This window comes from Castanea sativa, chromosome 10, assembly GCF_040712315.1.
Source record: "Castanea sativa cultivar Marrone di Chiusa Pesio chromosome 10, ASM4071231v1".
NCBI classification, from domain to species: domain Eukaryota; kingdom Viridiplantae; phylum Streptophyta; class Magnoliopsida; order Fagales; family Fagaceae; genus Castanea; species Castanea sativa.
Genome location: NC_134022.1, coordinates 344,769 through 488,947, shown reverse-complemented (window position 1 = coordinate 488,947; position 144,179 = coordinate 344,769). Strand labels below are relative to the sequence as shown.

Genomic DNA, 144,179 nt, shown 5'->3' with positions numbered 1-144,179 from the left:
ATTATCTCTTATCACAATTATCACTGATCAATAGTACATTCTTGTGGATCAACAGGTTTCATAAAATTAAGCAAATATTCAGATTCAGATGACTGATCTCTCATAAACACAATTATTAATGTAGGAAGGAAAGCTTGCACGCCACTCTTCAAAAGCAGATTAAAATCCCTCCTGCTCTACATATTTTTTGAAATTTCTTTTTTTCAATTCTCAACCTTCTTTCTTCCTCGATTTTTTTTCCATAAAATTTAGGCTTTGATTGAAATTCTTTTGCTGTGCGCATAGTTTGTGTTTAATTCTAAGGAGTATATGGGCCTGCTAGTGTTTGTTCAAATGACAAATATTTTATATTTTCTTCAGAAATTAAAAAAAAAAATAAATATATATATATATATATATATATATATATATATATATATATGTTTATCTTATGGACGCACAATAATTTTAAGGTTTTTAAATTTTCTTGAGTTCAGAAATATATATTGAAGTTAAATTAAAATTTTCAGATTTTTAATTAGTGTAAACTTTGTTGTGGTTCAAATTTTAGTTAAGTTTATATGTCGTAATAATCAATGACAAAGATTTTTAGACTTATTGGTATATATTTTTTTTTTCTTTTCCAATGTTTTCTACAACTTATAATGAAGATTTGAAATTCAAGATTTGCAGTAGTCTCTGTGGTTTTAGTATCTCACTCCATAACAACACGAATGGTGATCTTTGTATTTTGGGTGGCTTGAATCTCATCTCAGAAATTTTTTATTATTTTAGCGTAAGTCCTAAAATACTAGGATGTGGTTTCATTCAAAAAATTAACTAAGTTGTAAGTTGTAAGATATAATTTGTGTCTAGCTTGTTTTGATTAGTATTGGATAAATAATAATAGGGATCTGTTGTGTTAAGATCCCCTTCCTAGCCTTTGGGTTTCAGTTAACGTAACTGGTAAAGTCTCTGATGGTTGAATAAAATATCTGGGGTTCAATCCCCGCCTGCACTAAAAACCGATTGGTGTCTTGGTTTGATGACAAAGAGTCGTCATCAAGAGCCAGGAGCGAACGCTATAGGTTGAAACTCTCTCTCAAAAAAAAAAAAAAAAAAATATATATATATATATATATATATATATATATATATATATATATATATATATATATATATATATATATATATATATCCCCTTCCTAGCCTACAAAGTGGTACTATATTCCTTTGAATTAGCACCAAAAGCTTTCTCATGATATCAAATACCTATGATTTTTGGGTTTGGAGAATAACAAGAAAAAGAAAAGGAAAAAGTTTTGAACTCTGAAAATTGCTGTGATGAGATGGAAATAACAATCCATTCTCCTTTTTTTCTCTCTACTGACCGCAAAGTAGTTATCACAAATTTTGTTAACAAATTAAATAGAGTGGACCTATTCGCTATTAATGGTTCAAAAAGTATTTGTGTTATAAATTTGTTAGTTTGATTTATTTTACGTTTTGGGATTTTTTTAAATATTTTTAATTTAATTTTATATTTGTACACTTAAAATTGATTAAATTTAAATATTAGGCCCAATTTTTTAAACTGTGATATCTAAATATATTTTAATAGATAAAGCTTAGATAAAGTTCGATTTGAATTTGAAATTAGAATCCAGTTTTACGTAAAGTGTCTAAATTTATGTGGGGACTACACCATAATTATCCACTTAAGTTTATGTCATGTATCCATTTAAGTTTTTTAACTTTTGTGCCGAGTGAGTTAATAAGTGCAATAAATTTGTCTTGAGATTTGAGAGTGGAATCCACAAATTCAACAATTAATCAATTAATGATAATCCACATTTTGAGCTTTAGAATCAGTACAATTTGGCCTGGTTTTTGTAATTCCAATAAGGAATACTAATTTTTAACCTCACGCATATATATATATATATATATATATATATATATATATATAAGTACATTAATTTTAAAATATGCAATTAAATGCATCTTATAATTCCTATTGAAAGCTCAGATTTGTGTGAAAAACACAAGAGTTGTTTACACACCAACTTAATAAATTACGGCTCGCTTGATTTTACTCTAACTTAAACTAAGTGCGGAATAGAGTAAATGCGAGCGAACAAGCAATAAAGCTACTCTAAGCCATATTCATTATAACACGGCAGTAAAATGACTCTCCAAGCCTAATCTACCCAGTGCACCTAAACTCTCTAAGCTCCTACTCCAACAAGACTTCTCGGAACCATGTATTGCCTAGCTTTCTAGATCCCGCAATGCGCCCGATTGCATCCGCCAAAGCTTGACTTCTTCCAATACTTCCCAGTAGCACCAAAACCTCACTTGACACTTAGAATGGGTGTGCTAAGTGTCTGGGCTATCAACCTCTCAAATATATGGATATGGAGAGGTAGGAGTTGAAAAAAACCACAATGATTGTGTAGATGATTATGGGTATGAAAATCTCTAATTCTCAAGGGTTTGTGGCTAAGGTTTTCTCTCTGAAAAGCACTCCTTTCAATGTGTGGGTAATGAGGGTATATATAGTATGGGTGAGGATGTAGTGGAGCAGATATGACAAAATAGCAAAACAAAATATTTCGCGGGTGTCTCGCGAGAAGGCCTTACCTGCGAGATACTCGCGAAAACCAGCTGTCTCCATCTGTCATGACTCTTCGCATTCTAGTCATGTGCTGAGCACATGCTTCACTTCGCCAGAAGGCTACTCGCTAGCTACCCGAGAAAACTTTTTTAGTCTTCAATGTTGCCTTAAGTCTTCATACTCTCTCTCTCACACACAACCCTTACAAATAAATCCCACATAAAATACAGGGTACATAAGATTAAACATAATTACCGAAAGCTCAGATTTGTGTTAAAAACACAAGAGTTGTTTAAACCCCAAATTAATAAATTACGGCTCGGCTGATTTTACTCTAACTTAAATTAAGTGCGGAATAGTGTAAATGCGAGCGAACAAAGAATACAACTACTCTAAGCCATATTCAACATATCACAATAGCAAAATGAAAGCTAAAAGAATAGGGAAGAGAAATACAAATACAAGATAACATGCCGATGTGTTATCGAAGAGGAAACCAAAGAACTCGGCAAAAAACCTCACCGCCGCCCTCCAAGTGATAAATCGATCCACTAGAAAAATCACGAAGTGTTACAAACGTTCATACAAAGTGATTACAATCATTTAGAAGTAACCTTGTTTTCACCATCTCCTTGGGGCCAAACTTAAAAAATATTTAAATAAAAGTTATTTAAAACCAATATATTTTTTCTTATGTATAATATTTTGGGAGTCCAAAGCATCTTTTCATGATTTTCAAGTGTTATCGGTATCAGAATGGCCAGATGGGCCAAATCACTGGAAAAGTTTAGACTCTAGAGATCTACATTTCCGTGGCAAGTTACATTTCAAACCCTCGTTAGAGGATGGTCTTAAATCCTGATTAAAAAAAATCAATTTGACCCTAATTTTTTTGAAAATGTATCAATTCATTTATCGACTACTTTTTCTTCAATGTCGTTTATTAAAAAAACATGTTTGCCAACCATGTTTTGTGTGCCTCCTAGCACCAAAATTTTGGTGTTTCATGATGTAAAACAACCGTCTTTGGGAGTGACCATAACAAGGGAAATTATTGCTTGATTTGTTTCACACTCTTGATGTACACTCCTAACACACAATATTCACTTTCACACAAGGTATCAACATTTTTCAAGAATGTTCAAATGAACACAGTGACACATGATGTGTATGGAAAGTGTATAGAGAGAGTGCGAGACAATCAAGGAGTGAATGTATCACCTTCCTAATATGTAAAGCTTCACATTTGGTGTTCCTTTAGATCCAAATTAGCAATGAATACCTAAGAAGTTGTTCATGTGGCAATAGAATTCATGCTACTTGTTAGAAGGGTTAGAGAAATTTCTTATTAGGAAGTCTAGGTAAAGACTATTTATATTTGATACAGAGGATAATAGTTCAATTAGACTGGTTGGTAGGATGTTCTTCTGCGAAGTGGAAAAGGGCGAGTATTGGGGGCTCTAGATCTTATGCTCACTTGGAAAGTGAAAATAGTCCTTGTTAGGTTCTAAGACCTTAGGGACTAATGTATTAGAACTTCAATGTGTAGTGTGTTGGCAAACCATGATCAAAACATTTAGTCTAGGTTTAGACTTGCTCAAAATTTGGTTTAATGTAAGTTTGGAATCGAGTAGTTGTAGGAAATTACTGTTCTATTTCTGCACGGCTCGATCGATCGAAGAATAGACTTGATCGATCGAGAATTGTGCATTTGGAATTTTTTGCAGAATTTTAAGTTGGCCCAAACACAGTTCAAGCCCATTAAGGATTAGGGTTTCAGATCTACTTCTCCCACTATATAAAGGAAACCCTAAGCACGTTTTTAAAATACTTCTAAGAGAGAGAAGAGTGTGCGTCTTTTTGTATCTAGGGTTTGTACCCAAAAACTCTCTAGAGTCTTGGTTGCTCATATTGCTGTTTGTATGAATCTTTTATGAGATTTGAGAGGTGCTTGCCTTCACACAAGCTTTGGATTATTAAGAAGGAGATTTATTCGAGAGCTTGATGATCGTTCAGTTGCTGCCATAAGAGCTTAAAGATACACAAGTGGGGGTGCTTGTACTGGCTAGAGAATCCAAGAAAGAAGGAGTCCATGGTCTCAGAGCTTGCACGTGGTCGTGTCAGTAAATTCTATTGGTAGGTAGCAATAGGATGTTAGTATTCTAAGTCGCTATTGTACAACTTCGATTCTCTCATAGTGGATTCAGGTTTACCTTGAGGATAGCTAGGTTGAATCCTCCTCAAGCTTTTTACCTGTTTGGTTTTCCTGGGTCATCATATCTTTGTATTTTTTATATTCCGCACTTTGCATTGATATGATTATATGATTGTGTTGACCTAGATCTGGAATTTGGACTAAGTAATAACTTGGCTTGTTAACTAAGTTAATCCAATTGTGGTTTAAGGGGTCTAAATAAACTCTACAGTCCTTACAAATAAAAGGTTGTGGAGAAGAGTAACAGTGATGAGTAGAACTACATGGTTAATAAGAATGGTTGAGGTAGCTTCTTATGCAAAGGTGGGTTGAATGAAAAGGTGCATGTCCCAAGATGTACTTAAATAAATTAATATAAATTTGCTTTTCTTTTCATGCGTATAATGTTCACCCCTGGTGATGCAAAACACAGAACGTAGGCTAGTATATGCTGAGTTTATTTGAAATTTATTACATTTTGGGTGTTTAGTGTCATTGATGAAACTAATAAAATTTTGGTGTTAATGCAGTCAAAGAAATCAAAACGTAGGCTAAGACAACCTGGTATTGTCCCTGCAACTTATGCCAAAGTAATGAAGAAGCTCAATTTTTGTGGTTAAACCATTAGGATTCCAAAGTAGGTGCTGCCAATTTCTGGAATTAAAGAGGGAAAAATTCACCTCCAGCCTTTTGTTTTTTCATGCTTTCCTCCTATTGCTTGCATTTCAGTCCCTCAATCAAGCAGGTTGTAGAGCGGGATTTTTGTAGCTGGTTGTTTACAACAGTTGGTAAATTCAATTTAGGGCTATGGCTTAGCCAAATGATTCTTAAAAAGACTAATATTACTATGGAAACTAATACCAACTCTTTGTGGGCTTACTATGTTTTTATAATCGTTACACATTTCATAACCCAATCAATAAAGAGTTTTTAGAGGTGAATAATAATAAAATAAAAAAACTGAAAGTGTTATATGTTTGATACTTGAATTCAATTAATTTAATTGATGATTAGTATTTTTATTTTATTTTATTATTATTAAGCTCTTTATCTTTTTTGAAATGGATGAGTACTAAATACTATATTATATTAAAAAATAAGTATGTGTTCAATATATAAAGACTAGAGCAGCGCTTTGGGCATTCCTATATTTAGTTTAATTTAAACCTTTTTTTTAGGACTTTGAGGGAAGGAGAAAAGCTCTTCAATAAAATTTTCAATCAATGACATATTTAACTTAAAACCTTTAAGGCGGCTTTTATACTTGTATGAAACTTGCCTAGGATATTAGATCTTATTTAGTGAAATAGATTCTTTTTATGTACACAATTGATATTTATTCATACAATTGTTAAAAATAAAATATAATCAGTATTTAGTTTCACTATTGAATTCCCAAAAAGAGTGAGTTTAGATACTAGGTGGTAGGTACAAAAATAATCTATTAGGCATTGAAATCCTAGTGGGATTGAGATCATGTTCAATATCTAAGTATTGCACCCGATGCAATTGCTTTCAATGGTTGAGATTGAGAGTTGTGAGATTGAGAGTTAAAAGAAACAACTTTCAATCTCAACCGTTGAATAAAATAAGTGTGAAAAAGTTAGAAAGTGAGAATGATAAAAGCTTTTTATGAGAGAGGCATTGGATAATTGCACCCGATGGTATTGCACCAAATCCAAATCCTCCCTAATGTATTTTTCAAACAAAATTTGGTCACTTTCAAATTCTATTAAACAGTTTATTCAAGAATTAAATTTCAGTTTAAATTTAAAAGCCGATAAAATATGGTATCAATAGCACTGATATTTTGGCAACAACAAATAGAGATCAAAGGAGCAAAGCTATTGATTTTTCCCAGTGTCCTTTTGTTTCTAATGCTATGTTTAGGATGTAATATGATTGGGTTCAGTCAAAGAGTGTCAGTACAATAAATCTAAATGTCTATATCTTAAATAATACCTTCCATTTATTATTAAAAAACATTAACATTAACAACAACAACAAAGGGCAAACCTCGAAAACAAGAAAATATAAAAAATAACTTTAAAAAAGGAATGCCAAATTGAGAGAGAGTCTAAAGACTAGTGAAGTAACGGATCCTAAGCTTAAGGAGAGTAGCAAGGTACATTAGTCTCTTGATAAAAGCACTTCACTTACCAAATTTTTTAAGTTAATGGATGAGGAACCAAGTGGACTTGTGGCCTCTTCGGCCAATTTTTTCCACTCCATGGCCTTTTTCTTCATTTTCTTTCCCTTATCTCCTTCCAACAAGTCTCTTACAATCTTCTCTACTTCCTCTCTTTTGACATCAAAGTCAATTTCCATGCCGATTGCCCATTCATTGCAAGTGTACTTGCAGTTTGTTTGCTGATCTGAAAAGAATGGTAAGCAAAGCATTGGCACTCCTGCACAAACACTTTCAATGGTTGAATTCCAGCCACAATGTGTCAAGAACCCTCCAATTGAGGAGTGGTTTAACACTTCCTCTTGAGGGCACCAACTAGTTATTAGACCTCTTTCTTTAATTTCCTCCTGAAACTCAGGTGACAAAATCGTTGATCCACCTTCAACTAAGTCAGGTCTAATTATCCACAAAAATGGGTGCTTACTATTTGCAAGTCCCCAACCAATCTCAACCAATTGCGATGGTGTCATGACAGCTAGGCTACCAAAACTCACATAAATCACTGAGTTAGGTGCCTTTGAATTAAGCCAATTGAGGCACTCAGTTTCTTCCTTCCATAAACCATACCCAATTGATTCCAAATGATCATTGGATAAGTGATTGAGCTGTGGTTCTAGAGGGCCAATAGCATATACATGACGAAACATGGTAGAGAGAGCATGCAAAACTTCTTGCTCTAACTCATCGAATGTGTGAACAATAATTCCTGAAGCACTTGGAGCTCTCTCTGCTGCATCAATCACCATTCTAAAAATAATATCATTTGGATCAATGGTTCGTACAAAGCTTGGGAGATCCCTCAGACGTATGTCTCTCATACCAGGAATCCAATTTATAATTGTGTCAAGATACCCATTTGTCAAATAGCTCTCATCTGCAAAGACAAAAAGTTTTCAGCATACAATGATCAATTACAATAAAATAATGCAAGATTTCAATTGAATTTTGCACTTTTGTTTATACCTTTAAGAGGTATGATGCCCTTGTCCTTGAGAGAAGGAAGCTGCAGACAGCCCATTAAACTGCAAGCAGAGTTAGGGAAGAACATCACAACAGGGATTTTGAATTCTTGAGCAGCAGTAATTGTAAATGACATGAAACCATCTGAAACAATACAAGTAACTGGGGGATTATCTGAAGTTGGACTGTTGAGTTTTACAAGGAGGTCAGAAAATGGAGCTAAGAAGTTGGTCATAATGGATTCAGAAAGAGAAGGCATGTCTTGGGTAGCGTTGATATCTGATGGAGGAAGGCTATCGGGGATGGTTTCAAATCGAAAGTCAAACAAGCCATCTAAGGAGTTGGGACCTCTGGATTTCAAAAAACGTTGGTGGATGAACTCAGTATTCACAAAGGTTATGTGAAACCCTTCATGGTGGAGAAGCTTTGAAAGCTTTAGCATTGCCTTCATGTGACTTTGAGCTGGGCATGGAATACAAACTGCATGAGGCTTATCGGCTACTTGTGTCTTAGAATCCATTTCCTTCGTTCTGTAGGGTGTGAGTGAGCGCAAAATGCATATGCCTGTTCATTATATTTATATCTTATAATATACATTCACTTCCTTGGAGGCCAAACTTAACTCTTCTGCCTTATCCTTGGACGCCAAACTTGACTCTTTGACTCTTCTCTTCCTTGGACGCCAAACACCAGCGGCTGCTCTTTGACTCTTCTCTTGGACGAGAACTACTAATATAGTTAAAGTTGTTTTGACGGTGAACTGCCCGTACGGTTTAACTTGGTAACGGTGAACTGTTTATTAAAGAGGTTTTTTAATCACAAAAACCAGCCTATACAAAAAATAATCAGTAAACTGTACTCAGTAAATTGTACAAACCGAGGTCGAACCGCCCGGATTTAAGAACCGTGGACGGTTCTAACAGTTCAGATCAGATTTAAAATATAAAAAAAAACTGTACTTGGCTTAGAGTTACAGCACCTTGTGGCCATTGTTGAAACTTCAACTACTTCTTCTTTGTCTCCCTCTCTGTCGTTACTTTCTTCGTCTCTCTCTGGTTTGCTCAATGTCTACTGTCAAATAGTATACATTTTCTTGAATTTTGATGTTGTACTATTAGATTCAAATGAGTGGTCACCAATGCTCCCAGCTGCATCCCACTCTTCTAGTTTTTGCTATTTATTAATTTTTTAAAAATTATGGGAAATGTGGAATTGCCAGGATCTCTCTTGAAGTTTTATTGGGGCTCACAACAAAGTTGGGTTGGCGGAGAAGCCAATGTCCGCCACTGTTGAAGACTTGAAGCTTCAATTTTTTTTTTTTTTTTCATGCGAAAAATACTTTACCATTTAGCGTATGTTTAGTATCAGTTTATTCTGCTAAATTTAAAATTTTTTGTTAAAAATATTAGCTAAAATAATATAGTGAAACTCATAAGTAGTACAAAAAAATACAGTGAAACTCGTGAATAGTAATAAAAATAAATTAAATAGTAAAATAAGCTGGCAAAATTAATCATGTCAAACGAACATTTATTGTCTCTATTAACCTCTTTATTGGGTCTCATAGAAATAGATTATGAGTTTATCAAATGATCTTAAGTATGGCTTAACATAATTTAGACATAAGCTTGCATAAAAAAATATATATTGAGCTCTAACTAAATATATATATATATATATATATATATATATATATATATATATATATATATATATATATATATATATATATTTTGAAGCAACACATCAATATTAATTTATATCGAAATATTTCATATCTCTCAATAAAAAAACTCAAAAGCAATTTATGTTTGCTTAGGAATTATTATTTCTTATTTGTCTTATGAAAGTTATGATATGAAAAATATATTCGAAAGATAGATCTCTATATTTATTTGGACTATTTTAGTCAATTTTTATATTTTTACTAATTTAATATTTGTGTGTGTGTATATATATATATTAAATAATTATTAAATTAGTTATGATATCATAATGATTTAACTTCGATTCGACCTCGGACTGACTTCAAAAACCTTGAACATCTCTTTTACAGTTCTTTGAATGGTCCATGTCTGAAAACCATATTTATGAATGTAAAGTGGCCGACACTTTTTTGACATGCAGTGTAAACTCTAAAACTCAATCAAGATTGCCACCTCCTCTTGCCAATCAAGTTAATTTGTCATCCCTTTATGCCAATTAAATAGTTTGGCACTATCAAGAATGCTTCAAATAACATATATAAATGTGTGTGTTCAATTATGATATGGAGAGATAGAGATATCCAAAAATCTATAGTGTGATGTAGATGACCACTTGAATAGAGAAGTTTTATCTTTATTATATTATCTCTAGATTTCTTTATTTTGTCTTGATATTTCTTTTACTAGTATATGAATGTTTTGTATCTTGATATTCTGTTTATTTTGTAAGAAAAAATTACTTTTTTTTATTTTACACACTCATTTTTACAAAACACCTACATCAATTTGTCTATTCTACCATCGATTTTATTTAAATAATCATTTTTCTCACTATTTTTATTATTTCCCACCTGACCCACCACCTTTCCAAATTCTCCAAAATATCTCTATCTTTTTATTTTCCATCGTCTTCTTGTTTTTTGTTTCTTGTTTTTTTTTTCTTTTCCTTCTCCTTCTTACATCTTCTTCTTCTCATTCTCATTCTTCTTCTTTTTCTTTTTCTATTTGAGTTTGATTATGGCGTGTGATTTTGGGTCTGTAATTTTGGTGGTGATTTTGGGTAGATTTTTCCACTACATGGATGGTGATTTTGGGGCTCTTCATTGACTGTTGTTGCTACTACTTCTTCTTCTTCAACGCCTTATTCTTCTACTATTTTTGCATTTTCTTCTTATTTTGAAATTTGGGTTTGATTATTTATATGTGTGTGTGTGTGTGTGTGTGTGTGTGTATATATATATATATATTATTTTTTTTTTGAGGAGAGGGCTTGATGAATTTGGGATCTAGATTGATTTATGTTTGAAGAATTTGATGATTTGTTGTTGGATTTAAGAGAAGATAAGATGAAAAAAAGGGTAGAGGAAGAGAGAGATCTGTAAAGAATGAAGCTTCTAGAATTAAAGAAAGAGAGGTTTTGGAGAGAAAAGGAAAATTCTCATTGATCAATTTCAGAAAATTGTAAAAAGTATATAATTAATTAAGCCCCTGTTTCTATATATACACCAACAGAGGAGGGAAAGCACAAAACGGAAATAATTGATTTCCTAATCTAACGGAAGTATAAAAGGATCGTTGGATGCATGACAGCTGGCCTATATTACAACTAACTCTATCCTGCTCTATTCACATGACTGGCACGTGCCTTCATTAATCAAAACTGTGATGTTTCCCTTCTTCTCTTTACTCTGCTCTTTTAATCTTGTTCTTGTCATTTTTCTTTTACTTTGTTGTTTTGTCTGCCGTTTCCCTTCAATTTTGTTTCAACTATCTAAGTCTTAATACTCCCCCTCAAGTCCTAAACTCCAAGTTCTGAGACTTGACCTGAAACTTGATCTAAAATTGTTGCCTGTAAATCCCGTGGAGTGAATATGTCATTTAAACCCAATTTTCCAGAGAGTTTTGCAAAAGCGTGAAAACCCAAAGCTTTGGTGAATATGTCTGCTACTTGAAAACTAGTATTCACATGAAATGTTTTAATCATACCCTCCATGATTTTATCTCTGACCAAATGACAATCTACCTCTATATGCTTTGTTCTTTCATGAAAGACCGGATTTGCAGCTATATGCAAGGCTGCTTGATTGTCACAAAACAACATAGCTGGCCTTGCATGATTAACCTTTAAATCCTTAAGAATTTGCAGCACCCAAGTTATCTCACAAGCCACACTTGCCATGGCTCTTTATTCAGCCTCAGCTGAGGACCTTGAAACAATCCCCTACTTTTTAGATCTCCAAGAAATCAATGAATCTCCCAAGAAAACAGCATAGCCAGTCAGAGACCTTCTAGTGTCAAGACATCCAGCCCAATCCACATCACAAAAAGACTTGATATGCAAATCAGAATTGCTTGGAAAGAAGATACCTCTTCTTGGTGAGCCATCTATATATTGAAGCGCCCTGTTCGCAGCAAGCAAGTGTGGCTCTCTTGCTGTGACACAAACTGACTCAGCCTATGCACAACATAGGTGATGTCTAGTCTAGTCAAGGTGAGGTACAATAGTCTTCCAATGAGCCTCCTAAATTGGGCAGGGTTTGCAATTGGCTTGCCTTCATATTTGGACAACCTCAGATTCCGCTCCATGGGAAATTTGACTGGTTTGGAACCTAGAAACCCTGTATCCTTCAAGATTTCCAAAGCATACTTTCATTGGTTTGAACTTATACCTACATCTAGCCACTTCAAGACCTAAGAAATACCTTAAAGACCCCAGATCTTTTAAACCAAATCTATCATCAAGAACTTTATTCAAACTTTGCACACAAGTTGGATTATTGCCAGTCAACAATATGTCATCTACATACACCAAAAGGACTGTAAAAGAAGCTCCTTGAGTGTGTGTAAACAATGTGTAATCAGACTTAGACTGAATGAACCCCATTTGCAAAATAGTTGATGAAAACTTTTCAAACCATTTTCTAGAAGCCTGTTTCAGTCCATTAAGACTCTTATTCAGTTTACATACCAAATGCTCCCCCTTGCTATGAAAACCAGGTGACAAAGACATATAAACATCCTCAACCAAATCCCCATGTAGGAAAGCATTGTTAACATCCATTTGGTGGAGGAACCACCCATTCACAGCAACCAAAGATAATACAATTCTGACTGAAACAAATTTTGCAATAGGAGAGAAGGTTTCTGAATAATCCAAACCAAGCTTTTGGGTAAAACCCTTAGCAACCAAGTGAGCCTTGTACCTTTCAATGGTGCCATCTAAGTGATATTTGACCCTATAAACCCATTTACAACCAATGGGAGACTTGCCAGCTGGTAAAGGAGTTAAGGTCCAAGTATCATTAAGTTCCAAAGCCTTAATTTCCTTGTCCATGGCAGCCCTCCATTCAAGATACTTAACCGCTTGAAAGAATGAAACAGGTTCTGATGGAACAGAACTAACAACCAGGACAAAGGAAGAGAACTTAGGTCCAAGATGGGAGTAGCTAAACACATTTGAAATGTCATAAGGCAAACCAAAAACAGGTTTGGTACTAACTGCTTTACAAGAGTAATCTGACAAGTAGGCAGGTGGATGGTGAGGCCTTGTTGACGTTCTTAAAATGGGTAAAGGAGAAGAAATAGATGTAGAATCAACAATGGGAGATAAAGTGGAAGAAGGGGAGGAAGAATCTAGAACAGGTTCTAGGGAAGAATCTAGGACAGGTTCTAAGGTTGCATTAGGCAAAACTGGCTCAGCAGATACACCAAAAGGTGGAAGAAGGAATGAGTTAGAACAAGAAGGAACTAAACTAATGTCAGACGGATGAGAACCAGAGGAAGAAGTAAAAGTAGGAGAATTAGAAACATAAGAGGCACCAGAAAGATGAGAAGCATCAGACACACAATGAAGAAACACAAAAGAATCAAAATAAGAATGGGAAGGATGGTCTGAAGCAGCAAAAGGAAAAATATGTTCATAAAAAATGACATCCCTTGAAATGTAAACAGAATTGGATTCAAGATCAAGAACTTTATAACCCTTAATGCCATGAGGATAGCCTAAGAAAACACATTTTTCTGGCTCTGGGTGCAAACTTGTGCCTATGCTGTGATAAAGTGGAAATAAAGCATAAAGATCCAAAGCATTTTAGATGATTGTAAGATGGTGGAGACTTAAAAAGTAACTCAAAAAGGACTTTTGTTACCTAAAGACTTAGAAGGCAGTCTATTAATTAGGTAAATAGCAGTGAGAATACAATCACCCCACAAGCATAAAGGCAGGTTGGATTGAAATCTTAGGGCTCTTGCAACATTGAGGATATGTTGATGCTTTCTTTCAACAATAGCACTTTGTTGAGGAGTATCAACACATGTCAATTGATCAAGATACCTCTGGAATGAAAGAAATCCCTTAAGAAAAATTCAGTACCATTGTTACTCCAAATAGTCTTAACAGAAGCATGAAACTGAGTATGAACCATATTGACAAAATTAGGAATGAAAAACTGAGTATCAGATTTATTCTTGAGAAGATAAACCCAAGTACAACGAGAAAATTCATCAACAATGGTCAAAAAGTACCTAAATCCTTCAATAGTACAAGTAGAAAAATGACCCTATAGGTCACAATGAACAAGCTCAAAAGGATGAGCAGATACATGACTACTAGAAGGAAAAGGTAACCTTTTTTGCTTAGAAAGATAAAATATTTCACAACAATCTAATTTATTCAAAGCTTCAGAACCAACAAGGTTATTTAACAATGCAAGTTTTGAAAAAGGAAGATGACCTAATCTGCTATGCCATAAACTGGAAGAAGATTGACCAGCAATTGCAACCAAAGCAGTAGAAACAGTTTGAGAAGTTGGTACTTGTAGCAAATATAGTCCTTGACATTCCTTACCCAGACCAATCATGCTCCATTAAGCAAGGTCCTGGATAAAACACCAATGTCCAAGGAAAATAAGGCAACAAGAAGAAAGCTTTGTAAGCTTACTAATGGAAATGAGATTGAGGGTGATTTAACACTTTCTCTTGAGGGCACCAACTAGTTATTAGACCTCTTTCTTTAATTTCCCCCAAACCTCAGACACTTTGTGTATGGGGAGGTGCCAATTCAGCTATATGGCCTTTGACATATATATATATATATATATATATATATATATATATATATATATCTCATTTAATAAATATAGAACTTCCTTTAGGAAAAAAATTAATATGTTTATCATAATTAAGGGAAATCCTAATGGGTACTTCACTTGAGCATATGTGAAAAAGGCATATACATACCACAAATGGTAAAGGAGAAAGAAAAAGTTGCTAATCACTTTTAATATGGTTAATTGTTTTGCCTCAATCAGTCGCCCAAACAACATTTTGCTTATTTTTACCACAACCACAAATGACAATGCAACATTAGCCATTCGTAATTGCTAATTTGAAAATACAAATTTCTTTAATGACTCTACCTTTTCTTTTGGCTAATATGTCTTTACTGAATCAAAATCAAACCACAAAAGTCATATAAAAATCACCAAATTAGAGTTTAAAATTATAATTAAATTTTTAAAAGACATCTAGGCACAATTGCACAAAAGTTCCATGTAACTAAGTCACACTTAGGAATATTGGACCCTTTTTCCTTTGTATAAATAGGGTGGGTCCCAATGGGATGAAGGAGCTAACAATTTTTTCTCCAAAACATTTATTGTAGGAATATAAAAGTTTTCTATTGTATACTTTTCACAATTAAAGAACATGACTTGCCAACTAATCAAACTAGAATTTTTAGTACCTATAGTAATTTCACAACATCAAGAACAAACCTCAGTGTATACATTGTCAAATTCCATAGTCTCCTGTTACATCAAATGAGTGTTTAATATTTCTCGCAAAGTATTGAATAGTAAAGCTTCTAGGCCATAGTCTCAATTATAACTCTCAATCATGTTGGACTTGGATGACACCTATCAACAACGTATGATTATGAGATGTAGAAAAAATTTGGAGTGTACGCAACGTTTAGAGTGGATGGAAAGAAATTTCATCCTATTCCAATTGGTTAGGTTTGTAAGGGACCTATTCCAATTTAATGATCCTAGAATTTTGTATACAAGTAATAATCAATGAAACTTCCGCCTAAAATAAGTTGGACTTTTGGCAAGAGAGAAAATTGATATCTAGACAAATCAACATCAGGCCAACCAAAATGGACCATATTCTTAATTTCTTATCTCTATTTGTTCCATGTACAAGACTTACAATCAATGGTTGGTGTATAAAATTTGAACATTTTATCTAAAGTTCATCCTCTAAAAGCTTGAGAAAAAATTCATTTAAAGCAACATAATATAAAATTATAAAGGAATCAAAGAAAAATGGTCAAAAATAATGAAAATTTAATCTATGCTTAAATTCATATAAGGATGAACACAATAGCAATATCCTTTAAAATATATATATATATATATATATATATATATATATATATATATATATATATATGCTTATTTTGTACGTATCATAGAGTCCTATCACAAAGTTTTTTGAGACTCATGTTGATTAGTAATTAAGAGTTATAAAGGAATAATCATCAATAATCATCAAATATCGCAAAATTATCTAAGCATTGCACAAGCAACTTACTAGTACTAATAAATTAAAGGAGCCTCTAACTTAATAGTTAATATAATACAAGCCTCATCACACACGCTATGCACGTGTGATGAGGTTTTTTTTTTGGTCTAGTGTAATAATTTCCTTTCTTTTTTTTTTTCTTTTTTTTTCTTTCTAAATTTATACTATATATAAGAGGATTCTTCTCTTTGAACTGAACTTTTATGTGGTTCAAAAATACTCTTATTAATAAAGGGTTACTTTTTTAAGAAATAGGGTTATAAATGTCAAATAACAAATTTTATTTTGAATTCAAAAAGAGAACTCCTAAAATTTTAAAAAAAAATTTCCTTCACGTTCATCTTTTTATTCCTTAAAATTTAGTCTTTTTTTATTTCTTTTTCATCCAAATAAAAGTAAAAGTAAAAGTAAAACACCCCCAATTCAAAAAATAAAAAATTAAGAAAACTCCTAAAATTTAGCATTCTTTCCCTTCACTTTCATCTTATTTTTCCTACCCAAACTTTTCTCTATATAACAACACCACTTTCAAACACACGTTCAAAAAATAAATTACAGTTTCTGCTTATCTCTAAATTTTATCATTTTTATTTGTTTGAAAAATAAAAATATATATTTCCAAATCATAATAGATGCAAATTATTAACTTTTATATAAAAAAAAAAATAGAAGAACCTCTGGGCACGCGTAACGCACGTGCTTAGAGGCTAGTTTTTGATAAGTTTGTTTTGAAGACAAAGATTAGTAGGAGAGTGTCCTATTTTGTAAGCATTTTAAGTGAAGTTAGAGATATATTTTTGCCAAGTTGTCCTCAAGCTTTTTCCTTATTAACCGTAAAATTTAGAAGTATTTCTAAACCACATAAAAGTCTAGTCCAAATATTAGTACGAGAGTTTCCTATTTTGTAGGCATTTTAAGTGGAGTAGGAGATATATTTTGAGAGATGCTAAGTCCACAACATTTTTACAATATTTTCACAACAAATCACAGGTGGTTAGTTGTTATTGGTTCAAATTTAAACCTAACACTAAGATTACTTTTTTACCCTAATAATAACAACCAGTAACAACCTGCCACTTAGGATTTGTTGTAAAACTGTTGTAAAAATATTGTGGACATATCATTTCTCATATATTTTTATTAGGTTGTTCTCAAGTTTTTTTTTCATAAGATTTAGGGTTATTTTTGAACAACATAAAAGTCCAATTCAAAGAGGAGAATCCTCTTATAAATATTATAGATAGATATAGGGATATCAATTAACTTAAAAGACTTAAACCTATGAGTTTGGACCCAACTATGTTGTATTTAGTTATTTACAATTACCTCTTTTTATTCTTATTCAATGTGAAATTTTACTCATATTTGTATTTCCAACCATTACATTAATAATAATATGAAAATTAACCACACCTTTTAAGTTCAAACTTCAAAACAAATTCATCTACCAAACCGATTAAAATTTCTCACATCATTTTAACACAAAGCAATTGGTCCAAATTTTTTAAACTTAAAAATATTATTAAAAAAAAAAAACTAATTATGAGTTATTTTTTACGCAACACCGAAACTCTAATTCTTCCATTCATCCAAAGATCTTTTTTTCCTTCAATCTCTTGATTCATTTATAGTTTCAAAATATGAGTTTTTACTTTTTACTGCAAGCTTAAATTCTATAATTAATTAATTACAACAAATGAGAAATAAAGTTGAATTCTAAATATATTTTTTTAAACAATTAATCAAGGTAATGAGGCGGTATACAACTTTCTTGGTATATTGTTATATTTTTAGTATTTTTGCATTCATTTATTTTCTCAATTTATTTTGAGTAATTGATGAACTATATGTTTAAACTTAAATTACTTGGATTAAAATCTTTAATTGATTATTATTAGATATAAATTGATTATTTTTGTTTCTTTATTATATAATTGTTTCTTTATTTTAATTAATATCAACTAATATTTTCCTGACCAATTTTGCTTTCAATCATGTTTTTCAATCTTATTTTTCTTAACCAAAATTGGGGCCCTGCCACTGAGTAAGGGCCTTTTCGTTGAAGAGTCTTATTTTCTCCCCTATCTTACAAGTCGCCTATGAGATGTGCGACTGTTTGGTAAATGTAAGAGCAGATACATGGGGAAAGTAAAAGGAAAAAGAAAGAAAGCCAAAAAAAAAAAAAAAGTTGAAGGGACACAATAGACAATACAACATTAACAAAAGCAACTTCAAGATTGATTGAAGCTCTTATCGTTGTGCCAATGCCTTGGTCACATGTGGATGCAACTAGATTGTAGATTTTCTAGTATATTCTGTTCCACCATTTAAAGTTGTTTTGTATCTAAACCGCCTGGATGCTTCGGTTGTCAACTCTGATGATTAATGGTAGTATTTTCATTTTCTATAAATAAATAAAACAACTTTGAGAATGCTCTCAGTGATGTGGTTGTAGCTTGTGACCTCTACAGCATATTACTTTTTGAGGACTCAAGCAAACTTATAAGTAAGTGAATGAAAATAATGATTCATTATAAATTATTTTTATAAAAGGGTGGCGTTATATTAATATCAGGCGTACCACTTAAGTTAATTAGGATCCTTACTGTAAAGCACCTGCTGCTTGTGGACTTGTAGGTCAACCAGGAAAGGATCCATGAAATTACATAAACTATTCTCGTCCACTCGCTAAAGTCGTTGGAGTCAATCAGTCATCCAAGCAGTGATAATACCCAGAGACTTAAAGTCACAGCTGGGCATATTCCATTTAAAAGATTGTTGAATTTTTGTTCCTAGATAAATCTTTTTTGAAAAAGTTGTATCAAGCATGAGGAAGACTTCCAGGATACAGGCACTAATAAGAAAATAATTGTGTCAAAATATTTGGATGAGTACAATTATTATATTATATTAAAAAATAAGTATGTGTTCAATATATAAAGATTAGAGCAGCGCTTTGGGCATTCCTATATTTAGTTTAATTTAAACCTTTTTTTTTTTTTGGACTTTGAGGGAAGGAGAAAAGCTCTTCAATAAAATTTTCAATCAATGACATATTTAGCTTAAAACCTTTAAGGCGGCTTTTATACTTGTATGAAACTTGCCTAGGATATTAGATCTTATTTAGTGAAATAGATTCTTTTTATGTACACAATTGATATTTATTCATACAATTGTTAAAAATAAAATATAATCAGTATTTAGTTTCACTATTGAATTCCTAAAAAGAGTGAGTTTAGACACTAGGTGGTAGGTACAAAAATAATCTATTAGGCATTGAAATCTTAGTGGGATTGAGATCATGTTCAATATCTAAGTATTGCACCCGATGCAATTGCTTTCAATGGTTGAGATTGAGAGTTGTGAGATTGAGAGTTAAAAGAAACAACTTTCAATCTCAACCGTTGAATAAAATAAGTGTGAAAAAGTTAGAAAGTGAGATTGATAAAAGCTTTTTATGAGAGATGCATTGGATAATTGCACCCGGTGGTATCGCACCAAATCCAAATCCTCCCTAATGTATTTTTCAAACAAAATTGGGTCACTTTCAAATTCTATTAAACAATTTATTCAAGAATTAAATTTCTGGGAACATATGGTATAAAAACCCAGATAGAGATCAAAGGAGCAAAGCTATTGATTTTTCCCAGTGTCCTTTTGGTTTTAATGTTATGTTTAGGATGTAATATGATTGGGTTCAGTCAAAGAGTATCAGTACAGTAAATCTAAATGTCTATATCTTAAATAATACCTTCCATTTATTATTAAAAAACATTAACATTAACATTAACAACAACAAAAAAGGGCAAACCTCGAAAACAAGAAAATATAAAAAATAACTTTAAAAAAGGAATGCCAAATTGAGAGAGAGTCTAAAGACTAGTGAAGTAACAGATCCTAAGCTTAAGGAGAGTAGCAAGGTACATTAGTCTTTTGATAGAAGCACTTCACTTGCCAAATTTTTTAAGACAATGGATGAGGAACCAAGTGGACTTGTGGCCTCTTCGGCCAATTTTTTCCACTCCATGGCCTTTTTCTTCATTTTCTTTCCCTTATCTCCTTCCAACAATTCTCTTACAATCTTCTCTACTTCCTCTCTTTTGACATCAAAGTCAATTTCCATGCCGATTGCCCATTCATTGCAAGTGTACTTGCAGTTTGTTTGCTGATCTGAAAAGAATGGTAAGCAAAGCATTGGCACTCCTGCACAAACACTTTCAATGGTTGAATTCCAGCCACAATGTGTCAAGAACCCTCCAATTGAGGGGTGGTTTAGCACTTCCTCTTGAGGGCACCAACTAGTTATTAGACCTCTTTCTTTAATTTCCTCCTGAAACTCAGGTGACAAAATCGTTGATCCACCTTCAACTAAGTCAGGCCTAATTATCCACAAAAATGGGTGCTTACTATTTGCAAGTCCCCAACCAATCTCAACCAATTGCGATGGTGTCATGACAGCTATGCTACCAACACTCACATAAATCACTGAGTTGGATGCCTTTGAATTAAGCCAATTGAGGCACTCAGTTTCTTCCTTCCATAAACCATACCCAATTGATTCCAAATGATCATTGGATAAGTGATTGAGCTGTGGTTCTAGAGTGCCAATAGCATATACATGAGGAAACATGGTAGAGAGAGCATGCAAAACTTCTTGCTCTAACTCATCGAATGTGTGAACAATAATTCCTGAAGCACTAGGAGCTTTCTCTACTGCATCAATCACAAATCTAAAAAGAATATCATTTGGATCAATAGTTCGGACAAAGCTTGGGAGATCCCTCAGACGAATGTCTCTCATACCAGGAATCCAGTCTATAATTGTGTCAAGATACCCATTTGTCAAATAGCTCTCATCTGCAAAGACAAATAGTTTTCAGTATACAACGATTAATTACAATAAAATAATACAATATTTCAATTGAATTTTGTACTTTTTGTTACACCTTTAAGAGGTACAATGCCTTTGTCCTTGAGAGAAGGAAGTTGCAGACAACCCATTAAACTGCAAGCAGAGATAGTGAAGAACATAACTACAGGGATTTTGAATTCTTGAGCAGCAGTAATTGTAAACGGCATGAAACCATCTGAAACAATACAAGTAACTAGAGGATTATTTGAAGTTGGACTGTTGAGTTTTACAAGGAGGTCAAAAAATGGAGCCAAGAAGTTGGTCATAATGGATTCACAAAGAGAAGGCATGTCTTGGGTGGCGTTGATATCTGATGGAGGAAGGCCATCGGGGATGGTCTCAAATCGAAAGTCAGACAGGCCATCTAAAGAGTTGGGACCTCTGGATTTCATAAAACGTTGGTGGTTAAACTCAGTGTTCACAAAGGTTATGTGAAACCCTTCATGGTGGAGAAGCTTTGAAAGCTTTAGCATTGCCTTCATGTGACTTTGAGCTGGGTTTGGAATACAAACTGCATGAGGCTTATCAGCTACTTGTGTCTCAGAATCCATTTCCTTCGTTCTGTAGGGTGTGAGTGAGCGCAAAATGCATATGTCCATTCATTATATTTATATCTTATAATATACATTCACTTCCTTGGAGGCCAAACTTGACTCTTCTGCCTTATCCTTGGACGCCAAACTTGACTCTTTGACTCTTCTCTTCCTTGGACGCCAAACACCAGCGGCTGCTCTTTGACACTTCTCTCTTTGACTCTTCTCTTGGACGAGAACTAATAATATAGTTAAAGTTGTTTTGACGGTGAACTGCCCGTACGGTTTAACTTGGTAACGGTGAACTGTTTATTAAAGAGGTTTTTTAATCTCAAAAACCAGCCTATATTAAAAAATCAGTAAACTGTACTCAGTAAATTGTACGAACCGAGGTCGAACCGCCCGGATTTAAGAACATTGGAGGGTTCTAACGGTTCAGATCAGAGTTTTCTTTTTTTTTTTTAAACTGTACTTGGCTTAGAGTTACAGCACCTCATGGCCATCGTTGAAACTTCAACTACTTCTTCTTTGTCTCCCTCTCTGTCGTTACTGTCTTCGTCTCTCTCTGGTTTGCTCAATGTCTACTGTCAAATAGTTAACATTTTCTTGAATTTTGATTTTGTACTATTAGATTCAAATGAGTGGTCACCAATGCTCCCAGCTGGTCCCACTCTTCTAGTTTTTGTTATTTATTTATTTTTAAAAAATTAGGGAAAATGTGGAATTGTCAGGGTCTCTCTTGAAGTTTTATTGGGGGCTCACAACAAAGTTGAGTTGGCGGAGAAACCAATGTCCGCCACTGTTGAAGACTTGAAGCTTCAAATTTTTTTTTTTTCATGCGAAAAATACTCTCCCATTAGGTTATGTTTAGTATAAGTTTATTTTGTTGAAATTAAATTTTTTTTTTGAAAGTATTATAAATATTTGCTAAAATAATACACCTATGAATAGTATAAAAAAATGTAGTGAAACTCGTAAATAATAACAAAAATAAGTTAAATAGTAAAATAAGTTGACAAAATTAATCATATTAAATGGACACTTATCGTCTCTATTAACCTTTTTATTGGGTCTCATAAAAGTAGATTATGACTTTATCAAATGATCTTTAAGTATGGCTTAACATAATTTAGACATAAGCTTGCATTAAAAAAAATATTGAGCTCTAACTATATATGTGTGTGTGTGTATTTTTTTTTAAAGCAATGCATCGATATTAATTTATATCAAAATATTTCATATCTCTCGCTAAAAAAACTCAAAAGAAATTTATGTTTACTTAAGAATTATTATTTCTTATTTGTCTTATAAAAGTTATGATATGAAAAATATATTTAAAAGATAGATCTCTATATTTATTTGGACTATTTTAGTCAATTTTTATATTTTTACTAATTTAGTGTGTGTGTGTGTGTATATATATATATTTTTAAATAATTATTAAATTAATTATGATATCATCGCGATTTAACTTCGGTTTGACCTCGATCCGACTTCAAAAACCTTGAACATCTCTTCTACAGTTCTTTGAATGGTCTATGTCTGAAAACCATATTTATGAATGTAAAATGTCCGACACTTTTTTGACATGCAGTGTAAACTCTAAAACTCAATCAAGATTGCCACCTCCTCTTGCCAATCAAGTTAATTTGTCATCCTTTTATGCCAATTAAATAGTTTGGCACTATCAAGAATCCTTCAAATAACATATATAAATGTGTCTGTTCAATTATGACAGGGAGAGATAGAGATATCCAAAAATCTATAGTGTGATGTAGATGACCACTTGAATAAATAAGTTTTAACTATATTATATTATCTCTAGATTTCTTTATTTGTCTTGATATTTCTTTTACTAGTATATGGATGTTTTGTATCTTGATATTTTGTCTATTTTGTAAGAAAAACATACTTTTTTTATTTTACACGTTATTTTTATAAAACATCTACATCAATTTGTCTACCATCTATTTTATTTAAATAATCATTTTTCTCACTATTTTTATTATTTCCGGTCCCACCACCTTACCAAATTCTCCAAAATATCTCTAACACTCTCTATCTCTTTATTTTCCACCTTCTTCTTGTTTTTTTTTTTTTTTTTTCCCCTTCTTCTTACATCTTCGGCTTCTTCTTCTCATTCTCATTCTTGTTCTCATTCTTCTTCTTTTTCTTTTTCTATTTGAGTTTAATTATGACCCGTGATTTTGGGTAGATTTTTCCACTACATGGATGGTGATTTTGGGGCTCTGCATTGATTGTTGTTGCTACTACTTCTTCTTCTTCAACACCTTGTTCTTCTACTATTTTTGCATTTTCTTCTTATTTTGCAATTTGGGTTTGATTAATTCAGGGCCGGCCCTAGACATTTTGGGGCCTAAGGCTAGAATTAAAAATGAGGCATTTTTTATACTTATATATGAATTAAATTAATATTTATTTAATATTTTTATATTAAAATCTATTTCATTTAAAATCTATTTTTCTTGCATTTTGAAATGCAAATTGACTAATTAAATTTGTGTATTCAAGTTCTTCTAACATCTCCTTTTCAATTGATAGTATAGCTAATCCACTTAATCTTTCTTGGGACATTGTCGATCTTAAATATGATTTTATTAATTTTAATTTTGAAAAACTTCTTTTGGCGGTAGCTATTGTAACAGGTATTGTTAGACTGTTAGTAAAATCCTATAAGCAATGCATGTATTTGGAGACTTAATCCTATAAGCAATCCTAATAACAAATTTATTCATTGATCCTTTTTTAGACTCAATTAATTTTTCTTCTTTTTTTCTTTTTTTAAGTTTTTCGTATCTAGATGCATATTTCCTAATAGACATTTCTAATCAAACTATATATTTATAAAGACTAAAATAAAAAATAACTTTCAAGTGTAGTAAATGAGAAATAGAACATGATTTATATAAAAAATATTGTTGTACTTTTACCGAACAATAACAAATTTTTAGTAATTTCAACCTGCATAAAGATTAAAATTTTTTAAAAAAATTTAAGTATAACCATAACAAAAATTTAAGTACAACTATAACATAATAAGGCTTATTAATAAGACCCACCCAAAAAAACAAAAAATAAATCCTATCTAATCTTATGATTCTTATAGACTATAACACAAAAAGACAAAATAACCCATAAACCCAAAATCTTATCTATAACCCATTAACCCAAAATCCTCGGCAGCAGCAGGCTTTATAGTAACTCCTATCTAATCTAATCTATAATCCATTTACCCAAAATCTTATCTATAACCCATTAACCCAAAAAGAAAAAAACGCAGGCAGCAGCACAGCAGGCTTTATAAAAAAAAATAAAAAAACCTTGAAGGAAGCTTGCTGAACGGCTGACTGCGTGACTGGCTCTGGTGGATTGGCTGAGAAAGAAATCAAAGAATAAGACTATAAGAGAGGCCGGACGAACTGAGGAAGAGAAAGCTTGTTGCCAGGGCCGAAGAGTAGATGAGCTCATGAGAAGTGAGATTTGAGAACAGGGTAGGGGTGTCAATGTTCGACCCAACCCGCGAACACGACACGAACTCGACACGGGTTTTTGCGGGTTAGGGTTGGCCCTTCATGGGTTTGGGTCATAAATGAGTCGACCCAAAATCGACACGATAAGAAACGTGTCATAAGCTGGTCAACCTGCGTAACCCGCAATAAACACATTTAACACGCTAATTTATTTATGTTAACCTGAAATGACCTACTTAACACAACCCGTTTAACTCGTATTACAAATAAATATTCATTTTATTTAGATTTGTCAAATACCTATCCAACATATATTTTTTAAAAAGAAAAGTGAGTAATCACAAAAACTTATAAGGGATATAATTGAAAATTGAAACTTTACAAATCCTAGGTATCTAAACCCTACAAACCCTATATCTTTAAACCTTCTTAAAAATATCTTTTTTTTTTCTTTTAAATTTTAGTTGTACTACTTACTCTACTATCTTATACACTCACACCTAATTCTCAAACTCAAAGTCTCAAACCAGTTGTTGCTCTCTCTCTCTCTCTCTCTCATGTGTTTAGTGAGCTTTAGAATTAAAGAAAACTGTTTTCTTGCTATTTCAAAATTCTGTAGTAATTTTTTTTTGCATAATGTTTTTGTTCTATAAACTTTGAACCCATATGTCATTATTAATCTATGAGATATATTAATTGTTAATTAAGGCCACGATTGTAGCTTTTGTCTTGTGCCATGTGTTTTTTTTTTTTTTTTTTTTGGTGTTTGTATTAGTGTTGGACATCGTCTGCATATTTTGCAAATGGGTTTGTTGAGATAATTTATAAACTAGATCTGATGAGTATTGCTTTTAAAACTGTTGAGGCATGATGATATTTGGTAACGACTAATACTTACATATATATTTTTGGCATAAATGAAACTGCATGAGCTTGTGGAAGATGTTATGAATTTGGACATCAATAAAGAATCTATATATGATAATCGTAGTCATAGTCAGGATTAGTCTATGTTTGTTCCAATTCTTTCAATATTGATACTTAGCATTTGGCGAATTCCAAGGATATAATATTTTTGTTGAACTATGTTATTTCATTTTTGTTAAACTATGTTATTTTGAATTTGGGTTGAAGTGTATGCACTTCTTTTAGAGTGTAAAGAACTTATTTCTAGATGAATGTTATATTTTTGCTGAACTATATTATTTTGAATGTGGGTTGAAGACTTGAAGTGTATGCACTACTTTTGAGATGTAAAAAAAATATTATTTCTAGATGGATGTTATATTTAATATTATGTAGGTTGAAATGAGTTGTGTTACATTTGTGTCAACCCAACACAACTCGATTATTAAGTGTGTCAAATGGGTTGGGTCAGATCAACCCGCCTTATTAACAGGTCGGGTTAGAGTTGAAGGATCATGACACGATTATTAAATGGGTCGGGTTAGGGTTGAGTCATTTAGTCGAATACCCCTATCTCGACACGACACGAACTCGACACGCTAACCCGTATTGACACCCCTAGAACAGGGGAGACTGGAGAGAAAGAGAATTAGAGAGAATGAGAGACAGAGAGAGGCGAACAACAGAGATTAGAGAGAAAGGTAAAATTTTTAGAATTTTGAGTTGTTTTATTTGTTGTGATTTGTGGTTGTTTTGTGGTTAATATGTTAGACCGGATTTGTAATTTATTTGGATGATTTTTGGTTTGTCTAGAGCATAATAATGTTTGATTTATCAAAATTTTGTTTTTTGATTAAAAGGATGTGCCAGAATTTTGTGCTTCACCTTAAACTAATTTTGTTATTTTCCCTTCAGATTATTGTGCTTCACCTGTAACTAATTTTTTTTCCCTACTATGTCAGATTTTTGTGCTTCTCCTGAAACTAAAATTTTTTTTCCCTACTCCTTATTTTCTAAAATTTTGGGGCCTTCCTTCCACTTGGGGGTCTTAGGCAACTGCCTAACTCACCTAAGGGAAGGGCCAGCCCTAATGATTATTTATATGGGTTTGATATATATATATATTGAGGAGAGGGCTTGATGAGTTTGGAATCTAGATTGATTTACGTTTGAAGTATTTGATGATTTGTTGTTGGATTTAAGAGAAGATAAGATGAAAAAGAGGATAGAGGAAGTGAGAGATCAGATGAGAGAAGATATATAATCAGATGTGAGTAAAAAAATAATAATAATAAGTAAAATAGAAAGCTATAGGCCTATAGTAACGATGTAAATATGCATGATAACAACTTTAGATTTTTAGGCAACTTTAGCTGATGTGGGAGATTTTAGGGGGTAAAATGTGTAAAATTAGTTAAGTTTTACCTTTACAGACTTGGATGCTCTTAGGATCTGTGCTTTGAGAGGAGTGGGATAGGATCTATGCACTAGGGTATTTTTGGGCAAGTGGGGGATGTGAGTTTTTGGCCACAATGGCAGGAACAGAGTCACCAACAGAAGAGTGAAGTGGGGGTTGAGCAATTTATGGTAAAGGGGTCGGCCTTGTTGGGAAAGGATCTACAAAGCTTGGACTCCATGAAAGATAGCTTCTTGTGCTCATGGGTTTTTTCTCTTTTGGACTATTGACTAACGCATTGAAATTTTTTAGCTCAAAAAGTCCAAGCTTTCTCATGGACTCTAAAGTGATAAGATACCAAGCTCACACTTTTATAAGATAAAAGAAGAGAAATTTGGAGTTGGGTTCACTGAGTAATTTGAGTTGGTACGCCGGAGAAACTTCTGTAGAGGTTTGATTGCTTTCTCAACCAAATTGTCTCTATTCAAAGAAGAGTATGAGTGCAAGCAGCTAAATGAGAGAGACGGCGGCCTTATCTGGGTTTGGACTTTGGAGAAGAACAGTAAGAATGTGAGAAAATAAAATAAAATTTTAAAGAAATTGTGATAAAACTAAAAGAAAAAATAAAGAAAAGAAAAAAAATTGGTAAATTTTTTTTTTTAAAAGATGATGTGGCTTTTTTTTGCTATCTCAGTACTGATAGGGCCATAAAATTTAAACAAGTCAGCATCTTATTTAATTTTTTAATATTAAGCATATCATTCATGTAAACTATTTCTAGTAGACATTTTTTGTTAATGACTTAACGGTACGGATTAAATTAATTGTAAATTAAAAATAATATAGATCAAATTGACTTGTATCAAAATGTGATGACTAAATTAACTATGACTCTAAAATGTAAAGACCAAAATAATATTTTTACTTAAATTTAAAATAAAATGCTGATATAGTAATCAGTTGTTAACAGTGTTACGCCCCCTTACCAAATTCGGATTCATAATTAAACCCTGGGAGTAACCGAAATTTTTTAGTGGCAATGAACATAAGGACTAAAGTGATCGTGTAATGATCCTCAAAAAAAAAAAAAGGTGATCGTGTTATAGAAAAGGTACCAATAGTACAGCTGTTGTGTCGTTAAGGCTGGGGGAATGTGCAGATTAGCAGTGTGGATGGCATGAATATAGTAAGTTAGGCATGGTTTGAAACAATAAAGGAAAATAACAACTCGAGTTTTTGAAACTCGAGATTCATCTAATAAATCGAGTCTCAAAAACTCGCTTTATGGTCGCTTTGGGCTTGTTGAGGTGGACAAAATGCCACCTGGATCTCGAGTTTCTAAAACTCGTTTTACTTCCAATAGAACTCGAGTTTTATAAACTCGAGTTTTACTATATCTTATTTTTAAATTAAGTTTTTATACGCATGGAACTCGAGTCTTAGAGACTCGAGTTTTATGATAGTAACTCAAGTCTTATAGACTCGATTTCCTCTGGGCATGTTATATAAACCTCAGCCCGTGGCATTAACTCTCACAGAAACTCACACCCTCAGTAACACACAGAGAAAACCTAAAACAAAATCATAAACCAGTTTTATTTTTATAAAAGCATGATGATGATGATGTTGAGAATTACTTTAAGCCTTCTCCTTTGTTTGCTCACTATTCATCATTCTCCTAACTTCTACACTGCCCACTCCCACTCTGACTCTGACTCTGAGGTTCGTTGCATTGAAAGCGAGCGACACGCCCTTCTCAACTTCAGGCAACACCTTCTAGATCCTTCTAACCACCTTGCCTCCTGGGCATCTAACGTGGATTGCTGTCACTGGGTCGGTGTTGTCTGCCACAACCGCACCGGTCATGTCCTCCAACTCCATCTCAGAAGCAATTATCCTGTATATGACTACGAGTTTACTACTATTGAACAACGGACAACTCAATATGAAGCTTATTGGAGGTCCATATTTGGTGGTAAGATAAATCATTCTCTGCTTGATTTGAAGCATTTGATTTACTTGGACCTCAGTAACAATGATTTTGGGGGTATTCCAATTCCCAAATTCCTCGGTTCAATGGGGAGCTTAAGATATCTTAATCTCTCCGGTGCGGGATTTGGGGGATTGATTCCTCATCAACTTGGGAATCTCTCTAATTTGCACTATCTCAATCTTGGACATAATTATAATTTATATGTGAAGAGCCTTCAATGGCTCTCTGGTCTTCCTTTACTACAACACCTTGATTTGAGTTCTACAAGCCTTAGCCAAGCCTCTGATTGGCTACAGGAGATAAACAAACTCCCTTCCTTGTCAGAGTTGCGATTGTCACTATGCTACCTTTCTGGTTTCATTCCACCACCGATACCCAGTAGTATTAACTTCTCATCTCTCACCACCCTTGATCTTTCATTGAACAGTTTTGAAAACACTTCGATTCTGTTTTGGGTCTTTGGTCTTCATAATCTGGTTTCTCTTCATCTATCCTGGAATCAGTTTCACGGTCCAATCCCTGTTCATCTCCAGAAGTTGACTTCACTTAGGCACCTCGATCTATCTGGTAAAGCTTTCAACTCTTCAATCCCCAATTGGCTGTACAGTTTTAGTCATCTTGAGTTCCTCCACCTCTATGACAATGATTTGCAGGGTAGAATCTCTAGTGCCATTGGAAACCTAACATCTGCCATTAGCATAGACTTGTCATCCAATGAACTCGAAGGAAAGGTACCAAGATCTTTTGGTAATCTCTGCAAATTAAGGGAAATTAGATTGTCATCCAACAAATGGGGTCAACAGATACCTGAAATCTTTGAAAGTCTATCAGGATGTGTTTCAAATGGACTAGAGATCTTAGCTTTGTATAATGTTCAACTGTCTGGGCAGTTGACTGATGAACTTGGGCAATTTAAAAATCTGGTCTTCCTCTCTTTGGGGAATAATTCAATTTCAGGTCCTATTCCATGGTCTATAGGAAATCTTTCATCTTTGAGATCCTTACACCTTGAAGCTAATCAAATTAATGGAACTCTCCCTCCAAGCTTTGGACATCTCTCCAAATTAGAGTCTCTATATATTTATTCAAATATGTTGGAGGGTGTAGTATCTGACATTCATTTTACCAATTTAACAAGATTAACTTTACTTTATGCATCTAAAAATCGATTGACTTTAAAAGTAAGTCTCGATTGGATCCCTCCTTTTCAACTCAAATATTTAGTTTTGGGATCATGGAATTTAGGGCCCCAATTTCCTTCATGGCTCTGTTCACAAAAGCAACTTTTGAGCTTGGACATATCCAATACAGGGATTATAGATGCAGTTCCTCCTTGGTTTTGGAACTTGTCTTCTCAGTTTACTTATCTAAATATCTCTCACAATCAAATCTATGGAGAGATTCCACATATCCCTTTGATTTTGTCCGATCATTCAATAATTGATGTGAGTTCAAATCACTTCGAAGGTCCATTGCCTTGTATATCCTCTAATTTGAGCTTCCTTGATCTTTCTAATAATTCACTATCTAGATCTATTTTTCACTTTTTGTGTTACAAGATGAAGGAGCCCAAAAATATGGAATTTCTCAATCTTGGAAAAAATCTGTTATCAGGGAATATAAGTAATTGCTGGATGAAGTGGCAAAGGTTGGTTGCCTTAAATTTGGGAAACAACAATTTCTCTGGTTCTATCCCAGCATCCATTGGATCTCTTATTAATCTTGGGTCTTTGCACCTATCTAACAACAGTTTCTCTGGAAAATTTCCATCCTTGTTGAAAAATTGTAATTACTTGTTTACTATTGATATTGGCAAAAATGAGTTTGTTGGGAGCATACCTTTGTGGATTGGACACAGACTTTCAAGCTTGATGATTCTTCGCCTTCGCTTCAATAATTTCCATGGTCAAATACCAGAAGAACTTTGTGCTCTGACTTCACTCCAAATCCTAGACCTTTCACATAATAAGCTATTTGGAAGCATACCTAAATGTCTCAACAATTTCAGTACTATGGCCAGAAATAACAATTCAAATTATCCCATATATGTCTTTGATTGGTCACTAATGTACAGTTCTAGGCCTTTTGAAAGTGAATTGCTTGTGATTAAGGGAGAATCTCTTGAGTATTCCACCACACTTCAACTTGTAAATATTATAGACCTTTCCAACAACAATTTGTCAGGAGAGATTCCTAAAGAAGTGGCTAGTCTCCAAGGACTACAATCATTGAATTTGTCATCTAATATCTTGACTGGAATGATTCCGGAGAATATAGGTGATATGGGATCACTGGAATCTATTGATTTCTCAATAAACCAACTTTGCGGTCAAATTCCTCAAAGTATGTCAAGTTTGACATTTTTGAGCCACTTGAACTTGTCAAACAACAATTTAATTGGGAGAATCCCTTCAAGCACTCAGCTACAGAGCCTCAGCGCATCCAGTTTTTTTGGGAACAAGCTTTGTGGACCTCCACTTACTGATAGTTGTACTATAAATTATGTAAAACCAAACATTCAAAACAAAAGGAGCAAGGATTTTGGTGGGCTTAAGGTGGATTGGTTTTTTGTAAGTATGGCACTTGGATTTGTGGTTGGGTTTTGGCTTGTATTGGGTCCTTTACTATGGAACAAGCAATGGAGAATTTTGTACTTTCAATTCCTAGATCACCTAGGGTACAAGCTCAGTGGTGTAGTGGCACAAACTTGGCAGCATTGTAAGTAAATGTTATAAAACTTTTAATACTTATATTATCATCTATATTTACTCCATTAACATGTATGAATAGGATGTTTCTTATGAAAGTACACCGCAGTCCAATTTTAGTTTCATTGTTACTATAGATGAATGGTGTAAAATCACATTTCAGTTCATACAAGGAATTAATTTGTTAGAAGTAATATTCAATACCTTCAATGATGCCCACTTTCTCTGTAGAATATCTCAATGATCACTTTGTAAAGTCTCAATGAAAGAAAACAAATTTGTGCATATTTGAGCAAAATAAGCAGGCTCTTTCTAAAAAATTTGAAGGCTATTTTGGTAGATTCCTTGCAACCACTATAATGAAGCTTAAGCAGTTAAGCTATAAAAGAGCTAGTCTCCCAAGTCTACTTCTTCCCCGTGGAAGAATTGAAGGGGCTGTGGGTCAGGCTCCATGGCACCATTGGCATGGTTTTCATGTCCTGCCAGCCAGATCAGGTATAGCAACCCATAGTCTATCTCAATTCTAAAAATTGACTTGATAAAATGTACATGTTCTTGGTTGTTAATTTTGAATTTTGTGTCTCTACATAGGTGGGTATGTACAGATACATGGCTTATTTGGTATGTGCCTTTTTGGGCTTCATGGTTTGATATAGGCATTGCAATTGGAGGTTTTTTTTCCGATGACATCCATTTCTATTGTATTCTCTCTAGACATTGATACTCTTGGTTTAGTTGAAAGGTATGGAAATTGAGTTGTCTATGTCTTTAATTATGCAGCATTTAAAAAAAAATAGCAACGTGTTGGTGACAAATTGTGTTGCAAGTAACAGGCTTGAATAGGAGCTTGTGTTTGATTGTGACAAATCTTTTTTCATGAATCCCAACTCTTTACAGTGAGTTCGTTTTAAATGTAAAGAGAGCTTTTAACATACTGAATTTATTGATTAAAAAAAGTTCATAATTTGTGATATTTTGATCCAACTCTTTATACTTTTCGCTTTGAGATTTGTATCCCATTCATGAAGTCCCTTCGTTGCACATGAGAAGAATCTGAATTGTAATCTCGTGTATGTCTGTCTGTATCACAATTTGTGATATTTCATTCACAGTCCTGGAACTATCTTTAATGCAGAGCTCCTTGATCAGGTTACTACAGAACCGAAAATGGATTTTGTTCTATTAGTACTTGCATATGATTTTGTATATCACATGCCACAATTGCATTCTAGGAACTGAAGGATTAAAATATCATTTCTTATAGTTGAGTTTCATTTAAGAGCAATGGCTTGCTAATTATGACATAATTAGTTAGTTTTCTCTATGATAGATTATTACCTGCTCATTTCAATAATATTTATTCAAGATGCTGATCACTCTTCTCATGTTGCAGATTTCTTTGCTCATCTAGGCCAAAATTCATCAGCACAAGGTATATCTCTATTGCTTATTGCTTCTAATTAAAACTGATTCTTTTCTACTCATAACTGATCAATAAGGTTATCTAACTGTATGCTTTTATAAAAGTTTTGTTTTTGACCTTTTTCTTTCACCTTCCTCACTCTCCTGCGAATCCTTTGTTTATAATGGAGATTACGCTGGCTGTATGGATTTAGCATATAGGAAAGCTATTGATGATCATGTAGATGTACTTGACTGTCCTGTTCAATTGGCAAAGGATGGACTCTGTTTTGATTTACTATTCATTTTTTGTAAGCATACCTGCATAATATAATTAGGTGGAATGGTAATTATATTGGTCAAATTTGGTCTAGGGGGCTCTGGCGTGCGGAAACATCTTCAACTCTTGCACAGTACATTGCAGAGACCAAGGACCTCTTGAAGCAGAGAGGAGGTGACATTGGCTGTTGAAGGCTTTGGTATGACATTTTTGAGGAGCCAGAGTAATTCTACAGTTGCAATATATATCACATCTTGAGGTACAAATTGTGGATTCGAGGAGATACAGTCTGGTTGCTATATAAAATTTTGATTGTTGTTTGAAACTAAGGGTGCAAGATTTGTTGGATAAGCATATGTAGAAAGGAACATAACCTGGATATGCAGTTCTTAATTAAAGATAACCTTATGATTTATGACTGATTAAATTGACTTGACTTATTTGGTAGAGTAAAATGATAAACTTATGTAATTGGTATTAGTTGCCTCTGTTCACTAGCAGTCAACAGTAAAAGAAAATGACAGAATTAAATCAGGTGACATCAATGGTTTCATCTTATGTGTCATATTCAATAACCTGAGGTTGTTGTGCTGCGTCTACAGATGCTAACCAAAAATCTTTAGCTTGGAAATTGTTTTTGCTTTGGGTTCAAGAATAGGGTGCATCTTATCCTAATGCCTTGCTATCAAAACTTGAAAAACCACAAGCTATCCATAAAAATTAACACCAAATAAGTTGCAAAAGAAAATAATGATAAAAGTGACTCCTTGTCGAGAATAACCTAATAATTATTTATGCCTTTTTTTTTCCAATAAGAATAGGACTTGCTAATTTCATCATTTTCCATTTCTTATAATCATGCTAGCATAGAATTTATACCATACCAACACAGAAGCAAGTCACTATAATCCATCTTTTTTAAAGTTTCACTATCACAAAAGTTCACGAATTTCGACACTCATACCATCTGTTCCATTTTTAGTCAAGGTTTGCTGACAAAAGTAGAAGATCAGTGAAAAGCTAGTTACTAATTTATATTGGCATGGATCATAGGATGAACAAATATAGTAACAAAAAGCTAGTGAATCTCCCAAGAGAGGACCTGCTTATTAAGTTTTGGAGTTCTCAACGAATATTTATTTTGTTTGCAAACGAGTTGTGCATAGCTGGAGTCTAAACTTTGTGTCTAGCAGTTATCAACTAGGCCTCTGAACTCAGTGTTTCATTGATTTCAACCACAAACACATGCTCAAACCTGTGCCCATTCGTTTGTGGGGAAGTTTGTTGACGAGTTGTAAGACAGTTGCTGATAGCAATAGAGATGGAAATTGATAAAAGACTTCCTTTGTGTGGAAGACAAACCACAGTAACAAATTCCTCAACACCTAACCTAATGCCATAAACGTTTATTTAAAGAGTAACAATCTCCTAAGATAACTAGATGTAGTTACTAGATAACTATTCAAATATTCAAATAGAGATAAGATACCTAGGACTACTCAAATAAATATAAGATAAGATAACTATTAGAAAAGATAAGAAGAAACAATAAGGACTCTCAAAGGTTGGGCAACAGTAGGACTCTCATGAGACATTTATCTGTTGCAGCCCATCAGTGGTAGAGTTAATTACTAATCTGTTGCAGCCCTTTGAGCTAGTTGCCAATATGTTTTGATGCGTAATTGGGCATTTTCAATGGTTGTTAATGTATTTCCACATGACTTTGTGGCAAAAACATTACCTGCTTTGTATAAATTTCAGTATATATCAGAATGTGAATGTTTGAATGAACAGTGATTCAACTCATTGAGCTCCATTTGTTTTTTTCTAAGTTCTATAATATTTTTTATGCATTTCTGCGTTGTCTGCTGCATCACAAGTCAATAAACTTTAATTAATAACAAAAAACAGCTAGTGAATCCCTCCAGTAAGAGTGGACCTGCTTGTTGAGTGTTAAACTTCTCTACCAAAATCTACTTTGTTCTACAAATTGTTATCACAATTCCAATTGTTCATTTTTTTGAATGATTTTTTTTTCCAGCAGGATATTGATTGTATTAGGGAAGGCAGTGTATAATTAGTCCCAAGTTTCTCCAAATATAAAATTCATGCAGCTGGATCATATTTCTACATACACCACCATTGGTACTTTGTTTGATATTTTCTTTGTAGTCGACCAATTGAAATTGTTGATTATGCTATTAATATATCCAATTGTAACTTTAAAATGATAGGCATTAGAAGTTTCATCAATTGTACATATTGGAGGGTTGAATCTTACCAAAAATGAATAAAATTAGCGTCAACTGTTTTGACCACTTTTTGAATAATCAAATCTAAAATTACTAAAAAGCCTAACAACTTTTTAGACACTGCTTCATGTGACCTTAAATCAAATTTTGTTTCATATTCTTAAGTCATTTGTTAGTGATTTCACTTTTGATTCAATAATCTCTTAACCTCTTTAAACCTAAAGCGCATTGTGGGGAGTAAAAAGACCCTGATGGGGATGTGGGTCTTTGGGTTATGCTAAGGAATGCCGACCTGCTCTTGGGTTTAGAACTTGTTAGTACTACAGGTCGGCCCATACGCCGAGGATCCGAGGATCCAGCCGAGAGTGAATTTCCCTTCGGACGGACACCGGAGAACTCGAGACTTCATGGTAAAGGTTAGGGAATGACACGGTCAAGACCAATGGTTAAAGGGGTGAACCCTTGAATGTCCCAGAAGCACCGATGTTAGAGAGATACCAAAGATAAAGGCTGCCACCTCCATATTAAAGACCCTGCACCTATCACCCTGGCCGCATTAATAGGGAAGTGACACCTGAACAGTGGAAGGGAAACTTCTGGTTACTATTCAAAGGCACTGAGAAAAGAAATATCTAGGCTAAGGGGGAGTTGGGGCAACACGTGTACAAAGTATAAAAAGATGAGTATTTAAGAAGAAACCTAGAACAGGAATGGGGGCCTCCCTTTTTTGTAATCTAAAAGAAAAAGAAAAAAGAGAAAGAGATAATATAAGAACAGCTCTCGGCTTACGTCCGAGCAGGTTGATTTACAATATTCCTTGTTGTTTTCAAGTGTTTGCAATCTTTGGCTTGTTATTGAATCCTCAGACACTTCTAACCTAGGTTTCAAGCCCACACTCTACAAATTCATATTGTTTAAGGCTCATTGGGCCTGAGCCCGTAACTGTTCTTGGGGCCAGGTGCAATTGTGCACTTACACGCATAACTTGTAAACAAATCATATTCAATTATATTGTATCCAAAACCCGGATGTGCCTAGCCAAAATTAATTTGATTCATGCTCCTTAAAATGTATAGCCTCTTTCATGGCATATTCTTTTTGGTATGCACAACTTGTACATTATAATGCTACAAGAATTGACAAAGTCTGATGCTTAATTCTGCAACCAGTTTCTTCATCATTAACCTTTGCTACACACCAATAGCCGCTTTGCGAAATCTACAAAGACTGTTGTTTGTGAAGCTCATCATGATCTCTATGTTGACACTTTGAACAGAACACGTCTAGAATGCATTCAACCCTTTCACTTCACTTTTTTAGTATTTTTCCTTGTTTCTTTTGACTCTACTTCAAAATTCAAATAATACAATTCAAATTGAAAATTGAAAATGTTCAACCAATATCTAAAAAAAGGACTTCAATTATCTCTTATCACAATTATCACTGATCAATAGTACATTCTTGTGGATCAACAGGTTTCATAAAATTAAGCAAATATTCAGATTCGTATGATCGATCTCTCATAAACACAATTATTAATGTAGGAAGGAAAGCTTGCACGCCACTCTTCAAAAGCAGATTAAAATCCCTCCTGCTCTACATATTTTTTGAAATTTCTTTTTTTCAATTCTCAACCTTCTTTCTTCCTCGATTTTTTTTTTCCATAAAATTTAGGCTTTGATTGAAATTCTTTTGCTGTGCGCATAGTTTGTGTTTAAATTTAAGGAGTATATGGGCCTGCTAGTGTTTGTTCAAATGACAAATATTTTATATTTTCTTCAGAAATTAAAAAAAAAAAAAAATATATATATATATATATATATATATATATATATATATATGTTTATCTTATGGATGCACAATAATTTTAAGGTTTTTAACTTTTCTTGAGTTCAGAAATATATATTGAAGTTAAATTAAAATTTTCAGATTTTTAATTAGTGTAAACTTTGTTGTGGTTCAAATTTTAGTTAAGTTTATATGTCGTAATAATCAATGACAAAGATTTTTAGATTTATTGGTATATTTTTTTCTTTTCTTTTCCAATGTTTTCTACAACTTATAATGAAGATTTGAAATTCAAGATTTGCAGTAGTCTCTGTGGTTTTAGTATCTCACTCCATAACAACACGAACGGTGATCTTTGTATTTTGGGTGGCTTGAATCTCATCTCAGAAATTTTTTATTATTTTAGCGTAAGTCCTAAAAAACTAGGATGTGGTTTCATTCAAAAAATTAACTAAGTTGTAAGTTGTAACATATAATTTGTGTCTAGCTTGTTTTGATTAGTATTGGATAAATAATAATAGGAATATGTTGTGTTAAGATCCCCTTCCTAGCCTTTGGGTTTCAATTAGCGTAACTGGTAAAGTCTCTAATGGTTGAATAAGAGATTTGGGATTCAATCCCCACCTGCACTAAAAACTGATTGGTGTCTTGGTTTGATGACAAAGAGTCATCATCAAGAGCCAGGAGCGAACGCTATAAGTTGAAATTTTCTCTCAAAAAAAAAAAAAAAAATATATATATATATAGGTATATATATATCCCCTTCCTAGCCTACAAAGTGGTACTATATTCCTTTGAATTAGCACCAAAAGCTTTCTCATGATATCAAATACCTATGATTTTTGCGTTCGGAGAATAACAAGAAAAAGAAAAGGAAAAAGTTTTGAACTCTGAAAATTGCTGTGATGAGATGGATATAACCATGGTTGTCAAAATCCCGATCTGGATCCTACGATCCTACGATCTTACGATCTCACCTGCTCAAAACGATTCGGATCTTTCAAGGATCTTTGCGATCGTTCAGGATCGATAGGATCACACGATTTTAACGATCCCAAATGACCTTTATTTCTTGTAATATTTTTAAACTTAATAGATTGCTCAGTTGGACTTAAATGAAAAATAAAATCCCAATAGACCAAAATTTTCAACTCTAATGTAGAAAGTGTGCCAGTTGGATCCGAATAAAAAAATATTCCAATAGAGTGTCATGTTTTGAGATTTTTGACCTCTTTAAATGATGCTTATAAATGAATATAGTGATGTATGGTAATTATATTAATGAATGTATAATTTATGTGATTATTTAACATACAAATGTTTATTTTTTTTTTGTTTTTTTCTCAAATAATATAAGATCTTACGATTTACGATCCGATCCTACGATCCACGATCTCACCTACCTCCTACGATCCTACGTAGGATCCCGATTTTGACAACCTTGGATATAACAATCCATTCTCCTTTTTTTCTCTCTACTGACCGCAAAGTAGTTATCACAAATTTTGTTAACAAATTAAATAGAGTGGACCTATTCGCTATTAATGGTTCAAAAAGTATTTGTGTTATAAATTTGTTAGTTTGATTTATTTTACGTTTTGGGATTTTGTTTAATATTTTTAATTTAATTTTATATTTGTACACTTAAAATTGATTAATTTTAAATATTAGGCCCAATTTTTTAAACTGTGATATCTAAATATATTTTAATAGATTAAGCTTAGAGAAAATTCAATTCGAATTTGAAATTAGAATCCAGTTTTACGTATTGTGTCTAAATTTTATGTGAGGACTACACCATAATTATCCACTTAAGTTTGTGTCATGCATCTATTTAAGTTTTTTAAATTTTGTGCCGAGTGAGTTAATAAGTGCAATAAATTTGTCTTGAGATTTGAGAGTGGAATCCACAAATTCAACAATTAATCAATTAATTATAATCCACATTTTGAGCTTTAGAATCAGTACAATTTGGCCTGGTTTTTGTAATTCCAATAAGAAATACTAATTTTTAACCTCACGCATATATATATATATATATATATATATATATATATATATATATATATATATATAAGTACATTTTAAAATATGCAATTAGATGTATCTTATAATTCCTATTGAAAGCTCAGATTTGTGTAAAAAAAAAAAAAACAAGAGTTATTTAGACACCAAATTAATAAATTACGGCTCGCTTGATTTTACTCTAACTTAAACTAAGTGCGGAATAGAGTAAATGCGAGCGAACAAGCAATAAAGCTACTCTAAGCCATATTAATTATAACACGACAGTAAAATGAAAGCTAAAAGAGTAGGGAAGAGAAATGCAAACACAAGATAATACACCGACGTGTTATCAAAGAGGAAACCGAAGAATTCGGCGAAGAACCTCTCTGCCGCCCTTCAAACGGTAAATCGATCCACTAGACAATAAGTTGGGATACACGAATAGCAAGAGACCCTCCAAGCTTAATCTACTCAGTGCACCTAAGCCCTCCAAGCTCCTACTTCAACAAGGTTTTTCGGAACCGTGTCTTGCCTAGCTTTCTGGATCCCGCAATGCGCCCGATTGCATCCGCCAAAGTTTGACTTCTTCCAATGCTTTCCAGTAGCACCAAAACCTCACTTGACACTTAGAATGGGTGTGGTAAGTGTCTGGGCTATCAACCTCTCAAATATATGGATATGGAGAGGTAGGAGTTGAAAAAAACCACAATGGATTGTGTAGATGATTGTGGGTATGACAATCTCTAATTCTTAAGGGTTTGTGGCTAAGGTTTTCTCTCTGAAAAGCACTCATTTCAATGTGTGGGTAATGAGGGTATATATAGTATGGGTGAGGATGTAGTGGAGCAGATATGACAAAATAGCAAAACAAAATGTTTCGCGAGTGTCTCGCGAGAAGGCCTTACCTGCGAGATACTCGCGAAAACCAGCTGTCTCCATCTATTATGACTCTTCGCATTCTAGTCATGTGCTAAGCACATGCTTCACTTCGCTGGAAGGCTACTCGCTAGCTACCCGCGAAAACTTCTTTAGTCTTCAATGTTGCCTTAAGTCTTCATACTCTCTCTCTCACACACAACCCTTACAAATAAATCCCACATAAAATACAAGGTACATAAGATTGAACATAATTACTGAAAGTTCAGATTTGTGTTAAAAACACAAGAGTTGTTTAGACCCCAAATTAATAAATTACGACTCGGTTGATTTTACTCTAACTTAAACTAAGTGCGGAATAGAGTAAATGCGAGAGAACAAACAATACAACTACTATAAGTCATATTCAACATATTACAACAGTAAAATGAAAGCTAAAAGAGTAGGGAAGAGAAATACAAACACAAGATAACATATCGATGTGTTATCGAAGAGGAAACCAAAGAACTCGGCAAAAAACCTCTTCGCCGCCTTCCAAGTGGTAAATTGATCCACTAGAAAAATCATGAAGTGTTACAAACGTTCATACAAAGTGATTACAATCATTTAGAAGTAACCTTCTTTTCACCATCTCCTTGGGGCCAAACTTAAAAATATTTAAATAAAAGTTATTTAGAACCATTATATTTTTTGTTATGTATAATATTTCGGGAGTCCAAAGAATCTTTTCATGATTTTCAAGTGTTATCGATATCAGAATGGCCAGATGGGCCAAATCACTGGAAAAGTTTAGACTCTAGAGATCTACATTTCCATGGCAAGTTACATTTCAAACCCTAGTTAGAGGATGGTCTTAAATCCTGATTAAAAAAAATCAATTTGACCCTAATTTTTTTAAAAATGTATCAATTCATTTATCGTCTACTTTTTCTTCAATGTCGTTAATTAAAAAAACATGTTTGCCAACCATGTTTTGTGTGCCTCCTAGCACCAAAATATTGGTGTTTCATGATGTAAAACAACCATCTTTGGGAGTGACCATAACAAGGGAAATTATTGCTTGATTTGTTTCACACTCTTGATGTACACTCCTAACACACAATATTCACTATCACACAAGGTATCCACATTTTTCAAGAATGTTCAAATGAACACAGTGACACATGATGTGTATGGAAAGTGTATAGAGGGAGTGCGAGACAATCAAGGAGTGAATGTATCACCTTCCTAATATGTAAAGCTTCACATTTGGTGTTCCTTTAGATCCAAATTAGCAATGAATACCTGAGAAGTTGTTCATGTGGCAATAGAATTCATGCTACTTGTTAGAAGGGGTAGTGAAATTTCTTATTAGGAAGTCTAGGTAAAGACTATTTATATTTGATACAGAGGATAATAGTTCAGTCAGACTGGTTGGTAGGATGTTCTTCTGTGAAGTGGAAAAGGGTGAGTATTGGGGGCTCTAGATCTTATGCTCACTTGGAAAGTGAAAATAGTCCTTGTTAGGTTCTAAGACCTTAGGGACTAATGTATTAGAACTTCAATGTGTATTGTGTTGGCGAACCATGATCAAAACATTTAGTCTAGGTTTAGACTTGCTCAAAGTTTGGTTTAATGTAAGTTTGGAATCGAGTAGTTGTAGGAAATTACTGTTCTATTTCTGCATGGCTCGATCGATCGAAGAATAGACTTGATCGATCGAGAATCGTGCATCAGGAATTTTTTGCAAAATTTTAAGTCGGCCCAAACACAGTTCAAGCCCATTAAGGATTAGGGTTTCAGATCTACTTCTTCCACTATATAAAAGAAACCCTAAGCAAGTTTTTAAAAGGCTTCTAAGAGAGAGAAGAGTGTGCCTCTTTTTGTATCTAGGGTTTGTACTCAAAAATTCTTTAGAGTCTTGGTTGCTCATATTGCTGTTTGTGTGAATCTCTTGTGAGATCTGAGAGGTGCTTGCCTTCACACAAGCTTGGGATTATCAAGAAGGAGATTTCTTCGAGAGCTTGATGATCATTCAGTTGCTGTCATAAGAGCTTAAAGATACAAAAGCGAGGGTGCTTGTACTTGCTGGAGATTCCAAGAAAGAATGAGTCCATGGTCTCGGAGCTTGCACGTGGTTGTGTCAGTAAGTTCTACTGGTGGGTAGCAATAGGATGTTAGTGGTCTAAGTCACTATTGTACAACTTCAATTCTTTCATAGTGGATTCAAGTTTACCTTGAGGATAGCTAGGTTGAATCCTCCCCAGGTTTTTTACCAGTTTGGTTATCCTGGGTCATCATATCTTTGTGTTTTTTATATTCCGCACTTTGCATTGATATGATTATATGATTGTGTTAACCTAGATCTAGAATTTGGATTAAGTAATAACTTGGCTTGTTAACTAGGTTAATCCAATTGTGGTTTAAGGGGTCTAAATAAACTCAACAGTCCTTACAAATAAAAGGTTATGGAGAAGAGTAATAGTGATGAGTAGAACTACAGGGTTAATAAGAATGGTTGAGGTAGCTTCTTATGCAAAGGTGGGTTGAATGAAAAGGTGCATGTCCCAAGATGTACTTAAATAAATAAATATAAATTTGCTTTTCTTTTCATGCGTATAATGTTCACCCCTGGTGATGCAAAACACAGAACGTAGGCTAGTATATGCTGAGTTTATTTGAAATTTATTACATTTTGGGTGTTTAGTGTCATTGATGTAACTAATAAAATTTTGGTGTTAATGTAGTCAAAGAAATCAAAACGTAGGCTCAGACAACCTGGTATTGTCCCTGCAGCTTATGCCAAAGTGATGAAGAAGCTCAATTTTTGTGGTTAAACCATTAGGATTCCAAATAGGTGCTGCCAATTTCTGGAATTAAAGAGGGAAAAATTCACCTCCAGCCTTCTGTTTTTTCATGCTTTCCTCCTACTACTTGCATTTCAGTCCCTCAATCAAGCAGGTTGTAGAGCGGGATTTTTGTAGCTGGTTGTTTACAACAGTTGGTAAATTCAATTTAGGGCTATGGCTTAGCCAAATGATTCTGAATAAGTCTAATATTACTGTGGAAACTAATACCAACTCTTTGTGGGCTTACTATGGTTTTATAATCGTTACACATTTCATAACCCAATCAATAAAGAGTTTTTAGAGGTGAATAATAATAAAATAAAAAAAACTGAAAGTGTTATATGTTTGACACTTGAATTCAATTAATTTAATTGATGATTAGTATTTATTATTATTATTATTATTATTATTAAGCTCTTTATCTTTTTTGAAATGGATGAGTACTAAATATTATATTATATTAAAAAATAAGTATGTGTTCAATATATAAAGACTAGAGCAGCGCTTTGGGCATTCCTATATTTAGTTTAATTTAAACCTTTTTTTGGACTTTGAGGGAAGGAGAAAAGCTCTTTAATAAAATTTTCAATCAATGACATATTTAGCTTAAAACCTTTAAGGCGGCTTTTATACTTGTATGAAACTTGCCTAGGATATCAGATCTTATTTAGTGAAATAGATTCTTTTTATGTACACAATTGATATTTATTCATACAATTGTTAAAAATAAAATATAATCAGTATTTAGTTTCACTATTGAATTCCTAAAAAGAGTGAGTTTAGACACTAGGTGGTAGGTACAAAAATAATCTATTAGGCATTGAAATCCTAATGGGATTGAGATCATGTTCAATATCTAAGTATTGCACCCGATGCAATTGCTTTCAATGGTTGAGATTGAGAGTTGTGAGATTGAGAGTTAAAAGAAACAACTTTCAATCTCAACCGTTGAATAAAATAAGTGTGAAAAAGTTAGAAAGTGAGAATGATAAAAGCCTTTTATGAGAGAGGCATTGGATAATTGCACCCGGTGGTATCGCACCAAATCCAAATCCTCCCTAATGTATTTTTCAAACAAAATTCGGTCACTTTCAAATTCTATTAAACAGTTTATTCAAGAATTAAATTTCAATTAAAATTTAAAAGCCGATAAAATATGGTATCAACAGCACTGATATTTTGGCAACAACAGATAAAGATCAAAGGAGCAAAGCTATTTCTTTTTCCCAGTGTCCTTTTGTTTTTAATGCTATGTTTAGGATGTAATATGATTGAGTTCAGTCAAAGAGTGTCAGTACAGTAAATCTAAATGTCTATATCTTAAATAATACCTTCCATTTATTATTAAAAAACATTAACATTAACATTAACAACAACAAAAAAGGGCAAACCTCGAAAACAAGAAAATATAAAAAATAACTTTAAAAAAGGAATGCCAAATTGAGAGAGAGTCTAAAGACTAGTGAAGTAACATATCCTAAGCTTAAGGAGAGTAGCAAGGTACATTAGTCTTTTGATAAAAGCACTTCACTTACCAAATTTTTTAAGTTAATGGATGAGGAACCAAGTGGATTTGTGGCCTCTTCGGCCAATTTTTTCCACTCCATGGCCTTTTTCTTCATTTTCTTTCCCTTATCTCCTTCCAACAATTCTCTTACAATCTTTTCTACTTCCTCTCTTTTGACATCAAAGTCAATTTCCATGCCGATTGCCCATTCATTGCAAGTGTACTTGCAGTTTGTTTGTTGATCTGAAAAGAATGGTAAGCAAAGCATTGGCACTCCTGCACAAACACTTTCAATGGTTGAATTCCAGCCACAATGTGTCAAGAACCCTCCAATTGAAGGGTGGTTTAGCACTTCCTCTTGAGGGCACCAACTAGTTATTAGACCTCTTTCTTTAATTTCCTCCTGAAACTCGGGTGACAAAATCGTTGATCCACCTTCAACTAAGTCAGGCCTAATTATCCACAAAAATGGGTGCTTACTATTTGCAAGTCCCCAACCAATCTCAACCAATTGCGATGGTGTCATGACAGCTATGCTACCAAAACTCACATAAATCACTGAGTTGGGTGCCTTTGAATTAAGCCAATTGAGACACTCGCTTTCTTCCTTCCACAAACCATACCCAATTGATTCCAAATGATCATTGGATAAGTGATTGAGTTGTGGTTCTAGAGGGCCAATAGCATATACATGAGGAAACATGGTAGAGAGAGCATGCAAAACTTCTTGCTCTAACTCATCGAATGTGTGAACAATAATTCCTGAAGCACTAGGAGCTCTCTCTGCTGCATCAATCACAAATCTAAAAAGAATATCATTTGGATCAATGGTTCGGACAAAGCTTGGGAGATCCCTCAGACGAATGTCTCTCATACCAGGAATCCAGTCTATAATTGTGTCAAGATACCCATTTGTCAAATAGCTCTCATCTGCAAAGACAAATAGTTTTCAGCATACAACAATTAATTACAATAAGATAATACAATATTTCAATTGGATTTTGCACTTTTTGTTACACCTTTAAGAGGTATAATGCCTTTGTCCTTGAGGGAAGGAAGCTGCAGACAACCCATTAAACTGCAAGCAGAGATAGTGAAGAACATAACTACAGGGATTTTGAATTCTTGAGCAGCAGTAATTGTAAACGGCGTGAAACCATCTGAAACAATACAAGTAACTAGAGGATTATTTGAAGTTGGACTGTTGAGTTTTACAAGGAGGTCAAAAAATGGAGCCAAGAAGTTGGTCATAATGGATTCACAAAGAGAAGGCATGTCTTGGGTGGCGTTGATATCTGATGGAGGAAGGCCATCGGGGATGGTCTCAAATCGAAAGTCAGACAAGCCATCTAAAGAATTGGGACCTCTGGATTTCATAAAACGCTGGTGGTTGAACTCAGTGTTCACAAAGGTTATGTGAAACCCTTCATGGTGGAGAAGCTTTGAAAGCTTTAGCATTGCCTTCATGTGACTTTGAGCTGGGCTTGGAATACAAACTGCATGAGGCTTATCAGCTACTTGTGTCTCAGAATCCATTTCCTTCGTTCTGTAGGGTGTGAGTGAGCGCAAAATGCATATATCCATTCATTATATTTATTCTGCCTTATCCTTGGACGCCAAACTTGACTCTTTGACTCTTCTCTTCCTTGGACGCCAAACACCAGCGGCTGCTCTTTTGGCGCAAAATGCATATGCCCATTCACTATATTTATATCTTATAATATACATTCACTTCCTTGGAGGCCAAACTTGACTCTTCTGCCTTATCCTTGGACGCCAAACGTATGGCTAGCTGCTCTTTGACTCTTCTCTTGGACTATAGTTAAAGTTGTTTTGACGGTGAACTGCCCGTACGGTTTAACTTGGTAACGGTGAACTGTTTATTAAAGAGAATTTTTAATCTCAAAAACCAGCCTATATTAAAAAATCAGTAAACTGTACTCAGTAAATTGTACGAACCGAGGTCGTTACTTTCTTCGTCTCTCTCTGGTTTGCTCAATGTCTACTGTCAAATAGTTAACATTTTCTTGAATAGATTCAAATGAGTGGTCCCCAATGCTCCCAGCTGCATCCCACTCTTCTAGTTTTTGCTATTTATTTATTTTTTAAAAATTATGGGAAATGTGGAATTGTCAGGATCTCTCTTAAAGTTTTATTGGGGCTCAAAACAAAGTTGAGTTGGCGGACAAACCAATGTCCGCCACCGTTGAAGACTTTGAAGCTTCAATTTTTTTTTTTTTTTTGTCACGCGGAAAAAACTTTACCATTCAGCTTATTTTGTTAAAATTAAAATTTTTTTTTGCTGAAAGTTCTATAGATATTAGTTAAATAATATAGTGAGACATATGAATAGTATCAAAAAATGCAATGAAACTCGTAAATAGTAACAAAAATAAGTTAAATAGTAAAATAAGTTAACAAAATTAATTATGTCAAACGGACACTTATCGTCTCTATTAACCTTTTTATTGGGTCTCATAAAAATAGATTATGAGTTTATCGATCTTAAGTATGGCTTAACATAATTTAGACATAAGCTTGCATAAAAAAATATATATTGAGCTCTAACTAAATACACACACACACACACACACACACATATATATATATATATATATATATATATATATATATATATATTGAAGCAATACATGGATATTAATTTATATCGAAATATTTCATATCTCTCACTAAAAAAACTCAAAAGCAATTTATGTTTGCTTAGGAATTATTATTTCTTATTTGTCTTATGAAAGTTATGATATGAAAAATATGTTTGAAAGATAGATCTGTATATTTATTTGGACTATTTTAATCAATTTTTATATTTTTACTAATTTAATATGTGTGTGTGTGTGTATATATATATATTTTTTTTAAAAATAATTATTAAATTAATTATGATATTATCACGATTTAACTTCGGTTCGATCTCTGTTCGACTTCAAAAACCTTGAACATCTCTTTTACAATTATTTGAATGATCCATATTTGAAAACCATATTTATGAATGTAAAGTGGCCGACACTTTTTTGACATGCAGTGTAAACTTTAAACTCAATCAAGATTGCCACCTCCTCTTGCCAATCAAGTTAATTTGTCATCCCTTTATGCCAATTAATAGTTTGGCACTATCAAGAATGCTTCAAATAACATATATAAATGTGTGTGTTCAATTATGATATGGAGAGATAGAGATATCCAAAAATCTATTGTGTGATGTAGATGGCCACTTGAATAAAGAAGTTTTATCTATATTATATTATTTCTAGATTTCTTTATTTTGTCTTGATATTTCTTTTACTAGTATATGGATGTTTTGTATCTTGATATTCTGTTTATTTTGTAAGAAAAACCTACTTTTTCTATTTTTTACACTCATTTTTACAAAACATCTACATCAGTTTTTCTATTCTGCCATCTATTTTATTTAAATACTCATTTTTCTCACTATTTTTCTTTAATGTCGTTTATTAAACATGTTTGCCAACCATGTTTTGTGTGACTCCTAGCACCAAAATATTGGTGCCTCATGATATAAAACAACTGTCTTTGGGAGTGACTATAACAAGGGAAATTATTGTTTGATTTGTTTCACACTCTTGATGTACACTCCTAAGACACAATATCCACTTTCACAGTAGGTATACACATTTTTCAAACAGTGACACATGATATGTATTGAAAGTGTATAAAGGAAGTGTGAGACAATCAAGTGGTGAATGTAAAGCTTCACATTTGGTGTTCCTTTAGATCCAAATTAGCAATGAAAACCTGAGAAGTTGTTCATGTGGCAGTAGAATTCATGCTACTTGTTGGAAGGGGTAGTGAAATTTCTTATTAGGAAGTCTGGGTGAAGACTATTTGTATTTGATACAGAGGTTAATAGTTCAGTCAGACTGGTTGGTACGATGTTCTTCTGCAAAGTGGAAAAGGGTGAGTATTGGGGGCTTTAGATCTTATGCTCACTTGGAAAGTGAAAATAGTCCTTACAAATAAAAGGTTATGGGGAAGAGTAATAGTGACAAGTAGAACTACAGGGTTAATAAGAATAGTTGAGGTTGCTTCTTATGCAAAGGTGGCTTGAATGAAAAGGTGCATGTCCCAAGATGTACTTACATAAATTAATATAATCTTACATTTGGAATGTTTAGCTATTCAATGACTGATGTGCAAATTTGCTTTTCTTTTCATGCTTATAGTGTTCACCCCTGGTGATGCAAAACACAGAACGTAGGCTGGTATATGCTGAGTTTATTTGAAATTTATTGCATTTTGGGTGTTTAGTGCAGTTGATGTAACTAATAAAATTTTGGTGTTAATGCAGTCAAAGAAATCAAAATGTAGGCTCAGACAACCTGGTATTGTCTGTGCAACTTATGCCAAAGTGATGAAGAAGCTCAATTTTTGTGGTTAAAACATTAGGATTCCAAAGTAGGTGCTGCCAATTCCTAGAATTAAGGAGGGAAAAATTCACCTCCAGCCTTCTGTTTTTTCATGCTTTCCTCCTACTGCTTGCATTTCAGTCCCTCAATCAAGCAGGTTGTAGAGCAAGATTTTTGTAGCTGGTTGTTTACAACAGTTGGTAAATTCAATTTAAGGCTATGGCTTAGCCAAATGATTCTTAATAAGTCTGATATTAGTGTGGAAACTAATACCAACTCTTTGTGGGCTTACTATGGTTTTAGCTGAAGCTGCCTTGGGTTTAATGGGATTCTTTCATTTGAACTTTTGGCAGTTACAAACTTACAAACACAATTATAATAAATTGGATTATTAAATTTAATAATTATAGAATATATAGATCAATATACAAAGTCACAAAAACAATCATAGTAAATTGGATCATTAAATTTAACATTTAGACGAACAATAAGAAAGAAAAAAAATAAATCATATTTTGTTAAACATTCTTGTGCATTATATGGGTTAACAATTAGTCAATATATAAAAATAAGGTCAAAACACCAAACTCCTTTTATGTTTCACCATAATTCATTTCAATTCTCTAAGTTTCGAATTTATTCAACTGAGGCATCTCTGTCAACTTCTGTTAAATGTTGCAGTCAATTGTCCAAATTTGTATTTTTTTTAATCAAAAATTTTATTTGTAGCTCTTAATATGCACCCCAAATTGTATGTTATCTGGATGTTAGTGTTACTTACTATTTGATCTATCAACTTTTGTTTTATGAATAAGTTTAAAATTAAAACTTGAAATTTAACCATTTTATTACGAGATAGTCATTGATCGTTGATTATCTTGATATTTTGCAAACATTAAAATTATAAGGAGATAATATAACCTTGAGTATATTATATTAAAAGTATATTTGAATGCGAAACTTGGATTACGTTTTCTTCTTATACATTCCATCCTTTCAAATTAGATAATTTGAGATGTCTAACCATCTCATCTATAAGTATTTATATTCTAATTTTTTGTATTATAAAACTATGCATAAAAAATAAATTTATGAATCACATAGTAAATAATATACTATTCACGTGAAATTTTGCATGCGTGTTGTGGGGGTCCGAGGAACAGAAAGGATTAGACCACGGGGAAGCTTGCATAAGTTAGCCCAAGGAGGTGAGTAAGATTTGAGGAGTTCGCTTGCCCAAGGATAGAAGCATAAACAAGGTAGACAGTATCCTACGTAGGCAAAGGAAGAGAAGAAGGGACCATGGAAGGAACAAGGGACGTGGCAGGAAGCTTCCTGAAAGATATACCTCCCACATTCCGCATCGAATGCTTCATACCAACCATGAGATTAAATTCTATAAGGACGTGATGTAAAACTCATGTTTTACCCTTCCAATCCCAAAATGCCACATCATCTTAGCACATATTTAAGAATAAATACAATCACACTCAATCAATTCTAATACCCATATATAAATCCAACCAAATTGGGAATTTATTGAGATGTTATTAGGTGTGGTAGAATGTATTGAATTTTATGTAAAATGCCGATGTGGCAATCACTTATTGGATGATGTAAAACATGGGTTTTACACTCCATCCTTATAGAATTTAATCTCACCAACTATATCAGCTGCATTAATGTGGAAATGACACCTGAACATTGACTTCACAGCTAACAGCCCCTTCAACCATCCTCAACAGAGCTTTGATGAGACAAGTATCCTGAGGAATGCTTCAAGGCATTCAAGTGGAGGGCTATGATGAAAGGGGGAAGGATATAAAAGGGAGGGAACCTCCCAGAAAAGAGGGGATTTTGGAAAAAAACAAAAAAAAAAAAAGGAGGAAGGGAGCAAAGTATTACTTGATTAGAACTTGTAACATTCATATATAAGAACTAATCCTCGGACCTACCCAAGGATAGCATTATTCTCAATCACCACTTGAATTCCTTTTCTCTATCACTCTAATCTTTTCAGCCATACGGCAATACTTAGTTTAGAATTGCACATGAAGTGTTTTCTCACTCTCTAAAGAAATTCTACTATTTGGGCTTTGTTTGAAGGATAAGATACCACTGTTCTAAGTGGGCTTAGGCCTTTATTTTCTAAGTACTTACATGCGTTAAGAACATAGAGTATATGTAATCCAACAATGAGATTTTCAAAATACTAATTTCATTAAAAAATATATATATTAGTTGGTGTAATATCACTTAAATTTATACCAAGTATAACTTGATCTTATATCGTATATTGTTAGAAGTGTGTAATTAAAAGTTTAAATTTACTATAACTTAATAGTTTAAACTTTTAGGATAGTTGGTATTTTAGTGTGGTATCATAGCAAGAGGTCCTAAGTTCGTCCTCTACTCTACCTTCCGTTTGAGCATTTTAGAATAAAAAAAGTTCTAAATGTAGCATTTTATTTCTAGCAAAACTAATAACACAATAAATCTATATATATCTAAATGTTGAAGCGTAACATTTATTATTACTACTCTTCTTTTTAGCCACCTCATTCGCCACGTTTTTGGCCACATCATCATCATTATTATTATTATTATTATTATTATTATTATTATTATACCTTTAATTTTTTTGACAATATTAAATATATAAATATATTGACTTTGCAAATTCATGTTTGATAGTTTTAACTTTACATATTCATATACTTTAATTTTGATGTTATAACTAAATAACAAATTAATGAAATTCAAATCAAAAGTATTGTCTATACATATTCATTTTGGGTGGTTTTAACTTTACATATAATTTTGCACATTTATCTTCTTTTATTTTGGCTCTTCTTATTTTCATTCTCCTACCATAAAATTGTCACTTTCTCCCATTATATGCATAATTTTCCTACACAAAAAATGTTATTTCTCTCTTTCTCTCTCTCTTTCCCAATTTTGTTGTCGGATATTTTCGTTTTTCTTGAATCTCTACTTTAGATTGATGAATATTTGTGTTATTTGGAACTCTAATTTTGGTTTTTTATAACTAAAAAATGAAATCAAATGAAGAATGAAATATAATAACTTAGTATATATATGTAATATCAATTAAATAAAAATATATATGGTAAAGAAGAATAGTAATGTACCTAGGAGTAGGATTGGGAGTAAATGTGAAATTAAGAAAAAAGAGGAACTAATATATGTTTTTGCTTGTGAGGTGTATGGCTTTTTAACTATACATGTGGCCACTCTCTTGGAAATGGAAATCAATAGAGCATTTATCAAGCTACTTGATCAAATAGAGAAAAAAGCTAAGAAAACATAGAAGGGAGAATGAGGAAAAAATCACAAATTTAGATGTTGATTTGTTGGTAGTAACAGTGGTGTAATTTTTGTTGATGAAGAAAAAAAGTGTAGAGAAAAACAACTTCATTCTGCTGTCAATGACAAAGTAAGCTAGAGTTTCGAAAAGAAGATTTAATTTAATTTTTTTTTTAACAAATAAGCAAAAATTTGAAACACTTTTTTTATTCTTATAAAATTAAATATTTTAAGAGTAGTGCTATTGACACAACACTTTCACAAAAAATTTCACAACAAAATATAGGTGGCAAGTTGTTAAAAGTAGGTAAAAAAGTGATGTATTAGCAACAAAAAAAAATGACAAAGTTTAGCTACAAAATTGGTTATAGCCTAAGGTTACAACCTTATTCAATAAAATAAACATTATCACATATTTTGAAAAATATAACTGTTTAAATGTATGTTCCTTGCACTCTTAATACACATATCAAATTTTGTGCTAATCGGATATTATTTACTATGTGATTTATAAGTTTATATTTTATACATAATTTTAAACTACAAAACTTGCAATTTAAACAATTTATTGATGACATAACTATTAATCTTTAATTTTTTTAGAAATTTCAAGCATAAAGGATATAAGAATAAGATGTAATCCAATGGTGGATTTATCAAAATTTATCTCCAATAAAAATATATTGAGTAAGGTTGTAAGCCTTAAACTACAACCAATTTTATAACTGTCTAAAAAAAATTTGTAAAACAGTTATGCTAGCTAGTTGTTGGTGCAGATAAAAAAATTAGTTACAACTTACTACTTAACCTTTAGCATATGAAGATAATGTGAAAGTAGCAATAAAATAGTCATATTTAAGCTTATTCAGTTGCTAAGAGTTATAATTTTTAGCAACTTTACTGTGAGTGTTCTAATTGGATTTTAGTTTTAAAACATTCAAATTTTTATTTTAAAGGGGTGCAAACAATTTTTTTGGTTCGGTGGCCTGCATGTAATGCCGCCCCTGGCTATTGCGAACGAATGTGATGGAAAAGGCAAGTGGTTCATAATGTTCACCCCTGCCCCTACCCTAGTGATGCAAAACACACGGAATAGCTATATATATATATACTAGTGTGGGTTGCACGTGCGAGGCACGTGCTGCCCATTTAGTGAGAAAATTAATATAGATTTTTTTTTTTTTTTTTTGAAGAAATATGAAATCATGTACTTAAATTTAAAATAACTATTTGAATATCTATTTAGTATTTACTATGACAATTTTTTAGAACCTATTTATGAAATGTAATATCTACTCACCAAAAAATGCTATAAAGAATGATAATGAGTGTCATCATCTTCATCAAATTAAATACTTGCAACCATCTACAATGAAGATTTTGTTATTCATACTTCATTCTTTATCATCTTATTTTATGAGCCTAACTACAATGTTTAGCTTACTTATTTCTAATGAACACCCTTTTAAATAGGAAAAGAAATTAAAAAAGAAAAAAATAATAAAATACATTTGTCATCAAAATTTCTATTAAATAAAATTATAAGTATAGAAGAGTTAAACCTAATAAATTAGTGTTTTTTAGGTAACAAATAGATTATCATATATCATTATTCTAATTTTCCAAGCATGACTACCAGTCTATCACATAATATTCAAAATACAAGAAGGAATTTTTTGGGACATTAAAATTTAGTAGGAGTATTTTAGACATTGCATAATAGAAATTTTAGGAATTATAATATTTCGTTAGGGTTTAATTATGAGAGTAACAGTAGGAGTTTATGCTCATTTACAAAATATAAAGAAGGAAATTATTCAACTTTAATTTAAAGGGAATAAAAATACCCCAAACATAAAGGAGAAAAATGCTACTTCGTCAATTTGTGTGTGTGTAAAACAATCAGTGTGTGTGTGTGTGTGTGTGTGTTTTTAAACTTAAAACAATGTGTTACAAAAATCAACCTAAAAAAATTATGCATAAAACAATGAATTTTGGTTCAACAAATTGACTAAACAAAAAATGAAGTCTAGGAACACAACAAAATGTCACCATATTTTTACAATACCTTTATTTCTAGCTATGGTGGGTTTTAGTCTGATATTTAATTATTTTATCTTAGAGTAATTTTACATCCACAATATTTTCATAATAAATCCTAGGTGGTAAACTGTTACTGGTTTTAAATTAGGTTAACCACTTTTGACCGTGCATTAAAAAAAAATTTAACAAATAAAAAGCCAATTGAAGAAAATTGTGCCTAAAACAATGAATTTTGGCTTACCAAATTTGACTAAACAAAAAAAGAAGCCTAGGAAGACAACAAAATGTCACACAAAGAAGAATCCTAAGAAAACAACAAAATATCACAACATTTTCTTAAATTTTTTTTATTCCCAGCTGTGGTAGGTCTCAGTTTCATATTATTATTTTATTTTTTAAGTCCACAACATTTTCACAACAAATCTTAGGTGGAAAATTATTACTTGTTTTAAAATTATACATTAAAAACAAATAAACAAAAAGACAACACAAGAAAATTGTGTGTGAAACCGTGAATTTTGGCTCACCCAATTTGACTATATTAAAAAAGAAGTCTAAGAATACAACAAAATATTACAACATTTTCACAATACTTTCATTTTTCGGATCCGAAGAGATATTTTTTATTTTATTTGAGAGAAATGCTAAATCCATAATATTTTTAGAATAAATTCTAAATGACAAGTTTTTATTGGTTTTACACTGAGCCCACTATTGATATCACTTTTTTATCCATAAAAATACATTGCTACATAAAATTTGTTGTGAAAATGTTGTGGATATAGCGTTACTTCTTAAATTTTAAAATCAAGCAATTTTTCCTTTAATATTTTGGAAAATATCAAATATGTCATATTGTTACTCTTTCAGTTAAACCTTAATAAAAACTTATGATTCTTAAAATATTTATTGTGTAATGTCTAAAATACTCCCACTAAATTTTAACATCCCAAAATTTCCTTCATGTATTTTGAGTTTTAGATGGTAGAAATTCTCAGTCACTTATTTTATTATTTTATTTTGACCTTTAAAAAATTAACACCTCATAATTGTGAAAATATTATAAGAATGAGTTGTATTAGTGTAACTATGTATGTACATATAAATATTTAAAGAAAAGACAAAAAGAGTACAAGCAAAACTAGCATACAGTGGAAAAAGGAAAAAAAAAAAGAAAAAGAAAAAGAGGTCTATGAACGGTGGAGACTGTCATACAATTGTGAAAATATTATAAAAATTTGCTAAATTGGTATAATTGAATATGTACATATAAATAATAAATATTTAAAAGAAAAAAAAAACAAAAAGCTGAAAAATAAAATAAAATAAAAAAGAGGCCAAAAGGTCGAATAAACCAAAATTACTGTAGATGGCAGTGTACTTGAGCGCATAGGCTCTTTTTATGTAGTTTTTAACAGAAATAGATACATTCAGAAGAAGTGAAGTTTTAACTTTTAACCGAATAAAGGAGAAATAAGAAGTTTGGTAACACCGAAAGTAACCCAACCTTTTTCAGCATGGCCAAAAAAAACAGTATAGATAGATAGTGTCAACTTTGTGCTTCTTTGAATTCTGCCACTACCACTAAGGCATTAAAAAAAAGAGAGCACAACGACAAACATGATTGTGTCACGGATAGAATTTTTTTTTGTTGAGAATCCTGTCACGGATAGAATAGAATCTAATCACGAGGACTCAACAATATTGGCTGATAATGCTGAGCTGGTAACCAAAACCCCACTTCTATCACCATCTTTACATCCAGAGTGGAAAAGTGCTTATTTTATTTAAACAATTTTATTCTAAAGTGCTATCGTCTCATTCTCATGTTGTTTAATAAATATAAGGGTAAATTACTTATTTACTTCATATTTTTTACGTTATTTTTTAATTTAGTCTACAATTTTTTAATTGTGTTAATTTAGTCTCTAAACTTTCAATGCTGTGTCAATTTAGTTCCTGCTATTATATTTTGAATATAAAAGTCTAACATGTTAAACGGCCTAAATAAATAAATAAAATGTCACATCAACTGTTTGTTGGGTTTTTGTAGAGTTTAGTTGTGTTTGATCCGGTTGACGACTCGGCCCGATTTGATTCGAATAATGTTGCGTGATTTTTCTAAGACTTAGTCTATGAATTTTTAGCCCGTTTTGTAGCCCATTGTGAATCTTATATGCAGGATATAGAAAAACGTTATTTTAGTGATTAGGGTTTTTTCTATTGTTTTTTTTAGAGAATGAAAAACTGTAGCCGCACTTTGTATTTTTTCCTGATAATAGTGAAATTCCTGCAACTCCGTGGACGTAGGCAAATTGCTGAACCATGTAAATATTATCTTGTGCATGTGATTATTTTTCTTTGGCATGTGTTTTTCTCTAATTTTTGTTTCTCACAGGTTGATAATTTCATGGTAATTTCCCTTCACTACCATGGATTAACATATCAGTTTTTTTTTTCTTCAGAGAAAACGTAAGTTTTTTTTAGAAAACCCAATCAAATCTTTTTAGTTTGATTTAAAATTTTGCTTGTTTCATTAAACAGGGGCAAATCCATGTAAAACACTATCTCAAGACTTTTATTGTCCCCTATCCTAGCTGATTGATTTGGTTTAAGTGTCATCTTCAAGTTGTTGGCCTTCAGTTCTAGACCTCATGTATGTCGATCTCTAGATTTCTTTTTTCTAGATGATTTATTGTTTAAGGAAGATAAAGAACTTGTCTTTAAATTGCAGGGCAGAGGGTTATTGGAGAACCAGTAGTTTCTTTTTTCTAGATGTTACAAGTTTGTCATGAGTCCCCCTATTAGTGCATCAGGACATGATAAGGCTGCCCTTTCAACGGGAGAATTCGTTCCTACCTCATCATTAGAGAAGATAGTGCAATCATAACTAGGACCTTAAAGACACGTGAAGCAATTGTGACTGAGATTTAGGGATTTTTGTTGTTTTTTGAGAAAAAATAATTTTTTGTGGTTGATAGACGTGAGTTAGGGATTCAATTATATGTTGTTTTTCTTTTTTTCTAATTTAAAACTATGCTTACATTTTATAAAATAAAATTAAAAATGATGATATGTTAGTCCGAGTGACGAATGATATGACAATTTTTTTTTAGACCATTTGACACATCAAATTTTACAATCTAATAAATAACGGTATGGATTAAATTGACACGATATTAAAAGGTTAGATACTAGCTTGACACAACTGAAAATTAAAAACTAAATTACAATTTAGTGTAAAAAATAGAAACCAAATACATAGTTTATCCTAGATATAAGGAAGGTTATCTAACCAAATTCTTAGTCTCACAAAAACTATTAATTTCAGTGTCTCACCATAAATGACCACCAAAGGGCAAAGGGAGGTGGTCCATACTCAATCATTCGCCCCCATCCATTATAGATTGAGCCACCAAAATTACTACTTCTTTTTTTTTTTTTTTAATTCTTTTTTATGTATACATAGAACCTTTTTTTCCCTTTAAAAAAAAAACACTTTCTAATTTATTTTTTTATAGGATGTATACATAGAACCACTTATTACACCTTTAACCTTTTGATAGTTTACTTTTAAAAGAAGGAAAAAAAAAAAGGGGTACTTTTGCCTTTCTAGTTTCTAGACAAACGAATCACAACCGTTTCTTGTAGCAAAAGCAAAAGTTATTTGAATTTTGAACAGTTTCAAAAAGTTCTAGTTTCTTGGGTGAATAAACAAATCCCATCCAAAAAGAAAATATACCAACATATTTCACTGCAACAAATTCGTTTTTATCTTTTAAGTAATGATGGATCTAAGAATTTGTTTAATGTACCGTAGTTTCTAGTAATTTATTTATTAAATATTAGATAAAAGATTTAATTTTTTTGATATTTTTGATATTAAATATTTTTTTAAAAAGTTAGGTCATTTAAAAAAAATAGATTTATTAAATTTATCTGAGTTGTAGTTTTTCATTATGTTAAAATGGAGGATAATAAGTTAGCTCATTCCTTGGCTAAAAGAGCAGTTCTATTTGCAGATTTTGATGTGTGGTTAGAACTTAAAATATCTACCACTGGATTTGAAAGCTGTATTTCAAAATGATTTACTTTAGTAAAATTTATTACATTCTTCTAAAACAAATTTTAAAAAAATTGAGATAAAAAATAAAATAAAAAACCTATTATGAAACGGACACTAGTGGAGGTAATGATATAAAATTAGATTTAATTAAAATAAATGGACATGTGGCAAGTTTGTATTGATGGAGTATAGAGTGAAATAGGAAAAATGAGACAAAATGTTTGAACTTCTCATAGAGTGGACTTGAGCCAATTGAATGTGATTGGTCCTCAATCTTGATGTCTTGCCTTCACTAGTGAAAGTTTGTAGATTCTAGATGACTCATATTGGGCTTGGCAAAAACGATTAGAGAGACAATAACTATTGAGACTAAGAAAGTAAAAAGGAGAAAAAATTTGAAATTTGAAAAGCTTTTAGATTAGTCCGTAACTGGTTTTGGCATGTGGGGTCAATTGCTCATAGAAGTTTGATTAATAGTGAGAATTTTTGTATAATATGCAACTAGTTTGAGTTAAGTTCTCCTAAATCATAAAAAAAGTCTGTTGTTTTGTTCTCAAAATATTCACAAAAATGCAATTAAAAAAAATCTGAATTGAAAGTACCTATGGTTTGTTCTAAAAAAAAAAAAATTACACAATAAATTTCAGACATTTTTTTTATTATTAAAAATCTATTTCTTAAAACAACTTGACAAACAATCAATTTCTTGTGTAACCCATCATTTTTGTTCTTCAAAGTTTAAATCAAGACAATTGTTTTATAAACTGAATACCAAACAATGTGTTTGAATTTTGATACAACTTTTCAAAAATAAAAATGAATTTTGAAAATGCCTTTATCCATTTTTTTCTGAAATAAAATAATTCAAAGTAGGTTGTGATTATTTTTGAAATTTCGACTCTATTTGATAATCTCATAATCAATAACTACTTTTATAAAAATAAAATCCCTATATCTTCTTTCGTCCCCTTCATTCAATAAAAATATTTTATTTTATTTTTTTATTCTAATTTATATTCCATAAATTACAACTTACCATTTATTCATTTAAATTTATTTATAAATAATCAAAAATTTATAATGGCAAAGAATCATTTCCCAATGCTATTGCCAATATATTGGTTTTCTGCGATTTTTGCTCTACCTAAAAAGGGTAAATAGATTTTCAAATAATGACAGCGGGTCATGTGGCGTTGATATAGCGTGCTAATGATGGCATCCAGCTTTCAGCTTTCCGCTTTCAACTTTCAATCTCATGCCGTGTGAAAAAAGTGGTATTAACCAAACCAAAAGAGACCAATGAGATAGAGAGAGAAAAAGAAAAAGGCTCCTGAGCTTTTTTTCTCTTTAACTGAAGAAATTGACTAAAAGAAAATCAACACTAATAACTAAACACACACACAAACCATACACAGAAACAAACGAAAAATTATTGAATACTCTGACTATAAATGCATATATTTTTTTTTCATATAAATTATAAGTCTTACTATAAAATTAATTAGTAAAATTTATAGTTATATAAGTGGAAGAAGTATATATTTATGAGTAACCAAAAATTTAGTTGGAACAAACCTAACAACCAAAAAGAACCATCTTTTTATTTTTTTTAATCTGCCATCCCAAGAAAGCAATCTTCACATGCACCCATTTCTCAAAGTGATCCCAACAAAGTCAATCCTCAGCAACCAAAATCAACAAACAAATACTCCTAAAAAAGACAAAAAAAATTATAATAAAAAAAAATCTATTATAAAATGATTAAGATATGACTCATGATTCCATTTTATGATGGGTAACTTAATAAAACATTAAAGAGTTTCATAAAATAAGAAATAATAACAAGGAAAGAGAAAGAGAGAAGTTATTTTCTCTCTTTAATAGAAGAAATTGACAAAAAGAAACTACAATGAGAGAGAGCACACACACACAACACATAAATCCACACACAAAAACAAATCCCAAAAACCAAAAAAACACATTTTTTTCCCACCATTCCAGAAATCACTCTTGCATTGCACATGCACCCATATCTAAAGGTGCTCCCAAGTCAATCCTCAGCAACCAAAATCAATACTCAAAAATTAAACAAACAAACAAACAAATATATATGACTAAAAATTGGGAAATTTTTTTAATTATTATAAAACTAATAAGACATTGGTCTATTTTATGGGTAACTAAAACAGCCTTATAACAGATCAAAAACACATGATATGCCCAGTGTCTTATTTTATTAAAACATAGAAACAGACACATTCTTTCCCTTCTTTCTCTGTCTATCTTCTATTCCTTCTTTAGCTCTCTCACTTCTTCAACACACTTCTCTCTCTCTCTCTCTCTCTCTCTCTCTCTGTTCTAAAATTGTTCATTGTTGAATGCATACACGCAACAATGGCAACTCTTGCTGATATTGGGGTCTCAGCATTCATCAACATAGTCACTGCCTTTGCTTTCCTTCTAGCCTTTGCTCTCCTTAGAATCCAACCCATCAATGACAGAGTTTACTACCCCAAGTGGTACATCACTGGAGATAGAAGTAGCCCAAGGCGGCATAGGAACTTTGTGGCCAAATTTGTCAACCTCAATATCAAGACTTATCTTACCTTCTTGAACTGGATGCCACAGGCTATGAGGATGACCGAGGCTGAGATTATCAACCATGCTGGCCTTGACTCTGCTGTTTTCTTGAGAATTTACATTCTTGGGTACTCTCTATTTTCCTTGTTGTTTTTTGCTTTCTGGGTGTTTTTTTTTTTACTCGAGAAAGTGGAATTTTTTTGCTACAATCTTAAATATTCTGTGCTGTATATATGTTGGTCATGAATAATTAGTTTTTGTCACGTGAGATTCTTTTCTGGGGTACTCAATTTCCCTGTTGTTTTTTTAAAGTGTTTTTTGTAGCAATTTTTTAAAAACAAAGTTTTGGAATTTGGAGCATTTGCCTGTGGTTTGCATTATTTTGGATTACACATGTATATGGTTGTTGTTTTTAGTTGGGATTATACATGTATATATGGTTATTGATTTTGTTGGTCAAATAAAATTCTTGACTTAAATAAGTAAGAAAATAATTTTTGACTTATTTTCAAAGAGAACTTTGAAGTTTTTGACCTCTTCTCTGGTCTCTGTGTTGTTTACCCAAAACTTGACGTTCCAGTTTTCTTTTCTTTTCCTTTCTACGTATTTTGTTCAGCTTTTTGGAGAAAAAAAAAAGTTTGGAGGGGTAATATGCAATTTTCACCTTCTTATCTTTGATTTTGAGCATTGTATTATGCTTACTTATTATTTGATTTTCCTCAAGTTTCTTTTCCCCACTCGTTTTCTATGTACTATGCTTACTGGTATATATATTTTTGTTTTAAAAAAAAAAAATTCATAAGGTTTGAGTTTAATAATCGGCCTCTTCAAAATGGATGGTAAGGCTACCTACCAACCACCTCCCTCATACCCTGCATAGGTAGGAGCCTAATGCACTGAGAATGACCTTATTTTACAAGACAAGCTGTAATTAACTAGCAATAGTTTGCTTCAGACCTTTGCTTTTGTAATTAGTTATAGGTCAATGAAATTGTGAACTCTCGGTGTTTTCCTCTACATTTTTGGTTCCTTTAAGAATTTGCATTCTGGGGTTTCAACTTCACTAATTTTTCTTACTCTGTCCAAATTGTGTAGTTGTTGGTGTTGCTAAATGCTAGTAAAAATTTGACAATTAGGACTATTACAAATTATAATATGCTCAAGATTGGGTTGGAATATAAGTTTATTTGGAATGTAAGTTCATTTGTGGATGTTGCTTATATTTGAAAGGAAAATTATTAGGCTTTGGAATAAGAAATTTTATATTATCCTTTTGGCTCTGTGTGTCTATGCCATTGTTTTTAAGCTGTTCACAGTTTGATACACTAGTACCCTGTTCTGTAGCTGAGAAATAGCAGGAAAAATTATGAAAATTCAAAGAACCTGATGGGCCTTCACCCTATGCTGACATCATATTAAGAGTTCTTGAATTCTTAATCCTGTAAGGTTCTAAATTTATATGTCCTTCTTAGTAATTCAGTGTTCAATGGTTATGGGTATTGGTTAATTTCAAAGTATCCATTTTTTGACAGAAAATCTCTAATTACCCTTCTTTAGGATTGAGCTTTGCTACTTGAGCATGTCTGCATGTAGTTATTGCTAGTGTTTGGTTCTTGGGCCTTTGGACTGGAAAAGAAACAGTGAAATTTCCAATTTCCGCCAAATTTTCCTCCTCCATCGTTATTAATTTTTACTATCCTCATTATATATTCAAAGTTTCAAAATTTTGGCACTAGGCATATCGTTAAAATGCTTTGATAATGCAACATTTCTGTAGGCAAATTATAGTGTTTGCATTTTAAATTTGGAGAAATTGCTGAGTCTTGATTATGAACCAAACTAAATCAAATGTGACGTGTTTTGTTGTATTCAAGTGTCACTTGACTCTTAGACCAAAATTAAGCTCCTTTCTGACATCTAATCTTGGTCAGTATGAGGTTATGAGCATAACATCCACATCAAGGGTAACATCTTTATGGTTGAGATGGAGTCCATCTGGTTCAGTTTTATGTTCTTTAAAGTTGCAACTGCTTTGAGTTATATCATCTGCTCAATATTCACTTGGGAACATTTTTGGCAATTTTGTAACCATATTTTTTCTTTGCTATCTGACAGCTTAAAGATTTTTGTGCCAATGACAGTCCTGGCACTCCTCATCCTTATACCAGTCAATATATCCAGTGGAACATTATCTTTCCTTAGAAAAGAACTGGTTACAAGTGATATCGATAAGCTTTCAATATCAAATGTACGTCCTGAATCTATAAGGTAACAAAGCATAATACTGATTTATTGAACATCTAGTTTGTTGTTTTGTTTGTTAAATGCTTCACTGGGAGATATTGCATGGCAAATATGTTTAAAACACATTCTGGAATCTCCTCAGCGTAGATAGCTCATAGAAATACTGTATAATAATTGATAACAGGCATGAAAAAACTGAGAACCCTTGCTTTGTATTTTTTCACAATCTTATAAATGAGCCACTAATTAACAAAAAATAAAGGATACAGTAAATTCTGTCAATAAAGTGAACCTCCATGGTAGGCATGTGGCCATAAATTCCTTAAATGGTTCATTAGTAAAATTTCTATTGTAATACAAAGAAATCAATTTAAATATAAATCAAAGCCTTCTTAAAATTTTAATTTTATTTTTTTGAAAACTTAACATTGAGCAACTTTAGGTCTTTGAATTTTCATGTGTTCAAATGTGACTAAAAGCAAGAGTAAGTACTGACTGGAGTTGTTACAATAGTGCAATGTTTGTTGAGCATTCGTTTGTTATGCTTGTATGGAGAGAGATATGAATTTTTCTATTGGATTAAAATTTGCGCAAGAACCTGGTCCTTTCCCTCCTATCAAGTCAAAAATCTGTAAAGACCAAAAATTATGATAGAGATAGAGCTCCCAAATTAGGGGTTTCATTCAAAGTGTGGAGGCTTTTTAGCATTGGAGCATTACAGCATTCTGTTTAGGAGAATCCTGATACTGTGAGATTGACCTAGTATGATGGGAGATGGTTCATGGTTCAATTATCTGGGATGAAACATATTGTGGAATGTATCTTTAATTGGTGTCTTTTCAGGATGACCAACATTTACTTTTCTCTTCCTGTAATCCATAATGTAGGAGTTAAGAGCTATTCTGTAGGATGACTGATTAAAAAAAAGTGTGCATGATTTGTCTAGAATTAAACATAACTCACATTACTTAAGCGAAAAAGTAGTTACATATTAGCTAGGAGGTCACTCTAAACATTAGAGTTTTCTTAATCTTATATTATAGATTTTCCAACACTCAAAAAAGTGGTGCATCAATTTGTGACATGACAAGAATGTTGCAGAGGTCAGTAACTGCTTGCTTCATGCATGATTTGTGCTTTCATTCCTTCAACAAAATCAGGGCTTTTGGCCAAAATTTTACAATTTAGATTATACAATTTTACAATTTTTCGTGAATTAGATCTTCTGTCCTCACTAATAAATGGGGAGATGAGGCATATTGATCACAACAAGTAGTTTCATCAAACAACCCCAGAAATGTCAGACGGTGATGGTGGCTTACAATTCCTCTTCTTTTCTCTCTCTCTCTCTCTCTCTCTCTCTCTCTCTCTCTGTCATGTTCTTTAGCAGTGTAAATAGATGACAGAAACTTGTACATGTTGGACCAAATTCTTTACTTCCCATCTGTATCTTGTTTGGCAATATTCCTGCTACAGTACACGTTTCACTTAGCACAGCCTAATGATACAAACAATATAGGCAACAACTCAAGTACATTTTGTTGGGGACCTTCTATCCTGAAAACATTGTGTGCTGGAACAAATACATTAATTTGAGTGCTCAGGTCTCAAGTCTACCAAAATTTGCAATTAACACCCTCTACTGTAGATTTGTTGTCAATGTGGCCCTTCTGTTAAATATCCTAAAATTATGTTGATTGTGGTAGAAAAGATAGAAATAAAACAAACAATGTTTTATGGGATTTAACACCTTCAGTTGACAAATCTTGACACAAGGACCACGTTGACAGTGAATTTAAAATTGGGGGTATTAATTGTAAATTTTAATATGCAAGGGGCCAGAATGATAGTGACCCAAAAATTAAAGGGACTACAAAGTATTTTAGCTAACAAAAAACAAAGAAAATTCCAATGTAATCCTATTGTGAAATCGAAGTACACAAGAAAAAACAGAGTTAGCCAAGAATTTAGGGTGACACTGAAAACAGAGGGTCAGTTAGCCCTACATTTTTATGAGATAATGTCATCCTAGAGGTCTTCTAAGAATTGTAGAACTGTGGTGGACTGCTTCAAATCCAAGCCTCCCCCTTGTGGCAATAAGTGTCTTAATCAATTTATTCAGATAATTCATTTAGGATCCCTGCACTAGGATTGGAAAGCAATCAAATTTTTTGTTCATTGACTTGAAGCAGTTCAAAGTACTAAGTTTAACACTGAGAACTTGTGTGTGATTGAAGTTTTCTTTATATGCTAGTTTGCCTAGAATTTCGAATTTATTGTAGCACTTCTGTTTGTTGCTCTCTCTCTTCTCCTTTTAAATTTCTTCCAGCTTAAGCTTGTAACATTATAATTTGATAGTCTTGTTACATCCACGCCCGCGCGCGCGCGCACACATGTTTGTATTTTTTTTTTCCTCTTTTAAACTTATCTCCTCCTAGTTAATTCCAATTGTCTGAAAAAAATTATAATATTTAAATCTCAGGTTTTTTTTCCACATTGGATTGCAATACTTGTTCACAATATGGACTTGTTACATGCTATACAAGGAATATGATAATGTTGCGTTGATGAGGTTGCATTTCTTGGCTTCACAACACAGGCGTGCGGAGCAGTTCACGGTTAGTTGGACCAATAATTTCTCAAAAATAATCTGAGTAGAATTTTAAGCATTTTTTCTGTAAGAGAAAACAGCCAGGTGATTGTTCGTCAATTTGCTTGTCGTATATCTGCTAAATAATGTGCAGTTTGATATGCAAGCTGTTTTTCATCATTAATTATCTGGCATGTCTTATTACATATCTTCATTATACATAACAGGCTTTGTGTATGAAACGCTATATAATAATGAGACCTAACAAAGATGATTAGATGATTAGAAACCTCACTTAGTGAAAAAAAAAAAAACTTTTTCTTGCCAAGATTTGAGATTTGACAGGAACAAATGATGAAGGCCAGACACAAACCAAGCAATGCGCATACACTTATCGTTGCATTGCTTTTACATCTATGAAGATGGGTTGACAGATTGTATCATGAGTTCCAATCTTGCAATTCCTTCACCGTTTTAGGAATAATACTTTCTTAATAGCAATAGAAAATAGAAGTAAAACTTTCAACTAATAATTCTCCATTGACTTCTCCCGTAACTGTTGAAATTCTAAAATTAGAAGAAAAGAGTCTACCAATCCAAATGCTTTGCAAATGTCGCAAGACAATTGCATAAAAAACTTATTTCTAATTTTATATATGCTAGTATTTTATAAAGGGCAAAACTTAGGTACAACACCTTAGGTGCAATACCTAAGGTTCCTCTCTTAAAATTTAGACACGTGGCTATTTAATAATCACGGCTAAATGGCGTTAATCACAAAAAAAAAAAACTATATTCCCCTGAAATCAAAGAAACGCAGAATGCCAAAGCTCTTTCAGCCCACCATGGACGACTTCTCAAGCTCTTCTCTCTGCAAACCAAATCACCACAACTGAGCAATGGCAGCACTAGAGTCAGAGAGTTCCAGCGACCTCCCTCTCACTTTGGCAGCCTTGGCTCTCGTCCTCCAATGGCCCACCACCAGCTAAGCCCCACCTGGGTCCCACCACTAGCGAACCTCCTCCCTCTCACCCTTGTAGCACTCCCTCTTCATTTCCTTACTATCTTTGGTGACATGTCCAATCTCAAGCCCAAGGTTCAGTTTTGTGTGAAATTCTTGGCTTTTGAGGTTGATTTATTTTGATTTTGTTTTATTTTATTTTATGAGTTGGATCAAAGAGAGAGTTGGGTAGATTAAAGAGAGAAAAATCAAAGAACTCAAGGGGGGTTTTAGAGAGAAAGAAGCAGAGACAAATCGAGATGAGAGAAAATGAAAGAGAAACTTTGGGGTGGCGACGGCAAGCGGCTGTGGCAGAGAAGAAACAACAATGGCGGGTGTGGTACCTCCGGGTACTACCATGCATAAGGAGGATCCAAAGCCCACAAAGGAAGAGAAAGTTGATTTCTTTAACCTTCCCTGTTCCATACCCTATGAAGAAATCCACCGCGAAGCTTTCAGCTTGTACTCTCTACCCATCAAAGTTTTCAACTTTTTTCAATAATGCATTATGGGTCTTAGTTTAATCTTACTATTTTCATGTTTTTTTCTCCTCCTTTTTATTACTCACCGATTTGTTCTATTTTGGGTCTAGGCTAAGAGAGAAGCTTGAGGGAGGAGCTAACCATGGCGGATCAGCTGCTCTTTCATTCTCTCATCTTGATCTATCTCCACTTCATTCTCTCTCTCTAACCCTCTTAGATCCTGTAATCTCTCTCTTTGATCTATCTTTTCTATGCTAAATTTTCTTTCAATAATTTAATGGGTCTGCCGTCTATGTTTGGGTTTCAATAATTCAATGGGTTTATGCTGGGTCTTGTGCAAATTGGTTTGTGCTTTAGATGAATTTTCTAACCGGAGATAGTTGGTCTCTAACGCCGTTTAATGAATATGTTAATGAGACATGTGGCAGAGTTTTAAAAAGGGAATCTAAGGTATTGCACTTAAAGTACTGTACCTAAGTTTTGCCCTTTTATAATTGTTGTGATGTAATACCTATAATTGTAATATAAACCTATAAAGGTAATAGTAGACAACAAACGTATAACTTACAGATTTTACATGTTTGAACGTGACTAACCCATCAAAATAATGTCATGCATTGCGTGGGTTAGTGACTAGTTATATATATATAAAACCTATTCCACAAAAAAACTACGAATTTGGGCATCTTTTGATCTCCAATCACTATATTTCTCATTAGTTGGTGCAGGGGGATCTGTCCCCAAACAAAATACTAAATTTTTTCTTACCCAGCAAAAACACTTTTTGCCCATTGAGCATGATTTTTGTTCCTCAATTTAATGGAGGTCATTGAAAATTATTCAAGGAGAAAAAAAGAGGCTAGGATCAAAGTCTTTCTTTGGCTTCATGACATCGGCTAATTAAGAGATAATGCACAATTAACCAACTGTGAAAAACTCAATGATCAAAATTGGTTGTATGGGCTCTTGCTGTTGGGCTTGAGTTTGTCGGTGGGAGGCAAGGACCACCGCAACGATTGTTGATTGTGGTTGGCAGTGATTGAATGAGATTGATTGGCGGTTGGCGGTGGTTGAGTATTATTTATGGGTGGGGTCGGTCATGGTTAATTATGGTTGCTAGTGTTTGATTGTGGAGTTTGGGTAGTCAGCGATGGTTGATTGTATCTTTTTAAGTTAAAAAGATATTGCTCTTCACTAAAGTTTAAATTAATGAGAGTAGTTTTGGAAACTTGTATATTTTTAGTTAAAAAGACTATGCATTGATGCCTAGGAAGCATGGGTGTGGATTTGGGTTCGGGTGCGGCGACTTAGCAATTTTTGAAAAATTAGGGTGTGGGTCCGGCGGGATACATTTATTAATAAATTATTTTATATATTTTTATTTATATTGTCTATATATTGCTAAGTATATTTTTTCATATAATGGTAAACATATATCAATTTAAGAGTAATAGTAGATAATAAAGTGACAAAATTTAGGGTTTGAGATGATTTTAGGGTTTTTTTTCTTTAAACTAGGATGTCAAAATGGTGTGTTTTGTCAAAATTTTTTATGTTTTTTTAATTTTTTTAAACACTAATTTTGGCCTATATCGGACCGATTCGGGCCCTGATTCGGACTGTATCGGCCCAATAGGAAAAAAAAAAAATCAGTCACGGACGTGTGTGCAGCCGCCTCCATGGCCACACGGTGTGTTCGTGCGTATTGGACTCGGGTGTGCCTTCCAGATTGATGCTTCCTTAAAAAGTTTGGTCTTCTAAACAAGATCAACAAAATGAGATGAAGGGAGAATTATTTATATATTAGGTATTAAGTGCAAAATAACCAAACTATCCTTATAACATATACAATATTACTCACAACAATAAGTATAAGATGGCTTTTAAGTGTCTAAGCTATTGTACTCCCTTTGGGGTGGGCTTGGGAGTTTGCTTATGGTGCCTGGTTCTAGTTGTTCTTTATCAGGCCTTTTACATTTCTTCTTTTTTTTTGCATGGTGCACAAGCTGATGGAACCCTGATGAAGGATACATGAGTAAAACATTAATGATGAGTCTTGTTAATTTTAATTATAAATATTATTAGAGCAATGAGTTCATCAAGTCTAAGAAACCTTTGGACTTGGATTGTATGATGAAATACATTTTGTTTTCTTAAATTTTTCTCTGTAAGATTTTTAAATTCATGGAAAATAATTTTAGTTTTGCATTTATTTTTTGCAGGTAGTGGTCAGGAATGTGCCATATGTTCCTGGTCACTCAGTATCCGACACTATTGATCACTTCTTTCAAACTAATCATCCAAATGATTATCTCTGTCACCAGGTACTATATTTTCGTAAGAGAATATTAATGGGTAACATTCTATTTCCATCTAATAATTCTTATCCAACTGGGATAATTTATTGGACAAACAATATACTGATTTTCTGTCCCTACTTTCCTTATAAATCTTTGGTTAGTCTACATTATTTCATGATGGCTTGTTTATATTTATTCAGGCAGTCTACAATGCAAACAAGTATGCTAAACTCATGAGAAAAAGAGAGAGGCTCCGAAATTGGCTTGACTATAACCAGCTGAAGTTTGAAAGGCACCCAGAAAAGAGGCCAACTAAAAAGGTAGTTTGTTCTTATGAACTGAAATGTAGCAAATGTGATTTGTTGAATGTATATCTACACATTTTTACAATTCATCAATTGATTATTGAGGCTTTAAATTTGATGGTTTGATTTTTACATTTTCAGACAGGATTTTTGGGGCTTTGGGGTGGAAGGGTTGATTCCATTGAGTACTACAAACAACATATTAAGCAGCTTGACAAAACAGTAAGTCATGACCTCTAACTCATCCTTAATCTATTCAAACTTCTGTGTTATTTCATGTTTCAACTCATAAAAAATCTTCCATAGGATGAGTTTTGACTCAGCATAACTCATTTAGTCTTCTCTATTGCTTTGTGAATTGTTGAATTGCTTTAATCTAATATCTGCGTCCTTTTGTGCTAGTTGACACTGGAGCGACAGAAAATTGTCAAAGACCCAAAAGCTATCCTGCCAGTTGCCTTTGTTTCATTTAATTCCCGTTGGGGGGCTGCTGTTTGTGCACAGACACAGCAAAGCAAAAATCCCACACTTTGGTTGACAAACTGGGCCCCAGAACCTCGTGATGTCTATTGGCGGAACTTGGCCATACCATTTGTTTCTTTAAGCATCCGTAAACTTTTAATATCACTGACAGTGTTTGCTTTGGTGTTCTTCTACATGATTCCCATTGCATTTGTGCAATCCCTTGCAAATCTGGAAGGTCTTGAAAGAGTAGCTCCTTTTCTCAGGCCTGTGATAGAACTGTAAGTAAACTTATCTAAATGTATAGTTTTTGAATAGTATGATTATATAAACTGTGAGTAACCTTATTTGGAATTAGATTTTGTGAATTGTATGATTATGTAAAATATATGAATTGCATTAGTTTGTTGCTTGATGGGGAGAAACCTCTCATGTTAAGGTTCTTTACTTTAATTACTTGAAACCTGTGGTTGTCTATTTTGATCATTTGGCATAGACAATGTTCCTTTTTTCTTTGAAAAATCATATGACTGGTGTCGTTTTGTACTTGGCTCACAGGTTAGTTTTTTCTAATAGCTTCAGAATGCATGGCCATTTTGTGCTAGCTTTGTCTTGTAGTGATTGTCTAATTTAAATTACCATCAGCAGCACGTGTGGTTTAGAGCACTAGCATCAGCTATGCCAAGCCAAATGTCATTTTACCGCACCAAAACTTACTTTATCTATTTAAACACACCATTTTACAATACACCTTACATCACATCTTCTATTTTAACATTAAATACATTAAAATAATATAAGCAAACATTTTTCATTCATTCATCTCTCTCTCTCTCTCTCTCTCTGAACTGTCTCTCTTTCTCCCCCAATTCAATTCTTTCTTCTTCTCAAAACCCAAACACCACCGACCCAGCCAGCTACCCAGCACCACCGACCCAGTAACCACCACTGACCAGCAACTGCCCACAACCCAGAAAAGCCAGTACCTACCCAGCAACCACCACCCACAACCCACAACCCAGCACCACCTCCCTCTCTCCAATTGGCCCAACAACGACCATATCCCAAAACCGAAATGCCCAAACCCAAAAACCCATTGAAATATTTCCCAAACCCACCACCATGAGAGGCAAGATAGAGAGAGAATTTGGCTGAGAAAGCTAGCTAAAAGAGGGAGAAAGAGAAAGCAGTGTGTTTTGTTGGGGGATATTGGTTGAGAGAACAATCCTTCGGTCAAGAGAGAGAGAGAAGAAGAAGAAGAAGAGGAGAGAATGAGATTCAGAGAGATATTTTTTGTTATAGGAAGAGATAGAGAGAGAGTTGAATAAAATAATGCCCAAAAATTATAGCACGAGTCCATACCGTGCCATTTGTAGAACATCACTGTAGCACCATGATAGTTCTTTTGGCATTTGGCACACCTGATGCCAATGCAGAAGGTATATGAAAGTTACTGATTCACCATGCCTTACACCAATTTGAAAACGTAAATATAAGTTTCTCCTTATGTGTTGTAATGAGAACTGGATGTGCCTATCCTGATTTCTAACGATTTTAATAAATCAGAATGGTCAAAATCCTATTATAACATACTAATAATGGGTTATTTCCATGACTATATACATAAATGGTTGATGAACTTTTTCATATCCATTTATTCTTCATGTGGCTTTACCTTATTCACCAATAGGGGTCATTTTTCTCTCTATGCAATGATAATATAATCTTTATATCTGCTATTTGAATCTCTCAATTTATGTTTCTTACATTGCTTCATTTATGCTTCCTTTATAACTAAATGTACTATCATTTTTTATTAATAATATGAATTTTCAAATTGCTACCAAGTTGGGAAGTGATTCAATTATAAACCTTTAAAATATATACTTATGTTTCCAGTTGACTGATTGATCTGCTGGTGCTTTCTCACCATTATTTGTGAGACATAGCATTTTTCTTTTATCATGGTCACTGTAGTAGACTACTCTAATCTAGTAGTTGTTTATTCTAAAATTTATTTTTCTCTTACCATCCTACAACTTTTCTGTCAATGTTGTGCAGAAAATTCATTAAGTCATTCCTTCAGGGCTTCCTTCCAGGTCTAGCCCTTAAAATCTTTCTATACATTCTTCCAACAGTTTTGATGATCATGTCAAAAATTGAGGGACATATAGCAATGTCAACACTAGAACGGAGAGCATCAGCAAAGTACTATTACTTTATGTTAGTGAATGTATTCTTAGGAAGTATCGTGACTGGAACAGCATTTGAGCAATTGCATGCTTTCCTTCACCAATCTCCTACACAGTAATATTCCATATCTTATTACTTAAGCTTTTATTATTTACATGTTTGAGTACCATACTTATTGTAGGTTGACGGCTAGGTTAAAATTTAATCATTTTATTTTTATTATGACTATTATAATTGTTTATATTATTGTATACATTTCAATGGCATATGCATTTTGTGTATCATATGCCACACGGTTGTTCATGAGATGATATCTAATTGTCAGTTTCTGTTCTGCACTTCAGTTTTCCATACAATCAGGTATCGTATTCTGGTGAACACAATTATGGGATTATAAATTTGCTTGGACTAATTGGAAATTTGTTGTTATTTCTGATGCACTATATATTTCCCATTAGTGTTCTAGATTTTTTTTTCTCTGTTAAGAAATGAATTTTATGACATTTTGAATATTACATAGGTTTTGATTAAAAGAATTGTCTATCTTCTTCCATTCTTTTAAGCTACAAGCCATTTCTTATATTGAGGTCTTTCTGATAGAAAAGAAATGAAAAGACAAATTTTAAATGATAATAATTTTTTAAGAAGTTTTTATTTTGTTTTGTTTTTGGAAAATGAAGGCTTTATAGGAAAATCATATCTGTGCATGCATATTTTGAAAAGCAGTGATTTCTCTTTTTGGTAGAAGGTCCACATTATGCTCTGGAAGTAAAAGTTTGTCACTTATCTCCATAAAGGTCCATTAGGATCCATTTAGCCTTTTGATCCTAAACTAAAAAAGTAAAGCAACAAAACAAAAAACAAAACTATAACATTGGTTTTGTATATCTGCAATACATTTTGACAAAAGGGCAAGAGCTACAAATTTGCACCACTATAACTTCATTACTTGTCATGGCAGTCATAAAAATTATCTTGCTGTATCATTGCAATTAGAAACATACCTAATTTATTGCTTGATATCCGCATATAATTTCTTATGCAAATAGTTCCATTATATTCCAATCTTAATAGTCATGCTTCCAATATCTGTCACCTAATTGTTCTATGGATTTTTGTTTTGACCTACAACAATAAAAAAAATTTATAATTTTTTCTATAACTATAATTTATGCATCCAGCTTGATTAATTTTTGCTGAATCTCATTCTTTATAATAGGATTCCTAGAACCATTGGGGTCTCCATACCAATGAAAGCTACTTTCTTCATCACATATATAATGGTTGATGGGTGGGCTGGCATTGCTAGCGAGATTCTTCGATTGAAGCCATTGGTAATATTTCATCTAAAGAACATGTTTCTGGTGAAAACTGAAAGGGACAGAGTAAAGGCAATGAGCCCTGGGAGTGTTGATTTTCCAGAGACTCTCCCAAGTCTCCAATTGTACTTCCTGTTGGGGCTTGTGTATGCCGTAGTTACTCCAATCCTTCTTCCTTTCATACTAGTCTTCTTCGCCTTTGCCTACTTAGTTTACCGCCATCAGGTCAGTTTATTCACATAGCTTTATTTTGCTTTATAGAGGCATTACGAATGATTAGAATTTAGGAATTACATTGCAGGATTTGTAAGAACAATTAAGAAACATGTAATATTGAATATGTGTTAGATGAAAGAATTTAATATAAAGAAAAGCACATGTAAGTCAAATTTGATAGTAGTTAAATATTTATACACCATGCACAATATTGGAAAATGATACAAATTATTTATTTTACCTTAAGTTTAGCATATATCTTCATCAAAATTGGGTAGGTATTTGATTAGATATATTGATAACCAAAAATACTAATATTTGTAGGGCTTCCCCCTTTTTTTTTGTGTTTTTTTTGGGGGGGGGGGGGGGGGTGTGGGTGGTTAGGGTTGTTTAAGGGTAGATATGAACTTGTTTCTATGATCATATATTTGAATTATATTTTTTTATGGTTTGTTATTTTTCAAATTCTACTTGTAATGTTAGACCCTGTTTGATTTCACAGATAATCAATGTATACAATCAACAATATGAGAGTGTTGCTGCGTTCTGGCCACATGTCCACAGCCGCATAATAGCAAGCTTGTTGATATCCCAACTTCTTTTGCTGGGATTGCTTAGTACAAAAAAAGCTGCCAATTCCACTCCTTTGCTTGTTATTTTGCCCATATTGACATTGTCATTCCATAAATATTGCAAACATCGCTTTGAGCCTGCATTTAGGAAATACCCACTTGAGGTGAGCTCCAAACTATGCCGACAATTAACTGATAATTCCTTTCTACTTATCCTTTATTAATATATTCAATATAAATAGCCAATCTATTGAAATGATAAACTTTTGCAGTTGAAATTGCATTAATAATACATATAATCAAATGAAAACTAGACAAAAAAAAAAATAGGACATAATAATTAAGGAGTTTACAGAGACAATGACTTCGGATAAAATAGAATGGAGAAAAAAAATACATGTAGCCAACCCTGACTAATTTTGTTGAGAATCCATAGCCAACCCCAAATATTTGGAACTAAGGCTTTGTTGTTGTATAATAAAATGAAAATTAACTACCCTTTTGTTTAAAACGTGTCATTAGTCTTGATGATAAAGTCTAGCAATTGTTGTACTCATAATTAAGTTCAAGTCTCTCAAAGAAATTTCAAATTTAAATCATCCTCACTGTTTTTAGCCCCTCCCCTGACTACCTACCTGTAAAAAGAAGGGAAAATTTTGAGAAAACAACTTTCCCTCTAGTTACATGGTTTTATAAGTGAACCAGGCCAACCACTTTTAACATAATTTCCACACATGTTGCTTTGTTCCTTATTTAAGGTAGAATGCCTTCACTGTTAAAATAAATTTTGATCCTTAAACATTTTATTTCTTTCGTAAACTGGTTTATCCAACCTTATACCTTTGACAGAGTTCATGTAAGTTTGACTGTTGCATCCAAACAGTTAAATTATTTTTTATCAAAGCAGCCTTAATGTATGAATTTTATGTTAAATAATGGGTGTTTCATGACACAGTAAATCATGTTTGGGCGAAACCCCTTTCTGGATGGATGCCTATTATGTAGGAGGGAAAGACCCACTAGCATTGTTCCTATTTTTGGATGAGGGAGATGGGGAGAGAGAAGAGAAGAGACAGTGGCTGGAATATATTAATCTTCTAGTATATTTTTGCCACCTTCTCTTCTCTCCCTCTATCTCCTTCCATTCTAAACATACTATGTTAGCATGTGCTAAAAATAGAACAGAGGTAACTAGATTGCCCATATTAAATTTACTTGTCCCAAATATCCACAACAATTATGCCATATCTTTTTTGTGTTAGATGGAGATTTGCTATGGGTTCATTTTATTAATATAGATGAGACCAACTTTTATTATCAGCAATTCAGTGATAAAACAAAGGGCATTTGCGAGAGTTCAAGGAGAAAAGTTTTGGATGAATAAGTTTGTGCTTCTTGATTATTCATGTGGTGGCTTTTGATTTTTTTTTTTTTAGTTGACTCAAAAGAGGCATGTCAGTTTTTATTAGGATGCTGATAAAATTATTTTTTCTTTGTTCCTTCATCAGGAAGCCATGGCAAAGGACATATTGGAACGGACTACAGACCCCAACCTGAACTTAAAAGCTTATTTAGCCGATGCTTATTTGCACCCAATTTTCCGATCATTTGAGGAAGAAGAGGAATTAGTCGAGGTAAGAGTCGACAAACATCAAACCCATGGAGTTGCTCCCTCAGCGGGCGAAATCAGCTCCCCCTCCCCACCCCATGATGTCCATCATTCTCCATCCCCACCTCATTATGTTAATTATCCATCCTCCCCACCCCAATATGTCTATCATCCCTCCTCCCCACCCCAATATGTTTATCATCCCTCCTCTCCACCACGCTATGACTATCGTTATGAAGTTGAGCCTTGAACTAATTGTCCCAGCGTGCTTAAGAGAAACCCTTACCAATTCTTTTAGGCCATTTTAGCATCTTATCACTGTGCATTGAGGTTGTCTATCTAATTGTAATTAATGTTTTCATCAATTTATTTTGGTTGGGTTATGGCATTTTCTTCTATTATAATTGAGGTTACACGTCTTTTATTGTCAGGATGTTAGAAATGAAAGCTTATAATCTTTGAAATTTCAGTCAAAACAGGATATTATAATAAGAAATAAATAGATATATATCCGGAATCAAATAAGACTTATCCGACAGACTCTTTAGCCTCACATTTTCCATCTAATTTAATCGGTTTATGTTCATTCGAGGATAACAAGATGTTTAGAAATTACTTTAGTTCCAACCTCCCCTTATAATTTTGGTGGTTTCCTTTTCCCGTGATCTCTTGGAAATATAATTGAAAGCATCAAGCTTTTGGAACAAGTTCCTCAAGCACTTTATTTATTTATTTACTTTTGTAAGGGGGTGTATGGCATGTCAGATCTTGACCAATTAGGAATAATAGTACCATATCATCATTATCATGTCAAATTCGAGTTCAATCCGTGTCAAATTCGGGTTTAATTTGATTGGGAGTTCATAACGAAATAGAATGGAATGGAATGAAATGTGTAAATTACGAAGGAATGAAATGCAATTAAATATTCTTAAGTAGTGAAAGGAATGGAAAAAAAAAATGTAATACTTTTTGCATGTTTTAAAATAAAGGATGGAAATGAATATAAGGTAAGTAACTATGTTTGGTAGTTAATAGAGGGAAATGAATGAAATTATTTTGTAACAATAAATGGCTAAACATGTAGGGGTATTTTGGGAGTTCAGTGAAATTTCATTAAACCTAATTTTGATACTCCATAACAATAAATGACTAAATGTGTGCATCTTCGGACGCCACCGCTCAACTAAGGCCGTGAACAAGGCATGGTCGACCTCCATATCAGGAACCTTAAATAATCCGGTCAAACCTGCTACATCGGTGTATTGCATGATACGTGGGTCTAGCTCACCTCGCGGTAGTACACATTTACGGCGTCGAACCTTTACGACGCCAAGCACCTCTTGCACACGGACGAGCATTGTGTTAGGTAGTGCACACAAGGTAATTATAAAACGACTATGTATTAATAATACAATTACGTACCTCGTCAACGGTGTGCCTCCAAAGCGAAGTTGACCAATGCTCCGATTGCCTCTCAACTGGGTATCATCGTCGGGTCCAGAATCCACTTTATCCAGTGCCTGCATATCTGACATGACAGCAAATATATTGTTAGCAATTATTGATGATTCAATCTATGAAAAAATATAATTACAATAGCAAATCATGTCTTCTTTCATATATCAAACCATAGAGTTATCAAATTGTGGGTAAAAACTCAAAATTCACATATCAAATGGTGTCTTAAAATTTTCTGAATAAATTGAAAGAAACAATATATACCATATAAAAAAGAAGATGACCATATAATGATCAAGTATTGCCAAAATTAGATTACTGGCAAACTCATGATCAAGTAAATGAAAGATGACCATATAATGAATCATCACATAATTCACCCACTTGATAAAAAAAATAGAAGAATAATTTCTCATGAAAGGACAAATAAAAAGAAAAATTGTTTCATGATCCGATCCATGGCTGGATTTCCATATCAAAGTAACCAGATCACTACCATGGTAACAAACCATATCATGATCCTACTTATTGCAATCAAAAACTTAGGAACAAGAATTAATAAGCTGACTGAATAATTTTATGAGTCATAGGCCTACAAAATGATCACTTGGGGGTTCAAAATGAGTAACTTATAATTGTATGAAATAAATGAGTAGCAATTGAGAAGAACAAATTAAATGCAGCAATAAATAGAGATCATAGATGAATTGAATAAAAAAACAGATTGGCTGCTGAATATAAAAGAGAAGGAAATATTGTCATCTAGGAAGTGCAACTACATCCCAAATCCGTGCACGACACAATACAACTACATCCCCCTTTAATTTCAAGTAGAAAAAACCGCCTCAACAATGACATGCTTCTTCTTAGGGTACCCCATGCCGAGGAGGTGACTGAGATACACCTTCCCATCCTTCACAGTCGCGGATGTGGCCAATCGATGCTTAGGCCCGGAGAATGTTGCTGCAACGGAAGCCGTCTCCCACCCGTCAGAGCTCTCCACTAATCTCGCCACTGATCTCGCAGTAGTCCCTGCAACTACAAGCTTGGTTGGAGAGACTAATTCCAAACCATCCCCCAATGTCAATGGCCCTCCAACCACCTTGACCAACTTAACTTCCTCTCCACTTGCTAAATCAATCTTAAACAAATTGCCACTAAATGTATGAATTACGATCAAATAACCATCTGGATGGTAAACAATTCCATTAAGTCCAACCAAGTTTTTGTACCACTCCTTTGGAGTGAAGAGTGGGTTTTTAATGATAGATAGGAACTTGCCATCAACCCCAACCTTCCAAAGTTTACCACCTTGTGCATCAGTGACATATGCATTGCCTTCTGCATCAACTGCTACATCATCCGCATAAGATTTCCCATCACCTACATGCACCCATTAAAAAGATTGGAACTGATGAGAAAAGAAATTATGATTTTACTAGATATATAATTGCTTAATTTGACCTCGAAAACATCAATAAAAACTGCCAGAACATCCTGAGGTGTATCAAATCCCATTTCCACCATGATCCCAAGCATACATTATTTAATTGTGTAATGCAAATGGCACGTTCCTACAACTTTCCATGTGTATTTCATCGTTTGCAAGAAACATATATAAATAGCAGTAATTACTATATTAAACTCCAAGAAAAGCTCCGGATACTTTAGCATTAGCATCGGAAGTCCAAAAACATCACAAGACTAATGCTTTTATCATTTTGCCTTTCAGGGCTAATAATGCCATTCAAACAAACGAATGATAGATATGAATGTGTGGGAGGGTTGCACATAGCGAGAACGTGTGATATGCATGTCTTCAAGGACCCGCCACTGAAGAAAAGATCATCAGTCTTCACTCTTCAGTGTGTAGTGGAGTCGGTAATTCCACAAATCCATTCATATTACTTACCAAATACTAAATAAGAATTTGTAGTAGTAACTTACTTGGACCACTGAGGTGGGTGAGAAATAATCGCTGCCACGTGGACAAATCATAGGCGGCGAGAGCAGCATAGTTCTTCCCAATGACATCGGTGGAGACTACTAAGAGACGATTCCTCTGATGGTCAACGACGATACCGAGGGAACCATTTCCTGCCAAGTCAACGTCTTTGATGACGGTGAGCTCCTCCAACACGGTGACAGTGGAGTCATCACCTTCACCGCCTTTGGGAAGAGAGAGCTGGGCCACACCACCCTCCAGGAAAGAGACCAGGAATCGACTGTTGAGATGGTCCCACTTGGCACACTCGCGGAACCAGCCGGAGCTGTGGTACTGGTATACGTGGGTTGGAGGGGTGGCCAGCTCGAGGGAGATGAGGTAGGCGATGGGTATGGCTGAGAGGAGGAAGAGAAGGAACACAAACTTGGTGGAGCAAATACCCATTAATTACACTCTGTCACAGTCTCACAGAGAGAGAGAGAAAGCTCTCGAGTTTGTGAGTGTGTAGGACTTGGAGTTGGGAACTTATATATGTTTATGAGAGTTTGGTATTTGTCTTTTTTTGATTGATTGTGAGAGGATTATAGAAAAAAAAAAAAAAAAAATTGATTGTGAGAGGATTATAGGGAAAAAAAAAAAAAAAAAAAAAAAAAAAAAAAAAAAAAAAAAAAAAGAAAAGAAAAGAAAGATTGATTGTGAGAGGAATGAGAAATATAGGTGTGGGGTCGGAGATGCTTTGTCGAAGGGAATGATAAAATGAATAAGTAGTGCTATTTTTGTCTAAAAAATTAATCTAGGTCCGTCCCTTTATTTTTTTTTTTTTAATTAAAAATTTTTTACAAAAAATATGTAGTTATAAAAGTTGACTTTTGGTGTAATGGGACCCTTTTAAGAGTAAAAATAAGCTAAAAAAAAAAAAACCTAAGCTAATTTTTTGTCAAATTTCAAAAGCAACCTAAGTTTTTGAATATTTTATTTTCTTTAAGAAAAAAGAATATTTTATTGTATACAAAATTAAAAATAGTTGTAACTACCAATTTTTTTTTTTTTTGGGATTATATAAGAACCACTCTCAAATACAATCTCACCCCAACTGCGCTCACTAGTCAGCACTTGTTACGCAACCGCCTTTCGTCTAGCATTGATTATTCATTGAACTCTTCTTTCTTTCTTGTCTTTTTGGTGAACATTTAACTTTTCTTTTAGTAGTTTCTTAATAATATTGGTAAAGTGAGGGAGAAGAAAAAGTAAATATTGATAAAGTAAGTACTGGTGGGAGATGAAATAGGAAATGGAGGAAAATTGCAAAAAGAACATTTTTGTCTTGATAAAAAAATTTGAGGACAACATAGTAATTTTGTTTTGTTAAATCCGGCCATATCAAAATATTGTTGGCAAGATCAAAAAAGAACTTATTTTCAGCTTATTTCAAGTTTCTATGCAAAATGACCACCACTATCATTGGCATAAACGAGTGCCCTAAGGGCATACGGTAACAAATGGCATAAAAATATATACCTCATTAGGTCCATGACACAAAATTAACGAAAAAATCCCGAGGCATGTTAAAAATCACTGTAATTTTCACAAAAATTCTCCCAGCTCATCGAGTTACACAAACTTTTTCACACATTTACCGTATTTTTTGTTTATTGATGTGCCTTGTGGAGCACTACCTTAAATGTTATGGGTGTGAAATACGAAAAATTCAAAAAAAAAAAAATTTAAAAATTTTTTATGTTGGCTGCTTAAATAATTTTCACCTAACAACATCTTCTGCTTTTATTGTGGTGGAATCCACTACGAACAACAAGAGCCATTGCATTATATTTTACATGCCTCTAGCAGTCTAGCTAGCAAGCCTCTAGAATTGAAAGCCATGGTAGAGTCCTGCTATAAGCACTGAATTTTTAACTATTAAAAATTACGCCTCATTGGATCCACAACACAAAATTAACGAAAAAGTCTGAGGCATGTTAATAACCACTCTAGTTTTCATGAAAAAAAGGTCTCTCTAATAATTCCAAAATTAAAAGCCATGGTGGAGTCTCGCTACATGCACTGATTTTTTAATTGAAGGAAAAAAGACACACCTCATTGGGTCTCACCACAATACAAAATTTAGTTAAAAATTTGGTTGCGATGATTTATTAAGATTTTATTAAAAAAATTTTAAATCTAGTGATCATAAGAGATATTTAGTCTAGTGATTCCATGAGATCATTGGTTCATTTTCTAACCAACACATTAAGATCACCTATAAGGAAATCCTACCTATAAATAAATATTCCAACATGCATGAGATGGAAGAACTACACTAATGACTCATCACCCCATATTAATAAGGCGTAATGCAAAAGTCAAGTGCTCTTAGAACCTCATGCTAGTAAGTAAATAATGCTATACTATCACCTTCAATTAACAATGCTAAGGCTAGGCCATAGAAATTAATTTGATGGTTGGGTTCGGTTCATGAACTGATCATATATCAAAGTTATACATCGATTACTGTATCTCTATATTAATTGCATGTAATAGTTTGCCAAAGTGTGGGCCTAATATATATATTAGGGTGGCTTACTGTCTCTCTTGCCCACTTCATGACCTCTTTAGCCATATGGGCAGCTCTATATATAACCAACCACTTATTTTATTTATAAGCAATAATTAATACGTAGAAAATGAGATGTTCAAACTATATATTAAGTTATAATTAATATAATCTCACTTCCACATAAGTCTACTACACTAACACCATTCTTATTCTGCACTAATCACAATATGTTATCTGAACAATTGTGAATTTTTTTTGTGTCGAAGTTATTGTTAATGTAATCCTTAGTGCTATTGGGTTGCGATTGCATTATATTTATTGTTAATGGAAAAATGAAGAGGCTAGTAGTCTGACTCCGTCTATCGTTGTTTGCATATGTTCCTACATATTAGAGCATCAGTCTCTACTTTACTAGTGTACATAAGGGCACTGAAAATAAACAAATAAACATATTGAACTTTCTCTTTTGGTTGAAACAGAAACATACTTAACTATCAGCATATCTCAAATCTCTAATATGGTATGTCTTTATTAGCATGTGAAATTTATAACTTCCAAACTCAAAAGACACGAACTAATTAAAAGTGACTTGGGTATCCCAAATCTGTAATGATACGTGTTTACAAATTTATGCCTTTCAAACTCAAAATAAGTGAACTAATTTGCCTCAACTTCACTTGTGCATGTGTGCACTAGCAATAAACAAACAATAAATAATATTAAACTTTCACTTCAAGCTGAAACAGAAACATACTTAACTTTCAAAAGGCCTCTAAGTCTCTAATGGTTTGTGTTAAATATTGGTAAACAAAATGTTATCAAATTTATATACCTATGTGAGGCAATTAAAAGTGACTTGGACGCCCAACTTTTATATGGGCTTGAAGATTTTGGTAATGCGAGATCCCCCTCTGATAATTATCTATTTCCCATAAAACAAATGCAGCACAAAACAGTAATCAACGGCAGAGCAGCGCACCTATAATCAACGGTGGCATGTACAGTGAGTGTTTGATGGAAGCACCAGGGTTTCAGCAACAACGACATAGCTATGTAAAGTTTATGTGTAAGGAAGTTTAACTGAAAAAAAGGTATAAAAAAATTAAAACAAAAAATGGTAAAAAGTTAATGGAGTATTTAATGAAAAATTCTTAGGTACTTTCGGAGTATGAATAAACAGTGCTCACTACTCTCACATTCATGGTGGACCCTATTATGAATTTAATAAGTGGACCCCACAATAAATGTGAGAGAAATGAACACCATTTTCCATGCTTCGGAAATATCTAAGTATTACTCGTATTTAATGAGATTAATAGTGGACATTTAATGGCATATTTATTTAGCAATTTTGGGATAACATTTATTATTAGCTCATAGCAAACAAATCAATAATAATAAGGTTGGAGTTCAAGTCTTTAAAATGGAGCTTCATATATATATATATATATATATATATATATATATATATACACTTATATTAGACTAGAGTAGAGTTTCTATTATGTATAAAAAAAACAAAGGTTGAGATAGACAAATCATTTTGTGCCCATTGAAATCAATTATCCAAATCATTATCAATATATACAAAATTTGACCACATGTCAAGTATGGAAACTCCAACCACGAGACATGATAGAATCTTGACTTAGGCTTTTGCAACTATATATAGTATTAGATTAAAAGATTGGATTTGATTAGATATTTCTCAAAAAAAGAAAAAGAAAAAGAGATTAGATTAGATACTCTCTCAATGATCTAGTTTCCAATGTCTTTCATGAGCGTCTCCAGATCTATCGGCAACTCAATTTAATTTTGCCTATGTTATTTTTATGACTCTTGACCATATCTCCTCTCCTCTTGGACAAGCATGCACATGCACAACAAGCACCCAACTGTGAAATTCATGTTGAATGCGTTGTGGAAGTTATAAGCAACTAATTATAGTCTGTCATGTCAAAGTTCAATGATATTCGAGAAGATAAGGTATCCTTCAAACTTGGCTATGGACCCAAAAAAAAAAAAAAAAATTGACAATACTTTTCAATTTGCTAATGTGGTAGATTATCAGTGGCCGGTAAAAAAAATGATATTAAAAGTAGGTCCAAATGAAAACCAATAAAAGTTAATCATGGTCTTTTAGCATGTCTAAATAAAAATCAATAAAAACTTGCAAAGTTAAATATCACGAAAATGTTATGAAGCATCTAACATTGCTCGTTCAAAAAATGGAGACACCTTTTGTGCCACAGTCCTAAAGAATTCTTTTAGTTTTTTTTTTTTTTTTTTTTTTGAGGAGAAAGAAGTCTTAGTTTTGAATTTTGATTGAAACGGTTGCTCAATGCTATTTTTGAAAATTGTACTTACCCAATTCTTAAAAAAGTTGGAGCTATCTGTGTGAGTTGTAATAAAACGTTTCTTTGTCCCTGACTTATTCTCCGCGCCACATATGTATAACAAATATAGCCTATTTCTGGTTTACACTAGTTAGTTTTAAACTGCCATGCCATATGATGGAGAATGAGTACCAAACCAAACTGAACTAAACTAGTGGAATTCCAAAAATAATGACTATCAAAAACCCAAAACCCCACCCACAATGGTACTCGCCAGAGACTGGAATCTACTCCAGCACGTTCCCCAATAGATTTGTCCCCTCAGATCCTTTTCTTGATGTTGTTTCCTTCATCTTCTCCCACAAACACAGAGGGGTCTCAGCTCTCATTGATTCCTCAACTGGGTCTTCCATTTCCTACCCAGAACTCTACCCCTTGGTCCAAGCCATGGCCTCTGGCCTCTACCACAGTATGGGTGTCAGACAAGGTGATGTGGTTTTGGTTTTGTTGCCGAATTCCATTTACTATCCTATTGTTTTCTTGGGTATTGCGTCTTTAGGCGCAATCGTTACAACCATGAATCCTCTCAGTAGTACACCAGAGATCAAGAAACGGGTAACTGATTGTAATGCGTCCCTAGCTTTTACTGCATCTGAAAAAGTTGACACATTGCGATCATTTGGTGTTCCTGCAATTGGGGTACCTGATAATGTGAATTTGGATAGGAAGAAAACTAGTTTTTCAGCTTTCTATAAGCTCATTTCTGGTGATTTTGATTTGCCTCCTAAGCCGGTGATTAAGCAGCAGGACACTGTGGCTTTAATTTATTCCTCTGGGACTACTGGGGTGAGCAAAGGTGCTATGCTAACACATGGGAACTTTATAGCAATGGTTGAGCTCTTTATTCGTTTCGAGGCTTCACTGTACCCGCATGAACCGAGTGCGGAGAATGTGCATTTAGCTGTTTTACCAATGTTTCATATATACGGGCTGGCAATATTTGTGTTAGGATTGTTCTCTGTGGGTTCTTCAATTGTTGTGGTGAAGAAATTTGATTTGAATGAGGTGATAAAGGCCATTGATAGATATAAAGTCACGCACTTTCCACTTGTCCCACCATTATTGACAGCTTTGACGAAGAAAGCAAAGGATTCTGGTGGAAGTGGTTTGAAGAGTTTGAAGCAGATTTCCTGTGGGGCAGCTCCTCTGAGTAGTATAAAAGTCGTAGAGGACTTAAAGCAGGCATTGCCTCATGTTGATTTCATTCAGGTACGAAGCCCCAAGTTTGAGAATGACCTTTAACAAAACAATTGTAATTATTCCTACTACCAGAAGTTTGGTATCTCAGATGTTAAAATGTACCCAAGTATCTTAGATGAAGGTCTTAATCAAAATCTAAAATTGCACTTATTTTTAATAGACATACAATCCAAATAGTGAAAATGTTGAATCCCTACTTTTTCCTCTGATTCTTGGGAAACCTATTGTATCCACAGAAGAATCTGATTTGCAGCAAGCAGTAAGGTTCACTACTAACTGTCAGTTAAATTCTGTGGTAATAATGAAATTAGTAATAGCATCATGACTGTCCCAATCATTTTGTTCTTTTATTATTGGGTGAATTGTAATGGCTTCTTCTATTTTTGGAAACATCCAGTTGTAAATTTTGTCTGGTTTTAGGGTTATGCAATGACTGAGTCATCTGGAATAGGAGCCCGCGGCCTCAATACTGAAAAGATTCGAAATTATACTTCAATAGGACTGTTGGCTCCAAATACACAAGCTAAAGTTGTAGATTGGAATACCGGTTCCTCTTTGCCTCCTGGCAGTACTGGTGAGCTTTGGCTACGAGGACCTGGAATCATGAAAGGTAATAAGCTTCATCAGTTTCCTTAATTGTTTCTAGTCTTAAAATTATGTACAGTACTGTCAATGCTAATCTGTATTTTATAAATTGCTAAATCTATGTCACTCTCCTTCTTAAAAATTTTGTCATGCTGGTATAGCCCTTTTCAAAAAATGAAAATAGAAATATTTTCACGTTGGACATCATTTTCCTATTTTTCAGCTTAATTTTTGTTTAATTATGTTGGATACCTCGAATTCTTTTTATTCCCACGATCATGTCCATATATGTTGAAAGTGCCATTCACTCACCTCTATGACTATGAGCATTTAAATGTTACTTTGACCTATGAGCTCCATTTGTCTGCTAATGGTCTTGGACTGAATGGCATCTCCTTCCCCATAAATAAACGGTGGAGGTTGAGGTCATTGGTGCAATCTGTGCATAAGTGTGAGTTATATTACTTATTATTATTTTTTTAAAAGAAGACTTCTATTTCTGTCAAAATCTTTTCTGTAAACTGGTATTTTATAGCTCCTTCCTTTCTGGTATCCATAGTTTTTGTTTCTTTGTCATTTTACTTGAATTATCGTACACAACATTGTTAAAATCATTCTCACACATACCTGCTTAGCTTCTTATTTTAAGTACGTCTCACCATTCAGTTAACTTCTTGGGAGAATTACTCATCTCCAAAATTCAACATTGTTATAATCCTGATGTACAAGAGATTATTTCTGCCCTCATATTTCCAGGATATTTGAATAATGTGGAGGCAACTATGGCAACAGTTGATAAAGAAGGTTGGCTACATACTGGAGACATCGTTTCTATTGATCAAGATGGATACATTTTTGTAAAAGAACGATTGAAAGAGATGATCAAATACAAGGGCTTTCAGGTAAGTTTAGATTCTGTGCCGTCTAATTTGCACCACCTACTCCTGTTCAGGTAAGTTTAGGAATCTGTTCTTTGTTTCATATGATGTTAAATTGCAAAGTGGATGTTGTGTGCATAATTTTAACTTTGTTGGGGGAGGGGGTTTTGCTAGAAGAAAGAGCTCAATATTAAAGAACAGTAATATCTATTCTTGCAACTAGTCAGCCCTTTTTGAAACATTTATGCATGAGTTTTCCTTAAATAAGTGTATAACATGTCTCTTCTGCAGATTGCTCCTGCTGATTTAGAAGCTGTGTTGATCTCCCATCCTGAGATACTTGATGTTGCAGTCACAGCGTAAGTGTGAGCATTTGAATGTATATCAAAAGGCCTTTGAAATTTTGTCAAGATGAAAATATCCTGTCTCTTTGATAACAGCATTTGTAGTTAAATGTGAATTCAGAAGCATTTTTCTGTGGGTTTATAGAGGAGTTCACCCTAGATCAAGCACACGGAGGTGCAATAAAGGAGTGACTATAACATTGTTTATATCTTATTTAAATGGGATGTGATTAGAGTCAAGCATACTACATTACTTCTTTAAAAACTAATCTACACTAAATGAGTGACTTTTATTTTCTGAAGATTAAGCCTTGTGTACTATCAAACATGCTCATAAAGGCCATCTCTAATTTCAACTTCTGATGTTCATATATATAGTATAATTGCTTGAAATTTTTATAATAATTTGTTATGAACTTACATATAAATATCATTCCTTTTTTCCCCCAGTATCTTGGATGAAAAATCTGGGGAGATACCAGTGGCATTTGTAGTGAAGAAGCATGGAAGCAGACTTTCTGAGGCAGCTGTTATGGATTATGTCGCTGAACAGGTATTCCATATTGACTTTGTATTTTGTATTCATATATTGATAGTTTTAACACTTTATTCTTTTGCTGTAACCCAAGCCGAGCATCAGCTGCTGGCTACTTGCTTTGCTGATGATGACCAGATCGTTATAGCTTTAAAAAAATGTCTTCTCGTGGCAGGTTGCACCATACAAGAAAGTCAGGAAGGTGGTCTTTACAAACTCCATACCAAGATCTGCAGCAGGAAAGGTCCTTCGAAGGCAACTCAGGAGCAACATGGCTTCTAGACTCTGAGAACTCTTTCTCTGGCTGGCCATAATCTTAAATTGAACAAATTAAATGAATAGACCTTTATCTGTGTATTTTTTGCTAATTATAATTGTTAGAATAAATCCATGACCTTCCATAAAATAAATAAATAAATAAATAAATAAATAATCCAAGACCACAATAGGACCATCATGGTTTTTTGCCAAAATTTTTTAATTCAAAAATTTTCTGGATTCGAGAATGTAGAGTTGTCTCAATTAATGATTTTGTTGGAGGTGCCTTCTGGTTCAAAAGCTCAATAGGACCATCTTGGTTCCACCGGATCAGTGTTTCTGTGATCCAATTAAATTTGTACTCAATTTAAGGCCAAGTTCAACTTGAATATAACATTTGGTTCAACATCATATTCAGTTGCAAAGTTTAATGTTGAATAAAGTGTTATTGCCCATTATAACCATCTTTGTAGTTAATCTTCTTGATATTGTTGTTATGATTCAGACTTCATCAATATTAAGTTTAATGGATTGGGTTGGGTTCAAGTTATACACCTAATGTAACTTTTGTTCATGTTGTACTAATTAATTTTATTCTAATGTGTTTTTGAACTAATCACTAGTTGCATTATATTCTATCCTTATTCCCTACTTGCTTGCAAAATTTCATTAGAGATCAATAACTATCTCATCTATAATATTTTTAAATTTCAAGTTTTTTGAACTATAAAAATCTTAAATTTCAAGTTTTTTGAACTTTAAAACTACACAAAAAAAAAAAAAGTGCAAATTTATGGATCAGATAGTAAATAACATTATTGTGAAATGTAGCCTGTGTTTGGGAACTGTTGATCAATTGGCTTTTGCTTATCTTATGTACCATTTGCAGGTCCTATGTGAGTCTTGCAAAAGAAGTAGCTTATTTTAACATTTTGCTTATTGTTGCATATTGCTTAAAGTTCAATGTCCATTACACACATGCATGTTGCACACATGTTATACACACACCACTTTTGCAGAGAAATTGTGACTTGAAGTCACAATTTTAGTTCAAAAAAAATGTGTGTAAGAGATATTTCTCTAACTCAAACTTTCTGTTTGCTTTTTAGCTTATTGCTCAAAACTTAGTAAGAGAACTAGCTTAGTCACTTAAGGTTTTATGTGGGTCCCGCTCAAACTTAGTCAAAAGACCGGTTGGCTTTGTATTGTCTTTTGCTCAAATAATTGGGAAAATTACACTTAACCACCTTAAATTATATCTTAGATTACACTATGCACCTTAAACTTTTCAGATGCACATTTTGCACCCTAAACTATGACTTTTTTACACTTTGTACCCTAATGCCAAGCTTATTGGACAAAAATCTAAAGTTTTAGAGTGCAAAATTTAATTGGGAGTATAGTTTAGGGTGGTAAAATGTAATTTCTCTTTTCTTTTTAAGGGGTTTGAGAAAATAAGTAATTGAGTCTTTTTACGTGGTGTTATACTCTTCTGTCCAAGTTAACAGCAAACTTGACATCGGGTGTAAAGCATAACAAGAGTTATAGTTTAAGGTGTAAAGTGTAATTAGAAGTATAGTTTAGGGTGGTAAAATAATTTGCCTAAAAAATTAGTTTTTATATGGATTCTCTCAAAAAAAAAAAGTTCATATTTTAATCTACCATTAGCAGGTCTCACAGTAAAGTAGTTCATGTTTTACTTATTCCAATCCTCCAACTTTTCTATAATACATTCAGCAAGAAATCAATGAGCTTATTTTATTTAACTTTTAGCTTTTATGTACGGTCCTTTTAGACTTTCAACAAAAAAGTTTTTTTTTTAATTTATTTTATTCCCAAACAAACACATAATCCAACATTAAGATTTTTAAAATATTAATTTAATTAAAAATTTATTAAATGAGGTAATATTTATCAAGAATTACATGAGGTGTAACATTATCTTAAATAATTAGTTCTCATAAACTTGATGACTTTCATGTTATGTTGTTTGCTTTGTGGGTTCAAAACCAAACGGGTAAGTATGTGTGTGTGTGTGTGTATATATATATATATCAAACTTGGTGGCTTTTTATGTAATGCTGTTTGCTTTGTTTAATTGTAAACTTGCTGCCTTCTGGTGTAAATAATTGAACATAGTTTATGCTGAAGAAAGCACAGCTGAGCAGTAGGATTCATAGGTGAGGGATGCCCAAAGGGTAAAGTAATTGAGATTGTTTCCTTGGTCAACCTATCATGGATTGTCTTGCTTGTTTGGCCACAAAGCATTATCCATGAAATTATGCCTAACCACAAGGTGTTTGTACCATTTGGGGCTATTATTTGAAGCTAATGTGTCCATGGTGTTTACAGTTGATTTGTATTTGGAAATGACAGTTAGAGAGATCATAGTTAATCAACTTAAGGCAAATTAATTACTATGAATAACCATCTGCAAAGTTTGTTCAGCGGCTTAGAAAATAGCATGTAGAAACTGTCGGATATCCTGGCAAATGTATGCTATGTGGTAAATAAGGCTAGACTAGGCATGGGATTTTGGTTACAACTTAAAGAGTATTATTGAGGGAAGAAGAGGTCTCAGAAATTGCCTTGTATTGATTGCATTCTTTCATTTCTTATTCAGAAGTGACTTTTAAAAGTTGATTACTACCATATATTTCTATGAATAAGCATGCATCCCTATATACCCCTGATCTTGGAATTGTGCAATTGGGGTAGAATGAAAGCATGTAAAAAATAAAAGGACACTGGAACTTCATAGAATCATAACCCACCTCTCCCCCCCCCCCCCCCCCAAAAAAAAACCTTTTTTTCTTTAATCGATTAGAATCACTGCCTTAGTTGTGTACTAAGCCACTAAATCACCGTACATGTAACAGGATGTGACAACTTATAAGCAGTGGGTTCTATGCTAACTTTCACAACCATCTTATATGTTATATAGTAGATTGTAATTGGCTATTTGTCCAGAGATGGAGTTAGAATTATGAGTTAGAGGGGTGGCTTTATTATTGGTTGTTTGCGGTAGTTTTAACCTTTGACTCTACTAGACTACTACACACGAGTATTATGTGATTCAGTTTAACGGTCTATGTTCACGGAAGAAATCCTAAAGGACTACATCAATATATATTAGAGTATAGTATAAATTCTTGTATTACAATGAACCATAACACTTGAAGGATTGAGCTTTGAGCCGATTATATTGGGCTAACATATCTCTAACAAGAACAAAATTATTTTTGTTTAGAATTTTTTAAAAGGTAGGGTTGTTTATTTTTGATAAAATTTGTTGATTAATCTTTTTTTTAGTTTTACTATTGGTAATATTTGTTGTTGAGCTGATTTTTTTTTTTTTTTTTTTTTTTTGGCTTGTATATTTTGTTTTAGATTTTAGATCTATAATTTTTTTTATAGTCACTAAAATGAACAAAATGCTACATCTACAAATTTTTTTATAAATTGCTGATGTGATAAGTAGTTATTGGTAAGAAAAAAAATTATGTAAGTGGTGAGCCCATATACGAATCAATAAGAATTTGTTACCAAAACAATTTGTATAGATGTTGTAAAAAAATTTGTGAGTATAGCATTTCTAAAAAAAAAAAAAGAATCAATGATATTATTTAGGGAGAGCAAAATGTAATTTATAGAACAAAATTGCTAAAATAGATACGCATACATATAATATTAAAAAAAATTGGAGGTGGGGGTGGGGGATGTGAAGGAGGGCATTGCCCCTCTAGTCCAACAGTGGCTCCGTCCTTGTACTTGTCAAACTTACCACTCATATTGGATAGTTGTGCAAATTGGAGTGAGATTGCTTGATGTTCTACTATTTTTCGTTATGGAATATGTACACAAACGAGGACTCTTTTTTCTGTTTATTTTTTATTTTTTTCATATATATATATATATATGTGTGTGTGTGTGTGTATTATTGGTAACTACATGTTCATCAAAAAAAAAATAATTGGTAACTACATGCACACCTAACACGTCTTGAGTCCACAATGTCACCTTTCACCTTAGTCCTACAAGAAGATGAAGTCCCTTTTCTGTGTACGCATCCACTCCAAGCAGATCTTTTCACTTTAAACTCACGATTTAAGGGGTTTCTTTGGCACTAAAAACTTTTAAACACTAGCCTTATTACAGTGTCATCTCATTGTTTGTTGTTCACGTTTGGTTTGGGAGAATTCTCCCCATTTAGATTCTAGAGGATGTGAAGTTTGGCAATCTCGATACTTGAGAATATAAATTTTTTTTATGTTTGGATTAATAAAAAATCTAATAAGAATTTGAGAATATGAGATGCCATACTTGATTTATTTCTAGGAATCTTGTAAGAATTATTAATTTTTTCAAAATATCCTTTGATTCGTATCAAGTCTTTTTTTTTCACTCCAAATGAATTATAAGAAACAAAAATATAAACTATAAATCATGAAACAATCAATAACATTTTCTAAATGACATGAATAATACAAAAATAATTATTTGAATTGTCAATTAATAATTATTATTATATTTTAATTTATTTCTATTTGTTAAAGGGTAAAGAGTAATGGGTAAAATTGTCAATTTATTTTAAAAAATGTAACCTTTTTCAAGCATGAGAATTTAAATACCTACATTTTAAAAAATGAGGTTGACCGGTTGAGTGGGAATCTAGATTCTCAAATATCTAATTTCTTTATGTGATTTGCAACCAAACTTTCATAATTTCTAGGAATCTTAAAAGATTACCCCATACTGAAGGCTTAGGAGTCCAATACTCATAATTAAGATTCCTATCAGAATTGTTCTTTATTCAAGTTTCAAGAACACACTATAAGAATTGAGATAAAATGCAATCCCTAGATACTGAGCCTAATCCCACACTATGGTATCTCACTTTTGTTCTAAAGTAGAATTACCTTAGATTATGGCGCATCTTGGTAGTTAGGAAACATGATTTATCATTTTGCTTGATTAAAATGAAGATTCTCAATGGTATCTTCTTTTGTTTGAAAGGATTTTGTTTTAGTAGCAACTTTTCATCTCCTATAAAAATTCAAAATTAAAAAAAAAAAAAGTTTTTGATGTCACTCCTTTTGCCACAATTTTGGGCCAGTGAGCAGTGACTTTGAGGAGAAATAATGGTTAATATATACGAAGAGATTTCTCACTAAACTTCGAGAGAGTTTATTGACCCATTTGTTGGGTTACACGTGTGAGTAAAGTGTCACATTGAATAATGATAAATAAAATGAGTGGTTAATATAATGTAATTGAGCATATATCTATTAGACTTAAGCCTTTTAGGATAAAGTGTGTATTTATATATTATATTAATTATTTAAGAAAACTCGTAAGTTATTTATCTCTGAAGAGATGAAGAAATTGACATAACATAAGCTTGAAAAGAATTCTCCTTAACTAAAGATTTGCATCAGCTTTATAAGGAAACCCACCCTTTGACAAGTAGTAGTCCTTAACTAAAGTTTGCATTGCGACCAAACTTTACATTCGCACCACTTACCTAACCAGTCGACTGTCACCATCTCTCTCTCTCTCTCTCTCTCTCTCTCCAATGCGTATTAGAAGAAAAAGAGTGCACGCGAATAACTTTATTGTTATTATTATTATTATAGTTCCTTGTTTTTAAACAAAAGGACTGAAGAAAAGAAATGACCCAGCAATTTCCTGGGTTACATCCAAAATGACCATTTCTCAACAAATACCTTCAACTTTATTGCTTCTACGTTAAAGAAATTAATACTTTTTTTTTGTCCTTTATTTCTTTTTAAATTGTTATCATCTTAGTTTTATTTATGCACTACAATTTTTTTAACTACTTTAAATTTTATGATTTCTATGAATGTGGTTGTATTTGTTTTGTATGTCAATTAGTATTACAAGCCATTAAATTACCAAAATGATGTAATTTTTAATTTTTTATGAAGGTTTCAGTATTTATTTGGATAAGTGGTGGGGTTAATTTAAGTTTCTTTAGTTGTCAGAATAGCAAGTTGCATTAAATATACTAAAAGTCCAAATACCCCTATTTTTCCTGAAATCAAGAGAAAAAAAGTGACAAATGCACATGTATCTCATAAAAGCATTTAAAAATGACCACAACAAATTGTATTAACTGTCTCCTTATTGAATGTTCTAAAACAACCATTAATTGAATCCTATTTGGTTTATATAAAAAATTAAAAAAAAAAATTCTAAATACAATTGTAAAATTAAACTCTCTCCATACTAATATTATAAGTTGACAATGAACTAAAAATTTTAAAGGGTTAAAAAATAGTAATGTCAAGTACATACTAATTTTTTTAATAACTTTTTTCCATAATGATTGGCAAGATTTGTTTTGATTTGAGGAAATCACTTTTACTTGGATTTATTATTCATATCATTTTTGTTATGAAAAAGTGTGTAAACACAGCTTTTATGCCATAATTATTACTACAACCCTAACATGTACAAGTGAAGAAAAACAAATTACAGGTTCATATGTGAAAATAACGGTTCACAAATCACAATCTTACCTATAATCAAGTTGTAAAGTAAATAATGTGGTCTTAGCTCCCAAATTTTAACCAATAAAGATATTTCTTTATGTGTGAGAGTATTAACTAGGCCTCAATACTAACCAATAAATAAAAATAAATTTTTTTATCAAAGAAAAACAAAAACAAATCTTTTCATTGAATGTGCAACTAATCGTTCATGTTCTCTATCAGAGTTTTAAAATGTACAACTCATTAATCTACCACACATAAAAGTTGAAAAATCGCTCTCTTTCTTTCAAAAAAGCAAAACTGAATTTAAGGCAAAAAAAAAAATTCAATCTCAACCCTCAATTTTATTTGTTTTTGAATGGATTGCTAAAAAAAATTAAATCCAAAGAATAATCTTTATATATATGACAAAAAAAAAAATTTATGTGATATATATATATATACACACACAAGTAAATTTTGTCTGTAACATGATCTAACAAATGAAATTTTCTTACATATAACAAAGTTTCTACCTACATCAAGTATATATATAACATTACTAAAACTAAAGGAGTTTTAGCTCTTAACCATGAAATACACATTTATTGTTTCTTCTAAAAGGGAAAAAAATTCTATATCTCCAATTTTTTAAATGAATTTTTTTTTAAAGAAAATTTTTATAAAAAATATTTACTTATATATTTCTAAGATATGCTAATGAGCTTCACACATATATACACTTAAATTATGTACTACATGTTTTTAGTAAAAATTATTTAACTTGTTTTACTATTCAACTTATTTTTGCTATTATTCATGCGTTCTACTGCAGTTTTTGATACTATTCATAGATCTCACTATACTATTTTAGCTAACTTTTACTTTTATTTACAGTACTTTCAGCAAAAATATTTCAGTTTTAGCAAAATAAGCGGATCCCAAAATACCCAGATATATAGAAGGGAGGATGAATTTTTGAAAAGTCAAGGCACTCTCTCCTTCCACCCCTGTTCTTTAACTGCGTTGATGTTCTTCTCTGATGGGCGTTGCCATTAAGATACTTTTGAGTTTGCATTCCTTCAGGTTTCTTCTCTTAAAACTTTGTTTCTTGCTTTCCTTTCTTTCTATTTTATTCACTTTCTCAAAGCTTTTTGCTTTGTACTCGTTTCGCTTTAATGATGTTCAAACATATAATGTAACAAATCTTACTAATAAAAAAAATGTAACATAAAAAATCTTGATAAAAAAGTTGCAAGCATGATATCAAATAGTAAATAAAATAACAAAAACTCGAAATTTAAATATTTGATTAATGACATAGTTATTAATTTTTAAACTTTTTCAAATTTTACAAGCATGAATAATCTAATAAGGAAATGCTCTTTAATAGTAAATTTGTTAAAGGTCATGTCCAATAAAAAAATATAGAGGAAGTTTGTAAACTAAGCTAAGTTTGTTCTACTAAATGTTCTTGATTTTTTTTTTTATATAGGAATTGTTCTTGATTTTAATTTGTAGTAGTCATGTTTATTTTTAAGCAGGAACTACCTTGGGCTGAGGGGGGGCCAACCTTTGTAAAAAAAAATCCTTAATATATATATATTAGCATAAAAAATAAACTTTTGAGTCTAAAATTAACATACTTGGCCCCCCTCTCCCAAACAATTTACAAGCTCACCCATGAAACAAAAATGAAAAAAATTATCAAATCATCTCTTGTCTAGTTGTCCCAAGAATATCAAGATAAAAATTTAACTAAACATTTGAACAATTTACAAATCCGGACAATAAAGAAAATCTACAAAACAATTCACATATTTAGATAATTAAAAAAAATCTTTGGACACAGTCTAAGTTAAAAAAAAAATATAACAAATCAATTATAAGTCCTAGCAAAATAAATTACAAAAACCCAATAACCTCTACCCAATTTTTACCTCTCATTTGAGAGTTTTTGGTCTTTCTCAAGTAACTTCATTCCATAATCATAGAGACAACTCATATGCTCCTAATCACTCTATCCACACACCAATTAGAGTCACCAACAACTTGATAAGTTGGTGTCTTTAACTAATCCTTGAAAAAATTTTGTTTTTTTTAAAGATCTATGACTCACTTGGATTAGTTGGTGTTTTTTAAAAATTTACTTTAACAATGCATTATTAGCATTAATTTATTCATGATAATAATATTTATTATTAATTTTTAAAAAAATACAAAAAGAAAAAAAATACTTCTAATAATGCATCATTTTCAACTTTTAATATTAATATTCCAATTTTTTAAAATTCTTAAACAAAAAAACTTTGGCCCTAAATTTGAATCTGGATCTGTCCCTGTTTTTAAGTAGAGGTTTGTAGTTAGAAACATTTTGTTCCTTATATATCAATAGCTGGGAAAAAAAAAAAAAAAAATCCCGGGAAGAATCCGTTAGTGTCAGTTGTGAAAAAATGGGAATCTGATCCTTTTAGTTTGATTGATGTCCATACAAAATTTGGTGAGAGCCCCACCCCACCAATGTTGGACAATAATAATATGCTCTCTCTGTCTCTGTGTGTATCTCTGTTTCCCTGAAGTTTCACTCACTGGTCCTTTACTATTATTGTTCCCATGGCGACCACCCAAAAGTTATTAACTTTCTCTCTTCTACTTGATCACCACCATCCAACACTCTCCTTCCCGTCTTTTCTCTCTTCTAAGCCCCACAACCACAAACTCTCTTCCAAATTCTCACCTGTTGCTTTTAATGCCACCCGTGCTTTATATACACACTCCTCCACTTCTCATAAATTATTCACACCACCCATTATAGTTTCCAGACCCAGCTCCAGTTTCTTGCAAATGGGTCCTCATGAAGCTTGCTCCAGTAGAGAAATCACTGTCAAATCTTCTGTTTCAGAATCTGGTGGCACTTCCACGCTCTCTCAAACGGTACTTTTTAGCCATTTTTTGCTTCTTTCTTTGTTTAGTCCTCCTTTTCAATCTGTGTTTTATCTTCTTTAAGCCAAATGATTCAATCCGTTGCACTGATCATTTGATTCTTCAGTTTATTGAAAATGGCATTATTTTGATCCTAGAAAAAATTAAGTTTAAAGAAGTTGTACTATGAAAAATGCGGTTTGGAAACATGTCATCAAATGGGCATTGCTAGTCTGAAATATAGTCTTGCCTTGTTTGAATGACATTCTAGCTTGATGGTTTTTTGTTTGTTTTCAATGCATGTTAGGTGTTTGGGATTGCACATTTGATTATCTCGCTTGGGATTATCCTGGCGACAGATAAGATTTTGAAAAAGGCGTTTGTGGCTGCTGCTATTCGGTTCCCCAGTGCGCTATTTGGCATGTTTTGTATATTCTCCATTCTAGTTATACTTGATTCCACTGTCCCGGCTGCTGCAACTGGTTTGATGAATTTCTTTGAACCTGCTCTCATTTTCATTCAAAGATGGCTGCCGTTGTTCTATGTTCCTTCTTTGGTTGTTTTGCCTCTTTCAGTTAGAGATATTCCAGCTGCTTCCGGCATCAAGATTTGTTTAATTATAGGTAAGTGAAATCTAGCTACTTTTGACATATCTAATTCATGAAACTATTTGAGTGGTGATCGATTGATTGATTGATTCAGTGACTATTTGTATTGGATTTATTTTACTACAAATTTGGTTAGAAGCATAACATACCAAGCTCATGAGCTAGCCAATCATATTTTTGCTTGAGTCTTTAATCCTTTATAGCCTTTATGAATTCTCATATGTCATTTTCCTTGGGGAAAAACTTAGGTACACTTCGTTATGTGTTGTACCTTAGGTTTCTCAATTAAATTTAATCACATGGATAACTAAATTTAATTTTCCTTCAGAAAGATGAATCTGTTTGTGTTGCATTGGTCAATGCAGCCATGTAGATGAATTTAATTGGGAAAATGACGCCTACCATCTCATTGTGTATTGTGCAAAAACATAAAGAAGACGTGAAACTAGGTCATCTAATTTATATCCTGCATCACCTACTAGACTCATCCCAGTCTAATGAGTAAAATTGCCACCTTTCTCTTGCTAGTGTGTTCATCTCTTGCCTCCCATAATCTCCATTATTATCGCTGATGAATTGTTTTCACCTAATAAATTATTTGGAATGTGATGCTTCTACATCTATCTCTTTTGCCAATGAATGCATCATACATCTTCATGGATCAACCAAGAATAGTAGCATCATTTGATGAAGCATATACCTACAGAAGCTTTTGCATGTAGGGTTTATGATTCTCACTAAATTCAGGTACCACATTTCATATGCAGTATGGTTCTAGCAAGAAATTCCTACCTTTCTATCTATCTCTAAAATGTTTGGATTTTTCACGACTCCATGGATATGTAGAAGAAAAATCATACTCACTCGACCAGGACATTACTTGTTGGTGTAATTTGAATCCTGACCTCATGCTAAGAAGCCTCTTTTTTTATTATGTAACAAGTTGGTCTGCAATCTACTTATGGACCATCTTCTTGCAAGCTTTTAGACGAAGAAAGATAGTCTTTCTTAGAGGAGAAGTCACCTTACTGAAAATTTGGGATAATGCAATTATCTGGGTTTGGTCTAAAAAAAGGTCCAAGTAATTTTCTAATTTATTCTTTTTCTAACGTTGCATTTGAACATAATCAATCACAAAGTCTATCTGCATAACCGTTTTCAGCACACTGGATCTTTATTTAAGCATTGTGCATGAGATTGGTGGATTCATTGCTCATAAACAGAATGGTGTTATTCCTAGCTTTTTCTTTGCAAGTATTTCCTTCTTGCTTAGAAATTGTATTTAAGAACTTTCTGCACGTCAAAGGAATGCTTTGATCATATGGGTCAGAGTTCACTACAAAGAGCTGCAAATATTTAACAGGGGAAAGAAAAAAGGTTTTCTAGGCTCCAAGTCTGAATTTCATTCTAGAGCTAGCTCATTTCAGAATGTTCAATTCAAGCAAGTGACTTAAAATCTCAGTCATGCTATGGCCATGTCTGTACAGTTTCAAAATTATTAAGGATCATATATCTAAGTGTCATGTGACTTGTAATCTATTCCAAAAATCTTTCCATAAGAATCTTGAGTAGTATTAATTAACTAATCAAAGGTTGTGTCTGCTATGTATTCCTGGTACGTTACTTAAGGTGTAAATTGCTGGGAATCATACAAAGCTAGTTGTTTCTTTGGAAATGTAAACAATCTAACCTATGTATACTTTGAGCCGATGTTTTAGTTGCTACTGAAGAAGTCTCTCAGGAACGTATACGTACTGCATGTATGATTTATTGCTGTTGTAGCTTGCTACTTTTGTTCATTTTAATTAAATTATTCAAACAGCTTTTTAGTTGATTTTCTCTCAGTTGAACAACACAACGACTCTCTCTCTCTCTCTCTCTCTCAATAAATGAAATTTAGTGTCCATCTGGATTGAGCTTATAGCCGTAGCTTTTATCTTTTATACAGCTTTTTAAACGTCACTTTTTCAAAGTAAATATATACTTTAGCATGCTTTTAGCAAAAAATTAGATGAGTTGTTTCCAAACAGACACTAGATGTCAACCTTGGTGTGGTGGCAAGTGCCTTCTATTCAAAGTGACATGTCATGAGTTTAGGTGTGGGAATCAACCTCTCCAAAAAAAGGGGAGGTATAGCTACCTATCAAGTACTTCTCTTAGACCTTGCAAAAGTGAGATTTTTGTGCACCCAGTACGACTAAATAAGTCCAAGTTTAATTTATTGATGTTAAGAGCTCTATAACTATTAAAAGATTACAAATATCCACAGAGAGGCATTCTTGAAGGAATTGTTTAAAAACAGATATTATGCTCAAATCTAAAGGCTTTGTGATATTGTATGAACGTAGAATACCTCTTAAGTTCAAGGAAAAGTTGTGTAAGACTGCTATAAGACCAGCTGTGCTCAATGGTATTGGATGCTGGGTCGTTAAGAAGCAATATGTTAATCAAATGCATGTAGTTGAAATGAGAATGTTAACATGGATACATGGAAATACTAGAAAATATAGAATTTGAAATGATGAAATTCCCTTAAAGATAGGTGACCCCCATTGATGAAACAACAAGGGAGAGTTGCTTGAGATGGTTTGGTCATGTGCAAAGGAGAGCAATTAATGCACCGACGAGGAAGAGTGAGTTGATTCAACTTAGCTGAAAAAAGAAAAGTAGAGGAAGACAAGAAATAACATTAATAGAAGTAGCAAAAAAGGAAACCTCGATTAAGGAGGTAGCAAAGAGTATGACTTAAAATGGAATAAAATGGCAGAAAAAAATACATGTGATCAGTCGTAATTAGTATGTTGAGTATTTATATCTGACAACAAATTTGGGACTAAGGCTTGGTTGTTGCTGTTCTTTTTTCTGTGTTAATGCAAATATCATAAACTTGAGTTGGAAATTTCTTTTGCTGGTATGCTCTCTATCACTGTGTGTGTTTCTATGTGAAAGATTATGCCTGTTGTCAGCTTTTTCCTTTTCAATGCAACAGCAAGTTAGTGTTTATTGGTTTCTTTGCAGTTGGAGGCTGGCTGGCTACGCTTTGTGTTGCGGGTTATACAGCTATAGCTGTAAGAAAAATGGTAAATACAGAAATGACAGATGCAGAGCCTATGGCAAAACCGCCCCCTTTTTCTACCATTGAAGTGTGGTCTTGGACTGGGATTTTTCTTATATCATTTGTTACTGCATTATTGTACCCAACAATACTGGGGACAAGTGCTCGAACATGCCTTCCTTTCCTACTTGCATCAACAGTCTTAGGCTACATGGTTGGCTCTGGGTAAAATTTCATTTCCTTAGTTTAGAATTTGAAATTGGCAAACTTTCTTAACAAATAAAATTAATCGCTAGCTTATGGAGAATAATCTTATTATTATGCTTTAGTTTAAATTGTTGAATTTTTTATTTTCTTGTGTATAAGTTTCTCCTTTTCTCTGGGTTTGGTTTTCAGATTGCCATCAGATGTGAAGAAAGTTTTTCATCCAATTATTTGCTGTGCGGTATCTGCAGATCTGGCTGCATTGGCTTTTGGATACTTTTCTCGGTCTGGGCTTGATCCCGTTTTAGGTATACTTGAAAGCTAAAGTTTCTGATTTCCTTTGTCCAAATGACCTTTTCGCATCCTTTCTCTTCTCTTATTTTACTCTTTAGTTTTCTATATACTATTTCCTTGATGTGTGTGTGGGTGTGTGGCTTATGTGATGTAATTATATAAAGGAAAATCTGATATAACATGAAAGTACCACATGGGTACTTCCCTTCAGGATTAAGTTTAAAAAATCACTACAATGAGTTTGGGACAAATCATTTTGCAATCCCAACCATTTTAACCATTGCATCCTGTAGAAAATAAGACTTTTTTGCTAAAGTTACAGGTTATTCAAATATATATTGTCAGTCATGTCTAAAGGCAGGGGTTAAGAGCCGTATATGCACATGGGAGGCTAAGGTTTGGGAAAGCTAGGGACATAGCTAATCCTAAATTTGTTAAATTTGAGGAGAATCCTGAGTGTTCATCCAAATGACATAGAAGTCAGTAATCCAAGCCAGACATGATTTTGGTTGGTAGAACTATAAGTTAAAGAGGACAATGTCCCTCCATTCAATTGCATTGCTGTATTTCTTTTTCTTCCAAGTAGCTTAGGTGCAAAACCATAGTGAGTAGTAGATTATGATATCATTTTTTGTTATTGCAGCAAGTTGAAGGACAGAAATCAATCTGTTCATCATGTCATTAGCCACATAAGCAAAAAATGGATGGAAAATTAATGGAAAGACTAAATTGTTCCCTTTTAAATATATATATATATATATATATATATATATATATATATATATATATATATATATATATTTTGGAGAAGTCCCTTTTAAATAGTTGAGGGACTAAAATCGAACTTATCATATATTTCAAAAATCATAAGTATAATTTACCCAAAAAAATTTTAGGTTACTTATAAGTAATTTTCTCTCTATGGGGCTTCACGGGTTGGAGTGTTAACATAGGATTAAAGTTCTCACTACCCATCAGATTATTGTTTAGATTGTAAGTTCTCTGTAGGCCTTGGTGTGATGGCAAGTTCTCTCCACCGACCCAATTAAACTTATACACATTTGATTAGTGTTTCAAATGAAGAGCAAAAAGTAATGCCTACAAGTCTCTCTCTCTCTGCACATACAGGCATTCCCACACATTGTTCCTTTCTCAAATGCACTAATATTGGTATTAGTGTTTTAGTTTAGTTTATCCATACTTTTTGTTGGTGATTTGTGTTTTTAATATAAACAGGGTGTTACCTTACAAAGGCATCTTCTAATCCTGGAGCTGGTGATGTTCTAATGGGATTTTTGGGGTCTGTTATACTCTCTTTTGCCTTCTCAATGTTTAAACAGAGAAAGGTAATGACCTATTGTTCACATATAATGAGTTAAAGATTTTTCCCAATTGGCAACAGTTGTTATTATTTAGTTTGATTCTTCTCAAGTTGAAGGCTGGGTTTAGTCCACCTGATTACCTAGACAGGGTTCTGTGGATTATCAATGGACAAACATTTGTTCTATGTACCAATGCATACCACTGAATTCATAAAAAGGAGAGCACCATTTTATGTATATTTCTCATTCTTAACATGTAATTTATCACCATAGGATATCACCATGCAAAGCACTTTTTCTGTCTCTCTTTTTCTTTTACTTGGTAGTCCAGAAAATCTAGGAAAGTGGAGAATAGATGGTGAAAAGCCGCTGGACAGGTTGATTTTGGTTAAAGAGAGAAGGATCATAGATATTTAGACCATAGAGTTGTTCTTCTATCTTTTATACATGCACCTTATTGCTCCAACATGAAATTGATTCTAAGTCTACCCAAATGAGTGTCACCATTTCATATTTTTATTTTGCGTATTAATTCAGATTTAGTGCTGTCACAGATATATATATATACACTCAGATAATGTTATAAGGCATAAATCATTACCTGGTGACGTTATGATGTTGCTCTGTTAACCATCTGTACTTTTACAGCTTGTCAAGAGGCATGCAGCTGAGATTTTCACATCTGTGATTTTCTCAACAATTTTCTCATTGTATTCAACTGCCCTTGTTGGACGTCTTCTTGGATTGGAATCGTCTTTGACTATATCAATTCTTCCTAGATGCATAACTGTGGCCTTAGCTCTCAGCATTGTCTCTCTTTTTGAAGGTACAATTATATACATGGCATTTGTAGACAGGCAATTCTGTCTTCTGCTAATTTTCTGCTATACCTAAATTAAATATACAACCAATTAAGTATAGAAAAATCCAAAATTAAGTAAATAGAAATGTTTAGATCACATCTTTAGTGCATTAATACTTGCCTGAAACTTAATTATATCATGGAATATGTTTTTCGTATCTGTTACAGGTACCAATTCATCTCTCACAGCAGCTGCAGTTGTAGTAACTGGTTTGGTTGGAGCAAATTTTGTGCAAGCAACACTTGACAAACTACGATTTCATGATCCTATTGCTCGAGGGATAGCAACTGCATCAAGGTATGTGCATCTGTTGTTGATAAATCAGTCAGTTCTCACTAATAAATTTATATGGCCAAGTAGGCATTTCCCATGCTTCTGTTTTATGCTTAGGTTGTAATCATACAATCAATCACGCTATCCATAGATGTTTCAGAATGCTAACAAGATAATCAATGTTTAAATTCTTTGCAAAAAGTTCAAAACATAGTAATTTATATGATAAATCTTCTAAACAACTAAATAAAAGTATTATGTCCATATTCATCCATTTATGATTTATTTTTGCTTTTACTTGGTTGTTTTAGTGCTCATGGATTAGGAACAGCCGCGTTGTCATCCAAGGAACCTGAGGCTCTCCCATTTTGTGCCATTGCTTATGCTCTAAATGGTATATTTGGATCTCTTCTCTGCTCAGTTCCAGCAGTGAGGCAAAGCTTGCTTGCAGTAGTTGGCTAAAACTATCATCAGTGCAATACACACCAGCTTGATTGCAATTATATTCTTTCCATGAGATTGTTTTGTAAAGAGAAGCAACAGCCCATCATATTGAAAACTAGATGGCTGTATGGTGCATGTACAGAAGTTAATATTAAGGAATTTACAAATGGAGGGAGGCATCATAGTCCAGGAATCTAGTTCTAGAATTGAGTTTATTTGGCTAACATGTATCCGTTTATATGATGATAGATACGGAAGTAAATTATATTGAACTACATAACTATAAAAATGAGACCAACAAATATGGGGAACATTGACTAATCAAAAAAAAAAAAAAAAAGGGACGAACATTAAGAGGACAGATTGTGAAAAGCCTCCTTAGGCAATTGTCTTAGCCGTTTCACCATAACCATAGCCCTTCACCCAAGCATTCGGCAGTTGCCACTTGCCACACCCCTCCCTTCAACCAAAGGGCCATGCCCATGAAATTGCTAAAAATAAATTCAATCTAAAACAACCCAACGATCTCTGGATCGGATTCAGGCTTGTATCATAATCATGTTCGGGTCAAAATTACTTGTATTTAAATGGATCCTTTTTTTTTTGTTTTGGGTAAGTAACACTCCCTCTCTTAAGGTTTGAGAAAATGATTCTCACCCCCAAACTAAAAAGGAAAAAACATTTTCCCCCTTTGACATTCATTTAACTAAACTCTGTTGATGTTAAAAATGTTATATACTAACCTACCCTTTAGTTAAGAACATATTTCCAAAATTGCCATCAACTTATTCTTAAAAGTGTTACAAAAACCAAAATTTTTGCAATCATCCCTTCCCGCTCATCCTTTCCCGCTTCTTTGAAAACCTAGATTGATGTTAAAGACTTTTATTTACAAATTCGCAGTAACAAATACACCCTAGTTGGTCCCCTACAACCTCTCATCCCATGGCTCAACAATGATTCCATAGTGAATACGACAAAAGCTAAATAACCAGGTAAATGTTGACAAAACCCTCAAAATTTCTTGTATTTTAGCATAGTTGAGCCATGGATTTTTGGAATTTATGTGTAGATAGATTGTTATGTACACAATAGTATAATATTCACAAAACAATTTGTAAAGTTTTTTTTTTTTGAAAGAGCTAGATTTTTGTTGTCGTTAATGGGTTTACTTCAAAGTTCAAAGACAGTTCTATTGATGGATTTTGTTTGAAAATGCTCGATTTGTTTGTTACGCAATGCTTTAGATATTTAATCATGTTCTATTGTCTTATTTCTTCTGCATTTTTTTTTTCGAAGAGTTTATATTCGTTGAATGTCCTAAACCAAAATTTTGAAATTAATATAACTAAGAAATTATTTTTTGAAAAGTAGTTCTAGTATTTGGAAAAAGCCCAAACTATTTCCTTTGTGTTTATAATGCTTGAATGGTAATTTGCAATTCAATAAGTGGATCTTACTTGTCAATAATTCAGTCAAAGAGACAATACTTGGCAATAAAGATGTAAATGTAAAAATGAGCTGGAAAGTAGAAGCCAATAGTCACTGACACCTCACCTAACTTGTATAAAGAAAATCTAACCATTGAATTATATATTCATTACGATCTTAATATACACTTGTTAAATTTTATGTCAATCGGATATTATTTACTATATTATCTATAAACCTATATTTTATACATAATTTTAAATTACAAAAATTTGTAATTTAAATAATTTATTAATAACATAACTATTAATCTTTAATTTTTTAAAAATTTTACAATTACGAAGCATATAAGAAATTTTGTGACATTCACAAATCACGTATTGGGGCACTCTTTTTTTTTTTTTTTGATAAGTAAATATTGGCACTCACAACAGGGACTTATGATCCTATATGGAATGAACAATCGTGACACACAAAAACACGACCTAATTGTCTACACCATTCCAAGAACTGGAGGCCCATCAAGTGAAGTGTTGATTTGATAGTCAAAGTGGACTTGGGCATGGAACTCGGGCACGAATACAAAACTACATAGACGAGTAAAACCACCATCAATTGTACCAATAAAGGAAAGCATGGGAATTGGAATCTATGGCCTCCATTCACAAAATTCAATGCCCGAATATCTAGAATCTCGCTCATGATGGTCACATTAAGGTTACAGTCAAGGTAATGACTACAAGTAAGAAGTAATGAACATCACAAAGCGAGCCTTTAAATTTCATAGCCACCCAATTAGAGTTTTGTGTCATGTATGAGTAATTTGTGTACTAAAAGGAGTGTTTTCTCTATTTTTTTTTTAAGTTTAATAATTTAGTGGAAAGATGTTTGGAGTCTTAGACTACGTCTTTATTGAAAACACATGAAAATGTTAATTAAGATATAAGGTCCTTAACGGGTATTATCTCTATTAAGATTACTAACTTTAAGTAATTTGTGTCCTACAAGTATTTCATTACTAATGAGATTTTTTTTTCTTTTGAGAAAGCATCACTAATCGGTTATGCAATCGTTAAATCATCAGCTATACCTACCTCTTCCTTTAGGCATTGGTCACAATAGGGAGAGAAAAAAAAGAAAAAAAAAAAACCATAAGAACCCAAAACTCCAAACCCACCATCAAACACATGCAACCCCCACACAACCCACGACAAACCCACGTCGGAGATCTCTTGGAAAACCTAGTTGGAAATTGCTGGAGAGATCTCACAATCCACGCTGAGTGGGACAGTGGCCAACGGTAGCCTAGGCTTGGGCGTCGCTAGGTGAGACGCGAACTAGGCTTGGCGTTGCTGGGTGATGGTGGCTAACGGTGGCTTGAGGGAGAGCAAAGGGAGAGGGAGAAATCACTGAGAGAGAGAGAGAGAGACTTGAAAGAGTGGGAAAGTCAGGGAGACAGTTGCAAATCTTTTTGCAACAGTAGCTTTTTGCAAGACCGGCTGTTGGGGGGTTTTAAAGCTTAGAGCAACCACAGCAGTGGTTGCAAAAATTTGTAAAATACAAAAAGTGCTCAATTTTGCACATTTTAACCTAAAAACACCCACATTAGTACTGGTAAAAATGTGCAAATATACAAAATATGAACAGTAACCATGTATATATGTACGATCACTAATCATGTGCAAATGATTTTTTTTTCTCTCTCCCCTTCATCTTGCTCTCTCATCTGTCTTCTTTTCACAACAAAGAAAGAAAGAGGTGGGTGGGGCCATGTGAGTAGTGGTTTGTTTGATATAATAAAATATTTAAAAAAATATTATTATTTAAATAAAATAGATGATAGAATAGATGAATTGATGTAGGTGTTTTGTAAAAGTGAGTGTGTAAATTAAAAAAAGTATGTTTTTTCTTGTAAAATAGATAAAAATTTTACACAGACTGATGCAGTTGTTCTTAGATGCTAAATACTACCAACAAATGACATATGTTATTCTTAATATGAATGCTCTTAGTTTCATTGCTTTTTAACAGTGTGCTACCATAATCAAAACTGAGAGCCATCTTTTTATAATATTTATGTATGATTTTCTCACCTGATTTCCTGACAATATAACATATATCATTTTCAATGTGAATGCTCTTAGTTTCATTGCTTTTTAACAACGTGCTACCATAATCAAAACTGGGAGCCATCTTTTTATAATATTTATGTATAATTTTCTCACCTGATTTCCAGACAATAAGTTCAAGAACATTGATTTTTTTTTTTTTTTTTTTTTACAGTTGATATATTGAAATATAAGAAGAAGAAAAAAATCAATAAAAACAAAATGCAGGTGGCAATTAAAAACAAAAAACAAAAAGTCTCAACAATTAAGAAAAATGTTATTTTTCTGAAATTACTCACCAAAAAAGAAGAAGCAGGTGACATGCTCTGATGCCATTGGAGTGTGTTTGGCACGTAGTTGAAGAGGGCGTGGACTGACAAAATGCAGAGCGCACTTAATTTGAGGACAGGGGAGTCCTTTGGCTTTGAGATCGAGAGACTCTCTCTCTCTCTCTCTCTCTCTCTCTCAAACAGAACAGTCCAACTCAAACTTGTTGAGGAGAGATATCAGATGATAGTCTAGCTGAAACCACTTTCACTAGCACCAACACTCACACACACACACCCCATCTTCTCATTTGGTTTAGTGTTGCAGTGAGAATCAAAAGCACAAGAAACTGCTTTTCCAGGTAAAATTATATTTTTCATTTCCTTTTAACATGTAGGACTGAAAATCTTTTATAAAAAAAAAAAATCATTTCTTGTAGATCTTACAAGCTTGTACTCCCCTTCATCATATTCATATCTTGAATCAATGCTCTCAGTTCTTTCTTTTTGATGCAGAATCTCTTCACTATCTGCTGTTTGAAGCTTACTTTGATGTTTAGCCTAAATGGGTCTTTCCTAATTTTCTTTTTTCTCACTTTTTGGTTCTGAATGATGGTATTTCACTTTTATAATCTACTTTTCCTTTAATCTTAAGTTTTTTTAGTGGGTTTCTGACATGGGGTTTTTTCCCCCTTCTCTCTCTGCTTTTGCTAATGTAACTTTGATGTGACTTTTGGGTTTTTTTCTGTTTGGAAGAGCTTGCATCTTGGCATTTTTGTTTCTCTTTGCGAGTGTTTGTGGAGATTTAGTCTTTCTGCTTGTAAGTGGAGGTGATTCATGTCCTTTGATTGTTTTTCTGGCATGGAGTTCCTTTTTGCTTTGAAAACTTTGTGCTTTTTCTTCATAAAATGTAGGTATGATGTTTGTCGCTTTTGGGTTTAGTTTTTCTCTCAATATGTGTACTTCTTGATGCTATAGCAGTATAGCTTTCAGGTCCATTGTTTTTATATGGGTTTCCGCTCAATTTTCAAGTCAGAACTTGTTAGCACTTAGTAGTTTTCTTTACTATTTTTTTTTTTTTGAGGGCATATTTTTTGAGTTCTTTGTTAATAATGTAGATCATAACTTAGAATTTCAAATTTCGTTCTATTTATGTTTAGTGTCATTGTGTGTCACTTTGCAGGCATGCATGCTATGTGTGCGTGTGCATGTGTGCGCACTTGGTGTATCGGCCCATTGGCTTCTCTGTTGGGCTTAATGAGCTCCCTTCTTTATCCATTTTTGTTTCATGACATTATTCCATTGTCTTTTTATACTTCATGTATCACTAATGAATTCTCAGCAATTTGCCAAAATTTTCTTTTATACGTTTAAGATCTCAATGACTAATTATTAAAACTCTGTACCCGACTTAAATCGATGATACTAAATTAGGGCGTTGTCATGCAATTTTTTTTACTGTTTTTCATGTTACATGTGCATTCTTAAGCAGCTGAGGAAAATAGATGGTGAATGTATATTTGTATAGAAGGGAGAGGGAGAGGATGCAGTTGACATTAGCGTTTGAAAGTGGGAATAAAGAAGAAAAAGGGAGTGGAGGAGTTATAACTGTAGTAGGCTACATGCTAAAATTGAGCATGTATTATGGTGCATGCATGCGTACATCATTATGAATGGTATGCTGTGCCGCCCGGAGATGTTGTCTGGGATTCATTCACAAGCAAGGGCCACAAGAAAAACCGATGTGGTTGTGAAGGAGGTCCCATTACTCTACCAAGGGAGAGATGGGATATGTTTGGGTGGTGCTGAGCAAGAATCCACCAATAATTTGACTTATAGTGATATTGTTATGGCCATTGGGTTTATGAAAGTAGTTGCTATAGGGAGCTGCAGTGCTTCCCTATAAGATTATGGTGGACCATGGCAAAAAGTGTTAAAACATGGTCCAACTTCCACTGTTTATTCAGGGACAAAGATGTCTTGGATTTTCATTTTAATTAGTTTCTCTTTTAACCTTTAAGCTAATGTTGATCCAATTGGCACGTTACTATTTCCTGAGAATGTCCTTTAGAGCAGAATCTTGAAATTAACATTAGCTGAAAGCTTTCTGAAGTTGCATAAACTTTTCGAATGAGGAGCATGGTTGATGGTTCTCAAGTACCTTTCTATGCCCATGATTTTACTCTTTAAAAACCTGTGGCCATAGTGTGATCAGACTGCCCAGACAATTTCCAACCCTGCTTCAATTACAAAACTAAATTAAAAACCTTCAGATTTCTTATTCATGGACCCATGTCAATAGCTGGTAACAGGAGTTCACATCCAGAATAGTTCAACAATTGTTTTCGAAAATTTACAATAATATTATTGTTCTATCAGTTTATAATAAAACTGTTGAGAGACTTGGGAATTTCACTGAATTCTATTCTAAGTCTATGTAACTTCCAAAAATAATCTGGTACTTTTGGTAATTACGCTTAGTTCAAATTCATTCTTCCAAGAATGTGTTGAGACATTTATTCCAAGCATTACAAGTTCAAATGCCAATTTTAAGCTGTCAGATTGTTTTGCATAAATATTTTTTTTTTCTACATACTTATTCGTGGTTGGATTTTGATGTTGTATGGTTTGACTTAGTTGCTAACTAATTTCTCCTCTGAAGTTGCTCTAGTTGGTTTCCCTCAACAACTGTCAGATTGTGTGCTTTTAGTTGGTTTCCCTCAACAAAAATTATTGCTGAGTGTTGGGAAATTCTTTGTTGTGTTCATTATGTAGATACAGATGGTAGATTGGGTACTTGCAATTTTTCAGAGCAATCTTTGAGTGTAGATGCAGTGTTGAGACATCAAGTAGTTGCAAATATGGGAACATACACCAATAGAAACCCTATGATACCTGAAGCTACGGCAGGGGCATCTGTTCCACATTTTACCTGGTTTTATCCAGGAAGTTTTATGTCTGCATCAAAATCCAACTCAAATCCTTTGCAAGGGACTCAAATGAACCCAGAGCCAGGTATTGCTGTTACTCCCATCCGAACCATTCCTGCCACAACTGAACCAAAAACAAATATTAATTCAGCAACTAAAGCTGCGAAGGTTAGGAAACAGAAGAATTCTATGAAGGAACCTAATCAAATTGCATCCAAGGTTTTCAGGGTAAAGCAAGCCAAAAAAACTCCTTCTACTTCTAAAAAGACAAAGGGACAAAGTATGCCTGAAGCAAAACGTGAAAAGAAGATTCCAATTAATATTGATACGGACAAAACTGACTTTGATTTCTCTGGGGTGCCTGCTCCATACTGTTCTTGTACTGGTAATCCTAGAGCGTGCTACAAATGGGGTGCTGGTGGATGGCAATCCTCGTGTTGCACCATTAACGTATCAGAATATCCTCTGCCCATGAGTTCTACAAGGCCTGGGTCTCGCATGGCTGGGAGAAAAATGAGCAATGGAGCATATGGGAAACTTCTACTGAGACTTGCAACTGAAGGTCATGATCTTACTCATCCAGTTGACTTGAAGGACCACTGGGCAAGACATGGTACTAACAAGTTCGTTATAATTAAGTAGAAATATGGAGAAGGGAAATTAAAGATTTGTTAACTGCTAGTCTATATCATTCCCATGTTTTCTTGTAGGATGTAGTTTGCTTCTTCATCTTATCCAAGTAAGTAGTCTGTATATAAAGTTTCTCTGAAGTTTCCTAGAATCTAGACTTATTTGGAACGAAATGCTGCTATGAATCTGGAGACATGTTATAACATGAATTTCTTTGCCATCGTTATTGTTGCATTCCTTTTAGTGTCATGTTAGTTTATATCTTACATATGATGATAATCACAAGAAGAAATTATGGTAATGTACAATTATTTTCACTGATTAATTGCTTCATTGGTTTGCATCCGTATTGAGTTATTATGTATAAATTAGCTATTTAGAAGCTGCATATTCCAATGAACTGGAAAAAGTCAAAATGTTTTTTTGATGAGATGGTGGCGGAATTCAGGAGGGGGTGATATCATTTGGAACTTTGAAGTACACGTTACTGTCATATTGATGAAAGAGACCTATCTGATAGCCTCTCTGGGCATTTAAATGGCATGTATTAATTTTCCATGCTTCTGCTGTGTAATCGGTAATAAAATATGTTGTTCCAAGTATGCAGAGGGAGAATCTGCAATAAATAAAATAGATTAGCCATTTAAAAATACTCTTCCCATGGAGGAAGTGTAGAATGAGGACAGAACAAATAGCTCTTCTCCTTATGTATGCTGGTGTGGCTTCTTTGAGCAAAAACTAATTATATACAGTGTCCTGACTCTTGAGCGTGGCAAATGAGCTACTGCCTAGAAGATGAGTTCCAACAGTGGCAATGTTGTTTAGGTTGGCGTTGCTTTTACCATAATGCTTGATACAGGAAGTTATTTTGCGGTTCCATGTTGACTTAGGGCATATTTTTGAATCTTCTTTCTCCTTTTAATAATGTTTTATTTGATATAGGGTGTTTGTTAATAATTTAAAAGCTGTCGATGATGTGCCTTACTTGGTAAAGCTGAGAAATCAAAATTTCTGCTTTATGTGTTTCATCCTGCACAAATCGTTCTCCTGAAGCTTGCATGAAATTGACAAATTTTAGGTTCAACTTTTATTCCTATTCTGCTCTTGCTTTGATCTTGTGTTTCCCATGATAAAATACTGTGCTTTTAAGTTGTTGACACAGCATGGTATCTTTGTCAAATATGGGAACCATGGTTTATTCTAAAATATTTGTCAAGAGTATTCATTTTTCACTGTTGGTCTTGGCTATTTCAGTGCCTGGTATGTAACCTTATTTTACATACTGTGATGCATTGTTTATTAGTCAAGAATACCACTAGAGCAGAGAGGATTGTGGTGACCATGAGATTTTGCATGTAGTTTGTTTCTATCCCCATCAAAGAATCAGTGGCAGCCTCACTGCAAAATAAAATACACTACTTAACAATGGTTTGAACATTTTGTTATCTGCTACAAAATGTCCTTGTGCTTTGTCATGATTTAAGCTGCCTAAAAATTGACAGAAAATGTCTAGATTCAATGGCTACACTCTTGATAAGATTTGCTTTTTCATGCCATACATGATACATGTTTATTTATTTGTATTATTTGTTTCGAAGTTCAATCCTCTTGAAAAACAAGTGTAGACGGATTACCTTCTGAGGTCATTTCTTTAGTTTAAAAAGAAAAACAGGTGTTATATAACTCGTGGACTGATCTTTGTACCAATTGCCTGTAGAATCCATATGGAGGGGACTGGGGAGGTCCCTGTACCCAAATGTTTGTAGTGTTTCCATTTATGAGTGAAATAGAGAACTTTGAGACTATATTGATTGTTTCCTCACCCAATCTATGTAGCAGCTTAAGTTTGATTTCTCTCAGAGAGTCACAAAGCCGAAACTGCTGACCACTTAAACCGTTTGTGCTTGCCATTTTTCTTTATTGTGTTGTGTGTGTAATTGAATGACAAGGTGGGTGGTTATAAGTTACAATGGTGATGCAATTAATGCAGTATGGAAATTAAATGAACAAAAAAGATAATGGCAAGAATTGAAGGGTACCGTTCTGCTTAGCTGAATTTTATCTATGCTTTTGGCTTCTCTCTATATATTACATTAACTATCACATTCATCTCCAGAATAGAAAATAAGTAGGTACAGAGACTGTGTTCTCAATAATTCTTATCAATTAAGAACAGCCTAACACTCGAAATGAAACATTATGGAAGAGGGGGAGATTTGGAAAAATTAATTAAAATAAAAAAGTGGAAAATGATTTTTTTTTTTTTTTTGAGAGAGAGAGAGAGAGAGAGAGAGAGAGACTTAATTAAATTGTTGGTGGGGTTTAATTTGTCCGTGCAGGCAAGGCAGGGCAAGGCAAGGGTTGGCTACTGGCTAGGCGTGATGGTGCTTCTTAATTAGGCCTTTGTTGCTTCTACAGGAGTTTTAGCCTTGGTGGAGATGAGTTGCTCGTACAGGTCTCTTATCTTCAAACCAACAATGGTTTGGAAAAGACCAGTTCCATTGCTACTGCCAGGGAAATCAGCATGCTTCAACATTTGTTGGGTCACTTCTCCATAGAACTTGGTAGATATGTTGCTTAGATGGCTTTCCACGTATATCAGCTCATCTAATCGGTCAAATTGACCATCCATCTCCAGCACAGACACCTAATAACATATAAGATATAGATATTTAAAAAAAAAAAAAACACCCATTATCATCATGAATTAATTAGAGTATGGTTATACCTCGTGGCCGAAATAAGTGTCAGGGCCATAGTAAAACTTGATGCCAGGGTATGAGCATGTAAGCTTTCTTCCGCATGGTATCCATGAGACAGTAGAGCCTTCGTCAAACAGGTAAACTGGGTTGAAAAACTCGACCCCTTCTTTCATTATCAACCTCACTCTCAATATCTTCCCCTCGTTATCATCCGGAATCAATTGGGTTGGCAACACTTCTATCACTGCATCTGCATATTGCTTTTGTGGATCTGCATTTTTTTAAAAAAAAATTTAACCAATCAATTAATTATGATTACGTACGTGCTCTTCATATTATCGATCTATCATAAATATTTTATTACATAAATCTTACAAATTGATACATAAACATAAATAATTTAAAAAATTATTGCGTTATTGAAGTGACATCAATTACATTATTAATTATAATAAAATCTTACCGATATATGCGTCAAAATCAGGCTTCCTGGCTTCAATACTAGCTTTGATGCTTTCAAGACTGTGTCCACGTTCAGCCATGTCCCTCTGAAATTTTTGTCACATAAACAGAGATCAAGATGAATTGAGTTTTTATTTATAATAATTAATAAATGAATTGAGGAGAAACTTTAATTAATTGAGGTGTTACATGCAGTACTGTTACCTGAATTTTCCATGCAAACTTAACCTCATTGCTGATGTCCAAGTAGATACTGAAGTCCAACAGGTCCCTTACTCGTGAATCGAACCTACAAATACAATAGTTACGACTTAGGACAACTTCACTGATTATTCATGCAACCACTTAATATCCCGTTTTGGCACCATAAACATATAAATTTAATTATTTACATTTTCTACCAAAAAAAAAATAATTACATTAAAATTGCTTTCTTTATACATATATGTCCGCTTTACTAAACCCATGCATGCATGCATGTTTAATCACTTCTTTTATTTATTTATTTCTTATAAATAAATAAATAAATATATATATATATATTTATTCACCCCCATATAATAAAAGCATATTGTGAAAGGCATGCCATAATGGGCTCTTTATAAATAAGTCCAAGCCTCCTAGGTCCAACCAAAACTAAAATTCTCCTAAATAATTTAAGCGCATTTAATAAAATCATTATCGAACTCTTTTTTTAGGGATTAGGATTAAAATTTAATCATCTTAGAGATTATAGTACCTCTTTTGAAGTTAAACGAAATAACTATAACTATTCCTGAGCTTTAGTCACTTATTTACTTATCTTATTTATTTAGTTTTTTTTTTTTTTTTTTTTTTTTTTTTGTAAAATGTAAAACTGACCTTTTAAGTTTTTTCAGATTTTATTTCAATCTTCTAACTTTACTTTTGTTCATTTCAGTCTTCTAATTTTCAAGTTTATTTAATTAAGTCTTTTCCATCATTTTTTATTATATGTTGGGATTAATTTTTTAATTTTATAAATTTTTCTTCAAATTTTTTAAATTAAAAAAATCAATTAATGATTGAAAAACATTTTCCAAATTTTTTTAACAAAAGTTAATGGAAAGACCTTAATTGAATAGATCTGAAACTTAGAAGTCTAAAATAAACGAAAGCAAAGTTAAAGAACTGAAATGAAATTTAAAGAAAGTTAGAAGGTAATTTTTCATTTTAACTTTTTTTTTTTTTTTAAGAAAAAAAACTGTTCCGCAAACCTAAATATGGTGCAAGGCCCACCAGGAAGAAGATGACAAAACAGATAGAATTCCTCAGCCATACAATGAATTGAGATAAACTAATGCTCTATATCTCTAATCTATGTATGAATAAACGATAAAAAAAAAAAAACAACTATCACAGTATGGCATTTTTTTTATATAAAGTATGGCATATAATCATATTCTATCAAAGTAGATTTCTTAAAAAAAAAAAAAATGATATATACATTTACGCACACTTTTTTTTTTCTTGGGGACAACCTAAATTCCCTCGTAACAATCAGAAACATTGAATGTATTTTGCAATATCCACCTTAAAGATAATTTGGTTTAAACCTTCCTTCTTTCTTATCACGGGAAAAAATCAGGGAAAAAAGGACACATGAACACGATAACGTTATTTTATGGACAACATTTTTCTTTAGATATTTGAAGTAGACACGTACATGCTACATAAGTAACTTATCTGACGAGATACGTTGACACATGTAAAGACTTATCTTCTTCTCTTTTGTCCTTTGGAATTTTCATAATTACTCAGTATGATAATAAGTTTAAAAACAAATATTTATTAAAGAAAAATAATACCATTACATTATACCTTAAATAAAAATCATTTAAAATATAAACTAACCACTTATTTACATAAATTCCAAGGAAATTAAGAACAAAATTTGTTTCATGGAATATTCTTCTTTTTCTATAAGATACAAGAACAATTCTCCCTTGTTTTGATAGACCAGATGTACATGTGAGTGTGTGCAACAACGTTAAATTTAATAATTAAAATTATTATTTCATAATAACTTAAATAATATGGTATAAGTGTAGGAGACCATATCACAAGTAATTTATCAATAGAGAAGAGAGGATACTATTACTTACATTGGGTGCAAACCTTCAATGACAAGAATCTTAGGGGGCTTGATGAGCTCAGGAGGATCCAAGAGACCAGTAACATGATTGTAAATAGGCTTCTCAACAGGAATCCCATCCTTGATAGCCTTAACTTGTTCATACATGAGATCAAAGTCGTTGGCTCTAGGGTCAAGTGCAGTGACACCCTTCTGTTTCCTTCCAGTCCTATCCAGAGAGTGATAGTCATCCAAGCATATCACAGTGGTAGTGTCACTGATGAGTGTGTTAGAGTCTGGGTTACCCCCCTTTGGTGGCTCTGCAGCCCCACCAAACACACTGGTCAGCCTCCTCATGAAGGTACTTTTCCCACATCCTGAGTCTGCTGCCAGGCCTATCACAACTGTCTTTGAATCACCTACTGTTGTTGAGCATGTTATCACATATGGGCTGGTTGTGTTGCTGCCTCTCTTGCTAGTTTTCTTGCCACTAGAATAGAAAACTACCTGTTTTTGGGGAAATCCCAATTGGGTTTTTGATGTGGTGGAGATTGAACATGTGGAATTGAGAGATGGGGTGGTGTAGACTGTGCAAATTGCCATTCTCTCTGTCTCTCTACACAGAAAAGGAATTCACAGAGTGCTCTGAGAGAGCAAGAGCTATGGTTCTATTTAGTTGGTGTTTTGAGTAGTAGTAGACATGAAATAAGTTTGGCTTCTTGTCCTCTTGAATTTATACGGAGAATTTGGAACACAAAATAAGAGGGGTAAAAGGTTTTAATGAAAGCAGAAGGCAGTTTTGGTTTTAGAAGATGGGAAAGAACATGTTGATTTGGAGATGGGAGGCTGATGTGTCTTTTTGTTTATGGGTTTATGTGACTACTGACTACCCCTGGTTTTGGACAAATTTGGAGGTAATTTTAAGGTGGCATGACTCATGAGAAGGGACATGGGTGGAATAAACTATTGGATAGTAGCTAAAATGGTCTGTTCGAATTTTTCTTCCCCAGAAAATGAAAGTTCTACTTTGAATATTTGTTTATCTTTTTAATTTTTAAAGAAAAGATGGAATATGCTGACGGGGTTTTGGTCTTTGAGATTAAAAATAGAAATAAAAAATGGCATGGAGAAGCTTGGTGGTGGTTAATTGCGTTTTGGATATTTGCAGTTCCACGTGGCAATAATGGTGTGGCTAGTTGAAGATTAGGGTTGGAGGGTGTGGAATGGAGCTAGGAGAGATATCATATGGAGCATATCTTTCCAATTCAATCAATCTTATACTCTTGTTGTGTGTGAGAGATGGGAGAGTGTACTGAATAGTGTATGTATACCTATAATCTCACAGCTGACAGTATTGCGAGACATGCTGAGGAGTGACGACCACACCCTCTACGAGTTTGTCAGGAAAAATTATTGAATATCCTAAAAGTACTGTAATTGAATATTTTCTCCCCTCACATGAATTATAAGTCTTACCATAAATTTAATTAGTGAAATTTATAGTTATGTAAGAGAGAGTACGCATTTATGGTACTCTAGAGTACCCAACAATTACCCATTTGTTAGCTATATTTAAGTATTGTTGTTCAAAATAATGTGAAAATTGTGGCTTAAAAAGTGTTGTGAAAATACATATTTAAAGTACTCATAACGTAAAAAAAATGTTTGATACAATGTTTTAAATAACATATTTTAAAATATGAAAAAACATAATTGTATATTTGGTATTTATATGTGTTTCTTTTTAAAAGTAATGAAAAAAATGTTATTTTATTGAAGAAGGAAAAAGAGAGAGAGAGAGAGAAGGACAAAGTGGTGGGCGCATGGGAGAGAGAAATAAAAAGTTTAATATTGTGAATGACTCCCATAATTTTCAACTTATTTACAAAAAAATCACTTAGTGACGTTGCTTGACTCTTGATAAAATAAAAATAAAAATAATTTTTTTTTACCTACAGTTTTCAGACTTTAAACACTAAAAACTGTTATTTAAGCTTGCATACTAAGTAGGCCCCTAGTAATCCAAATCTAGTGCACCAAATTTCTATTTTTGCAAGGTTTAAAAGAGATTAGAATCAGTAGTCTTACTCCTCATTTTTTGAAGAGACTAATTTTCAAATTAGAACTCTCGACCAATCTTTTTTGTGGAAAACATTTGTCATAATAGCAACACGCATGCACGCGCACACACACACAAAAAAAAAATTGCTAGGATATAAAACAGCCTTCACTAAGCAGAAATTTTCTTTGGGTCTGATAAACGTAAACACATGGAGTTTATGTGATACAGCAAATTTTGTAGAGGAGTCTTCAACAATTTATGCAGTTGTATCAATATTTCATTTGCAGTTTTGGAATGTATGGTTTCGGAGCAGTACTACACTGGTTGTGGCCTGTGGGTGACCCGGTTTCATCTATTAAAAAAAATTAAGTGAAAGGAGGATGTTTTTGAGACGACTCGTTTGACTACAAACACCAGGTTGGCCCATGGCCCAAGACCTTATTCGAATATACCACGGTTTGGAACACAAGAGTCAAGTAATATATCTTGTAGCCATTTTTTTTTTTCTTAATTAAACCTGCATTATCATGTGCATGCAAACTGATATGGGTTACAACTTACAAGCTTTCTAAACCACCCTTTTTTGTAGAATTTCTTTTTCAACAACCTTAGTGGTTAGTGCTCGTTTATCATAGGTTTTTTCTATTTTTCCTATTTGTTTGACAAATCTATAATTTTATAAAAACTTTATTTTATCTTTGTGAAGTCATACTTTTGCGCAACTTATTTTTCTAAAATCTAATAAGTAAATGAAAATACTCTCTCAAATGTGATGAGAATCATGCAATAATATTTACTTTTCTTTCATCCACCAAACCTAGCTAATTATTTACTTTTACTAACAACATTAAATTTTCTAAGAATTCACTATAAAACATCCTATTTCTAACCACTAACAAAATATCGTCACATTAATATTTTAAAAAACCATATAAGAATTATGAAGCCATAATTCTATTAAAAAACTATTCATTATATAATTATACAAAATTCTTGAGAAAATGAATAGGTTTTCTAGGAGAGTGGTCCTTTAGTTGTATTCCACGGGCCATGGGCCATAAGCCCATAAAAAGAGCAAGATTATTTGAGGGATCAGGCCCAACCTACAACCTTTAGGAGAGAGGGGCTAGACCTGGTAAGGGGACGAAGGTTCCACCCCAAGAAGTAACCCCCATCTTTTGATGGAAGTCAATAAGATCTGATCCCTCTGGCAAAATCGACCAAGGATGTCTAGCTGATGAAGGAACCAAAGAGACCCAAACTTGTAAAAGGTAGCCAAGGAACTAGGGGAGGTAATACCCAAACCAAGCAATAGTCACATTCGCGTTAATTAGGTGTTCTCACCTAACTCAAGTTGGATTCTTACTAAATGACTGGTCTAAACAATGCCTCACACTCAACAATCCACTTGAACCACAAAAAGAGATAGAAGACACCTACTGGGACAAATATCTTCTAACCTCTATCGTAACAGCCCACTATTGAAGGCAAGATCTCTTACTATAAAGAGAGACTTCCCCTCACATTTATAGCAGATGACAAAACAGGAGAGAACAACGATTGCCTAGTTAGTTAAGCAATTTTATGTTCTTTAACCCTCCTTTGCTTGTATCCTCGGTACCTTATTGTACATACCTTATAATATAAATGTTCAGCACTTTTGATCTTCTTCTTTAGCTCTCCTATTGTAAACCTTTTACTCATTGTATAAAACAATTGTGACGGTGAAAGAGCTCATGAGATCCCAATCATCTTGACAGTTGTTTTAACTCACACAAGTTAATTTGCATCTAGCCCATTCCTTCATCGTTATTGTACCCCAAGTCAACATCACCATTTTCATTGATTGACTTGCATCAACCAAACTAGACTACACGGATCACAATAAAATTGTCCTCGATGTGGCCAGCCGACCATCCTTCTACGATACAACTTGATGGTAGTTCTTGAGAAAACAACATTTCTTGTACTATCTAAGGTGGATGATAACTATTCACCACCACTCCCCTCCCTTTCCTCCCCTCTACTCTCCCTCCAAAATAAGTGACAATGTATCATGAGGCGTGAATGTGATAATTACACATGCATGCAAGCCCCCTTTTTTTTCTCAAAAACAAAACATATGTTTTATTTGAAATCAAATATTGATTCTACCAAAGGATGGAGAGCACTGCACAGTAAAGTACGCTATTTATTTGAAATTAAACTTGTCGTCCAAAACCACACCATCAATAACACCATGGTTCTACACCGTAAACCAATGAATTGTTAACTAAAATGAGTAGGTTTAATTATCAGAAAAGATAATGTGAATTTGAGATGTTATTAAACAGTATCTTTAATGATAATGTAATATTTTCCCCCACAAAAATGAATTTTTTAGCAGGTTTAAAATAATTTACCTTCAGGATAGAACAAAATTAACTACTAAAGTTTAAAAAAAAAAAAAAAAGATTTCTTACGAAATTGTGTATTTGATAATGATTTATGACCCTTAATTTACAGATAATGAAGAGTTATTGTTGGACTTTTTATAAATTTTTAAGCTTACCCAAGACTCATCATTGCCCAAATACATAGAAGAAATTAGATCGATCAGCTAGGCTCTAGTTATAACGAAAACAAATCTTTTGGATCTTAAATAATGCATGTGTTTGGTGAGTACGTAGGTAGGTGAAGTTCCCTCACCTTTCCCAATCTTCAATCTACTGCTCTCCATCTCATATGTGCGTGGTGGGTGCATGGGTAGCTGAATTTCCCTTTACCTTTCCCACTCTTCAATCTACGTACGGTTTCAGAGAGCAAGCATTTCTAGAAATTAAACATATTAAACAAATTCATCTCATTTTCAATCCTAAATTTTCATTTTCAGCACAAACACTTATTTTCTTTTCTTAAGAGTTTTATACCATTTCAAGAGGGAAAAAAAATCACAACATTCCCAAATTAGCATGTCACCTCACATATGGGCCATTAAAAAAAAAATTAATTATAGAATGTGCGAGGTGGTAGACTAATTTGAAAATGTTGTAAAATTTTATTGTGTTCCAAAATATGCTTCCAAACTTTAATTTTTTTTTTTTTTTTGATTAGTTTGACAAAGAGAACAAACACGCATTCTCTAACAAAAAGTAATACGTAGTAAATACAATTTTTCAGTAGGTCATTTTTAATAATAAAGATATTAGTCACTTTTGCTTACTATTACATATTTATACAAAACTAGTTTTGAACTCGCGCCTTGCACGGGAGACATTTTGATAACAAAGAAAGTTTAGGAGTTATGTAACTCTCCTATCCAAAATATGAGAGAGAGAGAGAGAGAGAGAGAGAGAGAGAGAGAGAGAGAGAGAGAGAGAGAGAGAGAGAGAGAGAGAGAGAGAGAGAGAGAGAGAGAGAGAGAGCCTTGGAATTTAATACAATTGATTAGTTCTTTTTATGTGGAAAACTTGAATTTGAACTCCTTCTCACTTGTTTTAAGTGAAAATAAATAAATAAATAAATAGATAGAAGGTTTAGAAAATCGAAGAGGCTTGCATAAGCAATATTACGATCCTGTCACGACTGACTTTAATATTAGGCATTATTATTTGAAGAATTACTAAAAGTTATTTTTTTAATAAGTAATAAACTCCAAAAAGTTTCCTTCAAAGTAAAAAAGGTAATAAAATTCCACCCCAAAAAAAAAAAAAACAAAAACAAACATAACATATATATCAATTTTGATTGAACTGAAGTAAACGTTTTCAAGTTTCAACCCATATTTTCTACTCCCATATCCATCCCTTCCTATTTTAATGAGTGATAAGAGAGCACGTAAAAGCATTCCCCAAACTTCTGCTAGATGCCAAAACCTTCTAGGAGTGTTCATTGGAGTAGTTAACTAATATACTTTGAGAACAAAAAGAGTATTATAAGTTCCTTACAATTTTTTAGCCCATCCATATCTCTAGGGGTAAAACCGTAATAGAAGTACCAAACAAAAAGACCCAAAAAAAAAACCCTTCACTTTCTTTAACTTATAAATGCTTGTAGGGAAAAAAAAGTGACTACATAGCCTATTGCATCACACACTTTTGTTAGTGGTATTGACCAAGCAGCAAAACCAGAAGACTCAACAAAACCACCAACTATATGCAAAACAAACCACCAAAGCTCTCCTTTTTTTTTATTTTTTTGTTAGTGGTATTGACCAAGCACCAAACCAAAAGGCTCTACAAAACCACCATCTATATGCAAAACAAACCACCAAAACTCCCTTTTTTTTTATATATAGATTATAAATATAGATATACTCTTTTCTTCTCCTTCTTCTTAATATGTAAATATATTCATGCCCACGTCGTAATTACGAAACGTTTCTTACATTTTGAGTGTTTTGCTGATTATTTCTTTACTAAAACTATTGTACAAAAGCATAGAGGATTTTTTTTTTTGGGGGGGGGGGGGGGGGTGAGCGGGTCTGTGTATGTGAGGCCCGTCAAAAAAGATTTAAAAGGCCAAAAAATTGGCTTTATATAGAGTAGATTCGGCCATAGTCCACCGGGAAGCCCAGCCCACTTTCTGCACTTTTTACTTGTAACTTGTAATCATATGCTTGATGCTCCCCAGTCCCAATCCAAAAAAAAAAAGCAGTACTGATACAGCTACACTAATTTCACAATAAAACTTATATAAATGAAAAGTTGTTATTGATTTTCATTCTAACTCGTTATCAACATAAATTTTTTTTTTTTCTTGAATTAACCTTATATTAATTACTTCCTTATTTAAGGTTTATCAATGAATTATATTTATAATTGCAATTTTTTTATTTGTTTTATTTTATATATATATATATATATATAAAGAATAAAAGTAATGTTAATGACGGACTATATATATATATTTAGTAATCAACTATAAGTGTTAGAATCATTGAGGAATAATCCCCTTGATGATAGTTGACCCTCTCATGAATGTATTATTCCTCAATGATTCTAACACTTATAGTTGATTACTAAATATATATATATAGTCATCACTAACATTACTTTTATTCTTTATATATATTAGGCATGTTCAAGATTTGACCGGAATCGATGAAACCGGCCAGTGCCGAACCGATTCAAAGCTCCACCATAAATGCTCGAAGAGGTGGTCGGCAAAGAACCAAGCATACCGAAGGCGTCCGGTGCGGCGATCGGCAACCATTTTTCACTCCGATGAGAAACCGCACCACACCAATGTGTGTGTGTGTGTGTAGTTACTATAGGTTTTAGACTTTTAGTAGAGAGAAGGTGAGAGTTTGAGAGAGGTAAGGAAGGAAGAATGAGGAAAAAGGGGAAACGGCACAAGAGAGAATAAGATAAGACGTAAGTTTTCAAATTTTAACTCTACAATACTAAAACAATGCCGTTTGAGCCTGATATTAATTTTAATATTAATTCCAAAACGACGTCATTTTGGTATTCCTTGAGGTCATTTTACTATTCAGCAGGCCTATGAATAATTATCCTTACCATATGGGTTGGATAGTTTTCTTCTCAATTTGCTAAGTCTTTCTTCTTTATCCCATCTCATATTATTGGGCTTCTTCCTATTATTGGGTCTTCCTGCCAAAGTGAGCATCAACACTAACATTATGATTTTATCATGATTGACTTTAATATTAGGCATTATTATTTGAGGAATTACTAAAAGTTATTTTTTTAATAAGTTATAAACTCCAAAAAGTTTCTTTCAAAGTAAAAAAGGCTATAAAATTCCACACAAAAAAAAAAAAACAAAAACAAACATAAGGAATATATCAATTTTGATTGAAATGAAATAAATGTTTTCAAGTTTCAACCCGTATTTTCTACTCCCATATCCATCCCCTCCCTACTTTAATGAGTGACAAGAGAGCACCTAAAAGCATTCCCAAACTCCTGCTAGATGCCAAAACTTTCTAGGAGTGTTCATTGGAGTAGTTAACTCATATACTTGAGAACAAAAAGATATCCTTACAATTTTTTAGCCCATCCATATCTCTAGGGTTAAAATCGTAATAGAAGTACCAAACAAAAGCACAAAAAAAAACCTTAACTTTCTTTAACTTATAAATGCTTGTAGGGGCAAAAAAAGACTACATAGCCTATTGCATCACACACTTTTGGCAGTGGCATTGACCAAGCAACAAAACTAAAAGGCTCTACAAAACCACCACCTATATGCAAAACAAACCACCAAAACTCTCATTTTTTATATAGATTATAGATTATAGATTACAGATATAGATATACTCTTTTCTTCTCCTTCTTCTTAATATATAAATATACTCATGCCCACGTCGTAATTACGTAACCTTTCTTACATTTTGAGTGTTTTGCTGATTATTTATTTACTAAAACTATTGTACAAAAAGCATAGAGGTTTTTTTTTTTTTTTTTTGCGGTGAGGGGGGCTGTGTATGTAAGGCCCGTCAAAATAAATTTAAAAGGCCCAAAAATTGGCTTTATATAGATCTATATAAAGCCGGGAAGCCCAGCCACTTTCTGCACTTTTTACTCGTAAGTTTTTTGGGAAAGGTTTTTTACTTGTAAGTTGTAATTATATGCTTGATGCTCCCCCGTCCCCACCCAAAAAAAAAAAAAAAAACAGTACTGATACAGCTACTATAATTTCACAATAAAACTGATACGTATAAATGAAAAGTTGTTATTAATTTTCATTCTAACTCACCATTAACATCATTTTTTTATCTTGAATTAATCTTATATTACTTCCTTAAATAAGGTTTTTCAATGAATCATATTTATAATTGCAATTTATTTATTTGTTTGACTATATATATATATATATATATATATATATATATATATATAATTAGTAATCAACTATAAGTGTTAGAATCATTGAGAAATAATCCCCTTGAAGATAGTTGATCCTCCCGTGAATGTATTATGTTTGACAATGAATCAGTGACATATATACACACACAAGATAGAGACAAGGCACTTTTTCATATTTTTATTTTTTGAGAGTGACAAGCCTTTAAATTTCCCTTGGATTAGACCAAATGGGCCAAAAACTACTTCTTCCTTACCGCAACCCAAAAAAAAAAACCTTGGTTTCAAAGTCCGGAGGCTAAGTACATGTCAAAACCGCTAGGATATTATATTCTTCTCAAAAAAAAAAAGAAAAAAAAAAAAGATGTAGGATATATTATATTAGTTAATTTGATCTTCACAGAGTATATGCTATATTTAATTTGAAACTATTCCCGTGGCTTCTAAAGTTGTTCGATCTCTAATGCCTGCCCAGCTTACTTTCCCATAATACGTTTTTTTGTTTTTTCGCATTTGAAAAGATCGATCGATGATGATGTAAGATGTAATACTATATTATATATGCATAATGCATGCCTTTTCTCCATTCTTTTTTTGATAGTACTGTACTGTAGCAAGTAACTGAGTTTTGGGTTTTATCTATCTATCTATTTTTTGTTGAATTTATTAGAATAGTTTTTTTTTTTTTTTTTTTTTAAACAATAGTATAGTTTTTGAAATATAATTTGATAGTTTGTTCATACTTCAAATTGTGCGATCGGAATAAGATTTTGCCCAAATGCATTTTCATATCATAGGTGGGTTATTTTTTTATTTTATGCATCATGCTATATATATATATGCTAGACTCGTTGAATTCAAATAAATAAATATATATATATATATATATATATATATATATATGAATCTAATTACTAATTAAGAACATGTTTGATCTGCTTGCTTAAAGTAGGGATAGCAACAATTCATTCGCCAACCCAATAATAATCCTCATAAAAGTGGCGAAGCCAAACTATTTTCTTTAGGGGTCAATATGCAAAAACTAATATAAAATTTTTTTTTCATAGAAAATACAAGGAGGAGGAGGGGTTTTTTCAAAACCTACAGGGCTGACCCCCTCCCTCTGCCAGTGCTCACAATCACTGTGAGTATAGAGTACAGTACAATACACACAATTCTAGATAGACTTGGTCCATGAAGTGAAACCGCTAATTGAAACCAATCCTCCTCCTTGAAGCACAAGGATCACCTACACAACATAATTAACATAAAACTCCCCAAAGCAATCTATCACACTTACTATGTACGTACGTACAGTCCTCTTGTACATACTCTCTCTCTCTCTCTCTCTCTCTCTCAATATTAATTAACTTGGAGGAGATGTTTGGCTAGAAGTTTCAAATTAAGACACAAAACAAGAGGTGGTGCAGAGGAAGAGAGGGTTACTAACTTCAATAAGTCTAGTAGCTAGGGCTGTCCAGCGAGTAAAAGATCCGACCAAATCCTACTAACCCAAGGCCCAGCAGATGGACCCGAAGGCCATGGTCGGTCGAATTCGGGTTTGCCTCTCACAAAAACCGAATTTTCGATTCAAGTTGCGGGTTCAGGTATTATAAACTCGTATTACCCAACCTGACCGATAATTTAAGATTTAAAAAAAAAAATTAGTTGTTTTTAGGCCAACTCGTGAAGACTGATGCTGACCTGATAAGTGATAAGACTAAACACTGAGTTGCTGAGATTACATGCACACGCAAAGCCTCAGTCCACACGCAAGTCTATTCCACAGTTCTACTCTCAAAAGCCTCTCTCAGTAGTCAATCCTCAATCTCATTTCACTATCTCACTCTTTCAGAAAGCAAAATCTCACTCTCTCAAAAATCACTCTCTGTTCTCTTTACTCTCAATCTCAATCTCAAGTCTCTCTACACTCCTCTCCAAACCCTAGTTGTTGCTATCGTCGCTACCTCATCACCACACCTGACACCGCTTCGCCTCACATTCCACTATGGGTTAAGTCTTCTCAGCCTCTTGTTCTCAGTTTCTTAATATATTTTTATCTTGGATGTGGATTAGTGGGTGTGGGTATGTGGGATATGGATCGGTGGGTGTGGGTATGTGGGATGTGGATCAGCTAAGGTGGGTGTGGGTTTGCCGAAATGGGGGATAGGTTATGTGCATAGATGGGTAGCTTGGATGTGGATCGGAGCTCATGGAGGAGGGTAGCTTGGATGCTGGCGAGGGTGGATGATGATGGTGGTGCATCGGAGACATGCAGCAGTGAAGCATGGTGGTGAGGTTAAGTGGGAAGAAAAGATGGAGGAAACTCACCATGGAGTGAAGGAAACGGACGGCTTGGGTGGTTGGAGTAGAGCTTCGTCGTGTCAATGCGTGAGGTGGTGTCGGAGCAATGCTATTGCCGAGATGGATGAGTGGTCACAGCTGAGCTTTGGAGAGAGTGTGCTGAGAGTGAGGCGTGTGAGGAGTGACCCAATTCGAAGCCCAAACCCACCAAACTGACGAATCCAACCCATTCAACCGATGACCCGAACCGCCGGGTCTAACTCATATATCAAGTTGGTTGCGGGTTACATTTTTGGGAACCCAACTCAGTTGGGTCGAGTTCGGGTCAGGCCCAAACCCGAGCCGACCCGACCCATGAATAGCCCTACTAGTAGTACACTAAAATTGACAACAAAATTCACACTTATGTGTGGTCACAAGTTGTTAATGGTGGTTAATAAAATAGTGTTAGTGGTATATGAGAATCAATAATAACTTGTCAACTCTGGAGTTGTGAAAATTGTTATGAAAACAATTGTGTCTATAGTTTTATTCTATTGTCTTATTGGATTTCGTTAGAATTTTCGTAAGTTGGACTTTTAATATATTGAGCTCACAAACATTGATTAGGGCAATTAAGTCACATTGTAACAATTTAAGCTTGAGCTTGACACTTTCTTTTCTTTTAAAAGAATAATTATTAATTGATATAGTGATATGATCCTCCAACCACAAAATAAGTAATTAAATAAACTATTCAAATATGGGATACAACTTTACCAAAACATTTAAGCTAATAAGTTTGGGTCTAATTATGTTATATTAACTACTCATTCTTGGCCAAGAGTCTTATATTAACTACTAATTAGCACCTCTAGTGTTTCCAAAACATCTAGATTCAAATCTTCCCCCTCCCATTGTAAAACTCATTCTTGTCACCAAGAGTTTTATATTAGGAACATCTAGGGGTTTAATCTCTTTCCTGCAACTATCAAATAACCAAATAAATTAAAAAAAAACACACATTTACTCATGATTATTACAACATAAAAATGCTTGAGCTGTCTCAATTTGGAATACACTTTTTTTTTACATTTATTAAAAGACACTTTGTCTTTCACCCGCTTTCTTCAGAGTTTCTTCTTCTCTTACTTCTCTTACATTCATAGGCAAGGCAATGTTGTGGCAAATACTTTAACTAAGAGAGCAAGGGCCTCCTTTCCACTATGGGTCTAAATGGAGTTTAATTTGTTCCACTTGACATTTATAATTTTCTTGTTTTCAAATTTTCAGCTATTAAATAAAGGCCCTACTATTATTCTCTCAAAAAAGAATTCTCTCTCTTTATTCTTCTCAAAAAAGTTTAACTACAAGATTAGTTGTAATTTAATACTATAGCCTTACTCAATAAAATAAACACTACTACATATATTAAAAATCTAACCGTTGAATTGCATGTTCTCTACACTTTTAATACATATGTCAAATTTTGTGTCAATCGGATATTATTCGCTATACGATTTATAAACTTATATTTTATGCATAATTTTAAACTATAAAAACTTACAATTTAAACAATTTATTGATGACATAACTATTGATATTTAATTTTTTAGAAATTTTGCAAGCATGAAGGATGTAAGAATAGGAGATGTAATCCAGTAGTAAATTTGTCAAAATTCACCTCTAATAAAAAAATATATATTAAGTAAGGTTGTAGAATAACAACCAATTTTGTAACTAAATTTTGTCATTTGTTTTTTAATCTTTTGGTAAGAATTCAAATAGCAATAAACCATGAATTGAATTTGTCCATGATGCACAGTGGTTCCATAAAAATTGCATTTAAGATCATACTTGTTACAAAAATAAGAGCTATTCATTTTTCCTGTTATTAATTGCCTAAGAATAATTACTAGAAAAATATAACACCATTAAAATACGTATATATCATACTTTTTATTTTTTTGAGGGGAACGTATAAATCATACTTAGAAAGCTTTTATCAAAAAAAAAAAATTTTAACTGTTATCAAAAATCATACTTAGAAATTTTTTTTTTTTTTTTTTTTTTTGAGAATCTGCTTAGAAAGAATTTAAATGCACCTGAGATTTATATTAGGAAATAAAATTTGACATTATCTATCAATTGACTGCATGTCTATTTTTTTTTTTTTTTTTGCTGAATAACTGCATGTCCATTTATGCAAGAGCCGGCGTGCCGTATATATAGATTTATAGTACTTTATAATTGCTGATGTCGAGAATTTGATAATATGTCACCCCTGAGCCGTGTGGCATGCTAAGCCAATAGGTAAAGTACATAATAATTGCTTCTCAGTTCTCATCAAACGATCGAGCTTGACTTCTGCTCTTTCAAATAATTTCAAGTAATGTCAAATTCCCCATATATAGCCTTTACTGCATGAACTACGTAAAAGTATAGTTGAGTCACCCTCGAAATCCTTTACAGCCCAAAACCAAAGGCTAGCCTTAGTTCCAGAGAGTGAATATACATGGCTCCATTTCAATGGTTATCTTGAAGGAGGGAGAAAATTGGCTTTTGCCATTTTTTTAAAAAAAATATTTAATATTTTGCCTCATTTTTTAAACTATTTAAGGTAATGCTCCTATTTTGAAACTCGATTTTTGAACAATCGAGTTATAGCGAATTGAAAATTAAAAAAAAATTATGGAACTTAAGTTCCCTAAAAAAATTCAAGTGAAACTTGAGTTCCATGAACTCGAGTACTTTACATAGAACTCGAGTTCCATAAAAAGTAAATAAATAAATTCTAAGTCCACTTTCGCTATAACTTGATATTCCAAAAATCGAGTTATACATTTGGAATTCGATTTTTAGAAAATCGAGTTTCAAAAAATAGGCTAAAAATTGAGTTTAAAAAAATAGGAACATTTTCCTAATTAGTTTCAGACATAGGGCATTTTTCTAGAAAGTTTGTGAGAAATTGATAAAAGCCCATTTTGGCCATATAAGGAAACAAATTGGTTATAAAATTTAAATTTTGGAGTTACAATAACAAAAATAACAAAGCCTAAGTCCCAAAATTTGGAATTAGTTATGCATCCTCAACAAATTAGATTGATTGTTATGTGAATTATTTTTCTGCATTCTATCTAGCTCTTGAATACATGTTCTTTGTTACTTCCCTAATTGACTTGTATTTTATTTTATTACTTTTACTAATGTGATTTCTGGCCTTTGCCTCTTTTAATCCCCTTAACTTGGATCAAATCAGTATTTCTTACTCATTCTCCTTTGAACATAACCAAACTATCTCAAGCGACTTTCTCTTATCTTTTTGTGTATTTTCACTTGTTTCTAACTTGGTACACCAAATATATGGTGATTCTTAAAAACAAAAACAAAAATCAAACTATGGTATAATCTAAATTGTGATTATTTACGATATGTAAGATAAATAAATATAGTAAGCTAGTCGGCAACATGTGCAATTAATGTACAGAAAAGTTTAATAAAATAATATTATTTTCCTACTCTTTTATTATCAATAACCTTTACCGTGATTATATATTAAAGAGTAAAACTACCATCATAAGATGTTTTACAAATATTTTACAAACTACTGATGTGGCATGCTCCACGTCATCTTTTTAAAAACTAAATATCCACATTAGATATTAATACAAGTCAAATAAAAATCTCTCTGCAATCAAATCTATAAAAATAATAATAATAATAATAATAATAATAATAAATTTAAAAAAAAACCTTCAACCAACCGTTAGCCTATTTTCCCTTACTCCTTCTCTCTCCCTCCCCGCTAGAAATATCCATTCGTCTTCAGTGGCACGAGAAACCTGTCAAAGCAAATTTAGGGTCCGTTTGGATGTAGCTAAAACTAAAAACTAAAAAACACTGTAGTAAAATAATTTTTTAATGTGTAAAAAACACTGTTCACGCTTAAAATTACTATTCATTGGCCTAAAATCACTGTTCATGGCCAATGAACAGTACACAACACGCGTCCCAGCGAAGCAAAAAAAAAAGAGGGAAGGGGTTGAAACGCAGACATTGGGCGTTTCAGCCCCTCCCAAACGCACACTTAGCCCGAGAAACCAAGTTGGTCAGCATTCATTAACTTCCCTCTATTTTAATTATGGTTTCTATTGAATAAGTTATTGTTTTTATTTAGTTTTCATTAGCATAAAATGATAAAATCTTCTGAACCCAACATTTTTTTTGATAATTATGATGCTTATTAATTAGTATCTTTATGATTTTATTTTTATATGGAACTGTAAGCGCACAATTGCACCTGGACCCAAAGACAACTACGGGCTCAGGCCCAATGAGCCTTAAACAATAAAATTTGTAGAGTGTGGGCTTAAAAACCTTGATTAGAAGTACTGAGAACTTGATAACAGGCTAAGAGATACAAACACATGTAAATAACAAATGATAATTGTAAATAGGCCTCCTCGGACGTAAGCCGAGGACTACTTCTGTATTATTTCTATTTCTTACTTAAAAATTACAATTCTTAGTTTTCTTCTTCGTTGCCGATCCTCCTCCCTCTTTGGCCTTCACCCCCCTTAAATAATTCCTTCCATGATATTTTTTGGACAGTGACTAGAAGTTTCAGCCCTACTGTTCAGGGGTCACTTCCCCATTAATGCGGCCAGGGAGGTAGGTGCAGAGCCTTTAATGCGGAGGTGACAGCCTTTGCTCTTGATATTTTCTTTAACACTGGTGCATCTAGAAGGTTCAGGGTGTCCCCCTTTAACCATTAGTCTTTCCAGAGTTGTGCCTTGACCTTCATAATGAAGTTTTGAGTTCTCTTGGATCTGTCCGAGGAGAAGCTCGCCCTCGGCTGTATCATCGGATCCTCGGCGTATGGGCCAATTCGTAGAGTTTAATTCTGGAGCAGGTCGGCCCTCCAAGCTACAGTCCAAAGGCCCATATGCCCACTTGGGTCCTTTTACTCCCCACAGGAACAATAAATATACAATTATGGTGAGCTATCCTCCTGGCTACAATCAGCATCATCCTTATTTTAATAGATAACTTAAGTTAACATCAATTAAAAAGACAAAAAAAAAATTATATCGATAATTATGGTACGTATTAGTGTCTTTATGATTTTGATTTTATATAAAAGTAGAAATTTACAATTACACTAATTATTAATCTATATTTATTGGCTTATAAAAATATAAGTAGGTATTTATTATAATTGTATTTTAGACAAAGTTTAGTTATAAAATTGGTTGTAACGTAAGGTTATAACTTTACTCAATAAAATAAATATGACTACATATTTTGAAAATCTATCCGTCGAATTTCATGTTCTTTACTTTCTTACTACACATGCTAAATTCTTTATTATTCAGTTATTATTTACTATATGAACTATAAACTTATATATTATGCATAATTTTAAACAATAAAAACTTGCAAATCAAACAATTTACTGATGACATAATTTTTAATTTTTAATTTTCTTTGAAAATTTTCAAGCATAGAGGATATAAGAAGGTACAATTCAATGATAGATTTATCAAAATTCACATTCAATAAAAAAGTACTAAGTAAAATTGTATTTTTGCAGCTAAACTTTGTCCTCTATAATTATGACTATTACAAAAAAGTATTTAGTATGTTAGTAATTGTGGGGAGAAAAGAGACCCTGATGGGGATGTGGGCCTTTTGGCCATGCTAAGGAAGGCCGACCTGCTCTTGGGTTTAGAACTTGTTAGTACTACGGGTCGGCCCATGCGCCGAGGATCCGAGGATCCAACCGAGGATGAATTTCCTTTCGGACGGACACCGGAGAACCCGGGACTTCATAGTAAAGGTTAGGGAATGACACGGTCAAGACCAATGGTTAAAGGGGGTGAACCCTTGAATGTTCTAGAAGCACCGATGTTAGAGAAATACCAAAGATAAAGGCTGCCACCTCCACATTAAAGACTCTGCACCTACCACCCTGGCCGCATTAATGGGGAAGTGACGCCTGAACAGTGGAAGGGAAACTTCTGGTTACTATTCAAAGGCACTGAGAAAGGAAATATCTGGGTTAAGGGGGAGTTAGGGCAACACGTGTACAAAGTATCAAAAAGAGGAGTATATAAGGAGAAACCTAGAACATGAATGGGGACTCCCTTTTTTGTAATCAAAAAGAAAAAAGAGAAAGAGATAATATAAGAACAGCTCTCGGCTTACGTCCGAGCAGGTGGATTTACAGTATTCCTTGTTGTTTTCAAGTGTTTGCGAGCTTTGGCTTGTCATTTAATCCTCAGACCCTTCTAACCTGGGTTTCAAGCCCACACTCTACAAATTCACATTGTTTAAGACTCATTGGGCCTGAGCCCGTAACTGTTCTTGGGGCCAGGTGCAATTGTGCACTTACAGTAATTATATATGAAACAATTTAATTTATAATTAAAAAAAAAGATAATGTGACAAAATTTAATAAAGAATTTAAATAACTATTCATCTCCAAATGAATGCTATCTAATTAATCTCATTTGATACCATTTTGATGGTGAAATGATTCAATACACCCGATAGACTATACTCTTCTTTGACATGAAGGTAAGTCTCACATGCATGTAGGTCCCTCAAACGAGACTTCACATTTATATAAAAGAAAGGAGGATGTCAACAACAAAAAAAAAAAAAAAAAAATCAAACTATGGTATATTCTTAGTCATGATTATGTACCATATATATAAGATAAATAAATATATATATATATATATATATATATAGTAAAATAGTCAACAACATGTGCAATTAATGTACAAAAAGTTCAATAAAATTTATTTTTTAATTATAGTACTTATTAATACATTTATTTTGATTTTGATTATTTATTAAATATAGAATAAGTTATTGTTTCTATTGAATAAGTTATTGTTTTTATTAAGTTTCCATTAGCATAAAATGATAAAATCTTCTGAACCCAACATTTTTTTTAATAATTATGATGCTTATTAATTAGTATCTTTATGATTTTATTTTTATATGGAACAATAAATATACAATTATGGTGAGCTATCTTCCTGGCTACTATCAGCATCATCCTTATTTTAATAGATAACTTAAGTTTACATCAATTAAAAAGACAAAAAAAAAATTATATCGATAATTATGGTACTTATTAGTGTCTTTATGATTTTGATTTTATATGGAAGTAGAAATTTACAATTACAGTAATTATTAATCTATATTTATTGGCTTATAAAAATATAAATAGGTATTTATTATAATTGTATTTTGGACAAAGTTTAGTTATAAAATTGGTTGTAACGTAAGGTTATAACTTTACTCAATAAAATAAATATGACTACATATTTTGAAAATTTATCTGTCGAATTTTATGTTCTTTACTTTCTTAATACACATGTTAAATTCTTTATCATTCAGTTATTATTTACTATATGAACTATAAGCTTATATATTATGCATAATTTTAAACAATAAAAACTTGCAAATCAAACAATTTACTGATGACATAATTATTGATTTTTAATTTTCTTTGAAATTTTTCAAGCATAGAGGATATAAGAAGGTACAATTCAATGATAGATTTATCAAAATTCACATTCAATAAAAAAGTACTAAGTAAAATTGTATTTTTGCAGCTAAACTTTATCCTCTATAATTATGACTATTACAAAAAAGTATTTAGTATGTTAGTAATTATATATGAAACAATTTAATTTATAATTAAAAAAAAAGATAATGTGACAAAATTTAATAAAGAATTTAAATAACTATTCATCTCCAAATGAATGCTATCTAATTAATCTCATTTGATACCATTTTTATGGTGAAATGATTCAATGCACCCGATAGACTATACTCTTCTTTGACATGAAGGTAGGTCTCACATGCATGTAGGTCCCTCAAACGAGACTTCACATTTATATAAAAGAAAGGAGGATGTCAACAAAAAAAACAAAAAAAATCAAACTATGGTATATTCTTAGTCATGATTATGTACCATATATATAAGATAAATAAATAAATAAATATATATAGTAAAATAGTCAACAACATGTGCAATTAATGTACAAAAAGTTCAATAAAATTTATTTTTTAATTATAGTACTTATTAATACATTTATTTTGATTTTGATTTTTTATTAAATATTGAATAAGTTATTGTTTCTATTGAATAAGTTATTGTTTTTATTAAGTTTCCATTCGCATAAAATGATAAAATCTTCTGAACCCAACATTTTTTTTTATAATTATGATGCTTATTAATTAGTATCTTTATAATTTTATTTTTATATGGAACAATAAATATACAATTATGGTGAGCTATCTTCCTGGCTACTATCAGCATCATCCTTATTTTAATAGATAACTTAAGTTTACATCAATTAAAAAGACAAAAAAAAAATTATATCGATAATTATGGTACTTATTAGTGTCTTTATGATTTTGATTTTGATTTTATATGGAAGTAGAAATTTACAATTACAGTAATTATTAATCTATATTTATTGGCTTATAAAAATATAAGTAGGTATTTATTATAATTGTATTTTGGACAAAGTTTAGTTATAAAATTGGTTGTAACGTAAGGTTATAACTTTACTCAATAAAATAAATATGACTACATATTTTGAAAATCTATCCCTCGAATTTTATGTTCTTTACTTTCTTAATACACATGTTAAATTCTTTATCATTCAGTTATTATTTACTATATGAACTATCAGCTTATATATTATGCATAATTTTAAACAATAAAAACTTGCAAATCAAACAATTTACTGATGACATAATTATTGATTTTTAATTTTCTTTGAAAATTTTCAAGCATAGAGGATATAAGAAGGTATAATTCAATGATAGATTTATCAAAATTCACGTTCAATAAAAAAGTACTAAGTAAAATTGTATTTTTGCAGCTAAACTTTGTGCTCTATAATTATGACTATTACAAAAAAGTATTTAGTATGTTAGTAATTATATATGAAAAAATTTGATTTGTAATTAAAAAAAAAGATAACGTGACAAAATTTAATAAAGAATTTAAATAACTATTCATCTCCAAATAAATGCTATCTAATTAGTCTCATTTGATACCATTTTGATGGTGAAATGATTCAATGCACCCGATAGACTATACTCTTCTTTAACATGAAGGTAGGTCTCACATGCATGTAGGTCCCTCAAACGAGACTTCACATTTATATAAAAGAAAGGAGGATGTAAACAAAAAAAATAAAAAAATCAAACTATGGTATATTCTTAGTCATGATTATGTACCATATATATAAGATAAATAAATAAATATATATATATAGTAAAATAGTCAACAACATGTGCAATTAATGTACAAAAAGTTCAATAAAATTTATTTTTTAATTATAGTACTTATTAATACATTTATTTTGATTTTGATTATTTATTAAATATTAAATATTAAATATTAAATTTGATAATTATGATGCTTATTAATTAGTGTCTTTATAATTTTTTTTTTTAATATGGAACTATAAATATATAGTAACTATAAATATTAACTATTTTATTATATGTTTTTTACTCTCTTAATATATATGTCAAATTTTGTATCAATCAAATGTTATTAAGTATATGATCTATAAATCTATATTTTATGTTTAATTTTAAACTACAAAAACTAACAATTTAAATAATTTATTAATGACATAATTATTGATCTTTAATGGATATAAGGAGAAAAATGTAATCTAATGGTAGATTCGTCATAAATCACATCCAATAAAAAAATATTAAGTAAAATTGTAATCTTAGATTACAACAAATTTTGTAGCTAAATTTGTCCGTAAGATATTTACCATAATGGTCGTATAAATGTAGCCCTATAAATAAGATCTATGCGGAAGTAAAACCACCAACAACAAATACCAGCATCAAACATGAGGCCATTCAATAAATTAGCATTAATGCTGCTTCTCTCGCTAATGGTAATAGCTACTTGTGAAGCATTCAGTATTACTCCACCAGCAGTAAATATCACTTTCACTAATATTTTGGCGGATCCTATGCCTATGCCTATTATAGTCCATTGTTCATCCAAGACTAACGATTTTGGAGCCATTGAAATTACTGAACTTGGCGAACTTCTGTTGTCTTTCCAACCCATCCCTTTGCTTGTTGAAGATGTCAATTGCAGGGTGGACTGGACAGGTGAAAGTGCAACACACAATTTCGATTCTTACATCTATAGGAGGGACAAAGACCACAGTATGTCATGGGCTATAACAGCGGACGGTCCTTGTCTGAAGGTTGATCAGATTAATTCTACTTGTTTTCGCTGGAACTAATGTCATAAATAATTAACATTCCATTAAAATAAAGTGAAAATTTACAATATGCACTCCTTGATCTTGAATGTGTAAGAGTTTGTTTCCTGAATATTGTTAGTGCCCCAGATTTGATTTGGATATTGTTTAAGTATGTGTTAAATGGGTGTGTGACGAGTGAAATATCGGACATTCATTGGTGGATTTAAAATTCAACTTATGGCTTTTTTCTCATAAGATAGAAGTGTATTTTTACTTAAGTAGACACATGGTTGAATTTTAAGAGAAGAACATAAAGAATAACATATAAATACAAATGCAAATCCTCTATACCACTTTTTGTGTACCACTGATCACTACTTGTCATGTGTATGATTGTTTTCTATTTTAATCTTCAGTTATCCTACAAGGAAAGTAGAATAGAACCACGACAAGTAGTGATTTATATATATATATATATATATATATATATATATAAAACTAGTCAACGTGTGCAATTAATGTACAAAAAAGTTTAAAATATATATAACTTGATATATAAAAAATGATTTTCTCTCTCTTTTATTATGTATATAAGTATAAAATTGGATAATTATAGTACTTATTTATACATTTATTTTGATTGTGATTATTTATTAAAGATTAAATACAAAATTTGATAATTATGATGCTTGCCATTAACATCATTTTTTACTTATCATCAATAACTTGCCACTTACACATTTTTGTGAAATTGTTGTGAAAATTATCTCAAAAAAATTATTGTGAAAATATTGTAATCGTAGCATTATTCTGTTTAAATATAAAATATAAGTTAAATAAATAAATATAATTATACACACACATTTCTATCTGAATGCTATCTTATTAATATGGTGAGAGTTGGTGGAATTATTCAATGCACCTAGTAGACTGTATATTTTCTTCTTTAACATAAATGTGAGCCTCAAATGTAGGTTCTTCACATTTATATGTGATAAAAGGAGGATGTAGTTTACTGGATTTACCAAATAATTTCTCCACCATGATGGTCACATGTATGAATCCCTATAGACAAGCTCAATGCAGAAGTGTTTTTTTTTTTTTTTTTTTTGAGAGAGAGAGAGAGTTTTAACTTATAACGTCCACTCTTAATAATAATTATCATCAAACCAAAACACCAATCAGTTTTTAGTGTTGGCAGGAATTGAACCTCAGATCTTTTATTTAACCATAAAAAATTTTACTAATTGAACTAATTGGAACTCATAACTTAATGCAAAACTAAAACCACCACCAACAAATCCCAATAAATTATTATGTACTCCCGGAGTACCATAAATGCGTACTCTCTCCTCTAACATGAATAGTAGGTCTCACTAATTAAATTCATGGTGGGACCCACTATTTATGTGAGAGGGGGGAGCACGCATTTATGGTACTCCGGGAGTACCTAATAATTTTTCACAAATCCCAATATCAAACATGGGAGAATATGGGCTTTTGCCATTTTTTAAAAAAATATCCAGTATTTTGCCTCATTTCTGAAACTATTTAGGAAAATGCACCTGTTTTGAAACTCAATTTTCTAAAAATAAAGCTTCAATTTAAAACTTGATTTTTAGAAAATCGAATTATAGCGAATTGAAAATTAAAAAAAAATTCTGGAACTCGAGTTCCATTAAAGAAACTTGAGTTCCATGTGAAGTACTCGAGTTCATGGAACTCGAGTTCCTTGAAAAAATTTAAATGGAACTCGAGTACTTCACATGAAACTCGAGTTCCAATTTTTTTTTTTTCTAAGTCCATGTTCGCTATAACTCGATGTTCCAAAAATCGAGTTATACATTTGAAACTTGATTTTCTAAAAATCGAGTTTCAAAATAGAGGCATTTCTCTAATTAATTTCAGACATGGGGTATTTTGCTGGAAAATTTGTGAGAAATGGGTAAAAGTTCATTTTGGTCCTTGTAAGAGCCATGTGATGTGGTGGTGATGCCCAACTTTGTTTGGTGCACTACAACCCGCACATCACTAATTGGAGTAGTTGTTTTTTTCTTAATTATTTATATATAAGAATATAGCAACTTTTATTAATGGTAAAAATGCAAAACTGACCCTCTAACTTTCACATTTTTTCATTTCAGTCCTCTAATTTTAAGTTTAGTCAATTCAGTCCTCTAACTTTAAATTTTTTTTTCAATTTAGTACTCCGTTAGACCTCAGTTAGAGCTGCCATTAAGACCACTAAAATGATGCCGTTTTACATGTGGGTTTTTCTTTTTAAAAAAAAATCGAAATTAAGAAAAATATGGGAAAAAAAAAGAAAAAAAAAACTTTAAGGGGAACGACCCTGAATCAAAACAAAACAAGTCCTAAATCCCTAACCTAACCTGTGTAACCTTAAGAGAGAGAGAGAGAGAGAGAGAGAGAGAGAGAGAGAGAGTGAGTGAGTGAGTTCACCAGTGCCGCCTCCTGCATTAGACCTCACCACCCCTGCTCACCGTGTAAATGAATCGTTCCTAAAATCTAGTGCTTGATAGAGTGGCGGCTCTGCCTTGAATGAATCGTTCCTAAAATCTGGTATGTGCTAGATCTATTTTTGCTTCATTGCGGATTAATCTCAAATTAAGTTGGGTTGGAGCAGCAGATTTCTTCTTCATTGATTAAGCTAGGCTTTTTCGGACTTGCCTATTTTAGCACTAGTTGACTGGAATGTGCAACCTTTTCTCTTTGCCACTGCATGAGTTGTTTGTTAGCACTCACTTGTAACTCCGAGATTTTTCTTAATTCCGAATATAAAAAAAAAAAAAAAAAAAAAAAAACCCACATGCAAAACGACGTCGTTTTAGTGGTTCTAACGGCAGCCCTAACTGAGGTTTAACAGAGTACCGAATTGACAAAAATTGAAAGTTAGAGGACTGAATTGACAAAACTTAAAGTTAGAGGACTAAAATAGAAAAATGTGAAAGTTAAGGGGTCAATTTTACATTTTTACCTTTATTAAAAAGAATAGAAACTTATTACATCGTGAGCCAAAGAAGACTCAATCATATACAAGTTTTCCTCTATCCAAATTACTCGTACATAATTATCAATACTTTTGGTAAAGGGGGCTAGGATATATGCTAGTTAGTTTCTTTGTCACTTCACATGTAATATTCTTACTGTTTTAAATATAACAGTAGCAATAGTTGCTGGTGGGGTTACGTAGCCCCATACCGCATCTAAGCTATCTCGGATTGCATTTGTTGCAGTACCTCATCGCGAGACATTTGCCCCTCAGTTGGTGATCGTTGCTCAGCCCCCTGACCACTATGATGTGCTTCCACCACCCCTAAGGTATGTCCCTTCCCTATTCCCCACTGGAGACTTACGGTTAAGTCCCTTCTTCGTGAACTTACTGATTCCTCTCTTTCTGGACTTGCCTCAGCCATATACCTCTAAACAGAACGTATCGCGTTGTTGTTCCCACAGATGGCGCCAATTGTAAGGACCAAAAATCGCAAACCAGACTAGAGTATCACAATCTATTTTCTGATTAAAAATCCAAATACAATATATTTGTAGAGAGGGTCCAACAACAAATGTCCCCCTTCTCTATGTCTTTCCATTCCTATTTATATCATTTACCCTTATCATCTCAGCCCTACATCTTTCCATCTACTCAGTTTCTTCCCCCGACACCTGTCCGTCGGTAATGGAGAAAAGCTCTAACTTAGTGTTCTATACTGTTCAGGTCACATCCACATTAATGCACTGGACAAAGTCGATGCTTCCTAATTAATGCGGCCAGAATGGTTGGTACAAGATATTTAATGCAACCCTCAAAGTTATCCAGCCACATTCAGATATTTACAATATGTCCCCCATGTCATCAATCTCTTTATCCGCCCATGCTACTTCATCCTCGGGTATATTTCCTTATTTATTTACTCTCCTCTGCTTTCAGTATGGTCTTCGGCTCTTCGGATCCTCGGGTCTTTGGGTCTTCGGCACCTCACAAAAAAAAAACTCAACAAATGCCCTAAGAACACTAATTCTTGGGACCTTTTTTCAATTATTCATTCTTTTTTTTTTCTTTTTTTTCTTTTTTTGAGAAAACGATTATCCTTTCAATCCTTTAAATTTTTTTTATAGCTCTTATCACATTTTATGACATGCACTACATAGTAGCTATACATAAAAAAAAAAGGCGAAATTGCATATTCAATGATTTTATAAAAGTCCAAATTATATAAACTATATAATGGATAAATCTTTCTCTTTCAATCTTATTATTAAGCCTAACTTTGATGTAATACTGTAATTAAGTTTCCACTTTCAGATTTCTTTATATACAGGTTTATATTAACTATACTCATTATTTTTTTTATATTAAAAAAAAAACCATTTTTTTTAGTGTGCTAATTGCTGAAAAGTTTTTATTTTTTTATTTATAAAGGAAAGGCTTTAAAAAATAGAGAAGGAAATCCAAACAATATGTATTTTGCAAAGCTAAGAGAATTCTAACTATAGTTAAAAAGTTGAAGCATAAATATAAGAAAAAAACAATAAAAATAGAATCCAAAATATCAAATTTTGAATATTTATTTTTTCCTTATGATAATAGGGGAAGGAAATTGAACCCAACTTTTGTAAAACTAAAGGAATAAAATAGTTACAAATATGTAGCATAAATAGGAAACAAAAATA

General features: G+C 32.9%; 10 protein-coding genes across 18 annotated transcripts; 5 read left to right on the top strand and 5 right to left on the bottom strand.

The window, feature by feature from the left end:
- Window positions 1–6,741: 6,741 nt before the first annotated feature.
- On the bottom strand, window positions 6,742–8,498 carry LOC142613420 (7-deoxyloganetin glucosyltransferase-like). Its single transcript, XM_075785781.1, has 2 exons — window positions 7,942–8,498; window positions 6,742–7,852 (listed from the first exon to the last, which is right to left on the bottom strand). Exons 1-2 carry the CDS (start codon window positions 8,456–8,458, stop codon window positions 6,921–6,923), a joined length of 1,449 nt encoding a protein of 482 aa, XP_075641896.1. The 5' UTR covers window positions 8,459–8,498; the 3' UTR covers window positions 6,742–6,920.
- An 11,471-nt stretch (window positions 8,499–19,969) lies between these two features.
- Window positions 19,970–21,732, bottom strand: LOC142612686 (7-deoxyloganetin glucosyltransferase-like). The gene is made up of 2 exons (XM_075784818.1): window positions 21,176–21,732; window positions 19,970–21,086 (listed from the first exon to the last, which is right to left on the bottom strand). The coding sequence occupies exons 1-2, from the start codon at window positions 21,690–21,692 to the stop codon at window positions 20,155–20,157; spliced, it is 1,449 nt and encodes a 482-aa protein (XP_075640933.1). The 5' UTR covers window positions 21,693–21,732; the 3' UTR covers window positions 19,970–20,154.
- A 7,362-nt stretch (window positions 21,733–29,094) lies between these two features.
- On the top strand, window positions 29,095–36,157 carry LOC142611793 (receptor-like protein EIX1). 7 transcript variants are annotated; one of them, XR_012840124.1, is made up of 5 exons: window positions 29,469–32,178; window positions 32,509–32,663; window positions 32,760–32,910; window positions 33,562–33,600; window positions 33,944–34,269. XR_012840124.1 is itself a non-coding variant. In XM_075783938.1 (3 exons), the coding sequence occupies exons 1-3, from the start codon at window positions 29,544–29,546 to the stop codon at window positions 34,009–34,011; spliced, it is 2,742 nt and encodes a 913-aa protein (XP_075640053.1). In that variant the 5' UTR covers window positions 29,095–29,543; the 3' UTR covers window positions 34,012–34,269. The 7 variants fall into 7 exon arrangements, 1 of the variants encoding a protein (XP_075640053.1); XR_012840121.1 differs by lacking the exons at window positions 32,509–32,663; window positions 32,760–32,910 and adding an exon at window positions 35,894–36,157 and having other exon boundaries at window positions 33,944–34,108; XR_012840120.1 differs by lacking the exons at window positions 32,509–32,663; window positions 32,760–32,910 and adding an exon at window positions 35,891–36,157 and having other exon boundaries at window positions 33,944–34,108.
- Window positions 36,158–44,910: 8,753 nt separating this feature from the next.
- On the bottom strand, window positions 44,911–46,789 carry LOC142613418 (7-deoxyloganetin glucosyltransferase-like). The gene is made up of 2 exons (XM_075785780.1): window positions 46,127–46,789; window positions 44,911–46,037 (listed from the first exon to the last, which is right to left on the bottom strand). The coding sequence occupies exons 1-2, from the start codon at window positions 46,689–46,691 to the stop codon at window positions 45,106–45,108; spliced, it is 1,497 nt and encodes a 498-aa protein (XP_075641895.1). The 5' UTR covers window positions 46,692–46,789; the 3' UTR covers window positions 44,911–45,105.
- A 14,364-nt stretch (window positions 46,790–61,153) lies between these two features.
- LOC142613792 (hyperosmolality-gated Ca2+ permeable channel 1.8) lies at window positions 61,154–77,230 on the top strand. The gene is made up of 11 exons (XM_075786294.1): window positions 61,154–61,636; window positions 63,624–63,776; window positions 66,235–66,370; window positions 70,047–70,148; window positions 70,325–70,444; window positions 70,571–70,651; window positions 70,832–71,172; window positions 72,953–73,198; window positions 74,304–74,628; window positions 75,122–75,355; window positions 76,700–77,230. The coding sequence occupies exons 1-11, from the start codon at window positions 61,323–61,325 to the stop codon at window positions 77,048–77,050; spliced, it is 2,403 nt and encodes an 800-aa protein (XP_075642409.1). The 5' UTR covers window positions 61,154–61,322; the 3' UTR covers window positions 77,051–77,230.
- Window positions 77,231–77,845: 615 nt separating this feature from the next.
- Window positions 77,846–80,708, bottom strand: LOC142612884 (uncharacterized). Of its 2 annotated transcripts, XM_075785060.1 has the most exons (4): window positions 80,209–80,702; window positions 79,543–79,644; window positions 78,226–78,331; window positions 77,846–78,142 (listed from the first exon to the last, which is right to left on the bottom strand). In XM_075785060.1, the coding sequence occupies exons 1-4, from the start codon at window positions 80,648–80,650 to the stop codon at window positions 78,109–78,111; spliced, it is 684 nt and encodes a 227-aa protein (XP_075641175.1). In that variant the 5' UTR covers window positions 80,651–80,702; the 3' UTR covers window positions 77,846–78,108. The 2 variants fall into 2 exon arrangements, with proteins under 2 accessions (XP_075641175.1, XP_075641174.1); XM_075785059.1 differs by lacking the exons at window positions 77,846–78,142; window positions 78,226–78,331 and having other exon boundaries at window positions 78,869–79,644; window positions 80,209–80,708.
- A 4,559-nt stretch (window positions 80,709–85,267) lies between these two features.
- On the top strand, window positions 85,268–89,116 carry LOC142614115 (4-coumarate--CoA ligase-like 6). Its single transcript, XM_075786662.1, has 6 exons — window positions 85,268–86,365; window positions 86,777–86,966; window positions 87,698–87,843; window positions 88,111–88,178; window positions 88,614–88,716; window positions 88,874–89,116. Exons 1-6 carry the CDS (start codon window positions 85,328–85,330, stop codon window positions 88,985–88,987), a joined length of 1,659 nt encoding a protein of 552 aa, XP_075642777.1. The 5' UTR covers window positions 85,268–85,327; the 3' UTR covers window positions 88,988–89,116.
- Window positions 89,117–97,949: 8,833 nt separating this feature from the next.
- On the top strand, window positions 97,950–105,628 carry LOC142611680 (plastidal glycolate/glycerate translocator 1, chloroplastic). The gene is made up of 8 exons (XM_075783781.1): window positions 97,950–98,384; window positions 98,680–98,995; window positions 101,999–102,260; window positions 102,432–102,547; window positions 103,770–103,879; window positions 104,504–104,681; window positions 104,886–105,015; window positions 105,303–105,628. Exons 1-8 carry the CDS (start codon window positions 98,064–98,066, stop codon window positions 105,451–105,453), a joined length of 1,584 nt encoding a protein of 527 aa, XP_075639896.1. The 5' UTR covers window positions 97,950–98,063; the 3' UTR covers window positions 105,454–105,628.
- Window positions 105,629–109,383: 3,755 nt separating this feature from the next.
- Window positions 109,384–113,022, top strand: LOC142611571 (protein BASIC PENTACYSTEINE7). Of its 2 annotated transcripts, none has more exons than XM_075783641.1 (2): window positions 109,384–109,602; window positions 112,016–113,022. In XM_075783641.1, the coding sequence occupies exon 2, from the start codon at window positions 112,102–112,104 to the stop codon at window positions 112,810–112,812; it is 711 nt and encodes a 236-aa protein (XP_075639756.1). In that variant the 5' UTR covers window positions 109,384–109,602; window positions 112,016–112,101; the 3' UTR covers window positions 112,813–113,022. The 2 variants fall into 2 exon arrangements, with proteins under 2 accessions (XP_075639756.1, XP_075639757.1); XM_075783642.1 differs by having other exon boundaries at window positions 109,467–109,602; window positions 112,022–113,022.
- A 2,055-nt stretch (window positions 113,023–115,077) lies between these two features.
- Window positions 115,078–119,169, bottom strand: LOC142612797 (phosphoribulokinase, chloroplastic). Its single transcript, XM_075784955.1, has 5 exons — window positions 118,088–119,169; window positions 116,169–116,253; window positions 115,966–116,050; window positions 115,529–115,773; window positions 115,078–115,447 (listed from the first exon to the last, which is right to left on the bottom strand). The coding sequence occupies exons 1-5, from the start codon at window positions 118,657–118,659 to the stop codon at window positions 115,196–115,198; spliced, it is 1,239 nt and encodes a 412-aa protein (XP_075641070.1). The 5' UTR covers window positions 118,660–119,169; the 3' UTR covers window positions 115,078–115,195.
- Between the last annotated feature and the right edge of the window lie 25,010 nt (window positions 119,170–144,179).

Bases quoted from the DNA above. Each gene is read 5' to 3' on its own strand.
- LOC142613420 (XM_075785781.1), bottom strand. From the start codon at position 8,458: ATGGATTCTAAGACACAAGTAGCCGATAAGCCTCATGCAGTTTGTATT. The intron at 7,853-7,941 runs GTATAAACAAAA...TTGTCTTTGCAG, and splicing joins GGGCATCATACCTCTTAAAG to ATGAGAGCTATTTGACAAAT.
- LOC142612686 (XM_075784818.1), bottom strand. From the start codon at position 21,692: ATGGATTCTGAGACACAAGTAGCTGATAAGCCTCATGCAGTTTGTATT. The intron at 21,087-21,175 runs GTGTAACAAAAA...TTGTCTTTGCAG, and splicing joins AGGCATTGTACCTCTTAAAG to ATGAGAGCTATTTGACAAAT.
- LOC142611793 (XM_075783938.1), top strand. From the start codon at position 29,544: ATGGGGAGCTTAAGATATCTTAATCTCTCCGGTGCGGGATTTGGGGGA. The intron at 32,179-33,561 runs GTAAGTAAATGT...CTCATGTTGCAG, and splicing joins GGCACAAACTTGGCAGCATT to ATTTCTTTGCTCATCTAGGC. The intron at 33,601-33,943 runs GTATATCTCTAT...AATTTGGTCTAG, and splicing joins CCAAAATTCATCAGCACAAG to GGGGCTCTGGCGTGCGGAAA.
- LOC142613418 (XM_075785780.1), bottom strand. From the start codon at position 46,691: ATGGATATATGCATTTTGCGCTCACTCACACCCTACAGAACGAAGGAA. The intron at 46,038-46,126 runs GTGTAACAAAAA...TTGTCTTTGCAG, and splicing joins AGGCATTATACCTCTTAAAG to ATGAGAGCTATTTGACAAAT.
- LOC142613792 (XM_075786294.1), top strand. From the start codon at position 61,323: ATGGCAACTCTTGCTGATATTGGGGTCTCAGCATTCATCAACATAGTC. The intron at 63,777-66,234 runs GTAACAAAGCAT...TTTAAATCTCAG, and splicing joins GTACGTCCTGAATCTATAAG to GTTTTTTTTCCACATTGGAT. The intron at 70,445-70,570 runs GTAGTTTGTTCT...TTACATTTTCAG, and splicing joins AAAAGAGGCCAACTAAAAAG to ACAGGATTTTTGGGGCTTTG.
- LOC142612884 (XM_075785059.1), bottom strand. From the start codon at position 80,650: ATGGGTATTTGCTCCACCAAGTTTGTGTTCCTTCTCTTCCTCCTCTCA. The intron at 79,645-80,208 runs GTAAGTTACTAC...GGGTGCATGTAG, and splicing joins CACCCACCTCAGTGGTCCAA to GTGATGGGAAATCTTATGCG.
- LOC142614115 (XM_075786662.1), top strand. From the start codon at position 85,328: ATGACTATCAAAAACCCAAAACCCCACCCACAATGGTACTCGCCAGAG. The intron at 88,179-88,613 runs GTAAGTGTGAGC...TTTTTCCCCCAG, and splicing joins CTTGATGTTGCAGTCACAGC to TATCTTGGATGAAAAATCTG. The intron at 88,717-88,873 runs GTATTCCATATT...TTCTCGTGGCAG, and splicing joins TGGATTATGTCGCTGAACAG to GTTGCACCATACAAGAAAGT.
- LOC142611680 (XM_075783781.1), top strand. From the start codon at position 98,064: ATGGCGACCACCCAAAAGTTATTAACTTTCTCTCTTCTACTTGATCAC. The intron at 98,385-98,679 runs GTACTTTTTAGC...AATGCATGTTAG, and splicing joins CTTCCACGCTCTCTCAAACG to GTGTTTGGGATTGCACATTT. The intron at 102,548-103,769 runs GTATACTTGAAA...TAATATAAACAG, and splicing joins TGGGCTTGATCCCGTTTTAG to GGTGTTACCTTACAAAGGCA.
- LOC142611571 (XM_075783641.1), top strand. From the start codon at position 112,102: ATGGGAACATACACCAATAGAAACCCTATGATACCTGAAGCTACGGCA.
- LOC142612797 (XM_075784955.1), bottom strand. From the start codon at position 118,659: ATGGCAATTTGCACAGTCTACACCACCCCATCTCTCAATTCCACATGT. The intron at 116,254-118,087 runs GTAAGTAATAGT...TTGTATTTGTAG, and splicing joins ATTGAAGGTTTGCACCCAAT to GTTCGATTCACGAGTAAGGG. The intron at 115,774-115,965 runs GTAAGATTTTAT...AAAAAAATGCAG, and splicing joins TGATTTTGACGCATATATCG to ATCCACAAAAGCAATATGCA.